Raw genomic sequence first — 144179 nt, 5'->3', positions numbered from 1 at the left:
ATGCACTGCCATACCACAGACTATGGGATGGTTACATTGTTTAACATTACAAAGAAGATTAATTAAAATATTTATCCAAGAGATTTCTTATCCTTAAAAAGTATTCTCTCCTTTGCAGATAAACCACCAACAGCTTTAATTTGTATCGATTACAAATTGGTTGAAAAAGATTTGAACCAATTATTTAGAGAAGTAGCTATTTTGACTTGAAAAACTATTGTTTCATAAGTAGTAGATCAAGCTGCAACAATCAACAGGTAAGCTAGCAACTCAAGATCAATCAAGTAGTGCACAATCTTTGGGCTACAATGGTGGGTCATCTTTAAAGGCCAACACTAAATATGCAAGAGCCATGTTAGTACTAAAAAGACCATTATTAAAGATGTAAGAGGTTGCTGCTCTCACATTTCTTAGTTTGGAAAAAGCACATCATTGCCAAAAGACATCATAAGCATGTTGTATTTTTTGTCTAAACAAAGAGTATTTGTAGTATGGCTACATGGAAACAAGAAAGCTCATCATGGACTCCCAGATTGACACATAACACTCATGTATTGGAGTTCTAAAATAGAATTTCAAGGGAATGTGCTAGATTGTGTCATTCGCATATTATAGGCCACACCACGTGCAAGATGCATTTGAAAAAGATTCCCCATATGTACATGGAATCTTACTGTATGCTCCTTGAAAAATGATGGTTGGTGGATTGGATGGGGCTTTATTATATTGTACATGATTTTTACATCATTTTCTCAATGTATTCTTGTACACTAAAACAGTCATGAAATTGCACCTACCTACTCTTTGTATTTAATGACATAGTTCTCATATGCGTTTATTTAGAAATATTTTTCATCTCACATAACCTATCACCAATATGAATATCCATATCAGTGTCTATAAGTGCTTTAGATTCATCTCCATGAATACCTCTATTAGCAATTAAATTGTATATGGCCAAGCATGAGCAAACTTCCTGTACACTAGAACAACATATGTAAATACAATGAAAAATGCACATTTTTATGCACACTCATGGACGTCTAGCTGGACAAAGATGACATGATGAATGAATAAAAAGAGCTCTCCCTCTCTCTTACCATTTAAAAAATCATGTTTTTTCTTCTATGCCATCTAGAAGACGGGTTAGAAGAAAAATATTATATAATAATAACTAAAGCACCATCATGTAGCTCTAACTTGATAGTGGGCAGCTGAAATACTTTTTCCTATGTGTTAGGGGCATCATCTAAGCATGGTTCGCACCTAGTTCTGATGTAGTAGGTCTCAGCTATTGATTTTCTTGATCTTGTGCAGCTCCACCTTGCTATTGAACGTTGTCAAGCAAACCCCAAACACGAGGCAAAATCCATGTGGAATTGGAGCTTGCAGGTAGTGGCAAAGACAATGCACTCGGAGGAAGTTGCATTATACAAAAAATATTATACGTGTTTGATGGCCGTATAATATGTTTGGCCCAAAAAAGGTCGTATAATTCGGTGACATGACTTTGAAATGGGCCTCCCGTATTATTTCTCTGATAGAAGAAAACTTAGATCAAAGTTTTTTTTATCGAAGAAAACTTTGATCGAGGGATTTCTAGTATATAAAGGGCTAGTGCGTGCTCTCCTAGCACCATTGACACAAACAATGTAATAATAAATTTTATATTTAAATTTTGTTGATTATAACTTGTAGTAGAATTTGTGTTTTGTTTAAAAATTTGAACTTTGCTCTTTTTGTGTTTGAGTTTTCTCACACTTAAAGAGAAGAAGATAAGGATTTCAAGCCATCTATCAATGTGTTGGAGTATATACTCACACTTGAAGATGGATATGTATCATAAATAGGCCTTCGTGCTAGAGTAAATGTGTTTACTCACACTGATAATAATCATTTGTTTTATGTTTATTTGAATGTTATTGCAAAAATGAAGCTAATACTTTTAATGTAAAAATTATAGGCTTACAGTTTTTGCTTGAGAGACTAGAAACTTTACTCGAGTATGCACTTGCACTGGATATAAATTAATTTAATGGTTTATAATTATCAAATTTAGAATTTAGGATTATACGACCGATTATATGTTTTATTTGGTATTATTTGAGAATTCAGTGTATAATATGTTTAATTTTCATTATAGTGCCATATAAATGCAACCTAGATGCCTAGCAATGTAATGTGTTACGGCTCTTCTTTGCTAGCATAAACAAAACTCGTTTGCATGGAGGCAAGGGTGTAGAGGGTGGTTGTTACTCTTGAAGGCTCCTTTTCTAAATATCGGACTCTAGGGGATGTGGCACACCCTAGAGTCCACCACATGTTTGTCTCAGCAACAAGTTATCAATAAAATTTCATACCTTAGAATTTTGCGAGGTAGCAAATGCTGAAACCAAAATGAGGTTGAACAAGCTAGGGTTTGAACCCAGGAACGCACACACATAAACACATGCTCAACCACAACGCCAAGCCTCCACGGTTCTCAGCCTCTGCTTGCTAATAGCTATATTTCTTAGTGTTTGAGCAGGGCTTTAAACTACTACACCCACGAGGGAGGAGGGGGGGGGGGGGGGGGGGGGGGGGGGGGGGGGGCTCTATGTATACGAATGCCCCAAATTACCGATAGCACCATGCACACACAAATTTTGATACCTAGATTGACACACAAGGTGCAGGGTTGGATGGTAAAAATAAATGGGTGGGCAGCAATCATAGCAGACAAGGGTGAGAGAGAGAGAGAGAGAGAGAGAGAGAGAGAGAGAGAGAGAGAGAGAGAGAGAGAGAGAGAGAGAGAGAGAGAGAGAGAGAGAGAGAGAGAGAGAGAGAGAGAGAGATTTGGATGCTAGCATGAGAACAAGAGGGAGAGGGAGAGAGAGAAACAATTAGATTGGTTGCATGCGCTCTTGTGGGTGAGTGTAGAGAGAGAGAGAGAGAGAGAGAGAGAGAGAGAGAGAGAGAGAGAGAGAGAGAGAGAGAGAGAGAGAGAGAGAGAGATTTGGATGCTAGCATGAGAACAAGAGGGAGAGGGAGAGAGAGAAACAATTAGATTGGTTGCATGCGCTCTTGTGGGTGAGTGTAGAGAGAGAGAGAGAGAGAGAGAGAGAGAGAGAGAGAGAGAGATTTGGACTGCGTGTCTGTGGGTGTGTGCATGTGTATGGTTATATTATGCCAAAGTGGCACCAAAAAGCAGTGTCAACGCAGTCGGCTTTGGTGGCTTCTAGAGAGAAAAAGGTAGAGAGACTGGTTCGGATAGCGCGTGTTGCATGAGGGTTTGATAATCTTGATGACATGTGGTGTTGGACTCCATGTGTGTGTGGTTGTGTTTTGGCGGCCCAAAATCTGCATGACTATTGTAAGTCCTTGGCACGGTCAGTGCTACTACAGCCACATGGTCACAACACCCACCTCGTTGATTCCAACTGATTGTGTCACGCTTGGCTATAAAGTCCCCATCATCCAACATGCTAACATGATAACGTATGCGCTCTTGTTTCCACCACCACCAATGAGGGCTACCATGGGCATGCTTATGGAGAGTGGCATTGGTTTTATGCTTTAGATCAAATTACGGTTTTGAAAATATGTAAATTTCACTACATTTGCTTGTGACTAGCCTTGCGTGTTACCATGAGTAGGAAACTCATTACTCACGCTGCATAAACTCTCATGCTACTCCGACTCTAGAGTGTGATTTGAGTGGTCCTAGCCTCTCTTTCTCTCGGATTAGTCAACAGTAAAATCTCTCCTCTATCCCTCTTCTTAGTCGCACATGGCAAGATACACTATTCCTTGAAACTTCCTCTTCTTCAGCTGATTTCTCAAGAGGATAAGATCGAGTCATCCACTATATGTTTCTAGGTAAACTAATTGGGGCCCCGTTTACAAGGGACGGATGAAAAAGTGAGTTTTTTTAAAAAATTCTCTGAGACTCTACCATTACTTTTATTCTACCTCATTTAAGTTGAAGAAGTATATTGCCAAATCTTCTCTTCTTCAACTCTCTATACACAAATCCCTACTATAAACTCATATACCCCTTCTATTATCTTTTTTTTGTTTTCAAAACTCACAATTGTGAGTGATTGTATTATAAAGTCACCAATAGGTATACAAATCATCCTCAAGCTTATGCCAAGGCTTTAGGGACAAATTGATACATCTGAGCTTGGTTACAAGTACCTAGCAACGTACTGATGTGAACATCCCAAACCTTTATACAACAGGGCTCGTTCGGATGGCGAGGGTTTCCCTAAGCCAATCATCCAAGTTATGCATTTTACTTACCACATATATTAACTCCTTGTTTTCTTGTACAATCTCTGAGTAGCTATCCACAAAGAGGTTGCAATAAAAACCACAACCGTTCTGGCCTTCCAAATATTATTGAAGAAATAGTATCTGACAATTTGAGTACAAATTAGGAGAGTAGAACTACAAAACTATTTTCCACCAATGCACAAATCTCTCTTGAAAAACCCTATCTTCCATGTCCTTTGTATCCATTTGCACATATTTCCTGCAAGGCCTCTAATAGCCAGGCATTCCATGAAAAGATGGCTGAGGTCTTCGTTGGCCAATTTGCACCCTGAACACCTCGAGATCATGTGCTTGAACCTTGACGCATGTTGGTAAGGCCCCCCAAAGTACCTTCCACAAAAACATCTTCATAAACTGAGGCCATTGTGGATTCTAAATGTTATGTGTGACCTCTACCCATTGACCCTCTGACCATTGCTTCTTCCACTGCTTATTTAAAGGGGTGAACCAATCAGTCTCATGGATTAACACTTTATAAATGCCCTTGATCTTCAACTTCGGGAGGGTCTCCAATAATTGGTTCAATTGGTGGCTCTCCTTTGTAGGGCTTAAGTAAGCTTACATGAAAGGCATTGTGTATAAGCCAATGGTTGGGCAACTTGAGTTGATAAGCCGTCTCATTGATAGGCTTCAAGATTTGGAAAGGACCATAGTATCTTTTTGCTAGTTTAGCATAATACTTTTGATGGCCCGTAGGATTTTTGCCCGTCGTTTGCCTTAATCGAGCCTTAGGAAACTTGAGTAAGACCCAATCATTTTCTTTGAACATTAAGGCTCTTCTGTGCTTATCAGCAGCAGCTTTTTGCCTTTGTTGAGAGATGGCTATAGCCTCCCTAATCTTTTGAAAAGATTCTTGTAGGTCACGGCTATACTCATCGGCGGCGAAGATCTTCCCATGTACTTTCAGTAGCAAGGGACTTTTAGGTCTTCCTTCTATGATCTCGAAAGGTGCTTTGCCCGTAGACAGTATTATTGTAGGCATACTCTACTAGCGGTAAATACTTTTCCCATTGTGAGCGTTGATCTACTTCGGTAACATAAGTCTTGAGTAGATCGAGTATCGTAAGATTGGCTATCTCACTTTGGCCATCCGTTTGTGGGTGATAGGCCGAAGAGAAATTCAATCTTGTTCCTAGATTTTCAAAGAGACCTTTCTAGAAATTACTGGTCATTCTAGGATCTCTATCTGACACGATGGATGTGGGTAATCCATAGTGTTTGAAAATCTGAGATATGAAGAGAGTTGCCATTTGATGTGCCTTAATAGTCTTTTTGACAGGAATAAAATGTGCTTGCTTGCTAAACCTGTCGACTATTGTCCATATTCCTGTATTCCCATGGATAGACTTGGGTAATCCAAAGATGAAATCCATGGATATACTCTCCCATGGTGAATTTGGAATAGGCAATGGCTGGAGTAATCCAGGTTGCTTCCCTCTATCATACTTGGTCTTTTGGCATACTACACATTTTGAAACATACTCTTGTATGTCCACTTTCATGGTAGGCCAATAGAAATACGTCTCTACTCCTCGGAGAGTAGGTTGAATACCTCTATGCCCTGCATATGGAGGAGCATGGGATTCATACATAACCTTCTCACGAAGGGAATGGGTAACACATAGCCTATTGCCGTGGAGAAGATAACCATCCTGCAAGGTGAATGGTTCCTCTTTCTTCCCCAAAGCAAGGGCTGACATTATGTCTCTAAAGTCAGGGTCAGTAGCATACTCATCTATCATAGAGGATAGATCATTGTGAGTAGCTATAGACACCGCATTAACTTTTGGTCGTCGTGAAAGTGCATCGGCAACTTGATTGTGCTTACCAGCTATGTGAGCAATATGGAAATTAAATTGCGAAAGAAAATTTGCCCACCTCATTTGTTTGTCGGAAAGCTTGGTTTGCGTCATGAAATACTTGAGACTTTGGTGGTCGGTTCGTAGGATAAATGGAGTCCCCAATAGGTAGTGCTTCCATGTGTCTAGGGCATGTAGAACAGCTAAAAGCTCTTTCTCATAAATGCCCAAGACTCGTTCATCACCATTGAGCCTTCGGCTCTCATATGCTATGGCATGCCCTTCTTGAAGCAAAACTGCTCCAAGGCAATCACCACAAGCATCACATTGGACCTCAAATGGCTTTGAGAGATCCGGAAGCACGAGGACTGGTTGGGAAGTAAGCTTCTCTTTGAGTTTTTGAAAAGCATTTTGCTCCTTAGCAGACCATACAAACTTAACGTTCTTCTTGGTTAAGTCGTGTAGTGGTCCTGCTACTTGAGAGAATTTTGCTATGAAGCGTCTATAGTATGCACACATACCAATAAAGCTTCTTAGCTCATGTAGATTCCTTGGGTTAGGCCATGATTTTATTACCTCTAACTTTGATGGATCCATACGAATACCATCGTGAGAGATAATATGGCCTAGATATTGAATCTCTTGAAGGAAGAATTCACTTTTCTTTTGGTTGAGAAAAAGTTTGTTCTCCCTCAAGGCTTGAAAAATCACTTGGAGATGTTGCTTATGTTCCTCCAAAGACTTGGAGTAGATGATGATATCATCGAAGAACACTCCAGTGAATTTTCGATATGGTCTAAAAATTTTCTCCATCAAACGATTGAACGTAGCTGGTGCATTAGTCAAGCCAAAAGGCATGACTAGATATTCATAAAGACCAAATGTTGTGCGAAACGCGGTCTTTAAGATATCCTCATCCACTATCCTTATTTGATGATAGCCACTCTTAAGGTCAATCCTACTGAAGTAGGTAGAGCCTTGTAGCTTATCAAACAGATCTTCTACCCGAGGTACGGGAAATCTGTTTTTGATAGTGATATGGTTTAGTGCTCGATAGTCCACACACATACGGTATGTACCATCTTTCTTTTGCACTAAAAGGACTGGAGAACAAAAGGGAGAGGAACTAGGCCTCACCATCCCTTTTGTCTACCAGCTCTTGTACTTGCCTCATGATCTCCTCTTGTTGAGCTTGTGAGACTCGATAAGGAGGTTTGTTAGGCGGTGAGCTTCCTGGAAGGAGCTCAATACGATGGTCATCATCCCCTCGTTTTGGAGGTAGGTCCATAGGGATATCATCGATGAACACATCTTGGAATCCTTTTAGAAAAGTAGACAAGTCTAACTCTTCTTGATTCCTATCATTTTCATTTGATGAAACATTATTAGCTTTTAGAGACTCTTTGACATAAATCATGTACGCAGAAACTGAGCTCTTCATTGATTTATCAAAAGAAAGAGGATTTACAAGTGGAATAGTGCGACCACGCTCACTAGCATCTATATACATGTTCTTTCCCCTGTAGGTGAAGTAAATTCTCCGTTCAGGGAACTTCATGTTGGCAGCCATGCGATCAAACCATGGTGCCCCTAGGATAACATCCTGATGTTGGAGGGGAGAGATGAAGAAGTCTTCTTTGTCGACATAGCTTTGGACATGAAGACTCAACTTCCCAATCAAGGGAGTAACGGAGGCTTGTTGTCCCTTGAAAGCTGCATCAGCTGTTACTATATCTCCCATCTCAAAAGCTTGAATGCCCAACTTGGTGGCCAACTCTATTGATATGAAGTTGAGAGTAGAGCCATGATCAAACAAGATGAAGGCATCATGCTCTCTTACCTTTCCCCAAGCATAGGAGAGTGATGATCCTTTGCAATGAGCATCCTCTTTTGGAGCTTCGATGGTGGAAGCCCTAGGAGTCTCATTGCGAGTATTCTTCTTGGGGCAAGAACGATAGCCATGTCCTTGCTCCCCACACTTGAAACACTTATGGTCCTTGCGAAAAGCTTCAAGCTCTTCAGGAGAGAGTTTGTTTTTACCTTTGTAAACTCCCTTCTCCTTGGACCGATTGTTGTTGTTGTTGTTGGAAGTGCCTTGGGAATTATTTTGAGCATTGGATTTCCCCTTTGCATCATTTTTATCTTTGTTTTCCATGGGCTTGACATTACGTCTAGCCCCTTGATGGAAATTGATGCGTGAAGCAACCATGGTGTGGTGGATTACTTCGGTAATAGTACCGGGCTGTTGAGAGTTGATATATTCGGCCATCTCTTCAGGTAATCCCGCACAGAATTGTTGTCTTTGCTCGGCAAAGTCTATCTTTTGAAAGACAGTAGCTTTGAGATGTAAATCCCAAAACTTATCTACATACTTGTTGATAGACTCATGAGAGAGGAGCTTCAAGCCGCGCCATTCGGTAAGAACTTTATCTTTAGTATCGCTTGGAAGAAATTGCTTCATGATGGAAACTCGTAGAGTTTTCCATGTCTTTGGGGCTTCTCCATTGCCACGAAGGCTAGCCCACCATTGGCGAGCTGATTTTTGGAAGTGCATAGCTACATGGCGTAGCTTGGAGGACTCTGTGAAGCCCTCGTCCCCAAAGGCTGCATCAAATTGCTGGATGAAGGCCAACACTTTGTCGGTAGCACCAAAGGTGCCATCGTAGGTGAGAAAAGAGATACTCTTTCCTCCTTCCTTGAACTTCTTTAGCTTTTGTGACCTTCGCCATGCAGGAAATGATTTGCGATGTCCTCCCCTCTTGTATTCTCTAGGAGAATAGCCATAACTTTCATCGGAAGAGAAGGAAGGTGAAGAAGAAGGAGAAGAGGGTGACCTCTTCCTAGCCCTTTTCTTCCTTTGTTTCCTCTCTTGCCTTTGAGAGTGATGAGGAGAAGGACTATGGGTTGCTCTTTTCCTCTTGGGAGGAGTAGGCGATCGTCTAGACCGCCTTCTTCGTGGAGCCACATCTTCAGAAGAACTTAGACTTTCATTGCTTTCTTTCTCTTTGGATTCCTAGTCGGGTCAGCTACGTCCTCGGATTGACAGTTTGTTGGTCTGTGTTCTCGCTATGCTCCATCGTCCGTCGCGGCGTACCCGCTAACATTGGCGCCGTTGCCGGGGATGAAGCGCCTAAACTAGCGTAGACCGCATCAGTCGTGTTTGATAGTATAGCGTTTCTCTAGAGTTTTCTAGAGTGTTGTCACCATTTGTGTAATGGAATTTGCCTATTCAATTTGAGAATAGCGGAATTTAATGAGAGTACTTTCAAGAAATGATTTTGTGAGCATAGCGGGTAGACATAATTGAAGATAGCAACATAATCATAGCAATTAGTTAACTTGGCATAGACAATACTTTTGCAAGAGAGAGAGTTTAGAGAACATGACAACAATTGAGGACCGGATTTATGTGGAGCCGGTCCCCCCTCCAATAGGCATTTGTATTATGATTTCTCCCATAAAGAGAGACTTGTTACAATACAGTCTTTGTGTTCCTTGTGACCTAGGTGATGCCATGAAGATGGAAGGCTTCATGCACCACAAACATAACATAAACTTGAAGAAAGCTTTAACTATCCCAAGCCTCAGTCCCAAGACCTCAAACACCTTCGAAGGTGGAGAGAGCTAGCAGGGAATGAGGGTAGGGAAGAGGAAGAAGAAACATTTCGTAGGAGAAAGAATTAGTTCCTCACTTATCATACTCTTGTTGCTAGCATACATAATAGCATAGTAATGAAGAAGAAGGAGATGGCAAGCTTAAGCATTGAAGCATGGCTCTTGGTTGGATTTGCACTCCATAGCCAAGAGTGTTGGTGTAGGCTCTCAACCTCTACTTGCTTGGAGAGGGAGCTCTTGCACTTTGCATAGCACACAATGAGAGTGATTGTGAGTGTGTGTGGGTGAGTATACCCCCTAGGCACCCCCCTAGCTTGCTTGGGTTGACCCCCCCTTGTAGCTCATGCCTGAAGCTCATTGGACCCCTCCAGGCCTAGCCAATCACAAGCAGGAGCCATTACAAGCAACATGGGTAGCCTTGGGACAAGTGTCCCCCTTTCCCCTTTGAGAGAGAGGACTTGATAAATGCTAAAACAATTAGATAATTCATGTAGTTTATCATTGGACCCCTTTGAAGCTTAGCCAATAGGCTTCAAGCAACACATGAAGGTAACATGGGTAGGGGCCTGACATGTGTCCTTGCTGCCTCTTCAAGTTGGGGCTTCCCTTGTGTGTGTGAGTGGGTGTTCTCTCTCTAGCTCCTAGGAAAAGGGCTCGCCCCCCCTCTTGTAGGAATGATTTTGACTTTAGGTGATCAAGCACCTTACTCATCAAGCATGAAAAAGCACTTGAACTAGGGGGTGTTCCCACAAGCATCTCAGGCAAGCTTCTCAAGGCACCTCAAGTACCTTAATCATGCAGCAAGTCAAGCACCTCAAGCATGGAGCCAGTCAAGCACCTCAAGCATCTTAATCAAGCACCTCAAGCATGACAAGCACCTCAAGCAGGACAAGCACCTCGAGCTTGGGCCGGGTTCCCACCTCAAGCTCAGCCCTAGCTTGCTTAAGGTCAAAAGGACTTTTACACACATTTATTGGAGGTCTTCAATGAAGCTAACCCTAAGGTCTTATGCTCCATTGGTTAGCCTTGCTCTTTGATAGACCATCTCCCTTTTGGGCCCCTTTACATTGGCCCCGTGTTGAGATAGATCTAAAAGCACATACCTATATCTTAACACTTGTTCCCGTTTATTCTCCCACATTAAGTGATCAATTTAATATGAGAAAATCATTTGGGTTAGTTAGATATTAGATTTTATGACATTACCTCTCTCTTGAAATCATAGTCGTCCTCGACTATGAGGTAGAAGAGATAAAGTCTTAGTCATTAGTCAATCGTACTTAGCGGGTAAAGGATTCCTTTTTACCCTACGACATCTTTCCAAGATGGATGACTAATCCATTTGGTGCTTGGGAGACATAGCTGCCACAAGCATGTCTGCTCTTTAGTCCATTTCATTCTCCCAAAGTAGAGTGACAAATTCTACTTGGTGTTTGAGAGACGTCGTCATCACAAACATGATTCTCAGCATGCATACTAGTTAAATTTGTGCACAATTAAAAAGAGGACTAGTCATATAAGACAAAAACATGAGTTATTTAAAAGAAATTTGTACATTTGCTTACTCTAATGTAGCATTGTAAGCATTGACAAGGTTCATACTATCCTTAAGTTGTACTCCTTGCATCCATTTAGCATCTTCAAAAGGATAATTTTTGAACTTAATAAGATACCGTCGGATAATCTTACCATGTCGTAGTACCTTGTCTTCATGCCGAAGGATAGCTTCGGGTTGTAGCACCTCTTCTTGGTCTTCAACTTCGGGAGGGTCTTCAATAATTGGTTCAATTGGTGGCTCTCCTTTGTAGGGCTTAAGTAAGCTTACATGAAAGGCATTGTGTATAAGCCAATGGTTGGGCAACTTGAGTTGATAAGCCGTCTCATTGATAGGCTTCAAGATTTGGAAAGGACCATAGTATCTTTTTGCTAGTTTAGCATAATACTTTTGATGGCCCGTAGGATTTTTGCCCGTCGTTTGCCTTAATCGAGCCTTAGGAAACTTGAGTAAGACCCAATCATTTTCTTTGAACATTAAGGCTCTTCTGTGCTTATCAGCAGCAGCTTTTTGCCTTTGTTGAGAGATGGCTATAGCCTCCCTAATCTTTTGAAAAGATTCTTGTAGGTCACGGCTATACTCATCGGCGGCGAAGATCTTCCCATGTACTTTCAGTAGCAAGGGACTTTTAGGTCTTCCTTCTATGATCTCGAAAGGTGCTTTGCCCGTAGACAGTATTATTGTAGGCATACTCTACTAGCGGTAAATACTTTTCCCATTGTGAGCGTTGATCTACTTCGGTAACATAAGTCTTGAGTAGATCGAGTATCATAAGATTGGCTATCTCACTTTGGCCATCCGTTTGTGGGTGATAGGCCGAAGAGAAATTCAATCTTGTTCCTAGATTTTCAAAGAGACCTTTCCAGAAATTACTGGTCATTCTAGGATCTCTATCTGACACGATGGATGTGGGTAATCCATAGTGTTTGAAAATCTGAGATATGAAGAGAGTTGCCATTTGATGTGCCTTAATAGTCTTTTTGACAGGAATAAAATGTGCTTGCTTGCTAAACCTGTCGACTATTGTCCATATTCCTGTATTCCCATGGATAGACTTGGGTAATCCAAAGATGAAATCCATGGATATACTCTCCCATGGTGAATTTGGAATAGGCAATGGCTGGAGTAATCTAGGTTGCTTCCCTCTATCATACTTGGTCTTTTGGCATACTACACATTTTGAAACATACTCTTGTATGTCCACTTTCATGGTAGGCCAATAGAAATACGTCTCTACTCCTCGGAGAGTAGGTTGAATACCTCTATGCCCTGCATATGGAGGAGCATGGGATTCATACATAACCTTCTCACGAAGGGAATGGGTAACACATAGCCTATTGCCGTGGAGAAGATAACCATCCTGCAAGGTGAATGGTTCCTCTTTCTTCCCCAAAGCAAGGGCTGACATTATGTCTCTAAAGTCAGGGTCAGTAGCATACTCATCTATCATAGAGGATAGATCATTGTGAGTAGCTATAGACACCGCATTAACTTTTGGTCGTCGTGAAACTACATCGGCAACTTGATTGTGCTTACCAGCTATGTGAGCAATATGGAAATTAAATTGCGAAAGAAAATTTGCCCACCTCATTTGTTTGTCGGAAAGCTTGGTTTGCGTCATGAAATACTTGAGACTTTGGTGGTCGGTTCGTAGGATAAATGGAGTCCCCAATAGGTAGTGCTTCCATGTGTCTAGGGCATGTAGAACAGCTAAAAGCTCTTTCTCATAAATGCCCAAGACTCGTTCATCACCATTGAGCCTTCGGCTCTCATATGCTATGGCATGCCCTTCTTGAAGCAAAACTGCTCCAAGGCAATCACCACAAGCATCACATTGGACCTCAAATGGCTTTGAGAGATCCGGAAGCACGAGGACTGGTTGGGAAGTAAGCTTCTCTTTGAGTTTTTGAAAAGCATTTTGCTCCTTAGCAGACCATACAAACTTAACGTTCTTCTTGGTTAAGTCGTGTAGTGGTCCTGCTACTTGAGAGAATTTTGCTATGAAGCGTCTATAGTATGCACACATACCAATAAAGCTTCTTAGCTCATGTAGATTCCTTGGGTTAGGCCATGATTTTATTACCTCTAACTTTGATGGATCCATACGAATACCATCGTGAGAGATAATATGGCCTAGATATTGAATCTCTTGAAGGAAGAATTCACTTTTCTTTTGGTTGAGAAAAAGTTTGTTCTCCCTCAAGGCTTGAAAAATCACTTGGAGATGTTGCTTATGTTCCTCCAAAGACTTGGAGTAGATGATGATATCATCGAAGAACACTCCAGTGAATTTTCGATATGGTCTAAAAATTTTCTCCATCAAACGATTGAACGTAGCTGGTGCATTAGTCAAGCCAAAAGGCATGACTAGATATTCATAAAGACCAAATGTTGTGCGAAACGCGGTCTTTAAGATATCCTCATCCACTATCCTTATTTGATGATAGCCACTCTTAAGGTCAATCCTACTGAAGTAGGTAGAGCCTTGTAGCTTATCAAACAGATCTTCTACCCGAGGTACGGGAAATCTGTTTTTGATAGTGATATGGTTTAGTGCTCGATAGTCCACACACATACGGTATGTACCATCTTTCTTTTGCACTAAAAGGACTGGAGAACAAAAGGGAGAGGAACTAGGCCTCACCATCCCTTTTGTCTACCAGCTCTTGTACTTGCCTCATGATCTCCTCTTGTTGAGCTTGTGAGACTCGATAAGGAGGTTTGTTAGGCGGTGAGCTTCCTGGAAGGAGCTCAATACGATGGTCATCATCCCCTCGTTTTGGAGGTAGGTCCATAGGGATATCATCGATGAACACATCTTGGAATCCTTTTAGAAAAGTAGACAAGTCTAACTCTTCTTGATTCCTATCATTTTCATTTGATGAAACATTATTAGCTTTTAGAGACTCTTTGACATAAATCATGTACGCAGAAACTGAGCTCTTCATTGATTTATCAAAAGAAAGAGGATTTACAAGTGGAATAGTGCGACCACGCTCACTAGCATCTATATACATGTTCTTTCCCCTGTAGGTGAAGTAAATTCTCCGTTCAGGGAACTTCATGTTGGCAGCCATGCGATCAAACCATGGTGCCCCTAGGATAACATCCTGATGTTGGAGGGGAGAGATGAAGAAGTCTTCTTTGTCGACATAGATTTGGACATGAAGCCTCAACTTCCCAATCAAGGGAGTAACGGAGGCTTGTTGTCCCTTGAAAGCTGCATCAGCTGTTACTATATCTCCCATCTCAAAAGCTTGAATGCCCAACTTGGTGGCCAACTCTATTGATATGAAGTTGAGAGTAGAGCCATGATCAAACAAGATGAAGGCATCATGCTCTCTTACCTTTCCCCAAGCATAGGAGAGTGATGATCCTTTGCAATGAGCATCCTCTTTTGGAGCTTCGATGGTGGAAGCCCTAGGAGTCTCATTGCGAGTATTCTTCTTGGGGCAAGAACGATAGCCATGTCCTTGCTCCCCACACTTGAAACACTTATGGTCCTTGCGAAAAGCTTCAAGCTCTTCAGGAGAGAGTTTGTTTTTACCTTTGTAAACTCCCTTCTCCTTGGACCGATTGTTGTTGTTGTTGTTGGAAGTGCCTTGGGAATTATTTTGAGCATTGGATTTCCCCTTTGCATCATTTTTATCTTTGTTTTCCATGGGCTTGACATTACGTCTAGCCCCTTGATGGAAATTGATGCGTGAAGCAACCATGGTGTGGTGGATTACTTCGGTAATAGTACCGGGCTGTTGAGAGTTGATATATTCGGCCATCTCTTCAGGTAATCCCGCACAGAATTGTTGTCTTTGCTCGGCAAAGTCTATCTTTTGAAAGACAGTAGCTTTGAGATGTAAATCCCAAAACTTATCTACATACTTGTTGATAGACTCATGAGAGAGGAGCTTCAAGCCGCGCCATTCGGTAAGAACTTTATCTTTAGTATCGCTTGGAAGAAATTGCTTCATGATGGAAACTCGTAGAGTTTTCCATGTCTTTGGGGCTTCTCCATTGCCACGAAGGCTAGCCCACCATTGACGAGCTGATTTTTGGAAGTGCATAGCTACATGGCGTAGCTTGGAGGACTCTGTGAAGCCCTCGTCCCCAAAGGCCGCATCAAATTGCTGGATGAAGGCCAACACTTTGTCGGTAGCACCAAAGGTGCCATCGTAGGTGAGAAAAGAGATACTCTTTCCTCCTTCCTTGAACTTCTTTAGCTTTTGTGACCTTCGCCATGCAGGAAATGATTTGCGATGTCCTCCCCTCTTGTATTCTCTAGGAGAATAGCCATAACTTTCATCGGAAGAGAAGGAAGGTGAAGAAGAAGGAGAAGAGGGTGACCTCTTCCTAGCCCTTTTCTTCCTTTGTTTCCTCTCTTGCCTTTGAGAGTGATGAGGAGAAGGACTATGGGTTGCTCTTTTCCTCTTGGGAGGAGTAGGCGATCGTCTAGACCGCCTTCTTCGTGGAGCCACATCTTCAGAAGAACTTAGACTTTCATTGCTTTCTTTCTCTTTGGATTCCTAGTCGGGTCAGCTACGTCCTCGGATTGACAGTTTGTTGGTCTGTGTTCTCGCTATGCTCCATCGTCCGTCGCGGCGTACCCGCTAACATTGGCGCCGTTGCCGGGGATGAAGCGCCTAAACTAGCGTAGACCGCATCAGTCGTGTTTGATAGTATAGCGTTTCTCTAGAGTTTTCTAGAGTGTTGTCACCATTTGTGTAATGGAATTTGCCTATTCAATTTGAGAATAGCGGAATTTAATGAGAGTACTTTCAAGAAATGATTTTGTGAGCATAGCGGGTAGACATAATTGAAGATAGCAACATAATCATAGCAATTAGTTAACTTGGCATAGACAATACTTTTGCAAGAGAGAGAGTTTAGAGAACATGACAACAATTGAGGACCGGATTTATGTGGAGCCGGTCCCCCCTCCAATAGGCATTTGTATTATGATTTCTCCCATAAAGAGAGACTTGTTACAATACAGTCTTTGTGTTCCTTGTGACCTAGGTGATGCCATGAAGATGGAAGGCTTCATGCACCACAAACATAACATAAACTTGAAGAAAGCTTTAACTATCCCAAGCCTCAGTCCCAAGACCTCAAACACCTTCGAAGGTGGAGAGAGCTAGCAGGGAATGAGGGTAGGGAAGAGGAAGAAGAAACATTTCGTAGGAGAAAGAATTAGTTCCTCACTTATCATACTCTTGTTGCTAGCATACATAATAGCATAGTAATGAAGAAGAAGGAGATGGCAAGCTTAAGCATTGAAGCATGGCTCTTGGTTGGATTTGCACTCCATAGCCAAGAGTGTTGGTGTAGGCTCTCAACCTCTACTTGCTTGGAGAGGGAGCTCTTGCACTTTGCATAGCACACAATGAGAGTGATTGTGAGTGTGTGTGGGTGAGTATACCCCCTAGGCACCCCCCTAGCTTGCTTGGGTTGACCCCCCCTTGTAGCTCATGCCTGAAGCTCATTGGACCCCTCCAGGCCTAGCCAATCACAAGCAGGAGCCATTACAAGCAACATGGGTAGCCTTGGGACAAGTGTCCCCCTTTCCCCTTTGAGAGAGAGGACTTGATAAATGCTAAAACAATTAGATAATTCATGTAGTTTATCATTGGACCCCTTTGAAGCTTAGCCAATAGGCTTCAAGCAACACATGAAGGTAACATGGGTAGGGGCCTGACATGTGTCCTTGCTGCCTCTTCAAGTTGGGGCTTCCCTTGTGTGTGTGAGTGGGTGTTCTCTCTCTAGCTCCTAGGAAAAGGGCTCGCCCCCCCTCTTGTAGGAATGATTTTGACTTTAGGTGATCAAGCACCTTACTCATCAAGCATGACAAAGCACTTGAACTAGGGGGTGTTCCCACAAGCATCTCAGGCAAGCTTCTCAAGGCACCTCAAGTACCTTAATCATGCAGCAAGTCAAGCACCTCAAGCATGGAGCCAGTCAAGCACCTCAAGCATCTTAATCAAGCACCTCAAGCATGAAAAACACCTCAAGCATGACAAGCACCTCAAGCAGGACAAGCACCTCGAGCTTGGGCCGGGTTCCCACCTCAAGCTCAGCCCTAGCTTGCTTAAGGTCAAAAGGACTTTTACACACATTTATTGGAGGTCTTCAATGAAGCTAACCCTAAGGTCTTATGCTCCATTGGTTAGCCTTGCTCTTTGATAGACCATCTCCCTTTTGGGCCCCTTTACATTGGCCCCGTGTTGAGATAGATCTAAAAGCACATACCTATATCTTAACACTTGTTCCCGTTTATTCTCCCACATTAAGTGATCAATTTAATATGAGAAAATCATTTGGGTTAGTTAGATATTAGATTTTATGACATTGCCTTCTTAGTGGGAAGTCAGAGAGCGGATCTCTTGACTAAGGGATAGCCAGGGAGCCTGCGTCTCGCCGAGGTGGTCCACCATGAGGTTGAGGTATGGTTATATTATTTTTGTGTGTGTTTAGATTAGGTTTTATGGTTTGTGTGTTTGGTTGTGACTTATGGTTGTGAAGAACTCAAAAGAAAAAAAAAAACGCAAAAGGTAAGCAGGAGGCTATTTCCTTGCCAGAAAGCAAAAAGCAACCATTCAACCATCCAAAGTACGACTTTAGGTAGTGTAGGACATCTGATGTTGATCTAGAGCAATTTTGACATGAAAATGTGCTTGAAAACACAAAAGGCGGAATTGTGCTGATTATGGTAAAAGTGCTCTAAAATGGTCGTTTGAAAGCCGATTTGAGTGCTTGTTTTTGCATTGGAGACCTTAAGGTAGGGGGAAAACACGGATTTGGTCCAATTCACAAAAAAAAAAACTCTAAAAAACCCAAAAAACAAAAATCTGAAACCAAATCTGCAATTTTCAAAAAAAAAATTGACCTCAAGACCTTGTTTTGCATATGCTCTAGAGCTTGTATGTGAAATTTCAAAGCATTTGCATCAGTGCTTGTGCTTCTAAGTGGGAATTTGCTTTTTTGAGTGTAAAGAAGTGAACTGTGAAATGCTTGAATCCAAAGGAAAAGAAGTCCAAATTGAATGAAACTTTGGGGATAGGCTTCTAAGGGCATTGGGAACCAAACTGTCCAAAAACAGAGAAAAAAATCACTTCCCAGTGGCTCTCTGCCCAGTCTATCGCGATAGACTGGTGAATTGGAGACAAACTCACAATCAGGCAAAATCCCTCATACCACAGGTAAAACACATCAATACAAGGTTGCTCCCAAAAATTGAGTGTACTTGGACACCTGCTTGACCACTAAACCTCAAGTCTGGTGTTTAGAGTCTAAGTTCAGAGACACACTGATAAAAAGACCTTGACCAATAGCCCAAACATTGCACAACTTTGTGTATTCACTATACAGAGGATAAGGAAACTAGTTGTGAAGAGAACTTTGTAAAAAGACCAAAACTAGGAAACTTTATGAGCCTATCGCGATAGGTTGGGGATATTTAGTTGTGGACCTTATTTTGCAAATCCCTCCTAGGGATAGCTTAAGCAGAGCCTACATAGCATACACACAGAATTTCAAGGTGTTTGGATCACTAGAAGTGAATCTAAAGCCCATATAGAGATTCAGGTTCTGACAAAAACACTAAAAATGGCCCAAAACACAAACCAAGTGTCCAAATTGCATGAAATTTGAGGGATAGACACAAGAGAGTAAGGGGAATCTAAAAGTGAAGTCACAATTTTGAGTTGACTTTTCTTGCACAATCTGCTGTGTCTATCGCGATAGACTCATGACATTTTGAGTGGGACAGTTTTTGGAAATTGTGACTAGATAGCTTGAATCCACTCCTCACCTAGACCGTAACCATCATTTCAAATTTGAAATTGGACATCAAGAAGACCACCAAACCTCAAGTCTGATGTTTAGAGTCAGACTTCATAGACAAATTGGGTAAAGGGACTTGACCAAATTTCCAAACCTTGTGAAACTTGGTATACATGATCTACAGAGGGTAGGGAACACATCTGTGAAGAGAAAATTTAAAAAAAGTGTCATTTTAGCATACTTGGTGAGTCTATCACGATAGACTAAGAACCCAGTGATAGAAACCAAATTTTTCAAAAACCTCTGTGGCATAGCTTGGAAAGGTGCTATCAAGGACACATAAAAATTTTGAAGTCATTTGGACATCAGAAAGTGGGTCTAAGACCATTTGAGAGGATTCGGCTTGTAGAAAACACCAGATCTGGTCTAACTGACAAAGTAAAGTCCAAACCACTTGAAAATTGGTAGGAGGACTAAGGACAGGTGTTGGAACACAGTGGTATAGTCAAAGTTCAAGTTTGACCTATAAAAGGGGTACTTGCTTAGTCTATCGTGATAGACTCAAAGCAGGGTCAAAGAAAATGAAATTTTCAAAACCCTCTGGAGCATAGCTTGTTTAGCCTCTCAGGAGGTTACACACAAAATTTGGTGGATTTTGGACAATTGGGAAGTCATCCTAAGTCTATTTCTAGTGATCAGATAGACTCAGAATTCTAGAGTTGGAGTTAGAGACCTAAGAAAAAGTCCAAAACAAGTGAAAATTGGTGAGCAAGGTGTACAGAGCATAGGGAACACAGTGGTAAAGAGAAATCTGGAAAATTTTCAAAATTGAAGAATCTGCTGAGTCTATTGCGATAGACTAGGGTTTTTTCACAAAAATTGAAATTTTTGAAAATTGACCATAGGGCCTTGTTCTACATGTTGTTGTGAGCCTATGGTTAAAATTTGAGTAAATTTGGAGTATTGTAAGTGCATCTAAGAAGATTACTTCATAAGATTAGAAAAGAGACTATTGTTTGATGCAAGTTACAAAGGAAAAGTATTCCAAATTGGTTGAAACTTGGTGAGTAGTATCTCAAGAGAAGGGGGAACTCAAATCTGTGAAAACAGTTGAAAAGTTGTATCCCAGTAACACTCTGGTGAGTCTATCGTGATAGAATCAAAAATTCACTGTAGAAAAATCAAAATTCAAATCTGACTTCATATTTGGGTTCAAAAGGTCCATTATACCCTGTACACAAAGTTTGAGTGCATTTGGACATCTGCAAGGGGTACTTGGTGAGTCTATCGTGATAGACAACTGAGGAAAAAATTTTGAGAAATTTTTTGAAACCAAGTATAACACTGGGTTTATCATTGCCTAAGGAGTTCACACACCAATTTTGGGCTCAAACTGACCACTTGGAAAAAACATCAGATAGAGCAACTTTCCAAATTACATCTCACTGTTTTGGTCATAACTTTCACATACGGACTCCGATTCCAAAACTTTTTTTATCAAAACGTAGCATGAGAGCAGCACTACAGATCTTAGAGTAAATTTTCAGTTTTGAAAATGCATCCGGAAGTCAGGGGTGTCTAAAACCGACAACTTGAGAGAATTGTGAGAAAACGCTCACGGTTTTAGACATAGTTTTGGATTTTCCCTGACCAAAACACTTGAACACACTGAGAGAGGTATTACTACAGCAAGCTAGAGCTGCTAAGCCTAGAAGTCATGTCTACATCAGACTCAGACTCAGCTTATACAAGCACATGGATTGCAAGGATAGATGAGCACCCGCCCAGAATAGATCTTCCAAACCTACAGTACATAAAGACCAATTTTGTGGAGAGAGTTTGGATGTATAACCATGAAAGTGAAGGACTATATAGGTATATTAATGGAGATCAATTCAACCTTTACAGTTGCTTAGAGCCTTACCCAGATGAGCTCACAGAATACAAGCTCTTATATGTCTATACATATGAGGTCGACCGACAATGGACATCTTTATTTGTTGACAAGTATGGACGAGAATATAGAGCTGTAGAAAGCACAAATCCGCGAACCAAATTAGAGATGAGTGGATATTTGGTCAATGAAGGACCTTAGATACATCCACCAAACACAAGAACATCTAAGAGAATTCCAAAGAGGGGACCACCACCTGGATTTCCTCCTAGAGAGATAACGAGAGATGAAACGATACCAGAGAGGAGTATGGTTCCATACTTTGCACCCCAAAGTATAAGACCATCTCAGCTAAAAAAATGGGTAAATAGCAAGTACAATGGCATAGGAGACCCATACGCCCATGTATCGACTTTCAAGCAAGTCCTACGAGCAGAACGAGTAGAGGAGTTCCACACGCAGTATGAGGGTTTTGGACTTACATTGGAGGACAATGCACAAGCATGGTTTGAACTATTGAACCGGAGAGATTTCACAACCATTGAGAAAATGTTGGATGAATTTGTTCAAGAATTCACCAAGAGAGGCATAAAACATAACACCCTTCCTAAGATTCAGGAATTTAAACAAGGCGAAACAGAAACATTGCGACATGCAATACTGCGTTTCAAGCAATATGTTGCTAGATGTCCTACCCAAGAGTTACCCACGCCAGAATGTCAGATCCTATGCTTCATCAGAGGGCTTAGGAATGAGAATCTCCAAAAGGACCTATACATGAAAAGATACCAAACCTTGGAAGAGGTGACCAAAGTGGCGGTTGACCTAGTTGACAATTTCGAATTCTATGAAGATGGTCAGAAGAAGATGAATGATGCGAGTGAGAAAAAGAAAACCGGTGATCTTGAGAATCAAAGAGGGAATCTAGGACAAAACCAAGTAAATGTTGAGGAGCAAATCATAGAGAATGTGATGCAACGCATCAACCACTCTGACAGAGTACCAGCCTATACAGTTCCTCAAAGACGAAGGTGCATGACACGTGGAGGGGACCATCCGACGCAACATTGTCCTGACTATAGACCTAAGACTCCACCAGGGTTTGAGCATGTTATGTCTCAACCGCCTAGATATCATCCTGTAGCGGAAAAAGTGTTCTTAAGTGAAAGACCCATAGCTGCTAGAAATGCATATGTGAGTCATGAGCTTCAAACAGAAAGATATGTGTTAAATTAGAGGCCACTTCAAGGTCAATATCAAGTATTGCCACAACAACCAATACGTCCATGTGACAGATGTGGTAGTAGTGATCACTTGATTAAGGATTGTCCACACCATGATATCATGATAAATGTATATTGTAATGAGTGTGAAATCACACATATGATTTTGGATTGTCCTAAGAATCCAAGAAAGAAAGGTAAAATGCAACCACATGTTACCTTTCCTTCTACCATCAAATTAGAGAAAGAATGAGCCGCAACAAAAGGAGAGACGACAACAACAACAGAGCAAGAAACCATTGCAAAAGAGCTGGTGCTTAAACAACAAGAAGATGAAAGGAAGCAAGTTGCTCCAGTAAACGTTGTCACAAGAGCACAAGCAAAAGTGCAAGAGCAGAAGCCTACAGATGGAGAGACTAGTAAGAGTTCCAAAAGTCGTAGAAACTCTAGACGAGCAAGAAGAACTTGAATGAAAGCGAGACTAGAAAGGGAAAAAGGAGAAGAAAAGGCTGTTACAGTTGAGTTGGAAACAACTCAAGAGCAACAGATACAACAAAGGGAAGCTGAAACCCTTAAACCAGCTGAAGCACCCAAGAGTGCTAGTTCAGGAGGATCTGTCCTAGTGGACAAAGTGAATGAGCCTTTAGACGCGATTTTATAGGCTTATGAGGCTAGATTGGCAAATAGGCAGACCTTAGAACAAAGATGGATGACTTATCCTTATCCTGAACTAGAGAAGCAGAGGCTAGAAATGTGTAAGCAACTCATTGAAACTGCTCAAGCATTGCTAGAACCACCTCCACCAGAAGTGAAGGATAGGATAGTCACCCCAGTGCACAAAGACGAGAGCTTTAAAGTAGACGAATTTCCTAGAGAAGAAGTGGATCATAGGGAAGAACCACTGCCAAGGTCGCAAGACTTGAGGGTAGTCCAAAATACAACAGATGAATCAATGAGGGATTTCCCACCCTATGTTTCTATAGTTGAGGAGCAGTGGCCAAAGGAGTTATGGAAGGTTGTCCGAGATGCCCAAAAAAGAGAAGAGGATGCTGGACCAGCACCATTTCCTGAAATCACATTAGATAGACCACAAATGAGTGTTGATGCGAGGTCATATTATGGTGACGTAGGATCAGTAGCCTCCGAAGACAGTAGACCTGCATCGTTAAGAACTTTGCCACAGTACATGGGAGATTTTGAGGCAAAGTCTGAGATTGTGAGAGTTCCATCACAAAGGCTAGGAGGGACAAAAGAATTGGACACAAAAATTTTGACTGACTTGCTATCCACGCCAGTGAAGTGCACAATTACACTGGCAGAACTTTTGAAAATCAGGCCAAGTATGTGGACGGATATAGGAAAATGATTGGAAAAAATTGGGATCAAAAGCCCGTTAAGGTTTCTGGAAAAAGAGCTAGATGAGATCGAGAAGCCTAGATCAAATGTAAGACCGGTACCTCTGAACAAAGTAGGAGTGTACTGTGAAGGAGAAGATGGTAATGCCACTTTGCCTGTCGAGTACAATGGGATTGAAACAAAAGCCATACTTGACAGCGGAGCAGGAATTGCCATAGCAACAAAACGAATATGGGAGAAATGGGGTAGGCCCGCCTTTAGAACAACCAGAATAAAATTAAAGTTAGTGGATGGGCATGTGGAAAGACCCATGGGATTGCTAGAAGCGATAGTGGTGTCTTCTTGTGGTATAGAGTATGCGCATACTTTTTCCATAGTTGACTTTGGCAAGAAAAATAACTATGAAATCATCCTTGGAAGACCATTCATGAGGCAACTCAAGATGGTACAAGATTGGGGTTATGATTATCTATACTTGAGACATGCTGAAACCACAACACGTGTAAATATGAGAAATCATAGTTACCAAGATGTAACTAGAACGCCCGTGGAAGATTTTGATTCTGCAACACAAAGTGGATCAATAGACCATCCGTGGATGGGCAAAAAGAAAGAAATCTGGATGTGCGGAGCATCGGAGTGTAGTGACTTTGGGAGAAATGAGATTTCTTTAGAGAGGGTCTTAGAAGATGATGCTTACATAAGAGAACCTTTCCCGGAAGAGGCGTTAGAACCGCTAGAGTGGACTCAGATATTGGCTACTTTGGATTTCTGTGTTAATGAGACCACACCAACAAAATTTTGCGATGAGAATGGGTATGACATAGTCCCCTACTACATGCTAACGGTTATGTGTGAGACAGATGAAGAATTTGAGTATGATGAACTCAAAGTCAAGACAAATGACTCTATGGGTGATCCTGCTTGTGATTCATATAATGAAGGGTCAGATAGGCAAGAAGTGAATACCTCCATGATGTCTACAATATCAATGGGTGGTATTGCTACACTTGCTACAACGGAGGGAGGTATGATCTATCCAAAGTGATAGATGCAAATCACCACCACATGATGCATCTCTCACCACTGGAACCTCAGACGATAAGGAGTCCAGGCCAAAGATTGCTCAAGTCAATCAAGAGAACACATGCAATCTAGTACCAAAGATGATCAACTTTTTGCTAAGTGCACAAGACGGAGTCAAGATGAATTTTATGGCAGAAATTGATACAAATTCCATGACTAATGTCATGTCATATGGCATGTGGTTACTTCTAGGTAAGCCAAAGCTTTATGATATTCAGATAAAGGTAAATCTCTCACCTGAAGTAGATGTTATAAGTATGGGGATTGCAGAAGCTACTCTCCAACTACACTCACAGAATGTCAAAGAAAAATTCTTGGTGGTAGATTCTCGACAAATGGGAACACACTTGATTTTGTCCAAGCCATGGGCACAAGTCTTTGAAGATGAGCGTGAATCTTCAACAATGGTCATCACGACAAGCAAGCCTACAACAGTTCAAAGATTCTTGGCTATTGAAAAAGGCAAAGCTAAAGTAAGCCCACAGTCTCTAGCCCAGCCAATGCAAGTGCAAGACAAAGCCTCTACATCAAAAGCCAAACCATCAACAAAACAATGAAAACCCAAGCAAAAAATCTATCAACCGAAGTTTCCATCGCCCAAAAGTCTCCAAAGGAAGTTAAAACAGGTCAACCAAGTGCTAGTATCCAAGGCACAGATTAAAGTTAATGATCCAATTTGGATACAATCACAGGAACAACCTCAACAAGCAAAGATAATAGGATGGATCACATCAAGCGAGTCAATTATTGCACAAGGCTACAAGAAAGGAAATTCAGATGTTTGGGTCAACAAGCCCAAGATAACAGCCTGGCGATATCCATCCCATGACAACCACTCAGTCAGGAATGAACAAAGCCGTCAACGTCAATCACATAACTCAACCAAGAGAAAGGACAGGTACAAAAACAAAAAGAGAAGGTCTTCCACTGGACAAACCATACGAAAAGTCTGGGTAATGAAATCAGAATTCTACCAGACTACCCAACAAAGTCAAGTGAAGATCACCTCCAAGCAAGTCCAAATATTCATTCCAGTCGAGTTACTCGAAGCACAAGGATTCTATGAGGGTAACTTTCAAATTTGGTTACCTAAGGTAGTAGCTTATCAAGGAATCACCCAGGAAAAGCAAGAAACATCAAGAAATCAAGAGCAGCCACCCGCTACACCCAAGAGTACTACAACCTATAGATGGATCCCTCGTCAATTACTACAAGAGCACGGATTTTACAAAAGTAACAGCCATATTTGGAAATTAAAGACAAGGTACCATCAAGTCAAAGAAGAAACAAGGCAAGTGGCAAAGGAGATCACACTAGGCCCAAGAACAATGTGGGTTCCAAAATCCACGATTGAGGCTCAACAACAAGAAAGATACACAACTTATTTACAGCCTCTTAACAACAAACAGAAAACAACGGTAAATGCGGAGGTCACAGTTTTGAAGAACACTATCTGGAAGAAGAAGACTTCATCAACCATTGCTTCAACATCAATACCTGTCTCATCAAGCGACCACAATTTGATACCAAGGAATGAAGAGCAGATATATGCCAATGTATTGGACAACATGGCATCTCAAACAGAAACTAACGAGAAAGGTCTAAACATCAAAAGCATATGGAATTGGATTTTAGGCCGCGATCAGGTAAGTCCAAGTTGCCATTAAACTTACATGGCATAAGAGTCTAGAGTCGGGCAGCTAAGCCACTAAATGAGCAAAGTGTCAGACCCAAGCTTCAAGTTAATATTTTTCTGTGGTCTATGACTCTAGCTAATCGGTATAAGCTCAAGCTGGAGAGTTGATCATACATAAATTCATGTCGCTCATGCTGGAAGAGGTGAGCATAAGAGTCAAAGTCCATATAATATATAAGGCAGAGAAGGCGGAGTAGTCAAAACAAAACACTCACGCACTTGACACAGTGAGGAAGAATGAAAAACCTCGACAACGAAAACCCTTCTTGTGAGTAGTGAAAGCTTTTGAAGCACTCATGCTATATGTTTTTCTTGCTACACTAACTCCATGAAGAACCCATCAATACTCTTCTCTCGCACCACATCTTGTTTAACATGCATAACTCTGTGCAAGCATATAGATGTCCCATCATTGGACATATGCATTAGGCACTCTTTTTTATTCCACCCATGCACTTACACAAACAAATGATGATGACCAAGCGGAAACAGTTTTTATGAGTCTTTGCTCAACAACAATGACTCTGACTTCAAGCTACTAACACTTATCCATGTATATCAAGCCCATACTAGTAGCCATATGGCCATATGTACTTTAACTCAGCATAACTCTATAACATCAGAACCTAAGTACATATAGCCTCACATTTAATTATGACTAAAGACATTTTTTCCCACTGGGTTTTTCCCTTTAGTCTTATCCAGGTATCCAAGACCTTCATTTTGTATATACGCTACACTTTACTTTTACTCTTTTATTTTTTATAACAAAAAAAACAAGCAGAACCACGATATCTCCACACTACTAATTGCAAATCTACTAACAAGTTAAAAGGGAGAGGCCAAAAAACAGCTTGACAAAGCTTCAAGTCAACTTACAGGTACAACTGCAAGATAACAACCACAGGAAAAGCAAACTAGAGCTACAATGACAACGAACTGCTGCACCAACAAGTCGATACAACCTCATGCAATTCAAGATACAACAACCAATCGGAGGGGGAGAGTTCCAGACTTCAGATACACTACAGATACAACTTCAAGGCAGCTTTAACATCACGCAAAGCAACCAACTGCAGAAGAAGCTGCCACAACAACTTCAACCAACACCAAGACATCAAGAACTCGTCAAGGCCAGCAAAGACATAGGGTCTTGTCGGGGACGACAAGAATTCGGAGGGGGAGAGTGTTGAAAGGATGCCCTTTCAACAACGTTTCCATAAAGATTCCATTATGATTCCTCAAAGATTCTATAAAGATTCCACATGAAGATGGTGATGAAGTAATGAAGATGAAGATGAAGATGGATGCTGCAACATGAAGATGCGAGTTCATGGACGTCATCAAATATCCCGTTATTATTATTTTGAGCCATTACGGCCACTTTTGTAATGTTTACGGGAACCTCATATTTTAAATCGGCACTTGTATTTTGGCTGCAGATGCTTGTATAATGAGTAAAGCCAACTCAGTTTCTTGTAATTAAGCTCTGTAGAAGCCTAGAGACAATTCAGGTCATTTGGCCGGACATTAGGTTTGAAGGCTTTGTATATAAGTTGAAACCTAAGGCTTTGTAAAAAACACATTACGTTATCTCAAATAATATACAGTCGTGGGTTCTGCAGCACACAGTAGTGAGCTTCATGCACACACACCGTCGCGCACACTAATCACATTGCAGATATGAGAGTAGGAGCGTGTTAGCATCGAAGAGCTCTCCGCGTCGACGCAAGCAATGCAAGCCGAGGACCACATCGCGAGCCCGCCTGCTACGAGCTATATTTGGTCGTAAGTACCTCAAACGACATCCGTTCTGAATGATCAAGTAGTCATTAGAATCAGGGCGACAAGCTCTTCGTATTGATGTCTTTGTAGATCAGTTCCGGACACTTTGGAAATTGCTGTTTTGGGTCTATCGCGACAGCGATTAGAGGTCTTACAGTTATGGTTTTCAGGGTTTAGGTGTTTGGCCATATAGGATATATCCTTGTGAGTCTTCCCTTCCGATTTCGAGTTATTCCGATACGATTTGAGACTGTTTCGAGCTTGTAGTGTTTCGTAGGATGCGTTATCCGTTTCTTTGCTTTATGGTAGTGTTGTGGTAGGATTAGTGACTGTAGAGTGTTGTTCGTATCTAGCTCAGGGTTGACAACCTAGAGATTGCCTCCATGCCCTAGTCGGGTCAGCTACGTCCTCGGATTGACAATTTGTTGGTCTGTGTTCTTGCTGTGCTCCATCGTCTGCCGCGGCGTACCCGCTAACAACAATGTATTCTCCTATTAGGTGCAATACAAGCGGCTGAAAAAGTAAAGAAGAGGATGACTCCGAAAGAGAAGCTGTAAGAATTTCCAACATACCAGTTGGAGCCAAGCTCTACGAAAATGGAAAAGACAACCTACCTATCCAAAGAACATCTTGAAGAAAACAACACTACAGTCTTCACCGGCAGGTTCAAGAGTGAAGATGGAAACCAGGTAGAGTTACAAATGCTACCCAAGGAAGTTTATGATGTAGCCGCAAAGCCAGACACTAAAGAAGCCAACAGAAGATTGGGACTTTGAGAATTCTACAACCAAGAGCCATGTGGAGTAGATTTTTAGCGGGCCTATGAACTATTATCCACTATCAAAGAGGATGGATCTGGTTAGATCACGGATCAGCAAGGCTAGAAAGTTGAAGTGGTTATCAACAAGGACATAGTGGCCGAGGCACTAAAGCTTCCAATGGAAGGTATGACAATGAGGGCCAGGGATAGGAGGACGGCTGGCACATTCACCAAGGATACAATCGTCACCACTTTCTCCGACCTCATTCTAAAGCAAGTGGAGGATCCCACCCGTATTTATCACCAACACTTCCCTTCCCTCTCAAAGAGACCACCAAGATACACAACTCCGAATCATGAAGTTGCAATTACTTTCACACAAGTGTTGAAGTCAACAACAAGGCAAGCAATAGATCACGTGCAGTACATGCTTACAACACTCACGAGCACAAAGAAGGAAGAAAAGATAAAATATTTGGGCACTCCAAAAGTTCTTACATGAATCGCATAGCATGCTGTTGGAATGGCCAATAACTTGCTGCCAGCCCTAGATCAGGATACATGGATAGTCTTAGCTTAACCCCTTTCCACGAACCACTAGTTCAAAGAATAAAAGGGTATATAAATCAGATGAGGAATCAACAGAAAGCTCGTTATGAATCCCACAACAGTGAAAACTCTGACAATGAAGAAAAGAGGGCAAGGAGAGAGGAAATGAAGAAGAAAGCAGTGGCAGCCCATCAGAAAGAACCTCAGTAGAAGAAAGCAAGGTTTGAGAGAGGGAAAAAGGGTCTTATAAAAGAAGCCACCAAGCTACAAGATAAAACCCAAAATCATGGAGTCCAAGGGAAATAAAGGGTCCAAGGACCAAGAACCCCACGAAGAAGGTCCCAAAAGATCCGAAGGATTTTCTTAGCGTATGTATGCAGAAGCCAAAGTCTTGAAGATACCAGAAGCTCTAGAAGCGCAAAGGAACGCAAAAGACATACCACGCTTCTACACTTGCACACTATGCAAGAACAAAAAACTTGCAATTTCTATATACAGTTAGTCCAAGCTGAATATCAAAAAATTGATGAGGAATTTGCAAAAAGTTTCTTTTGCAAAGTTGTATACCATGTCAAAACGGATGGGCATAGCAAGTAAAATATTCAGATCTATCTTCTACAAGGAGGAAAATGGAATCTGAAAACAATGCTCCTGTGCACACAGTTTTTAGGGTAGCACCTTCACTTACACACAATCTTCCACACTCCTTTTTGAGCTTCCACAAGAGCATATATCACTCTTAGTTGAGCTCACAATCTCCCATTGCATTCTTGCAAAGATTTCAAGTTTTCTTGATCTCTCCACCATCGAGAGGGAGCAAGCTATTGCCTCAATGCTCTCAAAGCAGTCGTGCTCCTTGCTATAGCCAAATCCATAGCTTTGATACCAATTGTGAGTGTGTGAATGCGGTACGTGTGTGGAGAGCAAGAAGGGGAGAGAGAGAACACAAGATGTGGGTGGAGCAACTCAATACTATGTGTATGAGAGAGCCCCTTATTCTTCTATCTAGTAAAGAATAAGGTGTGTACAAGTAGTGGGTGATCGAACGTCTTTGCGGTGTCCTACCAAGGTAAGAGTCACATTGCCTTTACCCTAGAAATTATGAATGATACTTTTGGTCAAAATGTTGGTTCAAAAAGTCATCATGAACACTAGACCTCTCCTCTAGTTATCTTCTAACTCCAAATGAGGGAAATAGGGGATTAGGTTTATATTCTAACAGACATAGAGTGGGAAAGATAGGTTTTGTCAAGCAATACTCGTTTTTTATTGGAGATGGAGCTCCATGGCATGTTTTATATAATAGGGATGTTCAAGGGGCATTACTACATTTTTATCAGGTTGGTCAAGTCTACGATTTGTACAAGAAGTTTTGAGTTTAGGGTTACAATACAAGATGATATCAACAGTAATAGAAATTCATATGGACAGAAACAAAGCTGTTTGTATCTAGATGCTCTTGAAATTGTTGGTCTAAATAAACAAATCAAAGGCTCTTTTAATTTTTGAAAGCAATAGCTATCACTTCAAGCTTAGAAGTGCGACACTTACAAACCCAACAAATAATTTCCATATTTAAACTTGAAAAAACCAATGAAATTGGTTGTCTTTCACAGGCTGAGGGAAGGGCCCAAAAGCTCATTTGTGAACAAATTTAGGAACCATAGTCACAACCCTCATCTTATATATAAGTGAATTGGAAGCACTATTTATATATTAATTAGAGTGGGGTAATCGAGAGAGGAGTGCAAAAGAGCGTTAGCTAGTGAGTGGGTATATTCTCTGTCACTACAATAAAATGGAGGCAATTGCTCCTCATTCATATTGTGGAGCGGCCACTAATTCAATTGCCATGGTGGTTAATGAAGTCATTGATCTCCATTGTCCCTTCGATTCTGTTTGTGTAGCCTCTCCCCTGGTATCTTCACGGTGGCTATGTCTTCACCAAAGTGCATGGTCGCAAATCCTTCTCTCTCATCCCACAATCATTAGCTTTCTCTCTCCTACTTCCAAGCTCGGTTGAGAAATATCATGTAGGAGAAACTAAGCAGGGTTTTTTTATATGAAGAGCTAATGTAAAGAGAGAAGTATTGAGTCTCTACCCACATGATGCAAACACCCGCTTTTCCCCAAGCAAAAATCTCTTATATCTAGAAGAGTATGTACCCTTGCCTTGTTCTTCTAGATATGGGAGAGCCTTTTGTGATTTTATTACCATCCTACAGGTTCCCATTTCTATCCCAATGTGAGGCACTCAAGGATACAACCTTTGTAGGAGAACTAACTAGTAAAATCGCTTTTCATGATTCAACTACCATGCTATAGGTTCCCATTTCTAGCTCATTATGAGGCACTCAAGGGTACAACCATTGTATAAGCATCGTGGTTTCTTGGAATTGTTCCTACAATGTAAAAATTTCACTTCTTGTTCTCCCTCTCTCTCTCTCTCTCTCTCTCTCTCTCTCTCTCTCTCTCTCTCTCTCTCTCTCTCTCTCTCTCTCTCTCTCTCTCTCTCTCTCTCTCTCTCAAACTCAAATTTGCATCGCCTTGACAAGTTTGTCAACTAGATGCATGATCACGCATTCCCATAAATACATTGGCACATATGTTGTGGATTGAGCAGTTGTCAAAATCTATGTGCATTGTTAAACGATGTCAAAAGTCACTTGAATTAATTTCAAAAGAGACGTTAAACAAAGGTGGAAGATGTTTTACTGGGTTCTTTTTAAAAAAAGGCAAATAATGGTTACCTTGGTTAGTGGAGAGATCAATAAGCAGAGAGGTTCTGTCTCATGGCCCAGCCTCTCAAACATTTTCACGTACTCCTCGCTCACCACATGTCTCTCAACGTCCCTGCTGGTAGGCCATTTGGAGCCCCGATCAACCTAATCATCCCCTTCTCCTTCCCAGCCTTGCACCCACCTACAATAGCCGCACCATTGTATGCTCAATGGTGATGAAGTTGACCATCCCATTGCAAGTACTCCTCGCTCGCTACACTACACTTGATGTCCACTAGCACGCAGCCATCTGGAATGCAGATTAGCCTAATCATCCTGTCCTCCTTTTCAGCCTAATCATGTGTCCGCTTGAAGTAGCCATCCTTGATGGTGATAAAGGTTACCGTCAATCCTTGTCCCGCTAACCACTTTGCTAGGTCAATCATGAGGTTTATGTGGCCCTGTGCATTTGGTAATGTTACTACAACCACATTTGGCATCCTTGGAAACTCCTCCGTCCATCTTGCTACTGGAGCCATTGCCATCAAGATCAAAGAGTAATGTGATGTGATGGCTATGGTGTTGGTGCAGTCAAAGTGTGTCGACCCTAGCAATGGGCACAAGTAGTGATGTATATGCTTATGGATTCACAGTGGAGGGCTAGATCATATGGGAAGAGTCTGGGTCGGCAAGTGGCAGAGGAGATGTATGCATTATGTGGTTTTATAGGCCAAAAATACTCTAGAGAGGGCCTGACACAATGGCAAGTGAAGGAGAGGGCCTGAAAGGGTAGCACGTGCAGGAGGTTCAAGGTGTTGGTTGTTGGCTTGAGTATGTAGAGCTTGAAGGGCTGGAGGAGCGGGTCCAGACGGCTTGTCAAACGGAGCTACAAGGCAAAAGATATGGCTGTTCAAAGTTGAAGTGCATTGCAGATCTCAGATGGAAAGGCCGGGTGATGCCAAGTGATCAAAGTGGATTTCAGCATATGGATGTGTAGTGCTTGATTTATGGAGCATGCAGGTCTTTTCAGATCCGCAATCTGAAAAGATATTAGCAGTTGAAGTTTCACTAGGGACCAATTTTGTGTCAATTTGGTCTCCTTGATTGGTGTGCCATCTGAGATTTTTGGAGCTTTGCCATGGATAGCATGCATTCTATGTGGTGTATGGAGCAGACAAAAAGTGATGGCGTCTCAAACAAAGTCCGGACCAAGAAGATGCAAACTATTGAAGTTGGTGACAATTGCCAGTAGGAGGGGGTCGGATGATTTTATTATCAATTTGGTGCCTCGATTAGCGAGCCCAGTGTAACCTGAAGGTAGGTAGAAGGAGTGGAGTTGTAGCCCCAGTAGTCAACTTTTGGCCATGCTTTATAGATCAAGAAATGGAGCTTCAAGCAATGCATGTCATGTAGTGAAAGTTGGAGGGGGGGGGGGGGGGGGATAAGAACAACAACACTTTTTTGAAAATTATTGGTGGTGGATTGGAAGGTTTGAGGAGTGATGCATGCAGTGCTGCCACATGGCAGGCATGAATGTCCCACATGCACTATCTGGCAACCACTGACCATGGTATAAGAAATGCATTGAGGGGCTATCCTTTTAGAAGGAGAGCTTTCGTGAGATCCTAGCGATGGCGGACTGCCTTCTGGCACAGCTTGCACCAGCGATCACGACGGTGTTGGTCTTGCAGAGCGACGACGCCAACGGTTTTTGGAGTTGGTGGTGATGATGCTAATAGGTGGGTGCCTGCGACGATTAGATGCTGACATGGCAGAACCCTTGGGCGGTGTTCACGCACCCTTGCCAGCCAAGTAGTTTTTTAAGAACACTGATGGAGCACCGACGACGCCGTCGGTGCCCAATGTAGAGGAGTACAAATTTGGTAGCTTGAAGCCCAAGCATCTGAGTTTAGGCAAGCAGCCTTCACGCGCCATAAAAAGAAAAAAAAACGTGATGTTGACGAGAATAGCAAAGTGGGCGGCTAAAAAAAGGCAAGCCTCACATGCCCTAGGGGCTCGATTTTTTGCATGTGGGGGAGTTTCCTTTTGGAGCCAAAGGAGAAGAAGACAGGGCTGCTGTTGGAGGAGATAAGGGAGCACTCTAGGAGGAGCTTGTTTTGGGAGAGGGTTGCTCTTGGAGAGGAGGAAGGAATCCTCGGGAAACGGTTTTTGGCAAGGTCAGAGAAGACGAAGCTTAGGAGGGAGTTTCCACAAGATCTTCGAGGAGTGTTTTGATCGAGTTCGGAGGAGCTTTGGAGAAAGAAGGTTGGCGCCAACGAGGCCGGTGTCGTCACCAGAATTTTTTGCCGTGGTTTCAATTAGGGGATCCGTACCGCGGTGAAGCCAAAGTTGCCCAAATTTTTATTCTCGAGGTTGTCATGCCAAGCCAGTTGTAGTCGAGGTTTCATGGATGTTTGTAGATGTTTTCTTGGCCGCGATTGCGTTTCTTCCTTTTCCCCCCTTCTTCTCTTTGCTCTGTTCCAACTGCATGGTGTTGGTGTTTGACATGTGTGTGCTTTCTCGGGCCTCTGTGTGTGTGAGAGAGAAAGAGAGAGCAGTGTGTGTGTTGCGGCATGGTCGTAAACGGGTAAAACTGGTGTGGATTGACGTCGATTATGTGACTTTCAAATGTGAACTCTAGTGGATTGGGGGTGCAATGATTATGTTGGGCTATAAAGAGGAATACTGTTTGGGTTCTAGGTGTGTTGCCCTTTCCCCCTATCCATCTTTTGGTGCCACCAGGAGGAGGGCGCTGATACTTCGATTTGAAAGTGAAAGCGGTGTTTGAAGTTGAAAATGATTGGTGAATGGTCGTAATATTTGGTGGTCGAGTTTGAAGCTAGCAGAGATAATGGATCCAAGATTTGGCCCCATATTTACAGGTGTTGAAGACCCTGAGGATTGGTTAGCTGATTTTGAATTTTGGATGTTATCCATGCATATGTTGACAGATGCGAAAAAGCTACAAACCGTGCCATTTTTGATGCGCAGACGAGCAAAGATTTGGTTTGAAAATTTGAAGTGTGATGATCAAAGTTCATGGCAGGAATTTTAGAGACATTTTTTGGAACGGTTTTGAGAAGTGATCACCCGGCAGAGACTGGTGCAAAGTTCAAAGCGGTACGCCAAGACGTAAGGATTTTTCCATTTTTCTTGAGAAATTTGAAACCTATTGGAAGCAGTTAGAGGTAGCCATCGGGGTGAAAGGCAATCAATTTTTTAAGTTGTCAAAGTTTCTTGAGTGCGTGCATTCGAGGATCACAGATAAGGTGGAATATGGTGCTGATACCTATGAAGACATGGTGTAGATGAAGAGCAAAAAGGTGAAGAAAGGTTGGAGTTGGGCTTGTTGAACCCTGTAGATTACGTGCTGGTTTCAAATATAGCAGAGAATTTTATGTTTCAACCAAAGGCAGTGCCGGTTGTGCAAAATGCAAAGCGTGTTGAGGTAAGGCCAACAATTAATTATGTTCCTTGGAGGTTTGGAGTTTATGATGTGCATGCGTCAGTGATGGATGAGCTCGTCCAAGAGGATAGGGCCTTTGTTGAAGTGAGCTAGTGTGCCAAAGAGGTAGAAGATGTTGGGTTTCCAGAGCATATTGAAGAGGTAGAGCATGTTCTCGTAGAAATCTTGCATGATAAGGTAACAGAGTGCAACTCAATTGCAGACGCCGATAGCTTGGAAGGAGATGAAAAAAGTGTGCAAAGCCTAGATTGAGGTCAAGTTTTTGTGGAGGAGCAAGCGGATGAAGATGATGATATCGAGTCAGTATATGATGCTAATGAAGATGAGGATACCGGCTTGATTTGTTGGGAGACAAGTGAGGAAGATAGAGCAGATGAGTCCACATCCTATGGCAGGGAAACAAAGTCTAATGAACCCTGAGGAACCTGAGCTAATAAAGGTAAAGCTACTTGATTATGTATTTAATGATATGGTGATAGCCAATGTGGAAGAAGAACATGTTGAAGTGCCAATGAAAATGAGAGAGGATATGTTGTCAAAGGGAGCATGAAGTGCTTTATTGATGGCCGTCTGGATGAAGGTTGCAGTGGAGAGTGCTATGGCGTTGCACGTGGTTTGAAGCTATGTGGAACAGGGTGAAACTGAGTCTATGGATAACCAGCCTGGTCTATAGAGTCAACAAGGAGATGATGATGAAGCAAAAATTGAGGGGGTTGGATATATTTCTAATGCTCATGATGTGATGGGTGTTGATCAAAGAGAAGAGCCGAGGGAGGTGCCTATGGATTGTACCAATGATGCTATGGATGCAGGTTTTCCGGACCAGCTATGCTTTGAGAGTGAAGCTGATTGGGGCTTTGATGATGTTGAGTATGCCATGGATGAAGGTGTACAAGTGCTTGTGGACAAGGCTTTGACCAGGATACATGGGATGCGAGGGTTAGGCCCTCAAGAGGTGGTGATTGCTTTGTGTGAACAGTGAGCCATGGTTATGCCAGTAGAGGAAGATGTGGAGGAGTGTTTGGGATCAATTGCAATATTTTTGGACGAAGTTTCTTACATGGAGGCCTCCAAATTTTTTGGATGGGAGGAAGGGTATGATATGTCAGATACAATTTTTTTGTGATGATGAGTTTGACACTGCTTGGTATGGAGTGGATGCTTGTTTTCCAATGGGTGCATGGAGTGCTGAAGGTAGGCCATGTGCGGTCTACAAGAATGATGGTCTATGCGCTGGGGAGCAGCACCATGGTATGCGGTTATATGACTCGAAGGCAGGGAGAAGGAGTGGAGTTGTAGCTTGGGTAGTCGACTTTTGGCCATGCTTTACAGATTTGGAAACAAAGCTTCAAGCAATGCATGGCATGTAGTTGGAGGGGGGGGGGGGGGGGGGGGGGGGGGGGGGGGAAGAACAACAACGTTTTTCTTTAAAATTGTTGGTGGTGGATTGGGAGGTTTGAGGAGGGATGCATGTAGTGCTACCACGTGGCAGGCACAAATGTCCCACTTGCACTGTTTGGTGGGTATTGACCACGGTATAAGTAATACATTGAGGGGCTCTCCTTTGGTAACAAGTACAAGGAGAGCTCTTGTGAGATTCTAGAGATGGCGGAACGCCTTCAAGTGCTGCTCGCAGTGGCGGTCATGGCAGTGTTGGCCTAGCAGGGTGACAATGTCAGTGGTTTTTGGACTTGGCGAAGGTAATGCAACAGGTGGGCACCCGGGATCAGATGCTAATGTGGCAGAACCCCTAGGTGGTGTTCACGCACCCTTGGTGGCCAAGCATTCTTGAGGAACACCATATGGAGCACTGACGGCATCGTCAGTGCCTGAGGTAGAGGAGTGTACACACGGTAACTTGAAGCCCAAGAATCTGGGTTTAGGCAGGCCGCCTTCACGTGCCATAAAAAGAAACAAAAATCTAGTGTCAGTGACGGAATAGCAAAGTGGGTGGCTAAAAAAAGGCAAGCCTCACACACCCTAGGGGCCTGATTTTTTGCATGTGGGGGAGTTTCCTTTTGAAGCCAAAGGAGAAGAAGATGGGGCTGTTGTTGGAGGAAATAAGGGAGCACTCTAGGAGGAGCTCCTAAGGGAGCTTTGACAGGATTTTAGAGGAGTGTTTTGCTCAAGCTCGGAGGAGCTTTGGAGGAAAAAGGTTGGCACCAACGAGGGTTCCATCAGTAGAATTTTTTTCCATGCTCTCAATGAGGGGAGCCGTACCACGGTGAAGCCGAAGGTGCCTTTGATTTTTGTGCTCAAGGTTGCCATGCCGAGCCAGTTGTAGTTGAGGTTTCAAGGATGTTTGTAAATGTTTTTTTGGCCGCAATTGAAGCAAACCATATCAGTTTTGGGTGCCGTTTTTATATTTTTCCCCTTCTTCTCTTTGCTCTGTTCCAACTGTATGGTGTCGTGTTTGACATGTGTGTGCCTCCCCATGCCTCTGTGTGTGTGAGAGAGAAAGAGAGAGCAGTTTGTGCTGCAGAACAGTCATAAATAGGAAAAATTGGTGTGGATTTCTATCAATTGTCTTAGTTTCAAATGTGAACTCTAGTGGATTGGGGTGCAGTGATTATCCTTGGCTATAGAGAGGCAGATTGTTTGGGTTCGAGGTGTGTTCCCCTTTCCCCTATCCAGCATGGAGAAGATGGAGTGGGAGCAAGCACATTGGATACTAACTTGTGCAGAGAGAGAAAGAGATAGGATGCTAAGATACGGTCTACATCTACAAAGCCGTTGCAAGATCATCCCCTCCTCCTCATCCCAATCCTCTTTCGCCTACCTCAGCCATGGAAACATGATTGATGGTGATGAAGGTGACCATCACCCTACACGTACTCCTTGCTCAACACACAATTCTTGATGTATGTTGGCAGGACATCTGAAACCCTGATTAGCCTGACTATCCCCTCCTTCTCAGCTTGCCGCCTGCAGTAGCGACACCACTGCATGCTCAATGGTCATGAAGGTGACCATGACCCTTGGCCCTCCAATTGCTAATTGGCTAACTCCATCATGGGGTTCATGTGGCCTTTCACACACTGTATATTGACGTTGTGCACTGAGAGAGAGAGAGAGAGAGAGAGAGAGAGAGAGAGAGAGAGAGAGAGAGAGAGAGAGAGAGAGAGAGAGAGAGAGAGAGAGAGAGATCATTATTTGATGAAACTTTCTCCTTAATCTCTCTGCATAGAGAAGGCATCGTGGCAGTTGCCATCACCATGGTAATGATATTATTGCTTGTATTTTTACCTTTAGCACCCAAAAATAGCACTTTCTAGGAAAGCGTCTCTCAATTACAATAGTTAGATATGTAAATTGTCTTTTGAAAGGTGGAGTCCAAATAACTTTCATACTTCATCACCAAATCACCCTTTTCTATCTGCTTCTTTGGCAAGTGTTGATTAAACTTCACCATCCTCTTTTCCCACTACTTCACATAAAAAGCCGATGCCACCTCTTGACCCATCTTCAAAGCTTCAAGACTCGTGATCTTATCCCACGAAACATCTTGGTGAGATTGGTCAACCCACCACATGCCTTTAAGAGCACCTAGTTGCACATGCATAGGCCGCCTCCTTGCCATAAACTAACTCGTAAGTAGTGAAGCTGGTAGCCACCATGTAAGAGGTCATGTACACCCATAAACATTTTTCCAGGTTAGCTTCCCATTCTTCCAACCTATTTGTATATATATTTGGTAAGCATCTTGATTATTTGTCCATTTTCACTTTCAACTAAACCATTGCATTGTGGATGATATGGAGATGAAAACCTATGTAGCGTGTTGAATACACAACTTTTCCACTAATGCTTGTACTAGCTTACTTTTAAACCCTTAACCCCAATCAGAGATAAGCACCCAATGTACATCAAAGTGGAAACATATGCAATCAGAAACAAACTGAGCAACTGTATAAGCATTTAGCTCCTTGACTGCTTTTGCTTCAACCCGCCTGGTAAGATAGTCAATAGCCAACACAATGTATTTCTTACCACTTTTCGACTTGGAAAATGGACCAATGGCATCCAAACCCCACTTTTCAAATGCATCCTAAGCTATGATGGCCCCTTACGGTTCTGCTACCAATCTTCTCTCACCCATTGTTTGGCATTGATGGCATGTTTTGCACCAGTAGTGCACATCTCGCACAATGAAAGGCCACCAAAAACGACCTTCTAAAATGCAAAACAATACTAGATCTTTTTCTTGATGTCCACTCTCCTCATGACATTGCTCCAACACCATGCTGATCTCCTCTTTGTAAAGAACTCTTCGCAACACTCTATCTTGGCCATATGTCATCAAATCCTCTCCGACTAGAGTGAACTTTGATGCCTTTTGAACAATCTGCCTCTTTTGCAGTTTTGATAGTCCCTCTGAACATTGTCCTCTGCTCAAGAAATCATTAACCTCTTTTAGAGTGTCCCTCTATGTAGTTGGTGCCACATAAAAACTCGACACTTGAGTTTGCACACGACTGCTAGCCAACCTATTAGCTTCTTGTTTTAGCTCCCTTCTAACATGTTTGAACTGTATTTCTTCAAAAAAAACTTCAACAAACTCTTTATGGAATAAACCAAATCTTTAAAAGAATCCCTTTCTACCTGCCACTGCCCCAAAAGTTGTTTTGAAACTAGGAGAGCATCACCTTTAACTACCAACCTAGAGATACCCATTGCTTGAGCCCCAAGTGAAGTGTCAAGTACTCCGCTTCATTATTCGTGTGAACACCCTCCAAATCATAGGCCTTTGAGAAAATTACCATACGTTGGGGATCCTAAATGATCACACCTCTGCCTGCTTTCTGCAGTACTCTCCTGTAATGAGCACCATTAGACCACATAGTAAAAGCTCCCTTTAAATCTGGCTCATTTGTAGCATCCTCTTTCGCCACCCATGGATAGATTGGTAGATCTGCTTCCTTGTTAACCAAGATGTCTGCCAAATGTGATAAACTCATGTGGTCAATCTTGAACTCAAACTCAAACTCCTTGAGCTCATGTACCCATTTCCTTATCCTCATCCCTGGCTTGAGATGAAGCACCACTTCATGCAACAAATTGTTAACACTGAGTAGATAAAACTTTCAAATAACTAAATGCACTTTAAACTTGCGGCAAGAAAATACTAAAGTCATCACCCACTGCTCAACCTCCGTATATGACCTCTCCCCTGGGCTAATCACCCTGCTATCAAAGTAGATTGGCTTGTAGCACTTACCCACCTTTTGCATCAATATTGCACCAATGGCAATCATACCCACAGTCATGGCCACATAAAAAGCATCCTCATTGTTAGGGGAACATACAATTGGCACTCGAGGGTGCACTATGTAATCATGTTATAATATAATGTGAGTTCGAAAGGAGGGGTTTTAAAATACAAAAATTTTAGGCAATTTAACAAAGACACATTAAAATAAGGGGGTGTTATATTCAATTTTGGAAAATTCTGTAAAATAAGGTGTTATTTTATTCATTCAAACATGTAAAAATAGGGGTTTCTTTAATACCCTATGAATGCATGTTATATAGGGGGGTATTGAAAGGTGAACCCCCCGAGAGCTGGCAATTGACATAAGATCTCCTTTACCCTCTCAAAAGCTACATGAGCATCTTTTGTCCATTGAAACCCATGAACCTGTTGGCTTAAATTCTGAAGGGGGTACACATACTGGGATAGCAGCCAAAAAAGCTTGGCCAAATACTTGAGTTTGTGCACAAAACAAATCAAACCTGTAGTGGTGGTAGCCTGGGTTCCATCAAAACCAAAGCTTTCACCTTTTTTGGATCAACTTCAATACCATTTTGTGAGACCATGTAACCCAAAAGATGGGCCCGTGGTTGAGCTAATTTGCATTTTTTCAGGTTCAACTATCCTTCTTCCTCGTCCAATTTTTGAAAACACGTCTTTAACTTGGACAAGTGCTCTACTATGGAGCTATAACAACCAATATCATCCATGAAAACTCTGATAACTTACCCAAGTATGGTCCAAACACCTTGTTCATCCAATCTTGAAATGTAGCAATGCATTCAACGATAAGCTAATCACCCCCATGGTGAAATGAATGTAGTCTTTAATTGATCCTCCAAAGCTATGCCAATCTGAAAATAACTTGAGAAGCCATCCATGATGGAGTAACACGTCTTTAACTTGGACAAGTGCTCTACTATGGAGCTATAACAACCAATATCATCCATGAAAACTCTGATAACTTACCCAAGTATGGTCCAAACACCTTGTTCATCCAATCTTGAAATGTAGCAATGCATTCAACGATAAGCTAATCACTCCCATGGTGAAATGAATGTAGTCTTTAATTGATCCTCCAAAGCTATGCCAATCTGAAAATAACTTGAGAAGCCATCCATGATGGAGTATCGCTCATGTCCTGCAACTTGGTTCAAAATTTCATCTTGGAATGGCAAAGGGTAATGGTTTTGGTTGGTAGCAGCATTTAACGGCTTATAATCTACACACACCCTCCACTTCCTGTTCTTCTTTGGTGTAATAACAACAAGGGAAACCCACTCAGTTTCTTTTACGGGATAGATAATACCTACCTCCAACAACTCGTTGATTTCCTGCCATAGAGCTTCCTCATGAATATCTCTCAACCTCCTCAACTTATGTGCCTTTGGCTTGCATCCAGCCTTGAGTAGAATTCGATGTTCCACCCATTTTTCTCCCTACAAATCTTTGTATTACATAGCAAACAACTTCAAATATAATGCACACAACTCCATATAGATTCCTTTCTCCTGCTTGGTTAGATCTTCACCCAACATATCCTCAACCTCTTTAATCTCTAGACCACAAATTGGAGCTTGCATAGTTTCACTGGACTTGGCTGAATCTACTGTGACTCCAGATAGATGTGTATCCAGTTTTAGCAGGCCTTCATCACTCTCTTCCTCTTATCAACACTGTAGATCCTTCATCATAAGTCGATCCCATCTCATACTTGTAGCTGGCACTAGAACATTCTCTATCACCTTCGGCCTCTAGATGAAAGTGGCTCTCCCTGGTCTTCAAAACGAGCACAATTTGCCGACCATTCTCTCGATCCGGCAAGGTAAAAACCCCTCTTTCCCAATCCTGTTTGGGCCCAATTGCCAACAACCATGGTCTCCCCAAGAATCGATTGGATAAGCATTCTCACCTTCTTTCATAACAAAGAAATCAATGAGGCATCAATACCCATAACTTTTACTTTCACATCCTGGGCCACTCCCAAACATCAAGCTTTGGCATGATTTTGCATCCTCATCTACACATTGGACCTTACCATGGACTTGATACCAATATCTTTCATAGCAGACTCTGTTATCACACACACTTGGGCACCATCATCAATATAGGCTTGCACTTGCTTCTTCCTTTCAACCAAAACCTCCACCACTAGAAGCACATCAATGAGACTCCCCACCCTTAAGGTTAGATTCTACACGACATGCATAGTACCTCTTGCACTGGGTAGCTTCGTGCTTACATTGGTTGACCATTGCCTCCTCCATTTGGGGTTGAGTGCAAGTTGCTGCCCAAAAGGACTATTAGCTTTGTGGCTTTGAACATCACTCACCAAATCATACTCTAGATGACCACGCCCTAATTGAAAGTTGGTCTGATTGATCTTTCTCCGCCGCCTTCTTTTGCTCAACTATGGCTTCTCTTTACTCTCATTCACTTTCTCTTTGCCTTTTGTAGCTCTAGTCTCATTCTATCTCGGTTTCCCTCTTGCCTTTGGCCCTTTTGCTGCCTGTCAACCCCAATAATGTTAACTCTTTGCACTTCATCATTACCAAGTGGAGTCAATGGGGCCTGATTTTCAATTGCATGTTGCTCCCTTTGACCATTAAATTGTGTGTCCTCGGACTCGACCAAATAGAGGGTACATGTGCCGCCTCGCTCCCTCGATGGATGGGGGCAATTTGGAGCATAATGGACCTCCTCTCTGCAATTATAACACCTACCAAGAAACTCTAGTCTTGCCTCTTCTAGCCCTTGGTTGTCCTTTTTCCATAGCACTTAAACGTAGTTCTTGCATTTTCTCACTCAATTCTTGAACAGTACGTACCCATTGTTGAGGAATTGCCGCCACCCCTTAATTTACCTAGTTCTCCGCTTGGACTTCTTCTCTCGAACTTGGAGCAAGATTAGGAGCCATCAACTCGTACCCTAATGCACCTTACTCGATTTTCTTCCTAATTTTCTTGCTCTTTGCCCGTGCAATACAAACCACCCCGTTGTAGTTCTCCAAGATCTTGAAATCCACCTTTTCCCAAACCTTTGGATGCAGGCATACCATGATTTTTCCCAATTTAAAATACTCACCACCGTTAGCCAATTGCATGGCTACTGCAAAGTCCCTCCATCATGCTTCAAAACGGTTGAGGAAAACTCCAAATTCCCTGCTTCAAATTCTTCAATCTCGCATCTAAATCAATGGGTGATACCTCTTTACAAAAGTCTTGCAAAAATCGAGTCTGCAAAACCGGCCACATGAACCTCATTTCGCCTTCCAAAGCATCGAACCATGTCTTTTCTCTCCCTCGCATCATTAGTGAAATCCTATGCATCTTGTTGTCCTCGAGGCATATGTAACAACAACATCTAAAGCTCAAAGTTGGCCATCCACTCTTTCTGGATCTTCTTCTTCGGTGAAAATCGGACCATAGTCTCTTGGTGCCATCACTCTCCCACCACTTCTTGATGAAAAACCACTTCTTGATCAAATCTAAAGAGCAATCAGATGCTCCCCAATGAGGGCACCAAAAGATGGAGCACAAGAATGGAAACACACCCATGTAAACACCATAGATGCCTCTCTATAGCCTAGGGCACACACTACACCCCACCCCTCTCAGATTGACCTTCAATACAACCCTATTTTCCAAATCCAAAATAGAGCACACCTTGCAAACAAGCATTGACATGACTTGAATAATTAAAACTTTCACCACACCGCTTCAATCTTGACCACACACAAAAAATCCACACAACTGATATATTTCCCTCTCCCCTTGCACCGCACCATACCCTATTCGAGACACCAAAATGCCACATCGGCACATGCACAACAAGTGTGCAACTGAGCATAGAAAAATACAAGAAAAAAGGGGGATGGGGGTGTCAACAACACTTGAAAAGAGCAGGTTTTTTATTATGAAAGCTTCAATTACAGGGTTTTCTTCCTCCTTCTTCACCGACTCATCAACACCAAACTCTCTTGAGCTTCTCTACCCCTTCACCCCTTGAGAACTCCCCCAAGAAACGAAAAAATGGTGGGTACTCCTAGGGCGTGTGCCACTGCCCCTTCTTTGTCGATTTTTTTCTATTTTTTTCTTGACCACTGCATGTCAATCCCCTGCTAATTATGGCACTCCACTTGATCTTCAAGTTATTGCATGTGTGTAACCCCTTATGTCCAAGGGAATAGTCACGGCCTCGTGACTATCCTGTGGAACTCCTCTTCAATAAAAAATTTTGGGAGCCTTTTTAGGCATGTAGGCACCCGCCCAATATGAATTTCCATGTCATCATCAGCATTGCACGAGCGCGCCACCCACGACCATCGACGGCCGCCTATAGACGCCCACATAGCATCACTGCGACAAACCGCCATTGCCCATGCTTCAAAAAAATTCTCTAGATCATGTGATACCAATGGGGGCGCTCCTTGTGGCTCTTATACAAGCTTGATTTCTCGTGGCCTCGCGTATGGGATAATGCACCTGGCCACATGGCAGTTCCCTGTGATCTTGACCCCAAGGCCCCCAAGACCACCAAAAACCCTTTTAAAAAATTTCAACAAATTTTTTTTTCCCACCATGCTTGCTCTGTATTCCATTCCCCGCACCGAGATCCAATCACCAAGCCGTTAAGTAGACCATTTACTAGAGCGTGGAGAATGGATTCACACCATCCAAATCAACGTCCATCTTAATGTGTCGTTGTTTTGTTTCAAACTCAGGCCATTTTGTATTGATATGTTTGAAAGCAAGGCAATCCAAGGGAATTCTCATAAGCCATCTGTACTTGCATTCTTTGCTCTTGAGTCCATAAGTCTTGCTAAATCTGGGGTTCAAAATATATGTTGTATACAAGGTGCCAATGGAAAATGTCGAAGCACCTTATGAGGGATATGTCCGCTCTGTTAACCCCAAATTAGATTGAGTATTTACTTTGCTCCAATGTTTGTAGTAATTGTGGTAAGAAATCAGGTCCTGAAGTGGAAGATGGACATAACTCTTCATGGGGATTTGAAAAGAGCCTTTGGCGGTTGTAGTTGGGGGTAGTCAATGAATGAAGAAGAAGAAGGATGTTTTTTGTGTGTAATGGTCTATTTTTGTGATTTCTCATCTTTTAGCAACTTGCATCTTCCCTGAACTCTGTTTTATTCCCTTAATCATGTAATGTTGGAGGTTTTTTCTTGTCTATGGGCAATGGGGCTCAGCACATGGCGATTCGTGGCTGGTTTTTGTCAAAAGTTGCAAATTAAGGAGTGGAAACCCTACTTCTATTCAGGGTGTTTTTGGTTTTCAGGCGTTTTCAAAAATCAGGCATTTTTCAACAATTAGGGTGTTGTCATATTGTTTTCAGGGTCTTTTTTGCAACTTGGTAGCATTTTTAAGCAATGAAGGGTATTTTCCTGACAATTTGCAAGAAATTCATGCAATTTTCAGGCAGATTCATACAGTTTCCTGACAGTTTACAGGAAATTCAAGCAGATTCAGGCAGTTTCCTAAAAATTTGCAAGAAATTTCAGTTTTATGCAGTGTCATACTGATTCTTGGATTATGGTGATACTATTTGTCTCTATTTCTTTAATGTCTACTTAATGGCAAAGAAGAAGAAGAAGAAGCAATGTCTTATTTGTCAAAAGCATGGCCATTATATCAAGAAATGTCCTTATATGTGTACGCTTTGTCAGAAGGAGGAGGTTTGTGTCAAGTATTGCATGTCAAAGTTGTGCAGGCAGTTGTATCATATTATGCAATGTTTTCAAGATGCATCATGTTATCAGGACATGTGTGATGCTCAAGAGGATCTAAATTGGTTTTTTGATGTTCTTGATGATGCACACAAGTGGCATAATAGTTGGGTGGGTAAGAAGAGGAAGTCATGCTCTACGGCTCGATGAATATCAAGGTTGCAAGAAGCATATGAATTTATTTTAGAGCAGTATGAAGATGAGTTTAATGATTATCTCAGTGATGATGATTCTCAATGGTGTTTTTGACAACCTGTTATTGTTTCCATTCCATAATGGAAAGAGAGCAGATTCTTCAATCCGGAGGTATGAGCCAATTCGCTTGCATTTTTGCCTTTGATTCAATACGATAAAGCAGGCATTAAAAAATCTACTCTCAGCTTCACTGCAAGCACACACTTACTTTGCAAAATTGGCAACGTAAAGTGTTGTGGCATGCGAGGGCTAGTAAAAGCATGCCTTTGAACTCATGATCTAAGTGCAACGAGGCATGCACCAAAACCATCTTTGTATTGCAGCTATATCATTACGATGAAGAGTGTTTTATTATTGGCAACTAGGCGTGCTCCAGTTGGGGGCCGCCACTATTCTGGCCATGTTACCTTACATGACACCGTGGCTGAGAGATACGCATCTAGATCAAACAAGCCCACTACAACATCAATCAAATGCATAGAAAACCCTGCAAGTACACAAATCATACCGCAAAACAAGTGAATGAATCAAATGTGAATACCTTGACAATGATGGCATCATGCAAGAAATAGTGAGACTAAGAGAGAACAACACGCGAGTGTGGGCATGCGCACCTTCTAGATCAAAGTGCTATGTATGCACACAAGCATAGAGGTGAACAGAGATATGAACATTGGTACAAAGAAACCCCAACCCCCGCCCCCCATGGGTCCCTCTATGCACATGCACATGCACATCCCATTTTCATTGATTGCAAGTACATGACCCCCTGGCTAAAAGATACACATTAGATCAAACATGCCCACTACAATAGCAATTGATAGCATACGAGACCCTGAAAATACACAAACCATAATGCAAAACAAGAGATATAATTAAATGTCAATACCTTGTCAATGATGGCATCATGCAAGAAATAGTGACACTTAGAGAGAATGCAAGAGCGTGGGCATGTGCACATTCTAGAGCAGAGTGCTATGTATGCATGCTAGCATAGAGGTGAAGAGAGATGTGAACACTGGGACAAAGACTTCTGTCCCCCCCAAACATGTGTCCCTCTCAATGCACATGCACATCCCATTTGCATTGATTGCAAGTACATGACAGCCTGGCTGAGAGATACACGCATCTAGATTGAACAAGCCCACTACAACAACACCCAATAGCATAGAGAACCTTGCAAATACACAAATCATAGCGCAAAACAAGAGATAGAATTAAATGTGATTACCTTGACAATGATGGCATCATGCAAGAAATAGTGAGACTGAGAGAGAACGCAAGATCGTTGGCATGCACACCTTCTACAGCAGAGTGTTATGTATGCACACGAGCAAAGAGGCAATGAGAGATCCGAACACTAGGGCAAAGACTCCCCCCCCCCCCCCCTTAACATGGGTCCCTCATTGAGCCCATATGAGTCTATTTATAAAAGTTGAAGTCTTACTGTGTGTGTGTGTGTGTGTGTGTGTGTGTGTGTGTGTGTGTGTGTGAGAGAGAGAGAGAGAGAGAGAGAGAGAGAGAGAGAGAGAGAGAGAGAGTTTATAAACAAACAAAATCACAAAGCCTTACGAGTGAGAATATGATATCATTCAAGAGATAATCCACCAATCCAGATTTTTTTTTCACCTATCAACCCTACAACAAATTTGTGTTAGTGTACCATAACTAAAAACCATTACTTTGCCTTTAAGAAAGCAATTTCCGCTATGTTATTAATCTACATGTCATAATTTGTCAAAAATAGAAGATAAATAACATATCATCGACATGATATTTCAACACAAAATCTTACAAACTTAAAGAATCTTTGCTTATGCCTTAAGTCACCCACACGCTGCAGATTCTAGTGTCCCCAAAGGATGTTCACTATATGGAAAAATACTATATCATGTGCATTCAAGGAGTATTATGAAAATCCCTTATCTGTGAATTTTCCAAGATTACAGCACACCCTTTTTTTCATTCAATCTATATTTATATTTTTTAAGTGCTTTAAATGATACCCCTCCATAAATAAATTACAAAAAGCAAAGAAGCAAGAGGACATGCCTATCTAATAGATCTCTTGAGAGGAATTGCACAGGTAAGTTAACACAAAATTTAGCTTTTTCCCATATGGTCCATTGCCAAAAGCAAAGAAGCAAGAGGACAGACGTATCTAATAGATCTATTGAGAGGAATTGCACTAACGGTCCATATTATACAAAGACTTAAACATAAAGTCCCACTCAATATTGTCAAAATCCACGTTAAAACCCTAAGTTATGTTGGAGAAGAAAGCTCCGACCCTCAGTGCTTCTTGCTAGACCTTCATGAAGGGATGAGCAAGTCTTGAAGGGTGATAAAAAACTCATTGGGAATTCCATCATGACTAAGGGATTTTTTCGTGACCTCCCCTTCTAAAATGGGCATATCTAGTTTCTTAGCTATCTGAGGATCAACAACTTGATTTTCACATGCTTGCCCATCCATTCAATAAAAAAAGAGGAATGAAAATCATTTTCTTTTTCAAACATTTGCTTATTAGGCTGGTCAATTTTGCCACCCAAAATTCTCTGGTCCAAGCAAGGCTGCACTGAGCGTCGAGGAGTTCCTCTAGTTTAAGGGAGGTTTTTAACCTGATCAACTCAGGGGAAGGGGAACCTAGATAGGCAGAGAAGACCTTCAAAACAAAGAATCTTCTCCCTATTCATCATCCTTTTGTTAGCCCTAAGCTCTTTAGCGTGGGTTTTAAAAAGGGACAAGGCTCTTTGATTGTTCTTAACAATAGAATCCCATGATCAGAGATGAGAATAGAAGAGTTAGTTTTGCAATTAATGTCCAATTGGTCCTGAAGCATATTAGCAAACATAAAACGCTTGTCAAGCCTGGCAGATCTAAAAAAAGAACCTGACTGCACCTTGTTCTGCCCATGTAAAACCCAAGTTTTCTAAGACATCTATCAAATTGAGATTTTATTGCAATAGAGACCATGCAATTTCTTTTGCACCACTGATGGCTCTTACGAGAGACTGGTACCTATCTTCAACTCTCTCAACCATGTTAAGTCTCTAGCAATAAGATTAGGGGAAGTACTTAAGAACACTCAGTGAAGGCCAAGTAGTTGTCATGTTAGAGAGTGAGTGAGGGGCAGAAATTGAAACTAATGTACAGTTAATATACAAGATATTTGACCTCTTTTAATTGCAAAGGTCAACTTACCTAAATTTTTGAAAATCTCCTTTTCACAAAAAGGAGTTGTGTAAGGTTCTGAAAATGATTTTCCCCTGGATATGGGCCTTCTTCATTTGGGTGAAAACTTTGGGAGAAAGGGTACTTAGGACAGGTAGGATAGTCATCTAAAGGCAAGTGTCTTTTTCCTTTAAAAAAGGACTGCAAAGAAAAGGCCATTGAAATTGGAGCAAAAAGGAAGTCGCACGCTCTCACGGGGTACTTGGCTCATGCAACTCAATTGCAAAAGGCAGTAAAGAAGATGGAAAAAAAAATTCACTTGTGCAAATTTAAAATTACTATTCTTTCATGGGGTTACACGAGTCAAACAAATGAGTGGTAAAATGAATATTCCAAGGATTCAAAGTATATCACAAGAAGTTTTGGATAAATTCTCACAATAATTCTCACATTGTGACTTACCTCAACATCATGAGCTTCTGCTCTAGAGGGCGGTGGTCCCCTGCCCCCAATCGTACCTAGCTAGGTATGCGGCAGTGTTAGAAAAAACCAGGGGTCCAGTGTATTTTAACCGGCTGAAATTGTAAAATCCCGGTTGAATTTGGAGCTTGCCTTTAAAAAAACCGGGAAATTTAGACAAGTTTTAGTGTAATTACCGGCAAAAGCTTCAGCTTTTGACCTAAAAACTGGGAAACTTTCAAGTTTTCCCTTATTTTCACCGGGTAGGAAAAATGTATTTTTCTAGCCCTGGTATGCGGTGCCTCTCAAGCAGAAGCTCATAGTGTTATGCATTATATGAAAAAGACTATGTTTTCCTGCATGAGAAAATTTCTAAATCTTCTTGTGATATATATATATATATATATATATATATATATATAGAGAGAGAGAGAGAGAGAGAGAGAGAGATGTGGATGTGCGAGGAGTCCCAGTGTTCGGGAAAAATGTGTTTCATCTTAATATTGTGTTGTTTTCAATTTCAAAAAATGCCGGTTGTTGAAGGCAAGGGGAAGAGGAGAAATTCCGACCCAAAATAGAGAAAGTTAGTGGAAAACCCCAAAAAATAAATCCAATTTTCTAAAATTTCCTCTTGAAAAATTCAAGAAAGGTATGTTTTGGTAAAATGAATTTTCCCGACAACACTGGCGAGGACACCAAGAAAATACTGTGTGTGTGTGTGTGTGTGTGTGTGTGAGAGAGAGAGAGAGAGAGAGGTTTCACCAAAACAAAAGGCGTGTGGGTGCGCGCGCGTGCGTGCGAGAGAGAGACGGAGAGAGAGAGAGAGAGAGACTAGAGAGCGGGACCATCATTGTGCATGGGCGTGGAGGTTGGCTGGCTTCCACCAAGAGAGGCTAAGCGCTCTCCTCAGGATAAGCGTCCATTGCTATTCACTGAGCTGTACTGCAACTCAACAAACAAGCGCCCCCCATCCCCTCTCTCTCTCTCTCTCTCTCTCTCTCTCTATTTCGCCAGCTACTTGACGTGAAAGACCCGTGCTCTCTCTCTCTCTCTCTCTCTCTCTCTCTGTGTGTGTGTGTGTGTGTATAAAAGGCAGGGTCCTTCCTCTGTTGAATGTAGTGAGGAGCTAAAATGGCGTCCATCTGCCCTCTTGTCATCTGCGTCCTCGCATTCTCAGCCCTGGCTTTTGCACCCCTTCGCTGCAAGGTTCAGCGCTAATTATATTCTTTTTTGCACTGCTGCATTGCATTTTCCAGAGCTTCAAGCTTTTTTCCCTCTCTCTTTTTTCTTGAGGCAATTTTCTTTGTAGGATTGGAGCTGTCAGGCCCAAGCTTCCGGACTCTTCGACACACAAAGCACGGTTAGTTGTTTAATACAAAATATTTAAATATCTTGTAGCTTAGTGAGCCCAACTTTTATTTTTGGAAACTGCAGGTTAATTTCTCTCGCAACTTACCTCCTCTTTTGGCACCACCCCCAATTTTGGCGGCACCTCCAACTCCATCCCCAATTGTTCCACCACCCCCTCCTATCAGTAAGTCACTACATTTACAAACAAGTGGTTTTTTCTCTTTTTTGGCATGTCAAAACATGCCTTAGAGTAGGAGCAACAAAAGGGCACAAATTAATTGTGTGCATTTGTTTTGTTAGAGATTTGATCCCTTCATTAAAGCACACAATTGACTTCCATTCTATGTTGTTTTAAATTGTCTACGTGAGGCTTCACCTTGTTTTCTTTTTTTCTCCTTTTTACTTTGGGTTGTGTCCCCCCACCCCTTCCAATGGTATTATGAAGCACAAGGCTCACCATTCAGAAAACAATCTTTTTCACTATTTTTCATACAATGCATAACATCATGAGCTTCTGCTCGAGAGGCACCGCATACCTAGCTAGGTATGCCGTGCCTCCCTCACAGAAGCTCATGATGTTACGGTAAGTCACAATGTGGGAATTGTTGTGAGAATTTGTCAAAAAACTTCTTGTGATTAGGAAAGACATGCTCAATGCAAAAGGCTCACATTCTATTCAACAAAACATTGGAATTGGTCACCTTATCTTTAGGGCTACCCTAAAGTCACATACCACTCTAACTACCTTGATTACATGACTATTTATGAGTCCTATATGCCAACCTAAATCATATGACCACTCTACTATCACCCGTGGTAGACTTCTTCTCAACAAAAAAGGAAGGTCACATTCCACATTGAATTATTTACTACTTTCAAGTAATGAGGTAACATATTACATACAAGCTCTCAACCACCTTAAGGGGTAAGTGCACAAACACCACATAGAGAATTTATTATGAGTACATTGGTACAATCTTCTTTTCATTTGTTATGTACATTCACATTGATACCAATGAAATTATGAATGTGTGCTGTGATAGCTAATTGAATTTTAAGACACGGAAAAGCATGAAGGGAGATTCAATCAAAGAAAGAAAAGTTCTTACTGTTTGGAAACAAAACATTAGAGCGCAAACTTTTGGTTAACCCTTGTTCAAGAAGCTAATAAGGAAAAAAATGCCTACTAAGCCCTTTTTAAGAATAATGTCTACACAATAAGGATTTAATTACATACCATTCAAAAAACAATGTGATTGAAAGCTTATATCATAACCAATGTTTGGGAAAGGTTTCATGGTAAAAATTGCGCCCCTAGTTCATCCGACCCACGTTGGCATGGCACATGGTCACACCCTAGTTTACCCGCCCCTAGTTCATTGGAGGTCCAATGGCTGAGATTAAAGAGCCCCCCCCCCCCAACAACCCAAATTTCGGCCCTAGATCCCCTCTGAGCCATGTGGTCGTGCCATAGAGTGAGGTGGGCTCTATACGGTTGCCAAAATGAATTTTCCCAAACGTTCCCAAACAAACATCAAGAGTAACACATTTTGTACTACATGATGACAACTAATGTTGATAGAGTAAATGAGAAGAAGGGGTTTTATATCCATATTTGTAGTAGGTCATAAAAGCTACAAAGTTGTGCATTTTCAACACAAAAGCTCTTCTGTGGATGAATCTACAAAAATCTTGACTACTATATTCAAAGCTTTATTGTTGTTGATGATGTTTCTAACAAATATTTGGTTTTGCAGATTGCACATCTGCATGTGCATTTAGGTGCCACTTAAATAGTCGACCCAAAATTTGTATAAGGGCATGTCAAACATGTTGTTATAGATGCAAATGTGTACCACCAGGAACTGCAGGCAACCATGGTATCTGTGGAACATGCTACGCCAATCAGCTTACTCATAATGGAAAGCAGAAATGTCCTTAAGTACTTATATATTATATAGCTTTCACCGTGCGGACAACACCTTCAACCTTTTAAAGCAATCATGCTTTCTTTCCAAGACTTTCAAGAATATCAAGTTAATAATATTTTCATTATAGGAAACCCAATTTGCAACAAAAAAACAAAAATTTGAGAAAGTAAGTCTTGACTACTCATAAAGGATTTCTTGTGCATCTTTGGATGGTTTCGCTTATGATCCGTAGCACATCTCTATCTTTGCAACCTATTGTGTCGAACGTAAACACTTTCTAGTTCCTTTCGAAGAAGGAATCCCGAGCTACAAAAGATCTTGATTTCTCATCAAGGAATAATAACTTATGCGCCTTTGGATGGTTCCACTCATGATGTGTAGCACATTATTATCTTTACTGTATTCTCCAACCTACCGTGTCGGATATAAATACTTTCTGGTCCCTTTCCAAGAAGAAATTATGAGCTATAAGAGTTGGTGTTTGCATGATTTCTTAGTGTCTATAATTGCAATGTTTACAAAAGAAAGCCATTCATTAAACACTTTCTGTACATCAACTATCACATACCACAAAGTTTTGGTTATTGGTATGCCAAGATAAATTGTACCAAAAGGAGCTGTGTGATCTTATAGACATTTATCTATGTCTATTTGCCCCGACTTTAAATCTTACCTTTGCTTTTGTTTGCAATTGCTCAAAACTAGCATATCAAATGCAATGGTTGCTTCTTAGTTTATTGAGAACAATTTATCAATGTTTTTAAATACACTGCGAAGGTTTTAAACCATAGCAAACTTTGTGAGATAACCGCCAAATAGAGCGAAAAGACATTTACACCATGTAGATAGCAAGTTGTCTATTTTTATACTGGACAACTTCAAAGCACAAGAAAGTGATCTGCTACTCCACACATCATGCAAATGACAAGAAAGAAGAGACCTTGATTGATTACAAGTGTCAAATGAATGACAAAGGAACCTAGATTATAATTAATGAAATGCACAGAGCATTCCCCTTTTTTATGATACAAGATAGTATAAGTCAACCTTGCACACACACTCCATTGCACAAGATCCAAAGCTAGGCCAATCTGATCGACATTAACCATCGACAATCTGATGGGAACAAGAAGCACCATGAAGGGAGCGCCTTTCTTGGGTGGCCTACCCAAGAAATTTCAATCAACTCTCTCAAATTATAGAAATCCAAACACAATGCAGGTGTGGATTTTCCTTCTCAAAACCAAGTGGATGAGAGACAAGCTGACAAGCAAATGGTTGTAACTCAACAAAAGTAGGAATCTCATAATGCAGAACTTTTGCAGGATGGAATTCCTTTTAAAACTGCTTCCGCTAAGAATAGGTTGTAATAGAACTGTTGCAAATATTGACAAAACATCAGTCAGCATTTGTGCCTTTCTCACTACGTTCATCAGTGAGCACTTTTAATCTTCCACACAGTGTATGACATAACCACTTGTGTTTGACGTGCCATGAGCGTGGGTCACATTCTATTCGAGATTTCCAATACCACCGTCAGACTTGCGAGCTTGCACATTAATTCTCAATCACAATGATAAGAAAACCAATGTTTCAAAACTGTTCCTTTTACCCAAACCATGGATTTGAATAGAAAATAATGCTGGTAAGTTGTGAATGCCTACGAACCTAAAGGATGAGAAGACAATAACTGTCTGAGCCCTGACAAAAGCTCTGCTGGCATTCAGATCCTTGATTCCATTTCTATATGAGCCACCTTATTTCTGTGCCTCGCAAGTAGTTCTTTCGGCCTACATAACATAAGGCCTTGGTGAAGCATGGAACTCTTGGGAGCAATTGTGAACAGTTGAATACAGCCTGTCGATTAGTGCCACATGACAAGTCAATGATGACCAACCTATTTCCTTCCTCTTTCTTGATCATATTCTTATGTTTATGTGGTCCACTATGAGATAGTTGACATTTGTTTTCCTAAATCTAGAAACGGGACATTGAGTAGTGGGTCACACTCTTTCTCATCCTCCTATGTAGGACGTTGTGACTTTTCACCTTGTTTTTCGGAGGTACAATTGAAATTTGAAAGATGCCCTCGAGTATCGAACCAGGGTCTTTACCCACCCATACATCTACCTTACCACTAGGTTACCTCCCCATTGGCATGCCTCTCCACTGTTGTGCGCCTCCATAGAACAAAAATGATGTGTCCTACAACTCTTCAAGAGACCTCATGAAAAAACAAACCAGGCGTGAGCATTTCGCTAAGGAAATGCTCGTTGGAGAAAAAACATTAAAGAGATGATTTCTCAACATTGAATTCTTAGAGATTCGTAAAGCATGTAACAATGTTCAATGCATGTCAACAGCACTCTCACCAGAATTACAGTTTAAGCCGTCTTGTCAAAAATATCAAAACAATTTATAACTCTGATTGTGTGGCTTCCTCATCACTCCCTCTTTTGCCATTGACTGCAACTAGCTCTGTGTCGAAAATGAGAGTCGCACCACCTGCATTCAATTCAATCTAACCTTTAATTATGTAGGTAAGTCATACTTGACGCAGTTCACACCAAATGCACTGGACCACAAGTACTATACAATCAATTTCAAGACTTCAAATCAAAATTTATATGCAATAGTTATGCATGAAGGAGCCGAGTATAGCAAAATGTATTTTCTGCTCTTGAAACTAGTTGGCATACAAGATCCTTCTTGCGACCTCTTGTTAAGATAATACTTTTGCACACAACTATGTCTTGGACCTTTCCGCAATTGTATACACCCCAAAATCCTTAGGCAACAGGAGTTCATAAAGCCTATCAAACTCAAGCAAACTGGGATATTTTTGGGTGATGACCTCACTCTAGCATAGGTAGCACACATGCAAGAGTTGATGCCAGAGATCAAGGCGGCAAGGGAGAAAGGGAAAATTGCTTTTTACAAGGGAGGGAGAGTAGTGGTGTTGGAAAAACACACCACATGACGGTGCGAGACCTATCGGACCAACCTTAAATTGGCAGCATGGAATTGTAACAGATCAATGAAGCTAGATGTAGGCGCGTTTGAGGATAGCTTTAAGGGAAGAGACATTATTTTTTACTTGGAAACGCATCAGATTCCTGGTGGCACATTACTTAAAGTGTCGGGATACCATTGGGAGACTACCTGTAGGCACGAAGTGAGATCAACGCATAGAGGACGGGGGTCAGGAGGTGTGGCAGTCCTATTCAGAGAGGAGCTGCAAACCCTCATTCGTATTGTTCAAAGGGATGAGCAGGCCAGATATATGTGGGTCAGAGTGAAAGCAGAGACAAGGAGGCCACTCTACATTGCAATATGCTATTTTGGCCCCATCACATCTCATTATACATCACCCAATGGGGGGTCACCCTACATGATAATGGATGAGAACATATGGGAGTTTTCTAGGGATGGAGATGTCATTCTTTTGGAGACTTCAATGCCAGGACGGGCCAATCTCACACAGCTTCCTACGATACCTCAGAGGAAATGTTGAGAGAATTGGATGTCAGTGATATGGGATTGGCCAGGTGTTCGCAGGACGAAGAGCACACTGGATATCTGACAGATTTGGGGACTGCACATGGATTGGCCATCTTGAATGGCCTCCAAAGATATCCCGCACTGAGTGGGTTCACTTGTTTTCCTCATAGACATGGGGCCAGCACAGTGAATTATGTTTTGGCTCAGCCCAGTTTTATACCCTCTATTCAAGACTTCACAGTCGGGCCCAGGCTTATTGGGGTAGCAGTAGATTATGCTCTCCTCACGTTTACCGTCTCATTCCAGTTCAGCACAACTTGACTAACACAGACACCTACACATACCCAATATACTTTTACTTCAGAGACTGATTCTGTCTACATAGATGGTATTTACAGACGCTTATGCACAGAAGATCCGGGGAGACCTTCAGGGGAGCTCACTTATATATTGACAGAGAGACTACAGGATGCAGCAACAGAAGCATTCCACACACTAAGCCTAGGCAGCGACAACGTTTTGGGAGCACACCCCAAAATAGCTGGTATGATGCGGAGTGCAGAGAGACCAGAGCCCGACCTTATTGGGAGACACTTCTAGGAGTCATTACTCACGGATTTCTTCTCGGTGTTTGGTACGACGGAAGAAGAGGGCGTTTGTAGCTCGGCTAGAGCGGGATTTATATTGGTTGTTTTTGAGCCAGGATTTAGGCGAGGCATGACGACTCTTCCATGAGCACTCCCCCCCACTTGGTCATCACTTTTACGTAGGTATGGGGTCAGTATGCGTCATATCTCTACACAGTCTCGGGGCAGCCACCTCTTTCAGATCTGCCAAAGCCATGCCCACACACGTGCTTTCTTTACCACCGAGATGGTAAAGAAAGCCATTGATAGGATGAAGACTAGGAGAGCATATGATCACGATGGCCTAGTAGCAGAGCATTTTATACATGCTACAGATTTGCTTGCAGAGTTGCTAGCGGTGATGTTCAACCGTGCCATGTGCAAGGGCCTACCTGATACTTGGAGTTCGTCCACAATCGTACCTATCTTCAAGTCAGGGGACCCTATGGAGCCTGGGAACTACTGCACTATCATGATTGGACACACATTGGCACGTTTGTATGCATCCATCCTTGAGCAGCAGTTGAGTAGATGGGCAGAGAGAGAGAGGGTGTACGGGTAGCAGGACAGGTGGGTTTCAGAAGAGGTTTCTCTACTCTTGATCATATTCTGACACTCAAAACCATTTATTGAGGAGGGGAGATCACGTGGGAGACGGCTCTATTGTTGCTTTGTGGACTTCAGCAAAGCCTTGGATACACTGCCCGAGCTAGATTGATGTGCAGACTGCAAGAGATGGGGGTACCCAAAGAGTTGATCTGGGGGATTATGGCTCTATACAAGTCAGTAGTGGGGCATGTGTCACAAGACGAGCACCACGTGCCAATAGAAAAGAACAAACTGAACAGACTTTTAGCACTTCAATAACAACTAAACTGAGAGAGAGAGAGAGAGAGAGAGAGAGAGACGACACGCGACACAGAGTGGCGAAGTTCCACCCAGAGAGTATTGGCTCCAAACCTTGGCGCCCCTTTCGGTATTTCTTTATATTGCATCAACTCAGTACAAGCCGGTACTCCGGACTCTGCACCTTCTCCAAGAAGCATGCCAGAGAATGAGCCCATGGCCTCATATTTAAAGGCCCTAGGCCCCAAAAATAATTTTACATGAAAAGCCTTCAAACTTAAAAGCATCTGGTCCAAAAGCGATGCCCAAAAGCCAACGTAAATCACGGAAATCCGTACAACTACCACGTAGAAATCAATGCAAAACACGGAAAAGTACAATCTGCCACGTCATCATGTCAACGCAAAATCCGGGTTTTCCGTACAGTTGCCACGTCATCAAACCACCGCAGATTGCGGAGATTCGTACAGTTGCTCCGTTCTTCAGTGGGTCGACACGTCAGCAGTTTGTGACATCCCCCCTTCGTGAAAGAGAGTAATCGTCCCCAATTACAGCATATCTACAAAACAACTCAAGTTAGCTCAAAAATTTCCAAGGGACAATCAGCTTGCTCTTTTTTTTTCTTAAGGAGTTGGCTTCTCCTTTCTACTCTTTAAATCAAGAGTTGGCTTCTCCTTTTGTCCAGATCAGAACTCTTGATATTCCGGCGTAGTAAAATTAGCCATCACACCCAAACCGCACTGATCTTCCACGGATGTCTTGATGCACTAAAATTACATACCCACGCAATCTCATCCAGTTAGGAATATTCACTAGTTGGCACATCACAATGCAACACAAATGCTCACATATGCATGTTACAGACACAACAAATAGCGCCACTGAGCACTCCCCTGAGACAAACGGTCTGTGGTATGAAGCTACTCAACCACTATTTGTCACTCCCCCCGCAAATAACCTAAAAAGGTCCGGGCCATGAGCTCAAAGAACTGTACAACCAAACGCTCCCCAGACCGCAGCCTGCGTCGCTTGGAGGTTCAAGAGTACAACCAAACGCTCCCCAGACATTCCGTCTATGTCGTTCGGAGCTTTTCTAGCGTACAACGAAACGCTCCGCAAACATCCCGTCTATGTCGTTCCGAGGTTCAAACAATACCAAAACAGCATTTCTCACTACTCCACCTGAATGTAAAATCAACAATCATTGAAACCGGTATTAAAACCAAAGTAAAACAATTCAAATCAGCACCAAGACAACATATACCATCCATTTCAAACAAATTTCAAACAAGATCACCAAACAAATTCTTAAACAGATTTCAAACTTGAAAAGCAATCTCGATATCAGCCGAGCTCGAAAAGTTGACTGACTTTCCATCCTGAAACTTACCCAAAAAAAATTACGGTTAGGTTCCTTCCATAAGGTCGTAGCTGACCGCACCATGGTCCATAAGCTCTTGGACAAACAATGTTCCTGTGGCGATGATGGTAGTCCCAAGACATAGCAGTCACATGGGACCTCCGAAGTTATCAACAAGAGACACTTGCTGAGAGATGTCTAGAAATTTCAAGTTATAATCTGCTAGGGTTTCCATGGCAAGCATTTCAAAATACTAGACTCAACCAGAAGTTGCATTCCAAAGGAAGATGTCAGAAACCATATAACTTCGGGCAAAATTTTCTTGAAAGCTTGCCAAGTCCTTGGAGTGTGCGGCTTGGTAGCTATAGACTTCAACATCTGCACGGCATTGCTTTTGAGAAAAACAGTGACTCGAAACAAATCTTGGATCCTTCTCTTGCGAGTGATCTTTTTGGCTTATGCCCTGTAAGACATGAGCAGTGAAGACGGGAGCGCGCCCGATGCGCGATGAAGTAAGGGTGGGAGTGGCTAATAAGTCCGGGGTCAGGACCCGAAGACACTTCACATAAAATTCCAATAGCTTGCTCTGTCTGCTCTTTTGTAGGACCAGTATGCTTTCAGGAAAGCACACGCTTGATGCTTTGATACCAGTATCACAAGAAAGCACCACGAGCCAATAGAAAAGAGTAGAATGAACAGACTTTTAGCACTTCAATAACAACTGAACTTAGAGAGAGAGAGAGAGAGAGATGACACGCGACACGGAGTGGGGGAATTCCACCCTAGAGAATATTGGCCCCAAACCTTAGCGCCCCTTTCGATATTTCTTTATATTGCATCAACTCAGTACAAGCCAATACTCCAAACTCTGCACCCTCTCTAGGAAGCATGCCAAAGAATGAGGCCATGGCCTCATATTTAAAGGCCCTAGGCCCCAAAAGCAGTTTTACATAAAAAGCCTTCAAACCCAAAAGCATCTGGTCCAAAAGCGATGCCCAAAAGCTGCCAACGTAAATCACGAAGATCCGTACAATTGCCACGTCAACAGTCATCGCAAAACGCGAAAATCCGTACAGTCTGCCACATCATCATGTCAACGCAAAATTCTGGTTTTCAGTACAGTTGCCACATCATCAGATCAATGCAGATTGCGAAGATCCGTACAGTTGCTCCGTTCTTCAATGGGTCGACATGTCAGCAATTTGTGACAGCATGTACGCACTCCAGAGGGAATTTTTGATTTGGTTCAATCCACCATTGGGGTGAAACAGGGTTGCCCGCCATCTCCTACACTATTTGGCATGTATGTGGATGAGGCTCCTGAATACATTGAGAGGGATGGTGATAGAGGAGCATAGTTGGCAGGGACATGGATCCCACTATTGTTATATGCTGATGATATTGTGTTGATTTCCGACTCCTCGGAGGGGATGCAACGTAATTTAGATGCTTTGTCCACATTTGCCCACCATAGTGGATTGTCTGTTAACCTTGAGAAAACCAAGGTCATGGTGTTTAACACCACACCACAATGGGTCAGGAGGTCAGCACCCACTTTTACATATGGCCAAGAGACGGTGGAGTATACATATGCATACACCTATTTTGGGGTAGTCTTCAATGGACCGACGTTTTCATTGAGAAGAGCAGTAGCTTCAGTTTCAAGAACCTTGAACAAAGCTGTGGCTTTTTGACATTCAAGTGGCTTCAGGCTTCAGCTATGCTCTATGGGGTTCAGATTTGGGGGCCCTCAGTGGACCACCAGGGCAGATCTTGTAGCACTGATGGATGGAGATGTATGGAGAGGCCTCTAGTCTCTATGATCTCGCCACATGAGATTGTTCGAGCTGAGCTAGCTGCCCCCCCCCCTCGTAGTTGAGGCCCTTACTAGATCAGTTTTCTTCATGCATACAAATATGCCCGGCTAGCCCTTGAGTGATCTCGACAGCTAGTGCTACAAGGGGACACAGCATGTTGGTATGGGCAGATGACATCATGGTTTTAGTCACATGGCTTCAGCATGGATAGACTACCTCCATTCCAGTACTCCTTGGATGCACCTTCCCTTTCTCTCACACGGACAGAGATCACTAGACTTATACGTCAGATTCAACTAGATACCATAAGCACATGGATACAGCCGGTACAAGAGCTAGACACGAAGATGGCTTTCTATAGAGAGCATCTCCTCCAACTAACAGAAGATGGATATGTGATTAGACCGGCCTATATGGACACTCATTTATCCTATAGGATACGATGTGCTATTGGTCAGATGCGCACATCATCCCATCAGCTAGAGATTGAGACTGAGACTGGCAGATTTAGGAGAGTACCAGCAGAAGCCAAGATATGCCAGTTGTGTCATATAGAGCCAAAGACAGAGTTAAATCACATTCGTCATTGTTCGGTATACTATGAGATACGAGGCCGCCACTGGCTATTCAAAGAGGACTTTGGACCGTTGGCTAGAGTCAAGAGATATCAAGATCAGAGATGCCTCATTGTTTTTGCTAGAGCTGCACAGACACAGGGAGAGTCCCTTTGAGAAGACCAAGCAATGGGAGACATTCACAGAGAGATATCACTGACTTCTTTAGAGCAAGGACTCAGCAGCCAGATGAGCATGCTTCACAGCAGACTTCAGAGCCCACTTCTACGAGAGGTATATTAGTAGACAGAGCCATTGAGCTCGGGAGAGTTAGACGCCCACTCTACGGGGGCGACCACGACATCGACGGAGGCTCCATCAGAGAATCGGGACTATTCTAGCACGACAGGGGAGACAACAGTACGACTACTTACAGAGGCGGACATTGACAAAGCTCTTCAACGACCAATGCAATACTTTCTCGGACAACACCCAATGCCGGGCATCCTCGAGCATGGATGATGATGATGATTTCAGTTTGACGATCTTAGTCTTTAAGTTTAGTCTTTCACTCTACTTCATTTTATTTTATTTTATTTTTGTAACCAGACATTCGATTAGATCCACAAAGATTGTATTAGTTTGGTGTCATAGGTCATTTGGCCTTTTGAAGACGTTTAATATAACATTATCTCTCTCTCTCTCTCTCTCTCTCTCTCTCTCTCTCTCTCTCTCTCTCTCTCTCTCTCTCTCTCTCTCTCTCTCTCAACAGCTCAGCTCAGCAGAAGCAGCAGCTCTCCTCTTCAAAGCCAGTCAAGTGAAGTCACTCGAAGCATCCAACACCATCGCCCCCTCCCACATTCTTGCCCGTTCAGAAACGTGGAGACTCGCTCAACCTTCTTCTAGATTTTTAAATACAGCAAGCAGTCAGATTTTCTGCACAGAAGCAGACTTTCAAATACTGCAGATTTTCAAAAAATAACAAATTTCAGAAACAACAAAATTCAGAAATTGCAGGATTTTAGAAAATTGCAGAAATTGAATACACCATGTACGCTTAATGTGGGAACATGTATACATAATGTGAAAGCCCGGGTCCGTATAGGTCTCCTTTCCGCTGCAAATTTCGTCTTGTTTGTTTAGCAACGACCAACCATGAGGAAGTAGAATGACAAGCCCGACCCCTTACAAGATGCAGTCCAAAAGTGCAAAGAAGAAACGGTCGAGACCATTAACAAGATCAACCGCCACCTATTAGGTACAATAAAACTACTCTAAGTTCGCGTTTTGGCCCAAGAAAGCAAGATCATTGCAATGGGAGATCGTGTGACGGCCCAAGACGAAGAGATTGCGTCACTCAGAAAGGAGCTCGCGGAGGCACGATCACGAAACACGCTTGAAGAGGGAGAATTGCAACCCTCAGTAATAGAAGAACTCGACACAATCAAAGAGCAAGTGCGAGCCATCAAAGAGGGGGAAGAGCAGCATAAAGAAATGATGACCTCTTGGGTGGACGTTATCACAAAGACTCAACAGAAATCAGATGAGGTTGAGAAATGGATTGAGGTTGCCAAGAAAGAGAAAAGTAGGGAAACAACACACACACCCACTATTATCAACTTGACACTAGAAGAGGAGCAAAGAAGAGTGTACGCTCTCTACATGTGAGAATTTGCGGCCTAAAAGACAAAGGTAATGTAGACGAAGAGGTAAAAGAACTCATGGCTTTGATAGGAGTTCATGAGCCGATGCACTCAAGAGCTTGGAGACTGGGCAAAAGAAAAAGTGGGAGCAAGGGGGAAATGTCACGAGGACGTAGCAACTGCTAACCTTCGTTGTTGGTTTCTTTCCAATGTATTTTGTTTAATTTTTGAGACCCTCTTTTTGAAGTTGCAAATGGTCGGACATTGTATGGCCAATGTGAACGGTAGTTTCACCCACAGACGGAAAGTTGGTCGGCACTGGAACTCGTAAAGTAAAAGGATGTCTAGGCTCAGTTCAAGATCATGTAGGTCCCCCCGTCGCACTTAGCAAGTTGGTGGATACTAGGAAGTGAACTCAATAAAGGCATAAAGTCAAGGTGGGATCACCAACAGAAAGTATCCGACAGTTGGGCCACATTGCACTTTTGGATACGGTCCCAATGAGGATAGATGGTCAGATGACCAATGGGAGCCCAACGAAAGCATCTCCTAAAAATTAGGGAACTGCTATTTTGGGCCATAAAATGTGTTCGTATCATTACCTTCGGAATGACAAGGGAAACATTTTATTACTCTGCTACAAGGTCAACTGATGCACCAGTTGAGAGATTTTTAAGCAGGAAGCCCAACGCGGGAAAATTGCATGTATGAGTGCCAACTGGCACTTTTTGGTCAATTTACCGAGTTTGGGAAAACAGAACTCGTAATTGACTTTTTGGAGCAGTTTTGGAGGCTGATAACTGTGATTTTCAGCCATTTCTCTCCATGTTTTAGCTTCCCATGACTTTATCTGGGACCAAGGAGCTCATTTTCAGCATTGAAAGGCATCAGATGCGTGTTTACAAGGCTGTTTTGTTGCGTTTTCAACGATACGCAGGTTTTGGCAGCCATGGAAATCTTCCCCTTTTGCATCTATTTGTTCACAGATGCATTACAGGTCAAGGGCAGAAGAGGGGGCACTCGATTTATGCTGGGGGGGATACTTCATTGAGAAACTGGTCACAGGTTAAGAGCTATGGAGTGCTTTCTTTCCCTCTTATGTACAGTACGATGCCAAGAGTGATGCCCTGCACGCTACGCACTGCTCTCTCTCTCCCCTATGAGCAGTATGTTATGCCCTACTAGTGGGCTTTTCATTTGAACAATGTACAGTTATGTGGATTCATGCTTTTGTGCTGAGGCAAGAGCCTCCTTGCGCAGGAACAGGGGTAGCTAGCTGCTACTCTAAAGCAAGCATCGGTGAGGGTCATAACCTCACCGTACAGGTGAAAATTCAGCACTGTGTATGCGCAGAAAATTGAATATTTTTCAGCCATATGGACGCTAGAACCCTTGGGAATCGTGCCCCACTGGCACAGGACAGCTTGGGGACTGTTTGGGACTGAAAACAGGGCAAAAACCAGTAAATACAATGTTAGGATTTGGGATCGTGCTAGCTATGGTGGATGAAAGAGAAACATGGTGCAAGTGTGTGAGTGTGTGTAAGCAAGGTTATCACTCAAGTGAATTAGGTTCCAAGATAGATTAGCTTGGACTCATAAACACAATCTTGAGTATTGACTTAGATTCGCACAAGCTCACCATAGACAAGCATGTGGTGCAACATGAGTTGTTGTTTATTGATTCAAGAAATGAGCTTTAAGTAGCTCTATAGCCTTGCTCCACAGTATGTGGGATAAATCCAGTCTCCTCTCCTTGACTCTCACCTTAGGACAAAGCTCACACTTTACAATCCTCCCCTTGAGGTTTGGACTAAGACAAGATACTGAAGATGCATGATCCACACAGGCTAACAAAATCCACACAGGATGGTGATATCCACACAGGAAAATAAAGTCCACAAAGGATAGTGATATCCACACAGGATGGTAAAATCCACACAAGAAAGATCCACAAAGGATGGTGATGTCCACACAGAATGATAAGCTGGTATCCACACAGGAAAAAGTCCTCCCCTACAAGTAGAGAGTCCGCATCTTCAAAATGGGTCTTCCCAAACACTACCTTCGTCTTCGTCCTTTTTGTCTTCTACTATGTGAGCTGATCCTCTGTCAGGTCTCTTGCCTTCGTTGCTTCTGTTGTTGCTTCTAACTGCTTCATGGTCTGACTTCGTATCCTCCCCTCGAACGAGTACTTCTGTCCCACTTTTTGTGGTACAATCGGGCTTTATTCCATGCGTCATAATGACATGCAACAATATGCTAAAATATCCTATGAAAAGGTTTATGCAAAAATTAATGCTCTCTTCCATCTTGGTTAGACTCCGAGAGCCCAAGCATGCGGTGTTTCTCATACACTTTGTCACAAAATCTTCAATTTGGAGACTCTCCAATGCCAATGTCTATCCCATCACAAAAGCACATAATGTCATCCATGTAGACAAATACAATTACATACATTGCAAGAAATTTGTTGTGCTTGGCTGCAAGATTTTAATTTGTACTTTCGATTTTTTCCCTTCAAATGTGAAGCTCCTCTTCACTATCGGTGAAGCCCCTCTTCACAATGAAGTAATGCTCCTTTGGATGCTTGGTAATGCCGCGGTCGGTGAGAATGGCCCCTTTGGATGCTCGATAAAATTTTGAAGTCTCACCCTCCCTTAAATTGGTTGGAAATGCCTTTTGAAGTGCGATGAGATCCGCCTTTGAATGCCTTTTGGAAGGCCTTGAAAACCTTGCTGCAGCTTTGTTGGACTGCCCCCTTGAGGGAGTTGGAGGTTATGGAGACACCTTCTTGATTATGCTTGTGGGAGCAAGGGCTTAAAAAGCTTGGAAGCCTTTGGGCTTCTTTTGGGATTTCTACTCCGTGGGAGCAAGCCCTTAAAGGGGTCTTTGGAGGTTGGAGGCAACGGGCCACTTAGTGGGAAAGGGGGCTTAAGAAGCTAGTGGCCTTTGAGGGTTTGGCATATGAGGCAGCCGCGGGAATCCAAGGTTCGGGCAGGCCTCGGTGGGCGTGGGAAGGGGGGGCCCAACAAGGCAAAGTAAGCCGGGCAATTGCTGCGGGATGGCCCGCTTTACAGGGAGCCGAAAAGAAGAAAAAGGCGCGTTGCCGTGGGCATGTGACTCTTCCCCAACGGACCAGCCAAGCTCAAAAGCCGTTTTGCGATGCTAAATGGCGTCCACGAGCACGAGGAAGATGCTTGGTAGAAACGGTCCCTAGCAGACCCGACCTTCTCCGAAAAGTTGGAGTTGAATCAAATTTCGGGTCCGCCCACTCTCCCCCCACAATATGCAAGGAATTGATCCCGAAACCTCAAGCCAATAATAGGCTATCTAAATTGGGCCAACAAGCCCACGAGCCTTGCTTGTGGGAGAGCTCCGAAAAGCAGGTTCTTAAGCCGGGCTTGGCAGGTTTACACACACACACACACCTATCTTTAGAAAGAGATTTGGACATAGAGATGAAGGGGCTCCCGAGTTCGGATTTGAGTGTTTAGGGACTCTATGGAGAGCTTGCGAGGAGAGCTTCGAGACGACGAGGGTGATGAAGCTTAATGGTGAAGCTAAAGAAATTAATTGCAAGTGCAAATTAGGGGGAAATGACACTTAATATACACAATTGAAGAGGTTTAACCTAAAGATCGCTTAATTGACCACCAAGATTAACTAGTGAGAGTAGTGGTTCATAGGGATCAAACCCATGAGCTTGCTCACAACTAATTAGTCTAGTGATTACTAAGTGATGATTATTAGAGGTGGAAGGAGAGAGGTGATGATAGATTAAGAACTCAAAAGAGATGATTAAGAAGTGCTAATCGGAGCTAATGGAGATGCTAATGACTAACACACACTAATGCATAATGAAAATCCTAGCTAGCACACCATGGCCCTGATACCAAATGTTAGGATTTGGGATCGTGCTAGCTATGGTGGATGAAAGAGAAACATGGTGCAAGTGTGTGAGTGTGTGTAAGCAAGGTTATCACTCAAGTGAATTAGGTTCCAAGATAGATTAGCTTGGACTCATAAACACAATCTTGAGTATTGACTTAGCTTAGCACAAGCTCACCATAGACAAGCATGTAGTGCAAAATGAGTTGTTGTTTATTGATTCAAGAAATGAGCTTTAAGTAGCTCTACAGCCTTGCTCCACAGTATGTGGGATAAATCCACTCTCCTCTCCTTGACTCTCATCTTAGGACAAAGCTCACACTTTACATACAGCGTGCTGAATTTACTGCTTTTTGGGCAGGAATCAGAGGGTATTCACAATAGAAGTGAGTTCTAGCAAGGGAATTGGTTTCGCGCAAGTTTTGGGGTTGTTATGTTGCCGAAATTTGGCCAAATCATATGGTATCTAGTTGGATACAGGTGAAGGATTCCCAGGACTCTTCTTTGTAATTTACCCTCCTAAAGAATAAAGAAATACCAAAAGGGGCGCCAATTTTGGGGCCTACAGGTTGTCGGCGTCTGCTCGGGGCATTCTAGCTTCCGAGCCGTGTGTGTATTCAAGTGTTAATTGTCACGAGGACGTGGCAGTTATTAACCATGTCACAGAGATGTGGCAACTGCTAACCTTGGTTGTTGGTTTCTTTCCAATGGGGTTTATTTTATTTATTTTGAGACCCTCTTTTTGAAGTAGCAAACGGTCGGACATTGTATGGCCAATGTGAACGGTAGATTCACCCGCAGACGGGAAGTGGTCGGCACTGGAATTCGTATGGTAAGAGGATGTCTAGGCTCAGAGCAAGATCATATAGGTCCCCCCGTCGCACTTAGCAAGTTGGTGGATACTAGGAAGTGAACTCAATTAAGGCGTAAAGTCAAGGTGGGACTACCAACAAAAGGTATCCGACAGTTGGGCCACATTGCATTTTTGGATGCGGTCCCAATGAGGATAGATGGTCAGAAGACCAGTGGGAGCCCAACGGAAGCATCTCCTAAAATTTAGGGAACTGCTATTTTGGGCCACGAAATGTGTTCGCGTCATTACCTTCGGTATGACTAGGGGAACACTTTACAACTCTGCCGCGAAGTCAACTGACGCACCAGTTGAGATATTTTTAGCAGGGAAAGCCCAAACTCGGAAACTGGGCGACGTGTCAGCTTGTGAGCGATTCTGCCACTCTGGGAGGCAAAAACGAGCTGCACATCATCAAAGGGGGCGCCATTTTCAGCCACAGGCGGATTGCAACAGGTACAGAAGCTATGGAATGCTTACCTTGCCCTCTATGTACAGTATGGTGACGGGAGTGATGCCCCGCACGCTACATACTGCTCTCTTTCTCCCCTACGTGCAGTTATGTGATGCCCCACAAGAGGGCTACTCATTTGACTGATGTACAGTTGTGTGGGTTCATGCTTTTGTGCTGAGGCAAGAGCCTCCTTGAGCAGGAACAGGGGTAGCTAACTGCTGCTCCAAAGCAGGCACTGGTGAGGGTCATAACCTCACCGTACAGGTGCAAAATCAGCGCTGTGTATGCGTTGTAATTTGACTGTTTTTCAGCCATACGGACGCCAGGATCATTGGGAATCGTGCCCCACTGGCAAAGGACAGTTAGGGGACTGTTTGGGGCTGAAAACAGGGCAAAAACCAGTAAATACAGCGTGCTGAATTTACTGTTTTTGGACAGGAATCAGAGGGTATACGACAGTGCAAGCGAGTTCCAGCAGGGGAATTGGTTTCGCGCAAGTTTTGGGGCTGTTATGCTGCCGAAATTTGGCCAAATCAAATGGTATCTAGGTGGATACACGTGAAGGATTCCCAGGACCTTACCTTGTAATTTACCCTCCTAAAGAATAAAGAAATACCGAAAGGGGCGCCAATTTTGGGGCCTTCAGGTTGTCGGCGTCTGCTCGGAGCATTCTAGCTTCCGAGCCGTGTGTGTATTCAAGTGTTAACTCCCGTCGCAGGTTCTCTTTGCAAAGTGCTCTGTGTGTGTGTTTAAAGTAAAGAATTTCGGGTGAAAGCCAACGCCTACCGCCCTACGGGCCGGTTTCATGGTTCCATTGCCGGGATATCAATCACTTTTTCCTCAAAGAGTGAGCCTGGATTGTTCAGGGTAAAGACACACAGTGCAAGAACACGGGAATTACACTATGGCCGACAAGGGGAAGGGAATTATGGAAGAGGGTTCCTCTCCAAAGGACAGGCAGGAGATTCCTATGGTTTTTGAGATTGGCGAGAGCTCACGGCCACGTCAGTCTGTACCTCCTGTCAACGTGAATGTCCCTCCAGTAGTACAGGGCTTTATGACAGGGCAACTTGAGGATGATGCGTTTAAGACTCAGTTAGTTGCCGCGGTGAATGTCTTTTCGCATCTGGTGCAGAATCCGAGGTTTATGGAATTCTTGCAAGCGCCACCAGTGCAACAGCAAAATAGGCAACCTACGCCGCGTACGGAGCTTGTTGAAGCTCAAGCCCAGGTACTTCATGAGGCGCACGAGGAAAGGGAACACTCGCATGTTGCGGAGTCGGGGGCTCCAAAGCAGATTCCTCTCGTGCTTGAACAGGTGGCTAGAACGCCTATTCCACAGGTTATGCCAGTTCAGCCCGCCACCTTTCAGAGCCAGCATGCTGTCTTGAATGGACAGGGAGCTGGATACCAGGCTATGCACTCAGTTTTTCCACCACCCACGGTACATCCTGGGTATTTCGGGGGTGGATCAGTGTTCCAAAGTATGGCTGGTTATGCGTCTGGAAGTCAGCCGTACATGCCAGGAACAGTGTTCGGGGGTATGCAAGGCATCATGCCAAACCCCATGTATGGTACTATCGGCATGCAGCAAGGTTTCCACGGCAACCAGGGCCAGTTTGGGGTGCCACAGGGTCATTTTGGCATGGCTGGTTTTTCTGGACAGCAGCCAGATATCGCACCTCTGACGCAAAATGTGAATGGCCAACACGTGCCGATCATGCCTAGTACAGTGCCCATGTTGCAGACCATTCCGTATGACAATTTGGGGGCACTAGAGAAGCCGAAGGCTTACAAAGAGGGTGGTGCAGCAGTAAAGTTCAGTACCTTCAGTGGTTTCGAGGACAAGACAAAGGCACTCACTTTCCTCCAACAGTTTGATACAGCTTATGCGGGAGGGAATTTTACAGAGGCCTCGAAGGTCAGAAAAGCTGCCACTTTCTTAAAGGACAATGCGCTTACATGGTGGACGACATTGTTAATGCAAGGACAGGCACCCGCCACTTGGGTTTACTTCAAGCAAATGTTTGCATCTGCTTGGCTATCAAATGAATTTGAAGCCGATGTCTTGACAGATTGGCACCAGCTTACGGCAACTTCGTGCAAGAGCTTGCTGGAGTACAATAGGAGGTTTTGTAAGCATTACTCTCAGTGACCTACAGATTTGTGCCATTGACAGAGCAGATAGAGAAGTATTGTTGTGGGCTGCCTAAAGGGCTTCGCGATTACTGTACAAAGAATAGAGTGGCTACCCTTACTCAGCTTATGGAAGTTGCGAACACTGGTCTTGCCCTGTTAAAAGGAGAGGACAGTGGATTTCCGAGCAGTGATAAAGGAGGGCAGCAAAAGAAAAATTCAGCGAAGAAGCCCTTTGTGAAAACGGCTCCTGATGCGTCACAGGGGTCTGAACAGGCCACCAAAGATAAGGATTCAGCTGGGACTTCTGGAGCGCAGGCAAAGAAACAGAAAAGGAAGCCTTTTGTGCGCAAGTCGCTCGAGGAAAAGAAGGTCCTAATGGCTGAGAACAAATGCTTTATATGCGAGCAGCCTGGTCATATTTCTATAAATTGTCCACAAAGGAAAAGGCCAGCTGACTCAAAGGATAAAGAAGACCAGAAAGGCAAGAAGCCAAAACCCACGGCAGGTTTAGTGCCAGACATGGTGGGTGACAGGCCCAGCACAGATGCCAGTGAGTTATGCAGGGCATGGGGTAAAGTTAGGGATCAGACGGCACTCATCTTCTTTGATCCAGGTGCCAAAGCCAACTTTATCTCACCAGAGTTAGCTATGAAGCTCGGCATCAAAGCTGAAGAGATGGGGTACACAGCAGAGGCAGGGTTGGCATGTCCTGGCCACTCAGAGTGTGTTACTCCCATCATTGGAAAACTGCGTCTGCATATTCAGTCGTATGTGGACACTGAAGAGTTTTACATCATGCCGCTGGAAGGTTGTGACGCCTTGTTGGGGATCCCGTGGATGTTCCGAGTGCATGGAGTCTTGGATGCCTACAACAAAAAGATCACTGTACAGCATAGGGACAAAACTCACATCTTGGATGTAAAGCTTAAAGGAGAGTCAGTCCCTATTGTATCTGCTTCTGCTATCACTTCTGTAATAAAGAATCATCTTTCTGTGTACTTGATTTTTGCACGTGATGTCTCAGATAAGGATCAGTCAAATTTATCTGTGTTAGATAAAGAAAGGTCAGCATTTTTGCAAAAGTTTAGTGACTGTTTTTCTGATTCATTACCGTCGCAATTGCCGCCAGAGAGACCTGAGGACCATCGGATAGATTTGGTGCCAGGGTGTAGCCCACCAAATAGACCTCCCTACAGCGTTAGTGCGGCGCAACAGAAAGAGATTATGGGCCAGGTTGAGGAGTTATTAGAGAAGGGGCTGATTCAGCCTAGTTCTTCACCCTTTTGCTCCCCAGTGCTCCTAGTGCAGAAGAAGGATGGCTCATGGCGCATGTGTATTGATTACCGTGCGTTGAATAAGAATACCATCAAGAATAGGTTTCCTATTCCTCGCATTGATGATATTCTCGATCGTTTAGAGGGTGCTGCAATTTTCAGCAGGATAGACCTGAAGAGTGGGTACCATCAGATTCGTATAAGCCCAGAGGATGTGCACAAGACTGCGTTTAGAACGACATTTGGTCTTTATGAGTTTCTAGTGATGCCGTTTGGGCTAACGAATGCTCCTGCCACGTTCAACAGAATGATGGACCGGATTTTCCGCTCGCATCAACAGTTTGTTGGAACATTCTTCGATGACATGATTGTGTATTCGAAGAATGAAGAGGAGCATAGGCGTCACTTGACCATTGTGTTCGAAGAGCTGCGCAGTCACAGGTTACTACATAGTCTCAAAGGATGGTGTTAGAATGGATCCCGCAAAGGTCGAAGCTATCAAGACATGGCCAGACTTGAAGACTGTGCACGATGTCAGAAGCTTCTTGGGATTGTGTTCCTACTATAGAAGGTTTATCAGAAATTTTGCAGAGATAGCATCGCCTCTTCACGCATTGCAAAAGAAAGAGGTCACTTTCAGATGGACCCAAAAAGAGATTTCAGCTTTTAGTCTCTTAAAGGAAAAGTTGACTTCAGATCCAGTTATTGTTTTGCCAGATCTCAGGAAGTCATTTGTGGTCCAATGTGACGCGTGTGGCAGTAGCATCGGAGCAGTGCTAATGCAAGATGGACGGGTAGTAGCATATGAAAGCCGAATTTTGCAAGGGCCAGAGAGGACTATGCAAGTCTATGAGAAAGAACTCTTGGCCGTGATTCATGCGCTTTCTAGCTGGAAGCACTACCTCTTAGGTGCTGATTTTGTTGTCCAAACAGATCATCAGACCTTGCGATACTTCTTGACACAGTCAAAGTTATCCGAAAAGCATATGCGATGGGCAAACATTCTTTCCATGTTCCACTTCCAGATTATGCATGTGGAAGGCAAGAAGAATGTTGTGGCTGATGCGTTATCAAGAAAGCCACAAATTTCAGCTGTGTCAATTCCTTATCATCATGAGTTAGATGACATGAAGGAACAGTATACTGCTGATGAAGATTTTGCAAGGATCTTTGAACAGTTACAAGAGGGGCAACATCACGAGCACTACCTCCTCAGAGACGGTTTTATGATGATGCATGGCAGACTTTGTGTCACTAGGCCACTGCGACATAAGGTCATGGAAGAGAGTCATGTCCCACCGTAAGCAGGGCATCGTGGCATTGATGCGACAGTTAAGGCGGTAGAGACATTCTTCTATTGGCCTACCTTGAGGAGAGATGTGGATGCCTTTGTGCGAGCATGCATAGTTTGCCAAAAGGTCAAGTTTGACAGGCAAAAGGCACCAGGGTTGTTACAACCACTGCCGATTCCGGATAAGCCATGGGAAAGCATTGCTATGGACTTTATCTTTGATCTTCCAAGGACGCCAACAGGGAATGATGGTATATGGACCATTATCTGCAGGTTCAGCAAGCAGGCCCATTTTATCCCTGTCAGGAAGAAGATAAAATCTGATCAGATGGCACGCTTGTTCATGTACAATGTGTTTAAGTACCATGGTATGCCACAATTGATTATCAGTGATCGTGATCCTCGCATGACCAGTTTGTTCTGGAGAGGATTGTTTGAGAACATCGGTACTACGCTCAAGTTCTCGTCTTCGTTTCATCCACAAACTGATGGACAGTCAGAAGAGGCCAATTCTACTGTCTTAGATCTGCTGAAATGCTATGTGTCAGATAATAAGGGCAAATGGGAACAGTATTTTCCTATGCTTGAGTATGCGTACAATAATACGGTGCATTCGTCTACTGGCAAAGCACCTTTTGAAATTGTTGAAGGCGGCAAAAAGGTTCCTCCCATTTTGCATACAAAGGACAAGATCTTTGAGGCAGATCGATATGTTGAGAACATGGATGAGATGTATAAGAAGATTAAAGTTGCCTTGGAGAAGACTCAGGCAAAACAAAAAAAGGCTACTGATCGTCACCGTCGTGAATTGCTACTATCACCTGGTGATTGGGTTCTTTTAAGGTTCGAAAAGGCAAGGTTAAAGAAGATGAAGGGTAAGGAACGGCTGTTTCCTAAGCTCAGCATGCGTTACTATGGGCCTTTTCAAGTGCTTGACAAGATCAGCGATGTGGCTTACAGGCTGAAATTGCTTGATGCGTGGAAGATTCATAATGCGTTTCACGTGAGTCTTCTAAGACCCTTCGTGGGTGATGTGCCAGAAGATATGCCAGTTGAGGATCAGCCAGAAGTTGAGGAACTTGATGAGATCCTGGTACCTGAGCAAGTTTTGGCACATAAGGACAGAAAAGTTAAAGGACAAGTTGCAAGACGCTATTTGGTGAAGTTCAAGAACTATCCGCCTATGGATGCAAAGTGGATGGAAGAGCATGAACTGTCAGAGTCACCAAATGTATTGCAGCTTTACCTTGAAGCCTTTGGGTTACAGCCTACTTATGCCCCAACCCAACGTGTGCAAAGGAGGGGTAATGATAGAGCTAGTACATCGAATGTACATATGAATTCAGTGCCATAGATGGAAATGGCAAAAGTATGAAGGCCTCATTAAGTCATTTGTATCTATGTATGTTACGACCTTTCTTGCGGATACATGCGATGATAAAAGAGTGTTGATAGCACAAGATCATCAGTGGCGTGTATTTATGGTATGCAATCGAGGACGTTTGCGATTTCAAGAGGGGGGTATGTCACGAGGACGTGGCAGTTATTAACCATGTCACAGAGATGTGGCAACTGCTAACCTTGGTTGTTGGTTTCTTTCCAATGGGGTTTATTTTATTTATTTTGAGACCCTCTTTTTGAAGTAGCAAACGGTCGGACATTGTATGGCCAATGTGAACGGTAGATTCACCCGCAGACGGGAAGTGGTCGGCACTGGAATTCGTATGGTAAGAGGATGTCTAGGCTCAGAGCAAGATCATATAGGTCCCCCCGTCGCACTTAGCAAGTTGGTGGATACTAGGAAGTGAACTCAATTAAGGCGTAAAGTCAAGGTGGGACTACCAACAAAAAGTATCCGACAGTTGGGCCACATTGCATTTTTGGATGCGGTCCCAATGAGGATAGATGGTCAGAAGACCAGTGGGAGCCCAACGGAAGCATCTCCTAAAATTTAGGGAACTGCTATTTTGGGCCACGAAATGTGTTCGCGTCATTACCTTCGGTATGACTAGGGGAACACTTTACAACTCTGCCGCGAAGTCAACTGACGCACCAGTTGAGATATTTTTAGCAGGGAAAGCCCAAACTCGGAAACTGGGCGACGTGTCAGCTTGTGAGCGATTCTGCCACTCTGGGAGGCAAAAACGAGCTGCACATCATCAAAGGGGGCGCCATTTTCAGCCACAGGCGGATTGCAACAGGTACAGAAGCTATGGAATGCTTACCTTGCCCTCTATGTACAGTATGGTGACGGGAGTGATGCCCCGCACGCTACATACTGCTCTCTTTCTCCCCTACGTGCAGTTATGTGATGCCCCACAAGAGGGCTACTCATTTGATTGATGTACAGTTGTGTGGGTTCATGCTTTTGTGCTGAGGCAAGAGCCTCCTTGAGCAGGAACAGGGGTAGCTAACTGCTGCTCCAAAGCAGGCACTGGTGAGGGTCATAACCTCACCGTACAGGTGCAAAATCAGCGCTGTGTATGCGCTGTAATTTGACTGTTTTTCAGCCATACGGACGCCAGGATCATTGGGAATCGTGCCCCACTGGCAAAGGACAGTTAGGGGACTGTTTGGGGCTGAAAACAGGGCAAAAACCAGTAAATACAGCGTGCTGAATTTACTGTTTTTGGACAGGAATCAGAGGGTATACGACAGTGCAAGCGAGTTCCAGCAGGGGAATTGGTTTCGCGCAAGTTTTGGGGCTATTATGCTGCCGAAATTTGGCCAAATCAAATGGTATCTAGGTGGATACACGTGAAGGATTCCCAGGACCTTACCTTGTAATTTACCCTCCTAAAGAATAAAGAAATACCGAAAGGGGCGCCAATTTTGGGGCCTACAGGTTGTCGGCGTCTGCTCGGAGCATTCTAGCTTCCGAGCCGTGTGTGTATTCAAGTGTTAACTCCCGTCGCAGGTTCTCTTTGCAAAGTGCTCTGTGTGTGTGTTTAAAGTAAAGAATTTCGGGTGAAAGCCAACGCCTACCGCCCTACGGGCCGGTTTCATAATCCCCGTCGCAGGCTCTCTTTGCAAAGTGCTCTGTGTGTGTGTCTCAAGTAAAGAATTTCGGGTGAAAGCCAACGACTACCGCCCCACGGGCCGGTTTCATGGTTCCATTGCCGGGATTTGAATCATTTTTTCCTCAAAGAGTGAGCCTCGGTTGCTTTGGGTAAAGGCACAGAGTACAGGAACGCTGGATTATACTGTGGCCAACAAATGTAAGGGCATTATGGAAGAGGGTTCCTCTTCACTAGACAAACGGGAATTTCCACATGTTCCCCCTACCAAAAAGTGATCAAATTAGGGCTGATTTTTTGCTGCGTTTTTAGAGTTTGCAAGTATGAACCAAGATGAGATAGGGAGAGGTCTCACGGTAGTAGATTGGCCACTAGATCTCATGCGGGAGTAATGTGGGTTTGCCAGGTGACACGCTGCTTGCTGATTCTCTGAGGCGATTGCTTGGATTCTTTGACGCATAGTTAAATCATCTTGAAATTTGAGCTTACTTGGTCATGGGTGGTATGTCACAATGTTGTGGAATTATGCTTGTTTGCGGAGGCAAGAGCCTTTTGCACAGGTAAAAAGTTAAGGGACACGTTGCAAGATGCTACGTGGTGAAGTTCAAGAACTATCCACCTATGGATGGAAAGTGGATGGAAGAGCAGAAACTGTGAGAGTCACCAAATGTATTGCAGCTTTAGCTTGAGGCCTTTGGGTTATAGCCTACTTATGCCCCAACCCAACATGTGTAAAGGAGGGGTAATGATAGGGCTAGCACATCAAATGTACATATGAATTCAGTGTAATAGATGGAAATGACAAAAGTATGAAGGTCTCATTAAGTCATTTGTATCTATGTGTTATAACCCTTTCTTGCCGATACATGCGAAGATAAAAGAGTGCTAACAACACAAGATCATCAGTGGCATGTATTTATGGTATGAAATCGAGGACATTTGCGATTTCCAGAGGGGGGTATGTCACGAGGACGTGGCAACTGCTAACCTTCGTTGTTGGTTTCTTTCCAATAAATTTTGTTTAATTTTTGAGACCCTCTTTTTGAAGTTGCAAATGGTCGGACATTGTATGGCCAATGTGAATGGTAGTTTCACCTGCAGACGGAAAGTTGGTCCGCATTGGAACTTGTAAAGTAAAAGGATGTCTAGGCTCAGTTCAAGATCATGTAGGTCCCCCCGTCGCACTTAGCAAGTTGGTGGATACTAGGAAGTGAACTCAATAAAGGCATAAAGTCAAGGTGGGATCACCAACAGAAAGTATCCGACAGTTGGGCCACATTGCACTTTTGGATGCGGTCCCAATGAGGATAGATGGTCAGATGACCAATGGGAGCCCAGCGAAAGCATCTCGTAAAAATTAGGGAACTGCTATTTTGGGCCATGAAATGTGTTCGCGTCATTACCTTCAGAATGACAAGGGGAACATTTTATTACTCTGCTACAAAGTCAACTGATGCACCAGTTGAGAGATTTTTAAGCAGGAAGCCCAATGTGGGGAAATTGCATGTATGAGTGCCAACTGGCACTTCTTGGTCAATTTACCAAGTTTGGGAAAACAGAACTCGTAATTGACTCTTTGGAGCAGTTCTGGAGGCTGATAACTGTGATTTACATCCATTTCTCTCCATTTTTGAGCTTCCCATGACTTTATCTAGGACCAAGGAGCTCATTTTCAGCATTGGAAGGCATCATATGCGTGTTTACAGGGCTGTTTTGCTGCGTTTTCAGCGATACGCAGGTTTTGGCAGCCATGGAAATCTTCCCCTTTTGCATCTATTTGTTCACAGATGCATTACAGGTCAAGGGCAAAAGAGGGGGCACTCGATTTATGCTTGGGGGGATACTTCATTGAGAAACTGGTCACAGGTTAAGAGCTATGGAGTGCTTTCTTTCCCTCTCATGTGCTAGGAGTGATGCCCTGCACGCTACACACTGCTCTCTCTCTCCTCTACGTGCAGTTATGTGATGCCCCACAAGAGGGCTCTTCATTTGATTGATGTACAGCTGTGTGGATTCATGCTTTTGTGCTGAGGCAAGAGCCTCCTTGAGAAGGAACACGGGTAGCTAGCTGCTACTCTAAAGCAGGCACCGGTGAGGGTCATAACCTCACCATACAGGTGCAAATTCAGCGCTGTGTATGCCCAAAAAATTGATTGTTTTTCAGCCATACGGACGTCAGAACCCTCGGGAATCGTGCCCCACTGGCAAAGGACAGTTAGGGGACTGTTTGGGGCTGAAAACAGGGCAAAAACCAGTAAATACAGAGTGCTGAATTTACTGTTTTTGGGCAGGAATTAGAGGGTATTCGCAATAGAAGTGATTTCTAGCAGGGGAATTGGTTTCGCGCAAGTGTTGGGGTTGTTATGCTGCCAAAATTTGGCCAAATCAGATGGTATCTAGCTAGATACAGGTGAAGGATTCTCATGACTCTTCTTTGTAATTTACCCTCCTAAAGAATAAAGAAATACCGAAAGGGGCGCCAATTTTGGGGCCTACAGGTTGTCGGCGTCTGCTCGGGGCATTCTAGCTTCCGAGCCGTGTGTGTATTCAAGTGTTAATCCCCGTCGCAGGTTCTCTTTGCAAAGTGCTCTGCGTGTGTGTCTAAAGTAAGGAATTTCAGGTGAAAGCCAACGACAACCGCCCCACGGGCCGGTTTCAGGAAACCTCGAAAGAAAGGGCACTTATCCTTCGTTTTCCCTCCATGGAAGCGAAGGAGGCCTTTTTGAAGAAGAGACCAACTCTTAAGAAGACGGGCATCTTTCTTGGGGATGACCTTACCCTCTCACAGGTCGCCCATATGCAAGAGGTAATGCCAGAGATTAGAGCGGCAAGGGAAAAAGGTAAGATTGCTTTTTACTGAGATGGAAGAGTGGTGATATTGGAACCACGCTCCACATGATGGTGTGAGACCTATGGGGCCACACTCAAAGTTGCTACCTGGAATTGTAAGGGATCTATGCGTCTTGATGTGGGTGCTTTTGAGGAGAGTTTTAGTGGGAGAGACATCATCTTCTACTCTGAGACACATGAGGCCCCTGGGCAGTCTATGCCTCACATTAGTGGATACAGATGGGAGACAGCCTGTAGACAAGAAACACGATCAGAGCACAGAGGGCAGGGTTGTAGACAAGAGACACTATCAGAGCACAGAGGGCGGGGCTCAGGAGGAGTGGCAGTGTTATCCAGGGAGGAGTTGCAGCCATTGATACATATAGCTCACAGGGATGAGCAAGCTAGGTACATGTGGGTGAGATTGAGAGCAAAGACTGGCAAATATCTTTACATTGCTATTTGCTACTTTCCCCCGAGTACGTCAGTATATGCACCACCCAGAGGACAGTCCCCCTTCTCTATTTTGGATGATGACATATGGGAATTCTCTAGAGATGGTGACATTATCATTCTAGGGGACTTCAATGCTAGGATTGCCCATCATCAGACAGTATTTTATGATACTTCACAGGAGATGCTGAGAGAGTTGGATGTTGCAGAGACGGGCCTATCTAGACTATCACAGGATGGGGAACATATTGAGTATGGACAACACTTGATAGACATGGGGACTGCACATGGATTGGCCATCTTGAATGGCCTACAAAGATCTCCCGATGCGGGAGGTTTCACATGATTTCCACACAGACACGGAGCCAGCACAGTGGATTATGTCATGGCACAACCAAGACTTATCTCTAGTATCCAAGATCTCATAGCTGGGCACAGACCTGTAGGGGTGGTAGTGGATCATACTATTGTGTCGTGACCATCTCTTTCCAGTTCAGTGTAGCACACAGTCCACGTGTAGCAGCCCCTACTCGCTACACCTTCACACGGGAGACCGGATTCTGTATACATAGACGGGATCTACAGACGCCTATGCACTGAGGAGCCAAGGCGAACTTTGGAGGAGCTTACTACTATACTGATACAGACATTATATGATGCAGCAGTAGAGGCATACCCACACACCTAGCCTAAGCATAACGCCGTTCTGGGAGCATGCCTTAGAAAGCTGGTATGATGAGGAATGCCGCCAGACTAGAGCTAGACTTCAGAGGGAAGTGCTTTTGGGGGACATCACTCAAAGACAGTCACAGATTGACTTCCGACGCCTAGTGCAGCGGAAGAAGAGGGCATTTTTGGCTTGACTAGAGCAAGGTTTCTACCAGCTGTTCTTGAGTCAGGACTCGCGAGGCATGACAGCTCTTTCATGAGTTGTCTTCCCCCCCCCCCGCCATTACCTCTACAGAGACTTGGGGTCAATACGCATCATCTTTACATCTACTCTTGACCATATCTAGACACTCAGGGCCATCATCGAGCAGGGCAGATCCCGTGGGAGACGGATCTATTGTATCTTTGTGGAGTTCCACAAAGCATTTGACACAGTATTGATGCACAGATTACAGGAGGTGAGAGTACCCACAGAGCTCATTTGGGGGATCATGGCATTGTACAGATCAGGAATAGGGCATGTACGCACCTCAAAGAGTCTATCTACACCGGTTCACTCCACTATTAGGGTGAAGCAGGGTTGTCCGCTTTCTCCTACTCTATTTGGTATGTTTGTGGATGAGGTTTCTGACTACATTGAGAGAGATGGGGATAGAGGTGCACCGCTGGCAGGGACATGGATTCCACTGTTGTTATATGTTGATGATATTGTGTTGATCTCAGACTCTCCGAAGGGGATGCAACGTCACTTGGATGCTTTACATAGGTTTGCCCATGAAAGTGGTCTGTCTGTCAACCTTGGTAAAACCAAGGTCATGGTATTTAATACCACCCCACAGTGGATCAGGAGGTCAGCGCCCGCATTCACATACGGTCAGGAGACAGTGGAGTATACAGAGTGGTTTTTAGTGGACCAGCATTTTCACTAAGGAGAGCAGCAGAGACTAGATTGACCAGAGCCCATTCGGCATTGGGTAGATTGGAGAGGATGTGTTCACAGGTTCAATTTTAGGAGCCTCGAACGAAGCTCTGGCTCTTTGACACTTTGGTGGCTCCTACATTGCTCTATGGAGCTGAGATCTGGGAGCCTTCATTGGATCATCACGGGAGGACAGGTCGCATTGATGGGTGGGGGGACATGGAGAAGCCCTTGGTCTCTATGATCTCGCGGCTCATTAGAGCCAAGGCTTCAGTACCACGTGCCATTATCCGAGCAGAGCTAGCTGCCCCCCCATTAGTGGTTGAGGCGCTCACCAGATCTGTCTCCTTTATACACCGCATGTGGGAACTTCCCAGAGACAAATACGCCCGCCTTGCACTTGAGTCCTCTCGACAGTTAGCCATGCAGGGAGATACAGCATGTTGGTATGGGGAGATGACATCATGGTTCCAGACGCATGGGTTCAGTATAGATAGATTGCCCCCCTTCCACTACTCACTAGATGCACCCTCCCTGATGCTTACACAGTCCAAGATCACCAGGCCCATTCGCCAGGACCTGACTCAGCTAGACACCAGGAGGACATGGGTACAACCAACACAAGCGCTGGGCACGAAGATGGCTTTCTACAGAGAGCATCTTCTCCAGCTTACGGCGGACGGTTTTGTGACGAGGCCCAAATACATGGGCACCCACTTGTCTCATGGGATACGGTGTGCTATTGGCCAGATACGCGCATCTTCACACCAGTTGCGGATCGAGACTGGGAGATACAGTGGAGTACAAGCAGAGGCCAGGACATGCCCCCTATGTGACAGAGAGCCTGAGATACGAGGCCGCTTCCATTGCTTGTTCAGAGAGGGCTTTGGACCACTCTCCACAGTCATGAGGTACAAGGATTAGAGATGCCTGGGTTTGTTTCTGCTCGAGCTGCGTAGACATAGAGAGAGCCTGATGAGAGGAGAGGCCAAACAGTCTCAGAGACACATCACAGACTTCTTTAGAGCAGACAATGGACACCCAGAGGAGATACTACCACAGCAGATCTTATCGCCTCACACCAGAGGCACATTGATCGACCGAGCGACTGAGTTGGGGAGATCCAAATGCCCATGACTACGGAGGAGTACACAGCATCGACATGCACGACGCCCGGTCAGGCTGCTGACCATGGAGGAGATTGATGAGATCTGCCAGTGACCAATGCTCGATCTCTTGTGACTTGTGATTTAGCTATCCTGGCTAGCTGCTTAGTTGACACCTACCAGCTTAGGATTTCATAGTATTTCATTTTGTCATTTCATTTTGTTACTCTGACTTTGTATCAGATCCACCACATTGTAACGCTCTGGTCTCATAGGTCAATTTGGCCTTTTGAAGACGTTAATATAACATTTCATTTCATCCCCTCTCTCTCTCTCTCTCTCTCTCTCTCTCTCTCTCTCTCTCTCTCTCTCTCTCTCTCTCTCTCTCTCTCTCTCTCTCTCGCACACACACACAAAAAAGAAGCAAGCCCTCCTCTCCCTAATTTAAGCTATGCAGTTCAGCCCTGACCTCTGACAGCCTTACTTAGCTGCTGTAACTCGCTGCTTTAGCAGCAAATCAGCCCCTGAAGCTTTCATTCTATCTTCCCTATTGATATTAAAGCAACACAGAGTTGTGTGCACCAAACCAGAGGTTTTCACTCTGATTTGCGGATTGGACTACTTGTAGAATCATTGATGCACAGCTATTTTTTATCCTCGTCAAGGTCGTGGAAAGGGGGGCCCCTCCATCCTGGCCATACATTAACTGCAGTTTACTGTGCAAAATTCAGTGGGCCCGTTGGATGGCCACGTAATGGGGATAATAAGGAGTAGTCAACCTCCTATGCGCATGATTCTTTTCATATGGATAACCCACAAGCTCCCTGGTGCCTCTTTTGATATTTCTTTTATATTGCTTCCAACTACTGGGGGACTCGGTCTCTACTTCCGTATATGCGTAAATGTCAGAGTGAGCTCCCAAGGCGCGTATATAAATACCCTTGACCTAAAAGCATTAGGCATGAAAAGCTTGGCCTCCCAAAGCATCATGTGCAAAAGCATGTGCCATTTGGGCTATTTCCATAATTCGCGGTATATTCATACAGTGGCACCAGGAGCCTGCACATCAATCCTTGCCTGACAGATCAGCATTCAGAACAGCTCATGCTGCTGCCAACTCAGCACTCAGAATCCCACAAAGCCGTGAAGTCTGCTGGAGCCAACTAGTCAGCATGGAGAATGGTAAACCCTGGAGTCTTGGCCCCCCTGCCCACAACACTAGACAGCCGGGAATGATCCACCAGTGACCATTCCCAGAATCTATGCTCCCAAGCTGGCTCTCGGCGCAGCCTTGGTTGCATAGATTCAGAGGAATGGTCACTAGCAGAAAATTCCCTATCCCCTAATCTCTCTTGATTGATACAAGTTTTTCGCATAAGTAGTGATCGATTAGTTTGTGTACGCTGATTTTTCAGCTTTTAAGTGGTACTTTATTCCTCTCTTCTGCACAGGGATGAAGAAAAATGCTTGTTAGCAACCTCACCTCTTTCTGCTTCAACTCACTAGACGGACAGAATACCAAGTTTTTATTTGCAGAAACAGAACTGGCTCTGTTGCTGTTCCATTCATATTTTCCTCCTTTTCTCTAATTTCTTAATAAAAGGTCAAAAATAAGAAATAAATGGCTACAAATGTCAGATCATAAATCCGAGCATATTTGAGGCACCCACGAGGAAAACTCTTCATCTTACAAGCATTGGCCAAGCCACATGGTTGGGAAGGGCCAGGTTGCACTAGGTATCACTTACGTACACCTTAAATAAGCACAACAGCTGCAATGTGCACACTATTGCTCAGATAAAACAACCCCCTTGCTATAATGCTCAGATAAAACAACCCCCTTGAACGAGGAAAAGGAGGCTAAACCAAAGCCTCCTGACTAAACCAAAGCCGTCTGCCCCTCACTCATTGCACTTGAAAGAAGAATGGGCTGCATTTTGCAGAACTTGGAAGCTGAAAAGCTGTCAGCCACCATGACTGACCCATAGTGAGTGCGTGTTTTGCAAAACGTTGTAGGTTTTTTACTTGTAAGTACATGAGTCTGAGAAACGGCAGCCTAGACACTTGTAAATATCGTTTTGCTTTCCTTTCATCAAACATCACCACATTCTATTTTTAGCGATTGAGAACTGAGCAAATTGATGCTCAATAGCATCAGAGGCCTGTTGTGTAGACTAAGAGAAGTGACTTGCCTGGAATTTTAGGAGGAGAACCTTGTGCGCCATACCCAAGTTTAGAAGGAATCTTCAATTTCCTCTTTTCACCCACACACATTCCAAGCAGACCTTGATCCCAACCTACAAATACAATTGCAAGAAAGAAATAATAATGAGTTCTATACATACTGATTACATCAGATCAAGTCCAAAAATCCATACCTTTAATCACATGACCAGCTCCAAGTTCAAACTCAATTGGATCACCCCTTGTATAGCTTGAGTCAAATTCTGTTCCATCAACTAAGGTTCCCTGCATATGGCATACAAATTCAATGCTAGCAACGAAAAGCATTCATGCAATCTCTCTCTCTCTCTCTCTCTCTCTCTCTCTCTCTCTCTCTCTCTCTCTCTCTCTCGTGCAGCCGTTTTTTGACCTGGTAGACAACAGTTCACTCTTTCGGTCATAACTTCTTCATCCGAACTCCGATTTGGGTGATCTATAGCCTTAATCAAAGAGCACGACGCCCTCTACGCATTAATGTAAAAACAGAAATTTTAAGAGTTATGGAAGGCTTTTCTGCAGCAGCATTTTTGAAGTGAGAAAGTTCGGGGAAGTTGACTCTCATCTCTTGTTTTACATACAATGTCTTCCAGCACTAACAAGGGTTCTTCTTCAACAAGGTCCACAACCATTGTAGAAAATGATCCAACGTCTCCTTAGTGTGGAGATAGCAACACAACCACTCAACCAATGACATTGGAAGCCATGATCATGGCATACTTGGTATCGTTGCAAGAGACCGTAAACAAACAAGTTGAAGACTTACGGGTACTTGCTGGAACACACTTGAACACCCAAATCGGGAAATTTGACACGACACACGAGAGAATCACTTACAAACACTTCACAAATATAATCACAATTCACTTGAGTCGACACGGCCCAGCATAGTTCCGTGCCCAAAGGTATTGGCCCCAAAATCTGGCGCTCCTTTCGGTATTTATTTTTATATTAATGCTTGAGCAAAGTTACAGAGTTCGAGGGTCCTCTCTGCTCGGTCGCTCGTCATCCAACTCAATCCAGGAGGCCCTCTCCATACATATTTAAAGGCCCCAAGGGCTCTCAAAAGTAGTACAAGAAAAGCTTAAACTCAAAAGCATCTTTCCCAAAAGCTGGCGCTGCCCTAAGGCTATGGCGCAAATCATGGAATTCCGTACAGTCGCCATGTCATCAGCCAACGCAAAACGCGGAGCGTCCGTACAATTGCCACGTCAGCATCTTCTACTCTCTCTCTCTCTCTCTCTCTCTCTCTCTCTCTCTCTCTCTCTCTCTCTCTCTCTCTCTCTCTCTCTTTTTATTACTCTAGTGTCCCCACGGTCCCATCGAACGGGACCCCTATAAGTTGGAACAACTTATAACTTTAAATTCTTGTCAAATTCTGGGCGGACATGCCACGTCAGTATTTTGTGACATATACCCCCCTCCCCCCCCCCGAAAGAATTGTAATCGCCCTCAATTACGCCTGCAAAAATAGACATAAGCCATAAACCAATTCAATAGACACTGAGGGTCTAAGTACCAACGCACTACACAACACAAATCCAGTACTTGCACAAAATCGATAGTCACTGAACATCATCAAATCACATTTAAATCAGAATCCATCGAGATCTAGGACCATGATTCCTAGCAACGTGTTTAGCAATCGCATCTATATCCACACCGGACTTCACTCATGACAGATTAACTAATTCTTATTGCAATCATCTCCATAGAATCTCAAGACCGAAATGTTGCAGTCATTTCGTCTTTCAAACCTTCACTCAAACAAAATCACATGAGAGAGTACACATAAATCAGATTCATTTTCGGGAATTCCCATTTCAAAGTTCTTCATTCATAAAGTCATAAAGCAGAATACTTTCAGCAAATCAATATCCTTGAATTCTTATTGCAATCATGTCCATAGAATCTCAAGACCGAAATGTTGCAGTCATTTCGTCTTTCAAACCTTCACTCAAACAAAATCACATGAGAGAGTAAACATAAATCAGATTCATTTTCGGGAATTCCCATTTCAAAGTTCTTCATTCATAAAGTCATAAATCAGAATATTTTTAGCACATCAGTATCCCTGAAATCCAATGGAAAATCAGTGACTTTATTCCATCTGGGTAATCTCTGACAAAGGAGCAAAGAAACTCCCCTCTCGTGCAGTCCCGTCTACACCACATTCAATCCTGTTGATCTGCGAGATCTCTCGGAATAGACGTAGCTAGACCGAAAGCCTCAAGGTAAAGTTCCAGTATTTAAGGAGTATCTGTTAGGTCCTCCTCCTCCATCCACTTCGCATTCAATGTCGGATACTTCTTGAATTTCACTACGAACTGCCGCATCACTTTACCTTTCACTTTTCTTCACTTGTGAGCTGGTATCTGTTCTGGAACGAGTATCTCCTCGCTCTCTTTTACTTCAGGTTGCTCATTAGGCTCCCTGTCGACTAACACGTCACCCTTAAAAAGTTTCAAGAGACTCACATGAAAAGCGGAAGATTTTGTATCAATTGTGAAAGATAACAAGCATAAACTGTGAGAGTGCGTGTGTGCGGAAGCGTAAGAGAGGAGAGGAGAGAGAGAAACACAAAACACTGATATGAGGAATAGGGGGCGATCAACCCCCCATGACTACCAGAGCAGAAGACCCGTACAATGATCAAATGATAATAACTGAGATATAGGTGCCCAAGGAGAGATAGGGCAATGCCAGAAAAAGCCCCCACGACCAAGCATGAAAAAAGATATATGAGGGTGTCCAGACCAAGTGGACGGCCAGCCCAGAAGTGGGCGGCCGAGCAATACAGTGGGTGGCCATCTCGGAGACATACTAGCCGTACATGTATGCCCTAGACCTAAGTGAAGCAACAGAGTAGTGTAAATCTAGCATAAATGAAAATTATAATACCAAAAAGAGCACCCATTTTTGTAGCCAGTTGCTATATTCCTCACCATGATTCCCCCTTTTATGCTTGCATGAATAGAGATTAACCATTTTTTAACTTAGAGGAGGATATTGCTTAATTTTAAGGCAAAGGTGATGTTATTGTCTTTAGAGATATGAATGCTCACACAAAAGCATTGCAACATGATACTCAACCATTTGATATGCCATACATTTTAAGGGTGTTGGAGAAAGTTAACATGCAAGATCGTATTTCAATGGATGAAAAAGAGCACGGATCACTATGGAAAGTTACTTTTACACATGTGTAATAGCATAGGTATGCTCATTGCCAATGGTGTATCTTTGTAAAGTGGAACGAATGGATATACATATAGACAACATAATGGGGATAGTGTGATTGACTATACGCTACTCTCTGAATCCATCATGTATTGCATAAAAAGTTTTACGATTAGCCAATGGACCCCGAAATCTGACCATCGGACCTTGTATTGAGCTTGTATGTGGAGAAGCAACTAAGCATGATAATCTCAGCGAAGGGAAGAGAAGTTATTACTATGTATGGATTTCAAACGGGCACCAATATACATTGAAATGGTTGATATGGATAACAAAGCTTCAACATGATGCACCATTGGAAACTCATTGGGAAGCTTTCAAGGAAGTTATTTGTTCTTGCGCCAAAGAATACTTTGCCATAAAGCATGTCCATGGAATCAACAAAGATAGATCACGCAAATGATAAAGAATGTCATGATACTCGAAGGTCCTTGATAAAGCTTGCTGCAACTGTGGACAAAGACAACTATCAAAGTTATTTGCATACATACAAGGCATTGATTCAAAAGAAGAGAAGAAGATGAGAAGTAAAGCATCAATTTTTTCCAGTCCAAGAAAAGACATGTGCATGTGGAAGATTTTGGAGAAACTTGAGGGACAAGCGGGTTGAGAGTTTTGGTAACTTAAGTCTTATGTACACACATTGTAGGCAACTATATGAGCAACCAAATGCTAGAAAAATATTATTTATTGGTTCACTTTTATATATGCCCTCTTTCTTTACTATTGAGGATGTGTACAGTGGGCTTGAAAAGTTGGCCACTCGCAAAGCGAGAGATCTTCAATATCAAGCCGGAAATGATTAAATGGACAGGAGATTTTACACATGAGTGGATGTGTGATATGTTCAACCTTGCATTTCAACGTGGTATGCCTTGTGATTGGAGTACTAATTGGGTCAAGCCTTTGTATAAAGGTGGGGATGTAAAGAATGTAAATAACTACCGAACTATAATGATTGGGTCTCTTATGGCAAAGTTGTTTGGGTGCATAATGGAGGTAAAATTGAGTGATTGGGCTAAAAAGAATGGCCAGCGTGTAAAAGGAACACCGGTTTTCGTCTACGCCATAGCACCATTGATCATCTTGTTACTCTTCGTGTTCTCATGGAGGAAAGTCGGTTGAAAGAAAAGCAATTGTATTGTTGCTTTGTGGACTTTAAGAAAGCCTTTGCTCTGATTCCACATAACAATTTGTGGAGAAGGATAGAAGAACTCCAAGTGCCAAGTGAGTTTGTGCTTGCGGTTTCTCTAATCTATGAGAAGGTGGTGTGTCAATTACGCATGGGAAGAGGAATTTCAAAAAAAATTGCAAGCACTATTGGGGTTAAACAAGGATGTCCATTGTTATCAACTCTCTTTGGTCTATCCATTGATCAATTGAAACAAATGGTACTTGACTTTATACAAGAAGGCATTGAAGAGGTCACTATATGCAATGCGATAATCATGCTTTTGTTGTATGCACATGATGTAGTGCTTCTAGCACACACTTTGGAGGATGCACAGAAGCTTATGGTTGTCCTTGAGAAAGTTTGCTTGCATAGTAGGCTGATTGTGAATGAATCCAAAACAAAGGTTATGCTTGTGAAAACCAACCATAAGGAGAAGCTATGCATTGTGTACAACAATGACACTTGAAGTTGTTGAGAGCTTTAAGTACCTTGGCCTTGAGGTTCCACTGTTCCGGCCAATAACAAGTGGCATGAATGTGTTATGTATCGTTTGGAAGGCGGAAAGAGAGCATATTATGCATTTGAGAACATGTGTAATGCGAGAAACATCACTGTTGGATTCTCAAGAAGTACCTTTTTGACACATTGGTGACACCAGTTCTTCTTTATGGAGTTGAAGTGTGGGGTGGGAGCATCTCAAAGTCTACTTGGAAAGAGTTTGAGAATGTCCAAAAGCATTTTCTTACAAACTTTCTCCGGAACACCATATATGCTCGTACTTCTTGAGTCACGATCTCTTCCAATTGAGGTTATGGGCATGGAAAGGGTTGTCGAGTACATGATAAAGATGCGTCAAAACCCCTACAATTGCATGGGAAGCAAGTAAAAAAGTTCAAAAGACGAATAAAAGCAAGATCTTGAACACGGGTTGGATGCAAGATATAAAGAAGTGGTTTGGAAGATGGGATGCATTACACTTGCTACATGATGCCTCAATAGACTACCGAGTGAATGAAGCTTTTCTACAACGCCAATGTATTACGGCTTGGGAGATATCCGATGGGTCACGCTTCATACATTACTCAAGCCATATTGCCCCCAACTATAAAACCATATACCAACATAAGTTCGAAAAAGTCTGAACTCACGAATTATAAGAGGGAAGGAACAAAGTACTCATAAAACTATGAAAGCAAGGGACACAAGAAAAAAAAACTATATCACTTTATTTGCTACGAAACAAAACTAGATAAAACAAAACATTATTAACTTAGAAATGTTTTTAGAAAAGGCATGCGCAAAATAAGTTGACACAGCTTACTTGGCTCAGGGGGTGCTCAGATGGCACTACTGTCCACCTGTGTGGCTCTTCCCTTCTCCCATCTCTTGATTTAGCCTCATTGTATATATGTTGCTTTTTCATTGGGAGAGTCTCCCCATCATGCTTGTTGTAGCCCTCTCTTGTAGAGGTGGATGTAGCCCTATGGGCAGTTTTCATTAACTAATAGAAGGATCTTTTTCTCGGTAAAAAAAAATAAAATAAGTTGACACAGCTTACTTGGCTAACTTAAAACAAGTACTCAACTTTAAATAAAAAAGGATAAGGCATCTTAAAAACTTAATCCTAGAAATCAAATTTCACACAACGACTTCTAAAAGAACAAATTCTTAATTCCTAACGCAAGCTAAATACGAAATCGAAAAATGAATACTACTACAAACCTACGAAGAAGGGGCTGCAAATAACCAAAGAAGTACAAAGGTCCAAACTTGACAACATGTGTCCTCAACTTCGCTACTTGTCTGAACAGGAAGAATAAGATTATGACCTTTATCATGCATAGCTTGGACAACAGCTATGACATCCTTACTCACGTCGTTAATGCCCAGAAGTAGGTGCACGTTTGTATAGAGGTCATTCATGCTTTAAGCGTACTCTACAAAACCAACGAGCTGAGTTTCTATCACCCTCCGAAGGTGATGGGCATACTCAGCCATGATAAAGGCTAGCATTTGTCAAGCTAGAGTAAAAATACTAGAAGCGCTAGAGATCAAAACAATAGTGTGTTACTAAGTCAAACAATAAGTGGGTTTTTAAGCTCTCCACTTTTATTGAAATTACTACTCATAATCTTGAACATTCCAAAAGAAGAAACATTAAAAATAAACTTACTACGATGCAAAATGAACGAATGTTTTTCATGATTCTTTTGAATGAGTATCCTTTCTCAACGAGTAAGGAAATAAGATGGCACGATTGAAGTTTAAAACAAAAGCTGATTTACTAGAACAAAGACGAGAAAATCTAAATAATTGAGAGCAAATGACACCGTACTTAGCTAAAAGAGAAATATTCGAAGAAATGTGAGGCATATGGATGATATTTAGATTATCATATTTTAGTTCGATGCGCTTATCATAGATATCTACTTCTAATCCCAAGGGAGTCTGAAAAATCTTAAGGTCTAAAAAGGCACAACAATCTACAATTAAGTTCACAGAACTCCTTAGGATAAATTCCTCCACCTACAAAACTCGAATTCAAATACATAAAATCTTGAAAATAAGGAACGTCGGGAACAAAAAGATAATCTACAAAGCTTCTTACATTGCATAACTTGTGCAAAAATATTAAGCAAGCGTTAGCAAGGACGAGACGCTCCATAAAATCAAACTCATAGGTAAAAAGATAGAAATTAGCAAGAAAAACAGCACAATTGGTGCCCATAGGGTTACCAATTGTTTGCTTGAAAAGAGAGTCACCGACGGTTATATATAAAATATCCAAAAGAAAATCTAAACAAGATATGATGTCAATGTCATCTACAATCCTAGTAAATCTCTTTCTTCCTTCGTCTACATCTTGTCACGTGCACATCTAACCCTATGTGTACGTGGACAAGCTACTTCATGACAAGGGTTCAGTTCACTTCAGTTAGCCTAAATTAGGAAGTGTTCTGGCACTTTTGTGAGTCTGTTCGCAGACCGTGCATGTCCAGACACTTAGAGTAGATACATATCCTCTAGTTGCACACAGCATGACCATCAGATTACCATCCGAACCCATCAAGAGCATTTTTACAGTGCATACGCCTATTTTCCCTATTTTAGCCAATTTTCACTTATTAGAACCTCAAGACTCCAGAACCTCAAGACTCAAGACCCTCAAGAAACTCAAGAAACTCAAGACTCAAGAACCAAGACTCACAAAAACCCAAGTTCCTCGTGAACTTATGAACCCAAGACTTCAGTGTATGGTCATTACCCGAAGCGGAATGGATACTTCGCATGGAGGTGATGAGCATGGCAGTGGCGAAGAAGAATTTTCCCCACCAGGAGGTTTTTTTTCCCCTCCCCCTTCCCCATCTACGCCAAGGATTGCACCAACTCCTATGGAAGCTTTGGTCAAGTCGATGATGGACATGATGGCACAACAAGAAGCGAATCGCGTTGCCGAGAAGCGTGAACGGCAAAAAAGACAAGAATCCTTGGATCGCGAAGTGCGCTTGGCGGCCGAGGAACGAAAAGAAAGAAAAGCAGAACGACAGGCAGCCATGGAGCAAGCGCGCTTGGCGGCCGAAGAAAGACAGGTAGAGCGTGAGGCACAGAGAGAACTACGCATGCAAGAGTTGGTTCGACAAGTTCTCACCTCGAAACCCGAGCCGGCCAATGATGATGGTAGTTCATCAAGTGGTGCAAGCCGAGATTCGGACTCCAACAACCCAATCACAGAGAAGGTCACGTTCAATAAATATGATGGTAAGATGGATGCTAGAGTTATTCATTCTTGGTTGCATTAATTTAATGCTTATTTTGCGACAACTAAGAAGACAGGGAATAACAAGGTTTTGACGGCAGCTATGTACCTTGCCGGTGATGCCATCAATTGGTACCATGCATGGCAAGAGGCACAATTGGCAATGCACCTAGAGGAAGCCGACGAAGACGCACCCCTTTCCTTCGATTGGGCCAACTTCCAAGACAAGCTCAAGGCGCGGTTTATGCCTCCTCAGTACCTAGCACGATTGAAAGAAGATTGGCGCAATCTCAAGCAGAATGGTATGCCGGTCATGTCTTTTTCTAACTGTGTTTTGCACCTCGGCACCCAATTACGCAAATCGAATGATGAGCGCAAAGAGGCTTTCCTTTTTGGGTTGGACGAATATATCAAGTTTGATGTAGAAGTCTTCGACCCAGCGGATCTCAACAAGGCGGTAGCTATTGCTCTCTCCCAAGAGATGAAGCACAACAAGGGCAAGCCTAAGGAGAACAAGTCGTCTCAAAGTACCTCCCAGGCTTCTCAGAACCCTCAGAATAGTAAGAGCGGTAAGAATGGTAAGAACAGTAACTCTTCTAACCAATCTTCCAATAGTCTCTCAGAAAAGAACTCTCCAAATGAACCTAAGGATAAAGCTAACACAATTGAATCTAAGCTCACTCCAGATGAAAAGGCAGAACAAGAAATTTTAGGAGGATACATCATGTCAGAAGAACAAAGCATTTATTCTAAGGAAGGTCGTTGTTTTCATTGTCACATCAAGAGTCACATAAAAAGTAACCTTGAATCTAATGAAACTAAAGAACCCACAGAACCCACTTCCTCTGTCAATGCAAAAAATGAGAACACGAGTGTGACCCATGTTTCTCATGATCCTCCCATTGATGAGTCTCTCATTAAGTGTTATGGTCATGTGAAGGGTCAACGCTTTGTCATATTGTTTGACCCAAGCAGTATGCATGATTTGATAAGTGACTCTCTTGTCGCAAGAGCCCGCTTGGAGGTTAGCAAGACATCTCCTCTCGAGGTGTCAGACTTCTCTCCCGGTAGAGTGCCTTGATGTTTTGTTCATTGTTCAACAAGTGTTCTGCCGCAGAAAATTTGTAGTCTCTCCTCTTTCAGGATGTGATATGCTTTTAGGCATTTGATGGTTTCGTGAGCATAACCCTCTCATTGATTGGGCAGAAAATACGTTCACTTTCAATGCCAGAAGTGACTCCCCCCTTATCATTCGTAGAGAGCAAGTTGTTCATTCTTCATCTCTCATTTCTAATGTGCAGGCGAAGATTGCAAAGAATCCGGAAAAGGAGACTCTTTCAGTCTCTTCTTTTCCAAAGCATGACACACATGATTTGCATGATAATGATAAGCATGATGATTTGCATGATCAAGTTGTGATTACTCACAAGCATGATGATTTGCAAGAAAAAGATGTGATTGTTCACAAGGATGACGGTTTAGTTGATGCTTTTTCTAGCGAAGCTAACCTCGTTACAGATTCGATCAATCACGAAGAATCGATCTTGGCTTTCGAGTCCAGGTCCACAGACCCCCACAGGAAGATTCAATCAATCACGAAGAACCGATTTTGACTCTCGAGTCGAGGTCCAAAGAACCCCACAGGAAGTATACTGTGTTCGAATGATTAGTCAGCACGCATTGTTCGAGTGTTTCATTCATGATGCTTTCCTGTATTTTAGTCACCGTCCTTATGTGATCTCTTTTCACAGGCATGACATATTGTACGATGAGCACGATTCACTCATGAATGAGCACGGATGTATGCGGATTACTCATGGAAAGATGAAATGTTTGCATTCAAAGAATTCACATTCCATGTCTCTTCCTTGGCATGATACAGTATCCGAAAGAGCACAAGAAGGATTGAGCATCAAGCATCGGCATTTCCATTGTGATTTGCCACAGTTGATTGATTTAGATCAAAAAGTCAAGATTCGACCCCATTGTTTGCGTGTGTTTGATGAACGGTTTGGCACTCCGTCTCTATGTTCATCTCCATTGCATGGACAATTTTTTCGAAGGAATAGAATTTTTCCAGTCACTTTACATGGAATGGGTATGTTCATGTTTTTCGTTGGAATTGATTTCAAGAATTTCATCCTCTGAGATTCTTGAAGAAGGTAGACGCATGACTATCGACGAAGTTGAAGCAACGAAGGAGCCACACAAGACTGTCGCTTTCGACGCGGCCCAAAGAAGCAAGCGTTGCAGACCTTTATGAAGTTCAAGTATCGCATGACCCACGCATCAGAGTGGGCCGCCGAAAAGTCCTTCCCAGGATTCCATACGCAATTCGGTACTAGTACCTCACTTTGAAAAGGAGGGACGAGCTACTTCATGACAAGGGTTCAATTCAGTTCAGTCAACCTAAATTAGGAAGTGTTTTGGTACTTTTGTGAGTCTGTTCGCAGACCGTGCATATCCAGACACTTAGAGTAGATGCATATCCTCTGGTTGCACACAGCATGACCATCAGATTACCATCAAAACGCATCAGGAGCATTTTTATAGTGCATAGACCTATTTTCCCTATTTTAGCCGATTTTCACTTATTATTTTTAAGTGACTTTTGTTGGGAAACTGGGTAGGGCAAAATGAGCAAGCATTTTATATAAGGGAACCTAGCACTAGCACTTTCTGGCAGAAGAGGGAGTAAGAACCAAGGTTCAACAGGCACCTTCTCAGCTAGACTCCCCCCCCATCAGCAAACCTAACGTTTTTCCCCTACAACAGCCCTGGCGTTTTTGCACGGCAGATCAATCTCGACAGTAGCAAAACAGCACAGCACCTACCGTTTTGGCATCAAATAGCAGAATCAGCCTAGCGTTTTTGCATCAGCATGAGCCCCTAGCATTTTGCAGATTCGTCCCGACAAGACCACAAGAGGCTTCAACGTTTTCAGTTTTCAGCAGTCAGACGCCGCAGTAGAAGTCCCGAACCCCGCAGATCTCACCTTCCCGCAGCACATTCTCGCGGCAGAGTCAGATCCAGTGTAGTTTACAAATTCAGCCTGGAAAACGCAGATTTCAGCATCTGCATTTTCAGCGCGTCGTCGTTGCATCGTCGTCATCGCCGCCGTCACCAACATAGAGTCAAAATTCAGCAGATAAAGATTTGTAGATTTCAGCCATTAGCGTTTTCAGATTTCAACCAATCTCGTCATCTACATTCTTACTTTTTAACCATAAGAAATCAAAGTTCAAAGCTTACATTTCTACTAGCAATGCTTTCTACCTATCCTTCTCAAGCTTGTACGCAAAAACTTTTCAAATAAGAGACTTGACTCTGAATTTAAGGTCCTCCAAATTTAGCTTCGTATATAGTGTTGTAAAATCAAAAGTTTGGAGACATAAAGGAGCAGATTTCTCCTTAAGGCTTCTTGAAAAGTTCAAAAACTTCATAACAGGAATCACATCTACTGAATCATTTAAAATCCAACTTGAACCGGTAGGTACGTCTGCTTCCTTTAGCAAATTTTTCACAATTCATTTACGCTAGGTAAAATACTAAAATGGCTTTGAAACAATAACGAAGCGATTTGGAAACCTCGGTCAAAGAGGTGTTACAAGAAGCAGCTATAAATCTAAGTTTTATCGGGTTCTTGTGGAACTTCCAAACAGTATATAAAAAAGGTAATTTAGGCTGGCACTTGAAACTCTCAGACTTACAAAAATCTTGATGTTTCAAGATAACCTCTTGCATTGAAAGATCACAACCATTGTAAGTCTGAGAGTTTACTTCACCTAACAAGCATTCTAAATAGAACTTTTTGCACGTAACAACAAAGTTATTAGAGCACTTATCTACGTAACAGATTACAAAATCACGATGAAATTTCCTAAGAGCATCACGATCAAAAGAAGATAAGCTATTCCTTCCTAAAGAAACGTTCCTAAAGCAAGATGCTTATTTCAAAGAAGCTTTCTTGAGGACTACAAACTTCCAATGAATAAAAACACCTTGAACTCCTAAAGACTCCTAAGACTTTACTACGAAACGAGAAATTCATTTCTCTATGGCTTTGAGAAGGCAAGAGTCATTCGAGGAAGGGAGCCTATATTTAGTACCTCTTGAGAAAAGGTCTTTTAAGAAATCCGAAAGAAGAATAGAACAATCGGCAGTAATTACATGACCCAAAGCTCCATTTATGTTTGAAGAAAAGGCAATTACAAGGGCAATCAATACTTGAAATAGCTAGCCTTTCTTGCTTTTTAAAATTACGTCCGATGTCACTATAGTTGAAAGCTTTTTGTCCTAAAGTTTTCACATAGTTTTCCCAACTACAAAACCATGTTCTTTGCTGAAAGAGAAAACCGTACTCACCCTTACATGCTTGAGCTTATCCCCTTGTCAGTGATACGCACTATCGCAGCCATTCGGCTTAGCTCCTACTCCCTACGATGCGAGACGGGGCGTTGAGGAAATGGAGAAGAGTCAAATCGAGTGTGCACATTATGCTCACTTCAAGTTCGAGAGTCTGAGTACCACACACTACTAGAGTACTCATCTTTTGGTCACATCTGAACTTGCTTTCCTCACATTTTCAACCATGACTTAGTGTCACGTGACACATCCAACCCTATGTGTACGTGGACAAGCTACAGCACGACAAGGGTTCAATCAGTCCAAACAATCTAGATTAGCCAGTGTTCTGGCACTTTTGTGAGTCTGTTCGCAGACCGTGCATGCCCAGGCACTTATTGTAGATGCATATCCTCTGGTTGCACATAGCATGATCATAAGCATTCCCATCAGAATCCTTCAGGGGAATTTTCCAGTGCATTTAGCCTATTTTCCCTATTTTTGACATTTTTCACTTATTATTTTTAAGTGACTTTTGTTGGAAAGTTAGGTAGGGCAAATTGAGTAAGTTTGTATATAAGCAAACCTAGACTAGCACTAAATGGCAGAAGAGGCAGCAGGAGCCCAAGCTCAACAGCAACTTCTCAAGCAAGAACCCCCACAGCATTGGTGTTTTTCCATCAAGCCTCATCGCCATCCAATCCCATCCCTAGAGTTTTGCATCAGGAGGTCATCGTCCTCATAGTCATCAGCCTCGCGTTTTTCATCATGAGGATTATCGCCCACACACTCCCAGCACCTAGCGTTTCCAGATTTCACCCCTAGCGTTTTTGGAGATTCTAGCGTTTGCAGATTTTCAGCCTTTCCAGCATTCCTAGGCGATTTTCAGCCCTAAAAGACCAGCACATTCAGCCAAAAGAACATCAGTTTTCAGCCCTAAGACCTGCAGAATTTCAGCGACAAAGATCAGTAGAATCAGCCCCAAAACCAGCGTTATGGATTTGCAGCAAATTTCAGTCCATAGCGTTTTTGGACAGCAGATAAAAGATTGCAGATTTCAGCCCTTAGGTCGGTTTCGCCATCCCCATCGTCATCGCCGATATAGCCTAGACTTGCATCAGTCACATGCATTCAGTTTGTGCAATCATAAGTAGATCACTCTCGCCGACGAGAGTGGGGCCTTCGGAGGAGGGTTTTACGTCTCTGGTGTCGTATCTCTCTTCTCTCTCTAGCTCTCAGTCTCATACACTTGCACGCACAGTGTCCATTCAATTTGTTTGTGACCATAGCACTCTCTCATTAAGAACGGAAGGCTCTCCCTTCCATAAGAACAAAAGGAACCTTGAGCACAATTCGGAGCACTCATCTTGAGCAAAGTTCAAACATTCATTCTGTTGCACCTTACATTGGTATCAAAGCTTTGACAGTGTTCTGTATCACTCAAGGAAAGAACCACAAGAACCACATAATTTTTTTTCCTTGTTGAGGTCGCACGAACCCAAGTTCACTTGGATGTGTCGATTCCTAATCGTGTTTTTGAAGAGTGAGAGGAAACCCAAGAACGAAGGGCTTGTCCGGCCTCCCCTTGTGCCTTTTTTCACTCATTGAGAGCGGACCGTGCACTTAGCGGCCGGCCAATCGACGTCAGGTGGGAAAAAGCAACCTTGGTGTGAGCGCAAGGCCGCCAAGGGGTGCGCCCGCGGAAAAGAGTAGAACTCGGGTGAACAGAAGATCCTTCTCAAACACAGATTGCAAGCGAAAGAAAACCTCAAGAACCTCAAGACCCTCAAGAACCCAAGACCCTCAAGAACCCAAGTTACTCGTGAACTTAAGAACCAAAGATCATAGTGCATGGTCATCACCCAAAGCGGAATGGATACTTCGCATACAAGTGATGAGCATGAGAGAGGCGACGAAGAGTTCTCCCCACCAAGAGATTTTTCCGACCCTCCCCCTTCTCCATCTACACCACGAGTTGTACCAACTTCCATGGAGGCGATGGTCAAGTCGATGTTGGACATGATGGCCCAACAACAAGAAGCGAATCGCGTGCGCGAAGAAGGAAACGAAAGAATTGCCATACAACAAGAAGCAAATCGCATTGCCTTGAAACGCGAGCACGGTGAACGAGAAGAAAGAAAAGCACAAAGACAAGAGGAAGCTGAAGTAAGACGAGCGGCCTTGGAGGCTGATCGGGAGGCTCAAAGAGAAGCAAGACGAGCGGCCTTGGAGGCCGAGCGTGAGGCTCAACGAGACCTCCGCACTCAAGAATTGGTTCGACAAGTACTTGTCTCAAAGTCCGAACCAGCCAAAGATCGTAAAAGTTCCTCAAGTGGCGCAAGCCACGAGGCAGATTCTAACAATCCAGGCACAGAGAAGTTGACCTTCAGTAAGTATGATGGTAAAATGGATGCTACGGTTATTCATTCTTGGTTGCATCAATTTAATGCTTATTTTGAGACAACTAAGAAGACACGGAATAGCAAGGCTTTGACGGCAACTATGTACCTTGCCAATGATGCCATCAATTGGTACCACGCATGGCAAGAGGCACAATTAGCTGCGCAGTTACAGGAAGCCAATGAATTCACGCCCCTTTCCTTCAATTGGGCTAATTTCCAAGACAAGCTCAAGGCGCGGTTTATGCCACCTCAGTACCTCGCACGATTGAAGGACGATTGGCACGCTCTCAAGCGAAATGGTATGCCGGTTATGTCTTTTGCTAATCATGTTTTGCAGCTAGGTACCCAATTACGCAAGTCAAATGATGAACGCATAGGGGCATTCCTTTATGGATTGGACGAGTATATCAAGTACGATGTCGAGGTGCTCGATCCAATCGATCTCAACAAGGTGGTAGCGATTGCTCTCACACAGGAGATGAAGCACAACAAGGGAAAGCCTAAGGAGAACAAGACTTCCACAAGTACCTCGCAGACTTCTCAGAACGGTAAGAATGGTAAGAACGGTAACTCTTCTAACCAATCTTCCAATAGTCTCTCAGAAAAGAATTCTTCCAATGAACCTAAGGGTGAGGCTAACACAATTGCTAAACCTAAGCTTACTCCATATGAAAAGGTAGCACAAGGAATTGTAGGACGATACATCACGTTGGTAGAGCAAAGCACTTATTCTAAGGAAGGTCGTTGTTTTCATTGTCACATTAAGGGTCACATAAAAAGAACATGTCCTAAGCTTGAATCGAATGAATCTAAGGAATCCACAGAACCCACTTCCTCTGTCAATGCAATTACTGATAACACGAGTGTGCCCCAAGTTTCTCTTGACCCTGCATTGATGATTCTCTCATAAAATGTTATGGTCATATGTCGGGGCAACGTTTTGTCATATTGTTTGACCCAGGTAGTATGCGAGATGTGATCAGTTCCTCTCTTGTTGAGAGAGCCCGCCTAGAAGTTAAGTCAGAAATCTCCTCTCGAGGTCTCTGGCTATTTTCCCGGTATGGACTCTCTCATCACGCAAGAGTGTCTTGGTGTGTTGTTTTCAATTCAACAAGCTACTTTCCGTAGAAGATGTTTTGTCTCTCCTCTCTCAAGATGTGATATGATTTTGGGCATTCGATGGTTTCGTGAGCTTAACCCTCTCATTGATTGGGAGGCTAACACTTTCACTCTCAATGCCAAAAGTGACTCTCCCATTGTCATTCATGGAGAGGAAGTTGTTCATTCTCCCTCTCTCATTGCTAATGTGCAAGACAAGATTGAACGGATTCAGGAGAAGGAGACTCTCTCAGTCTCTTCTTCTCCAAAGCATGACACACACGATTTGCATGATTATGAGAAGCATGATGATGATTTGATTGACAATGATGAGCATGATGATTTGGATGACAATGACAAGCATGATGATTTGCATGATCAAGATGTGATTTCTCACAAGCATGATGAGTTGCATGAAGAAGATGTGATTGTTCACAAGAAGGATGATGTATTAGTTGATGCTTTTTCTAGCGAAGCTAACCTCGTTGCAGATTCAATCAATCACAAAGGATCGATCTTGGCTCTCGAGCCTAGGTCCAAAGAACCCCCCCCCCCCAAGAAGTATTATGTGTTCGAATGATTAGTCAGCACGCATTGTACGAGTGTTTCATTCGTGATCGGTTCTTGTATTTTCGTCATCGTCTTTATGTGATCCCTTTTACTAGGCATGACATATTGTACGTTGAGCACGTTTCACTCATGAATGAGCACGAATGTATGCGGATTGTTCATGAAAAGCTGAAAAGTGTGCATTCAAGGAAGCCACATTCCATGTCTCTTCCTTGGCACGACACAGTTGTAGAAAGAGCACATGAAAGTATGAGCACCAAGCATGGGCATCTCCGTTGTGAATTGCCACAGTTGATTGCTTTAGATCAGAAGAGAAAGATTCAATCTCATTGTTTGCGTGTATGTGGTGAACGGTTTGGCACTCCGTCTATTGGTTCATCTACATTGCATGCACAGTCTAGTAGGACGACAAGATTTTTTCCACTCACTTTACATGGAATGGGTATGTTCATGTTTTTGTGTTGGAAGTGGTTTCAGGAATTTTCAGCCGTGGAGATTCTTGAAGAAGAAAGAAGCAGGACTCTAGACGAAGTTGAAGCATTGAAGGAGCCACAGAAGACTTTGCGTCGCTTTCAGCGCGGCCCAAAGAAGCAAGCATTGCAGACCTTTATGAAGTTCAAGTACCGCACGACCCACACATCAGAGTGGGCCAGCGAAGAGTCCCTTCCAAGATTCCGGATGCTATTGGCGATCTCCCTCGACACCATACAGTTCGGTATCAATACCTCACTTTGAAAAGGAGGGGATGTCACGTGACACATCCAACCCTATGTATCCATGGACAAGCTACAGCACGACAAGGGTTCAATCACTCCAGTCAGTCTAGATTAGCGAGTGTTCTGGTACTTTTGTGAGTCTGTTCGCAAACCGTGCATGCCCAGGCACTTATTGTAGATGCATATCCTCAGGCTGCACACAACGTGATCATAAGCATTCCCATCAGAATCCATCAGAATCCTTCAGGGGAATTTTCCAGTGCATTTAGTCTATTTTTCCTATTTTTGACATTTTTCACTTATTATTTTTAAGTGACTTTTGTTGGAAAGTAGGTAGGGCAAATTGAGTAAGTTTGTATATAAGAAAACCTAGACTAGCACTAAATGGCAGAAGAGGCAGTAGGAGCCCAAGCTCAATAGGCAACTTCTCAAGCAAGAACCCCCACAGCATTGGCGTTTTTCCATCAAGCCTCATCGCTATCCAATCCCATCCCTAGCGTTTTGCATCAGGAGGTCATCGTCCTCATCAGCATCAGCCTGGCGGTTTTCATCATGAGGATTATCGCCCACACATTCCCAGCACCTAGCGTTTCCAGATTGCACCCCTAGCGTTTTTGGAGATTCTAGCGTTTGCAGATTTTCAGCCATTACAGCTTTCAGCCTAGGCAATTTTCAGCCCTAAAAGACCAGCAGATTTAGCCAAAAGAACATCAGTTTTCAGTCCTAAGACCTGCAAAATTTCAACGACAAAGATCAGCAGAATTAGCCCCAAAACCAGCGTTTTGGATTTGCAGTAGATTTCAGCCCATAGCGTTTTTGGACAGCAGATAAAAGATTGCAGATTTCAACCCTTAGGTCGGTTTCGCCATCCCCGTCGTCATCGCCGACATAGCCTAGACTTGCATCAGTCACATGTATTCAGTTTGTACCAGTTTGTGCAATCATAAGTAGACCACTCTCGCCGATGAGAGTGTGGGGCCTTCGAAGGAGGGTTTTACGTCTCTAGTGTCGTATCTCTCTTCTCTCTCTATCTCTCAGTCTCATACACTTGCACGCACAGTGTCCATTCACTTTGTTTGTGATCATAGCACTCTCTCATTAAGAACAGAAGGCTCTCCCTTCCATAAGAACAAAAGGAACCTTGAGCACAATTCGGAGCACTCATCTTGAGCAAAGTTCAAACATTCATTCCGCTACACCTTACACTTAGACCTACACACTTTCCTCTCCCAGCCACAGTGTAGGCTCTTCATTGCGACTCTCATCACCACAATTTTGGAGTATCAAGAATCATTAATTAGCCACACACATACTACATCACATGTAACTTTGGTCCCATATGTCATATTTGACCTCCGAGCACAATAATAAAATCTATCTATAAAACCTCTCTCTCTCTCTCTCTCTCTCTCTCTCTCTCTCTCTCTCTCTCTCTCTCTCTCTCTCTCAAGAAAGAGGTTGATTCTATTACTTGAAAACCTCCCAGAACACCCAAATGGTGTCTATTCTTAGAGCAAGTACATCATTGTTTACATAGCAGGCCCGTAGGCATCAAATGGAAAACTGTAAAACGAAATACAACTATGCTCATGGCCAAACAGAAAAGATTGAAGTCCAGGCTCTCCTAAAGTGTCACGTGCACATCTAATCCTTGTGCATGTGGACAAGCTGCTTCACCTAGGATTCAGGTCAGCTTAGGAAGTGTTTTTGCACCTTTGTGAGCTTGTGAGCAAGCCGTGCATGTCCAGGCACTTAGAGTAGTTGCATATCCTTTGGTTGCACACAGCATGACATTCAGTACCCATCATGAGCATTTTACAATGCACAGAAACCATTTTCCCAATTTATCCATTTTTCACTTATTATTTAATGCGTGACTTTTGTGGAAAACTGGGTAGGGCAAATTTGCTAAGTCACTATATAAGAAGCCTAGCGCTAGCACTTTCTGGCAGAAGAGGCGGAAGAAGTTCCAGCAACTTGCAGTGCACCTTCTCAGCAAGACTGGCAGGAGACTTAGCATTTTCAGCCACAAGACAAACCTGGCGTTTTTGGACTTCCCACATCAGCCAGTGTTTCCAGATCCCAGCACTTGACGCTATAAGCGTGCAAATGACAAGGAAAACGAGTGCCTCTATAGCCTTGCACGAGTCACACCGTCGGAAGAAATTGCACCGCCGAAACCACCTGTGATAAGCACCTGTAAAGATTTATGAAGAACCCTTCTAGCATGAAGCACACTTGGAATTAGGAGAAACCAAGGAGATCACGACGTAGCTCGTCTCGAGTAGATGTCCGTAGAGTATCCATAGACTAAAAACAGAGGAAAAATCATTAATTAGCCACACACATACTACATCACACGTAACTTTGGTCCCATAGGTCATATTTGACCTCCGAGCACGATAATAAAATCTATCTATAAAACACCTCTCTCTCTCTCTCTCTCTCTCTCTCTCTCTCTCTCTCTCTCTCTCTCTCTCTCTCTCTCTCTCTCTCTCTCTCAAGAAAGAGGCTGATTCTATTACTTGAAAACCTCTCAGAACACCCAAATGGTGTCTATTCTTAGAGCAAGTACATCATTGTTTACATAGCAGGCCCGTAGGCATCAAATGGAAAACTGTAAAACGAAATACAACTATGCGCATGGCCAAACAGAAAAGACTGAAGTCCAGGCTCTCCTAAAGTGTCACGTGCACATCTAATCCTATGTACATGTGGACAAGCTGCTTCACCTAGGATTCAGGTTAGCTTAGGAAGTGTTTTGGCACCTTTGTGAGCCTGTGAGCAAGCCGTGCATGTCCAGGCACTTAGAGTAGTTTCATATCCTTTGGTTGCACACAGCATGACATTCAGTACCCATCATGAGCATTTTACAATGCACAGAAACCATTTTCCCAATTTATCCATTTTTCACTTGTTATTTAATGCGTGACTTTTGTTGGAAAACTGGGTAGGGCAAATTTGCTAAGTCACTATATAAGAAACCTAGCGCTAGCACTTTCTGGCAGAAGAGGCAGAAGAAGTTCTAGCAACTTGCAGTGCACCTTCTCAACAAGACTGGCAGGAGACTTAGCGTTTTCAACCACAAGACAAACCTGGCATTTTTGGACTTTCCAGATCAGCCAGTGTTTCCAGATCCTAGCACTTGACGCTATAAGCGTGCAAATGACAAGGAAAACGAGTGCCTCTATAGCCTTGCACGAGTCACACCGTCGGAAGAAATTGCACCGCCGAAACCACCTGTGATAAGCACCTGTAAAGATTTATGAAGAACCCTTCTAGCATGAAGCACACTTGGAATTAGGAGAAACCAAGGAGATCATGACGTAGCTCGTCTCGAGTAGATGTCCGTAGAGTATCCATAGACTAAAAACAGAGGAAAAATGAGAGAGATATGGCCATCTGAAGTTGCTCAAAAATGAGCTCTCTGGAAAGTGTGCAGGTGTTACAGCTATTAAAATGGGGCTCCTCTTATCCTCTTTAATCAAATCTTTCTTCTCTCTCTCCTCAGCTGACATGGCCTTTTGGGGTTTTCATTTCATTGGTTCATTTTGAGCCTTTTTTGGTAAAGCTTGGAGCCAAGTCGATGCCTTTGTGCTCAAGGGAAGGGGTAGGCACTTGTCCAGAGAACCAAACAGAGGAGGAAGCGCTTGGGTAGGCAGTGTGAACAGCTGGAAAAAGGCGCCCCGTCTCCTTTGAGTCTACAAGCTCTCTCCTCCAAGCTCCTCACCAAATGATTCAAACAAAGGGAGCTCCTCACTTGCCCTATATACCCACCCCCCATCCTCTCCTCACCCCTTCCCATGTGGGATAATTTCCATGCCACATGGCAACTTCCTCCACAATCCTCCTTACTCCCTCATGCCCAAGTTAATTTCCAGCTACTCCTCCAAGTGAGAGAACTTCCCAGTCAACTTTCCAAAAGCATAACTTGCTGCTCCGGTCACCAAATGACACACCGTAAATTACGCTTTGGAGCCCATCACCTCAGCTACTTCTAGAAATTTCAAATCTCAGCATTTCTAATTCTAAGTGTCACAATCGGGAGAGCATAACAATATAAAATATACTCGGATAAATAGAATTTATCACTTAATACTGAAGCCAAAGGATATAGAGAGAAATAGATAGAGAGAGAGATAGAGAGTGAGAAGATCGACATAGTATTGGGGACCAGAAGATGGGCTGGTCCCCCCCCCCCTAAAGAGTATTCTTTATTAGGGAGAATCTTTTTACAAGCACAAGAACCGGAGAAAACCCCTCCGTTCTAAATCTCTAACTTGATGGTCGTTCCTTCCCATAAGGGAAAATCCGAGAGACAAGCTCTCAATCCTTTTTCCGTCTGTACTCAGAGTTGAGACTCCGCAAACAATTTCCGAATGCCGTTTTCGGAATTCCCAAGCGTAGGCCGAAGCCTTCTCGCTTCTCCTTCGCGATGAAGTACCTGCAAACACACGACAACAATGCGTATGGCGAATCCACAATAGGTACATGTCGCTCTTGCGCGAGAAAAGCGACTTCCGTGCTTCGTACTCTCGCGATCTCTCGCGTCTTTTGGCGGCAGAGTCTTCTCTTGCTGGCGCTGGCAACCTCTCTTCAGTGAGGGCATGTGGTGCTTTTATAGCTCCTTCACCACGGCACGAATAGCTGCTCGCGGAGAGATCGCGGCCTTTTTTTTTTTTCTGTTCTACCCGAAATAGGGAGAGAGAATTCACTGGCTGGTTTTGTTGCTTTATTTTCTAAGTGGCTGCCCACTTATTAAGTGGACGGAACGCATATTTTTCAAATTGGTCTGAACCTGCCCAAAAACTCAATAAAACCTTATAAGTTAAAATCGATGCTTTCACAGCACTTCCCAGGCGTCCATGGATGCAACCACATGCACGAATGCAATGCAAACATAGATTCCTCGCGGAAAAGCGTCTGCTCTTCCCGAAAAACTCGTTAAAATATTCCGCTTTTTAAAAAAAAGCTTCTCAGAACCCATCTTTATTCTTGTGCTTGCGTCTTTACGCATATTCCTCTTTCCAGTTCGGATTTCCTCTCGACTATGGATATCCTCTTTCCGATGCACCTGTCACCCACCTTGTGACGCATCAGGAATACCCATCACCTAGTCCTTTCCTACCGAACTTACGGTACAATCCCCTTCACGATGCTCTATGTCACCCATCCTATGACGCATCAGAGATGTCCGTTCCCGGATGGTTGGATACTTCTTCCCGATGCTCCTTGTCACCCATCTGATGTGACGCATCAGAAGTACACGTTCTTGGTGGCCTTACAGATATTCCCGTTCACAATGCTCCCGTCATTACTCTGATGGACGCACTAGGAATATTCTGTACTCGGATATCTCCAGTGAGAAAAACCCTCTCACTTAAAATTCCAATATTCATTTAGAATTATTTTTCCTTGGTGTTCCAAGCGAGAAAACCCTCACTTATAAATCCAATAATTCATTTAGAATTATTTTTCTGTCAGATAAAGCCAATTTAGCAACATCCCTCTCACTTATAAACAGTTGTCCTCAACTGTAGAGGTCCAACTGAACTGCCGGGGAGAAACCGGAAAATTTCAAATCTTGCTCAATGGTGAGTTGAGCCAGTCCTTTCTCAAAAGAGAACTTAGAAATTAAATTAAACAAAAATTCAATAATTCAATACTTACCTTACCAGTTCATGTCCTTCCTCTAGTACCTCGAGGATATCCTTCACCAATCATCAAACTTACGAGCCGTGAAAGAACTCGTCATTCGCGTCTTTCCAACAGATCGAACGTTTCCTCATTCGAGAGTCTGTTAACTCAATTCCACCTTCTCAATCCGAAAAGAATAATCCTCCTAGAAATCAATCTAGGTATTTGTCTTTGCGCATAATGCTACGTTGTTAGTCCTTAGGATATTAAACCTCTTGTGTCCTCCCACATAGGAAATGCCCAAATCATAGAGTATTAAACCTCTTGTGTCCTCCCACATAGGAAATGCCCAAATCATAGAGTATTAATCTCGATGTCTTCCTTCACAAACAAAGTCTGGGATTACCTTAAAGAAGGTTCTTGTTTCAGGCCGTCGCTCAACGTAAGCGGACGGTTCCAATCCGAAGATTCCTTGTACACAGCGGCACTTTCTTCTAATCTTTTCCTCCTACGAGTTATTACCACCAGCAGTGTTTTCTCGACGCCCATTAGCGTCTCTTCCTTACAAAATCATCAAAAATGATTCACCTTGCAAGCATCAATGACGACTTGCAAAATCTCAGGCAGATAGGATTCTAGCCATAGCATTTTCTGAACGTACGTTCAAACCCGGTTCACAATAGAGCGAACCCTCTTTGATTCTCAGGGATGTTCTCCCATATGTAATTCTTACCATTTTGAAACGGTTGGCGAACTATATTCTTACGAACATAATAGTTCGAATTTATTCCAGCAGCGTGTAAATGCTACTTGACCTGCTCGTGGAGAAACATATACCGCAACCAAAAGTTGCTACTGTAATGGTAAAAGCACATAGCGTACTCAATGATCAACGACCATCAGAAAACCTCTTCTCCGTAGAGAAACTCAAATTCCTTCTACCAAACACATCTCAAATAGAGATTCTTGTGTCGGAATATTCTTGCGCGCAAAAAGGCGCTCAAGAGAGTATAACAAACTCTCGTCCAGTTCCTTGGCATAGGTCTGCATCTTCGTGTGTTATCCATGTACTCAAAAGTGTACATAATTCTTAAGCTGTGTTAAAGTTTCGGTGAACCTGGGAAATTACCTTCCCTTCGTAAGATCCTTAGAGCGAAGACGCTCAACTTGATGATCACTTGGCTCGATCTTAGAGCAAAACCCGCTCATCAAATAATCTAGGATTTTAATCCTTGGATTGCTCAAGCACAGGCCGTAGTCGTCGCTTGTTCCTTCCCTCCTAAAGAGAGTGTTCATTCACTTGTGCAAAAAGCACTACCATATCTTCCCTTACCGTGTAGGGGGTGTGGGCTTAAAGAGTACTCAAGCTTTATGAAAGCTTTTCTTTGCTTGAAATCTCAGAATGGTTCCTTTATAATTTCCTACCCGCAGTAGCAGGTAATCTGTTCGAGAATTACCGGATACCAGATCAATAGTTGACCTTCCGGCTAGTTAAGCAAACCAATTCATCTCAGAAACAATGTTTCAGTTTGATCCTGCTCTCATAAACACTCGAGAGTGGTAGTCCCGGTTAGACATAACCGTATCTTGTGCAAAAGAGCAAACAAGCACAATGCACTTTATGATTTCCTCAAAGATGTAACTTTGATCAGACCTGCCCTCTCACTTGAAGTTTGAGGGTCTTCTATTCAAAAAACTCAGGAGTTAGATTGAATTCCCTTACTCCAAACTTTCTCCGGATAGCAACGTATCCTTCGAGGAGAGGTAACAAAAATTCATTGTTTCTGTGTTCAATGGTTCCCATCCCACTGTGGGGATTAAATTCTATGTACACTGAGGTGTACACTTTCAGCTTGTATTGCTGTCTCCACCATCTACTGCAAAGTATTTTGCAGATGGGTTTACAAAATTTGGGCAAAAGTCTCATTAAATTTGTTCATCTTTCCTTCCTTAGAGAGGATCAAGAATGGAGCTACCTTGGCAAGAGTGAACAAGTGCTTGCTTTGACTAGCTCGTGTTCCTATTGGGCAAACCGATCCCAATCTTCTTAGATGCCTTCCTCAAGTGTAGAGGAAAAAAATTTTGTTCGAAAATTCAGCCTTGAATTGAATCCAAGTCTTGTTGTAAGTTCCTTACAGAGCTTTGGTATACCACCAAGTACTTGCAATCCCCTTGAGGTGTTTGGTCACATGCCTCACCTTCGATGCTTTTTTTTCAGAAATTGCCGTTTACAAAGGCAACTTCAAACTTGTCGAATCAAAGCGGTAGCTTTCGGGGCATCTTCCCTTCCGTCAAAAGTATCAAACTTGACTGGAAGTGTTCTTAGGTCTAGAGACCTTCTTCATATCCTTCCCAAAATGGCGGGATTTCATGGCTATAGTTCTGGATTGACGTTCATGGATATTTTCTGGATTCTGAAGGATCTCAAGCATTCCGCTCCTTGCATTCTCTAGGTTCTTGAGCATCATGCTCTTGTCGCCTTCTCAGAGAATCCCGAGTCTTGTGTCGACTTCTTGCAGAGAGAAAAAAAAAATTCCAACTCTACGAGCTTTTCCTTGCAGGACTTAGGGTTCCGCCTGCTTACTTCTCTCTTGGCTTGTCATGGCTTCTTCCCGTATCTTCCCAGAGTCGTCCTCCTTTACAGAGAAAGAGAGGAGACAATGCTTTGATACCACTGTCACAAACGGGAGCGCATAACAATATAAAATATACTCGGATAAATAGAATTTCTCACTTAATACTGAAGCCAAAGGATATAGAGAGAAATAGAGAGAGAGAGAGAGAGAGAGAGAGATAAAGAGTGAGAAGATCGACACAGTACTGGGGACCAAAAGATGGGCTAGTCCCCCTCCTTAAAGAGTATTCTTTATTAGGGAGAATCTTTTCACAAGCACAAGAACCGGAGAAAACCCCTCCGTTCTAAATCTCTGACTCGATGGTCGTTCCTTCCCGTAAGGGAAAATCCGAGAGACAAGCTCTCAATCCTTTTTCCGTCTGTACTCGGAGTTGAGACTCCGCAAACAATTTCCGAATTTCGTTTTCGGAATTCCCAAGCGTAGGCCGAAGCCTTCTCGCTTCTCCTTCGCGATGAAGTACCTGCAAACACACACGCAAACACATGACAACAATTCGTATGGCTAATCCAAAATAGGTACATGTCGCTCTTGCGCGAGAAAAGCGACTTCCGTGCTTCGTAGTCTCGCGATCTCTCGCGTCTTCTGACGGTAGAGTCTTCTCTTGCTGGCGCTGGCAACCTCTCTTCAATGAGGGCATGTGATGCTTTTATAGCTCCTTCACCACGGCACGAATAGCTGCTCGAGGAGAGATCGCGGCAGTTTTTTTTTCTTTTTTTTTTTCTGTCCTACCCGAAATAGGGAGAGAGAATTCGCTGGCTGGTTTTGTTGCTTTACTTTCTAAGTGGCTGCCCACTTATTAAGTGGACGGCTGGTATATTTTTAAAATTGGTCTGAACCTGCCCAAAAACTCAATAAAACCTTATAAGTTAAAATCAATGCTTTCACAACACTTCCCAGGCATCCCTGGATGCAACCACATGCACGAATGCAATGCAAACATAGATTCCTCGCGGAAAAGCGTCTGCTCTTCCCGAAAAACTCGTTAAAATATTCCGCTTTTTAAAAAAGGCTTCTCAGAACCTATCTTTATTCTTGTGCTTGCGTCTTTACGCGTATTTCTCTTTCCAGTTCGGATTTCCTCTTGACTATGGATATTGTCACAAAACGGGAGCGTACACGAGCACTTAAAAATCTGAAAAATATAATACTTTGCAAACATGAGAGAAGGGAGAAGATCGACACAGTATTGGGGACCAGAAGATGGGCTGGTCCCCCCCCCCCCCGTTAAGAGTATTCTTTATTCAGGGAGAATTCTTATACAAGCATGAGAACCCGAGGAAACCCCTCCGTTCTGTAATCTTAGACCCGAAGGTCGTGCTTTCCCGTAAAGGGCTTGGGCGCAAGGCCGTTCCTTCCCGTAAGGGACTTAGGCGCGAAGCCGTACTTTCCCGTAAGGGACTTAGGCATAAAGCCGTACTTCCCGTGAAGGGCTTTCCCGTAAGACGGGAGGTTCCTGCAAAACAAACCACACAAAGCAATAATTCTCAATGCGTATCAACACCTTATACCTGTCGCTCCTTGCTCGGAAAAGCGACCTCCGTACTCAATCGTCACACGAACACTTGCCGTTTCCGTCGCCAACCTCTGCTCCAGAATCCCAGCGCTAGCACTTTCTGCTGCTCCCGGCCTCCCCAAAAACTGAACGCTTGCTGCCCTTTTATAGGCCCTGGCACCCGGCGGGAATAGCAGACGAAAAAGCAGAGCCCTGGCGCCCTAGAGAGAGGAGAGAGAAGAATCGCTGATTCTGGCGCTTTCTAGAGAGAGGAGAGAGAGAGAGAGAGAGATCGCAGATTTCAGCCCATGCGTAGGTTTTTAGCGCTGGATTTTTAGAGCCTTGCTTTATTTTATTAATAAAAAGGCTGGTCACTTAAAAGTGACCGGCCACTTAATAAAATAAAGTGTGAACCTGTTCAAACTTTAAAAAATCACTCAGTTAGTGAAAACCATGCTACACGAACACATTCCAGGCGTCCCCGGGTGCAGGACACGGCACAGATGCAATGCAGACACAGACTCCTCGCGGGAAAACATCTACCCTCCCGCGAATGTTCCTGCTTTTCGTAAAAAGCTTCATTGAACCCATCTTTATTCTTGTGCTTGCGTTCTTAGGCGTATTTTCTTACTAAGTTCGGATTTCCTCCTTAGCCTACGGGATGCCCCCTTACTAATGCACCTGTCACCCATCATGTGACGCATCAAGGGCACTCATAACCCGGCCCTTTCCACCGAACTTACGGAAACTCCTTCGCGATGTTTACCGTCACCCATCAAATGACACATCAGAGTTGTCCGTTCTTGATGGCAGTTCCTGTAGCTACAATCTTTTAACAGTTCTTAGTGCACACAATAAAATATCCTAAAAATGAGATTAATCATTAAAAATAAGAAAATAGTCCAATTAGCAACATCCCTCTGGCCTCTAAACAGTTGACCTCAACTGTAGTGCTTGGACATATACCTCCAGTATCTCGGGATAAGCTGCTAATTCCTCCTGCGTCATCCACTGAGCATCTAGATGCGAATAGTTCTTAAACTTAACCAAATACTTCCGTGTTATCTTTCCGGATTTGAGAGGCCGCTCCTGATGACTTACTATGTGCTCCGGTTGGAGTATTTCTTCTGTTTCCTCAACCTCAGGAGGTTCCTCAGCACTAGGCTGGCTTGGAGGCAGTCCCACATACGGCCGGAGTAAACTGACATGGAAAGCATTATGGATCCTCCAATTAGGCGGTAGCTCTAATCGAAAAGTGACATCATTCACTCGCTCCGTGATCTTAAACGGCCCATAATAACGCGTAGAAAGTTTTACCACTTTTCCCTTATGAGACGCTTGTTTCTTAAGTTTTGCCTGCTCAAACTTGAGTAAGACTAACTGTCCGTCTGTTAAGTCTAGATTCCTCCTATGCTTGTCTGCAGCTTTCTTATGCTTTTCCTGAGAGCGTAGAATAGCTCTCCTAACTTGCCCGTAGGCTGTGTCCAAATCCCGAACAAATTCATCTGCTGCAAAGATCTTATCCTTAGTTAAAAGGATCGGTGGAAGCAAAGGCTTGCCATAGAGAATCTCAAAAGGTGCTTTCCCCGTCGATGAGTGTATGGTATTGTTATACGCATACTTGACAAGAGGCAAATATTTCTCCCAGTCAGATTGCCGGTCTGACACATAAGCTTTTAACATATCCAATATTGTCGAATTGGCTATCTCACTTTGCCCGTCCGTTTGAGGATGGTAGGCAGATGAAAAATTCAGCTTCGTACCAAGATTATCCATCAAGGCACGCCAAAAATTTCCTGTCATGCGAGGATCTCAATCACTCACAATAGACTTAGGCATTCCATGATACTTAAAGATCTGTGCCAGGAAGACCCTAGCCATATGTTCTGCTTTGATCGTTTTCTTGACTGGTATAAAGTGTGCTTGCTTGCTAAACCTGTCCACAATGGTCCAGATCGCGTCATTCCCAGTCTGAGTTCTAGGGAGGTCCATGATGAAGTCCATGGCAATACTTTCCCAAGGTTCATTAGGCACAGGCAATGGTTGTAATAACCCAGGCGTCTTATGCCGATCATACTTCACTTTTTGGCAAACCAAGCATTCCCTGACATACTTATCAATGTCAGCTTTCAGGCTAGGCCAAAAGAAATATCTTTCCATTGCTAAGGTCGTAGGGAGAATACCCCGATAACCCGCATAAGGCGAAGCGTGTGCTTCATCCATGATCTTCTTTCTTAATGGTTCCGCCACACATATGGCCTGATGGTGGTAGAGATAACCGTCCCGGATGGAATAGGGAAACTCATTCTCTCCACGATGTAGCTTTCCCCAAATGGTGGAGAAGTCTGGGTCATTCGGATACAAATCCGGTAGTGCTTCTAATTCTTGGTGATACACCGAAGTGATAGCGTTCACCCTTGGCCGTCTAGACAATGCGTCTGCGACCACATTCTTACTCTCAGCCGTGTGAAGGATCTGAAAGTGAAACATAGACAAAAAGTTGGCCCATCTCATCTGCTTCTAAGATAGTTTCCTTTGCGTAAGAAAATACCGCAAACTCTCGTGATCAGTTTTGATCACAAAATCCGCTCCTAGAAGATAGTGCTTCCAGTTGGATAAGGCGTGAATCACAGCCGTGAGTTTCTTTTCGTAGATTGATGCATGCAACTCTGCATCCTTAAGCCGTCTGCTTTCGTAGGCCACTGCATGGCCTTCTTGGTTTAACACTGCTCCGATGCAATCGCCTGAAGCATCGCAATGAACCTCAAATGGTTTCCTTAAGTCAGGCACTATCAAAATAGGTCCATGGCTTAGCAAGTACTTGAGCCGATCAAAAGCTCCTTGTTGTCTCGATCCCCATTTGAAAGGAATCTTCTTCTTTGTCAAATCATGAAGTGGTCTTGCTACATGAGCAAATCCTCGGATAAACCTTCGATAATACGAACATAATCCCAGGAAGCTACGTACATCATGTACCGTAGTGGGAATAGGCCAATCTTCTACCACTCGGATCTTGGCAGGATCCATACTCACTTGATTGTGAGAGACTATATGGCCGAGATAGTGTATCTCTGAGAGAAAGAACTCGCTCTTCTTTGCATTCACATGCAACTCATGCTTTCGCAATTCTTGAAACACTAAGTCCAAGTGCTTCCGATGTTCCCCTTCTGACTTAGAGAAGATGAGTATGTCGTCAAAGAATACTCCCGTAAAAGCTCGATACTGGCTGAAAATGCGGTCCATCATGCGATTGAACGTCGCAGGAGCATTGGTCAAGCCGAAAGGCATTACCAAAAATTCATATAGTCCAAAGGTTGTGCGGAAAGCAGTCTTATGGACATCCTCAGGGGCGATCCGTATCTGATGATACCCACTCTTTAAGTCTATGCGACTAAAGACACTTGCACCCTGCAACTTATCAAGTATATCATCAATCCGAGGGATCGGAAAGCGATTCTTGACCGTGATCTTGTTTAAAGACCTATAGTCTATGCAGATTTGAAACGTGCCATCTTTCTTCTGCACCAGTAAAACTGGAGAGCAGTAGGGTGAAGCACTGGGCCGTACTAACCCTTTCTCTAGAAGCTCATCAACTTGCTTCAAAATTTCCTCTTGTTGAGCAAGACTCACCCGATAAGGGGGTTGATTGGGAGGCGAGCTACCCGGTATGAGATCTATGCGGTGATCTTCCGGGCGTACCGGAGGGAGTTCATCAGGAAGTGTTTCCGTGAAACAATCTTTGTACTTTTCAATAAATTGAAGACGCTTCATTTCCAGACTAGAGAGAGAGTCCCTACTAGTTTTATCCTTCTCTCGTGCAAAAATCAAGTAAGCAGAAACACACTTCTTCATTTCTTTCTTAATGGAGATATGGCTTACCATTGGGAACTGCCAATCTCCTACATCAGCATGAATCTTTATTTTCTTACCCCCATGTTCAAAAGTGAGGGTCTTTTCCACATAATCGGGAATAGGTGTTATGTGGAAGTGCCATGGCATACCCAAGATGATATCACATCCCTCAATGGGTGCCATCAAAAATGATTCGCGGTCCTTGTACTCGCCAATCCGAAGATTGAGCTGTCCTTGCACGGGAGTTGCATTGGTTGTCAACCCCTCGAATGCCGATCCGGATGTAACCGGTGTGCCAAGCTGAGCCGGTGTGAGGCACAAACGTTCCGCAATATCCAGGGAGATGAAGTTATCTGTGGATCCTGGATCATAAAGAATCAGTACTCGTTGGTTGTTCAAAGACCCCTAGCCCTTCAGAAGTTGACGCTTCCCTTTCTCCGTTTCCGTGTTTCCTTGAACATCAGGAATTGAGTTCGAGCTTGGCGGTGCGGGCTCCTTCCTTGCTTTCTCTTGCCTTGAAGAGGCTTGTTCTTGCCGTTGCTGCTTTAGCGGGCAATCCAGTTTCATATGCCCTTTCTCGCCACAGTAGAAGCATCTTCCTTCCTCTCTGAAAGTTTGAAGTTGAGTAGGAGAAAGATACTTAGTTCGCTTGCCATTGCCCTCTGGCTTCTTAGAGTGATCATCGTCCCTAGATGGAGGACGTTTTCTTCCTTGGCCTCCTTGGTCATCATAGACCCCTCTTTGTCTTGCACGATAAGTGCTATGCTCCATTTTTCTGGGCGTCCCAGTTGAGTGCAAATCCTCAGCAATGATTGCTGACTCCATCATCCTCTGAAGAGTATCATGCGGATACACCTTCATACTCTTTCGAAGCTGTGGTTGGAGACCCGCTTCGAACTTTCGTTTCTTTTCCTCGTCGGCAATCTTCATGAAGGGAGTGACCTTCAGAAGAACCGACCAATACTTGTCCACATAAGTCGTTACTCTTTCATGTTCCTTCTGGGCAAGCCAGTCCCATTCCTTCCGTATGTCCTGCTCGAAGTCAGGTGGAAGAAATTGTTCATAAAATTCAGATTTGAAGCTCTCCCAAGTTCTGGCCTGAGAACCTTCCAGAATCTTGGCTAACCACCAATTACTTGCCGTTTCCTTGAGGTGCATCCCCACATGGCGTAATTTGGATCTTTCTGTGAAGTGCCCATTGGTAAAGGCGACTTCAAACTGCCTGATGAAGGACAGTGCTTTGGAGATGTCTCTCCGTCCGTTGTAGGTTTCGAACTTGATGTCCTTGTCGCCCGATTTGAAGACTCTCATACAATGTTGAGATTTGCGACCATGCTTCTTGAATCGAGGCTTATCTTTAGGTTAATGTAGGGTAGTAGTAGTAGCAGCTTCCTTCTTCTGTCGAGATGATCGAGAAGTAGAAGTATAATCAGGAGAGTAGGATGGAGATGAGATAGAGATGTCCTTGCTCTCGTCTAGCAAAGAGAGCGCTTTTTCCTGGCCTTTCCTTGGAGTAGGCCGTTCATTCCAATCCGAAGATCCTTTGTGCACCTCGGCACGTTCTTCTTCTCTTTCCTCCTGTGGTCTCACGCCAACAGTGTTGTCTTGATGCCTGGCTGCATCGGTTCCAATCGTTTTCTTCATTCCGCCCAAGAGCTTTTGGACATCTGGCAACAGTAAGATTTGTTGCAAATCCGTAAGCTGAGCTTGCACTTGTTGAAGCTCCTCTTCAACGCTTCTCCCTTGGCCCGGCATGGTTCTTCCCGGAATCGTCCTTCTTTGCAAAGAAAGAGAGGAGTCCAAGCTCTGATACCACTGTCACAAAACGGGAGCGTACACGAGCACTTAAAAATCTGAAAAATATAATACTTTGCAAACATGAGAGAAGGGAGAAGATCGACACAGTATTGGGGACCAGAAGATGGGCTGGTCCCCCCCCCCCGTTAAGAGTATTCTTTATTCAGGGAGAATTCTTATACAAGCACAAGAACCCGAGGAAACCCCTCTGTTTTGTAATCTTAGACCCGAAGGTCGTGCTTTCCCATAAAGGGCTTGGACGCAAGGCCGTTCCTTCCCGTAAGGGACTTCGGCGCGAAGCCGTACTTTCCCGTAAGGGACTTAGGCATAAAGCCGTACTTCCCGTGAAGGGCTTTCCCGTAAGACGGGAGGTTCCTGCAAAACAAACCACACAAAGCAATAATTCTCAATGCGTATCAACACCTTATACCTGTCGCTCCTTGCTCGGAAAAGCAACCTCCGTTCTCAGTTGTCACACGAACACTTGCCGTTTCCGTCGCCAACCTCTGCTCCAGAATCCCAGCGCTAGCACTTTCTGCTACTCCCGACCTCCCCAAAAACTGAACGCTTGCTACCCTTTTATAGGCCCTGGCACCCGGCGGGAATAGCAGCCGAAAAAGCAGAGCCCTAGCGCCCTAGAGAGAGGAGAGAGAAGAATCGCTGATTCTGGCGCTTTCTAGAGAGAGGAGAGAGAGAGAGAGAGAGAGATCGCAGATTTCAGCCCATGCGTAGGTTTTTAGCGCTGGATTTTTAAAGCCTTGCTTTATTTTATTAATAAAAAGGCTGGTCACTTCAAAGTGACGGCCACTTAATAAAATAAAGTGTGAACCTGTTCAAACTTTAAAAACTCACTCAGTTAGTGAAAACCATGCTACACGAACACATTCCAGGCGTCCCCGGGTGCAGGACACGGCACAGATGCAATGCAGACACAGACTCCTCGCGGGAAAACATCTGCCCTCCCGCGAATGGTCCTGCTTTTCGTAAAAAGCTTCATTGAACCCATCTTTATTCTTGTGCTTGCGTTCTTACGTGTATTTTCTTACTCAGTTCGGATTTCCTCCTTAGCCTACGGGATGCCCCCTTACTGATGCACCCGTCACCCATCATGTGACGCATCAGGGGCACTCGTAACCCGGCCCTTTCCACCGAACTTACGGAAACTCCTTCGCGATGTTTACCGTCACCCATCAAATGACACATCAGAGTTGTCCGTTCTTGATGGCAGTTCTTGTAGCTACAATCTTTTAACAGTTCTTAGTGCACACAATAAAATATCCTAAAAAAGAGATTAATCATTAAAAATAAGAAAATAGTCCAATTAGCAACAGATATCCCCTTTCCGATGCACCCGTCACCCACCTTGTGACGCATCAGGAATACCCATCACCTAGTCCTTTCCTACCGAACTTACGGTACAATCCCCTTCACGATGCTCTATGTCACCCATCCTATGACGCATCAGAGATGTCCGTTCCCGGATGGTCGAATACTTCTTCTTGATGCTCCCTGTCACCCATCCGATGTGACGCATCAGAAGTACCAGTTCTTGGTGGCCTTACAGATATTCCCGTTCACAATGCTCCCGTCATTACTCTGAATGACGCACTAGGAATATTCTGTACTCGGATGTCTCCAGTGAGAAAAACCCTCTGACTTAAAATTCCAATAATTCATTTAGAATTATTTTTCCTTGGTGTTCCAAGCGAGAAAACCCTCTCACTTATAAATCCAATAATTCATTTAGAATTATTTTTCTGTCAGATAAAGCCAATTTAGCAACACTAAGCATCAAGTTGGCCCAGTTGTCTTTGTCGCATGCATCTGCAATTACTTTCTAAGTCGAAAATACCCACTTCGCACGCACATAACTTATGATGTACAAGTTTGATTCACGAGCTATAAAGCACGGCTGAAAATATTTATTGGAAACCATGTCCTGGGGACTCGAACAACCCAAAACCCTAGTACACAAGCTCGGCAAAACCAAACCTTTGTACATGAAATTTTACACGGTCACTCCCAAGACTTGCAGGACTATGTACACATATATACATGAGGCTAGTTAGCAAGCTTTTTGGCACAATCTACTGGCTTTATGCTCATCCAAAAAATGCCTAACATAACTTGCTAGCCCCCCCTTAGCTTGCTTGATCATTCATGACAAGCAGAGGTTTCTAGGGTGAACAATTGCTACAGCTCATTCCCAGAAACCTCATTTACATCCTCGGATGTCTTCACACTGTCTTTCTCCATTGATAACATCATCTGTCACAATTGTCATCAAACGTGCCAGATATTTCTTCAATCTGTAACCATTAACACGGTATTTATGATGTGCACCACCCAAATCTGCCAACTAATATGTCCCATTGTCAAACTTGTTCACAACAGTAAAAGGACCTTCCCATTTGATTTGAATTTTTTTCTGGAAAGTACTGTCCAGCTTACTATTGTATCGCAACACAAGATCACCCTTTTCAATTCCCTTATCCTTCACACATTCATTAGCCTTTATCTGAGCTTTCTTTGATACTTCCTCATAGTAGCTTAAAGCCAAAACTCTATCCAATTGCAAACATTGTAAATCCAATAACCTTTTCTGCCAAGTATCTTTTTGCTCTTCATCTCCCAATGACCACAATTTGAGTGCAAGAATTTCCACTTCAATTGGCAACTATGCTTCTTTGCCATAGACCGAGTGGTAAGGAGAAAACCCTGTGCTCGTTTTGATAACAGTTCTATACACCCATAATGCACAAGGCAACTTTGAATTCCAAGTTTTCCCATGTGTCTGGGTCATCTTTATCAAGATTTTCACCAACTCTCCATTAAACCTCTCATTGAGACCATTCCATTGTGAATAATAAGGAAAATTGTGCCTATGTTGAGTATTGAGCTTTTCGCATAGGAAATCAAACAGCTCTCCTCTAAATCCCGGTCCTCTATCAGAAAGTAGTTCTAGTGGCACACCAAATTTGCAACATATATGCTCATATACAAACATTTCCATTTCCTTACTTGTAATTTGTTTAACAGCTTTGGCTTCTGTCCAACGCGACAAATAATCCATTGCTGTCAGAATGTAAGCATTTCTTTTGCTAGTCATAGGCAAGGGTCCAATAGCATCAAGACTCCATTTTTCAATACATCAAAAGCTAGAATTGTCTTTCATAATTCAGGCTTCAAAATTATTTTCCCCATTTTCTAACAAGATAAACATTGCACCAATGGTTAACATCCCGCTAGATACTTGGCCACACATAGCCTTCTTGCAGAATCTTATGTAATGTAATGCTCATGGCAAAATGGCCTCAACAAGATCCCTCATGATTTTCTTCCAAAATCTTGTAGATTTCCTCTTTCCAAGGCACACGACGTAATACTAAATCACTTCCTTTCATGTAAAGCACATCCTCAAGCATTTTGTACTTTCTAGCTTTTCTTATAAAAGAATATACCTTCATAAGTTCAGAATAGTCTGAACTCACGAATGATTAGAGGGAATAAAGCACTCATAAAACTATAAAAGCACGGGACCAAGAAAAGAAAAGAAAAAGAAAAACAAACAAACAAAACAAACTAAATCACTTTGTTTGCTACGAAACAAAACTAGATACAACAAAACATTATTAACTTAAATATGTTTTTAGAAAAGGTATGTGTAAAATAAGTTGACGCAACTTACTTGGCTTAAAACAGGTACTCAACTTTAAGCAAAAAAGGATAAGACATCTTAAAAACTTAATCCTAAAAATCAAACTTCACACAACAACTTCTAACGGAACACATTCTTAAGTCCTCAGGTAAGCTAAATACGAAATAGAAAAATGAATACTACTACAAACCTACGAAGAGTAAAGAACCAAACTTGACAATATGTGATCTCAACTTCACTGCTTGTCCAAACAGGAAGAATAAGATTACTTTTTGGAGGATGGTGGATCTTCACGTAAAACACCTGTCAACAGAAAATCCGCCTCCTTTGATAACACTTCCCTTCCATGATATAAAGGGACATTAGCCTTCAGCACAAACACACTAGTGATCATTTCTTGGGCAACATCATGAGCTTCTTCATTTTGAGATCTCTCAATATACTGCAAACTCCATGCTTCAAACGTTTTGAGTAACGATTTCACCTTGAAGCATAAATTTTCCAATTAAGGATTCTTATTCTTTCATACTCCCAATACTTGCTTCACAACCAACAAGGCATCTCCTTTGATTTGTATGCGTCTAATTCCAGTCGTAAACAGATGTACAAGCCACCTTCAAGAGCCATGTACTCTGCTTCATTGTTACTTTTTGCATCGAGTTTGAGCCCTTATTTCCTTGCAAGTTTTCCTTATGCATCATAAATAACAATTCCTCCCGAAGCAACATCATGACTTCTTCGATAAGAGCCATCAAAATATAACAGTGAAGCATTGGATATGGCAAGAGTTTCGACCTTCTTCCTTTGCACCACCTCTTCCTTAACCAAAATAGGAATCTCCGAATAAGTTAGTAAATCTGTCAGGGTAGCCCGAGTACTCTCTTCTACCAAAAAGGTTAACTGAAACTCCTGAAGTTCAATAACCCATTTCATTACTGTTTTTGATATACTCGAATTATTAAGCAACTAAGGAAGCAATGAATAACTGGTGAGAAAAGCGAACAACTTTTGCAACAAGTAATGTTTGAATCGTCTGCAAGCATAAACCATGCTGGTCATCACCAATTCAATTTCAGAGTAATCTCTTTCATGAGGAGTCTTCACTCTGCTAGTATAATGAACATGCTTCATATACTCAGATTCCTTCCCCCTTTGCAACAACATGGCCCCAATAGCATCATCTCCCACTGATGGGTTAACATAAAACTCCTTTTCCCAAACACGAGCTTGCATAATGGGTAGTGTACTCAAAACTTCGTTGACTTTGTCAAAAACATCTTCACAGTGACGTGTCCACTCCAATGGATCATTCTTAACCGCTTGTTGCAATGGATACAATAATTGTGATGCCAAAGGTATGAATCAAAACAGATATTTAACCTTCTGTATGAAAGTGACCAAATGTCTTATATTCTTTGGAGATGACAACAATAACAAAGCTTCCACTTTCTCTAGATCTGCTTCTATCCCATTTCCTGAAATCACATGTCCAAGAAGCTTCACCCTTGGCTGCGCCAAATGACACTTCTTAAGGTTCAACTGACCCCCACATTCATCATACCTTGCAAAAGTCATTTCAAGCTTCTGAACGTGCTCTTTCCTTGAGCTGTATACACAGAAATCATCTATGAATTCTTTGACAAACTTCCCAAGAAACGAGGTAAGGACCCAATCCACTTTTCTTTCAAAAGCTCCAGGCCTATTTGTTAACCCAAAAGGAAGGCAACAAAAGCAAAAACAACCCCATGGAGTGATAAAAGTAGTTTTTTTCCGGTCTTCAGGAGCAAGGATAACCTGAAAATATCATGAATAACCATCACAGACACTGTATCTTTCAAAGTAAGCCACTGCATCTAAAAGTTGATCAATGAAAAGTAAAGGATAAGGATCTTTCTTGGTCACTGTATTTAATGGCTTATAATCAACGCAAACTCTCCAATGACCACTACAAGGCTCACCCATTCAGCATTATCAACTGGCAAAATAAACCCCGCATCCAAAAGTTTATCCACTTCTTCCTTTAAAGCATTCATTTGCTCCTTACCCATCCTTCTTAATTTCTATCTTATTGACTTTGCCCCTTCAACTAATTCGATCTTCACAAGATCTCCAACAAAACCCCTTATTTCTTGATATGAAGTGATGAAAAGATTTGGAAACGTGTCCAACATCGTTAAGTATACCTTCATAAGTTCAAAATAGTCTGAACTCACGAATTATAAGAGGGAATAAAGCACTCATAAAACTATAAAAGCAAGGGACACAAGAAAAGAAAAGAAAAACAAAAACAAACAAACTAACTAACTAAATCACTTTGATTGCTTCGAAACAAAACTAGATAAAACAAAACATTATTAACTTAAAAATGTTTTCAAAAAAGGTATGTGTAAAATAAGTTGACGCAACTTACTTGGCTTAAAACAAGTACTCAACTTTAAGCCAAAAAAAAAAAAAAAAGGATAAGACATCTTAAAAACTTAATCCTCGAAATCAAACTTCACACAACAACCTATAACGGAACACATTCTTAAGTCCTCCGGTAAGCTAAATATGAAATCGAAAAATGAATACTACTACAAACCTACGAAGAGCAAAGAACCAAACTTGACAATATGTGATCTCAACTTCACTGCTTGTCCAACATTGTTAAGTACTCCCTTCTTTCTCTGTGTGTCAAATCAGTACTGAACATATTTTGAATCAACTCCTTCTTCACTGGCAATTCTTGTTTAGGTTGCATCAACTCTTCAAGTTGCTCTAAACAACTCGAGCATTTATATTCCCTGACACTTGCAATACTTCACCAATTTCTCTCTTCTCCTCGTCCAACAACAAGAATGACACTTCACCCTCATCACTAGAATTGGAAGCAGTGCTACTTTCCGAATCTCCAAAATTGTCTTCACTGGTAACTTCGGATTCATCATTTTCACTCACATCTTCTAGCATCAAATGCTTGGTAATTGTATCAAACACCCTCTTTTCACCCTTCTTGCCATACACACAAATTGTGCCCTTGTCCCAATCTTGCACAGCACCAATAGCTCTCAACCAAGGTCGTCCCAAAATGAGAGGAAAAGCTCCCAGGCCAGCTGGCATAACATGAAAGTTTACTATAATCTTCACGTTAAAGACTTCAACTTCCAAATTCTTAATCAGCCCCAAACGCTTCACTTTGGCATGATTTGCTAGTCGAAACCTAAACCCATAGCTTCCACATGTAATGAGACCCAGTCTCTCGACACATGACTGTGTGATCACACAAACTTGAGCACCTCCATCAATGTAAGCCTCTCCCATGCCCACACCTTTGTGCCAAGCGTTCACCACAGGACAAATGTCGGGTAACTCTCCCATAGTCAACACTCTGACTTGTCCATGCTTCGGCTCTTTCTCTAGATTCACTAATAACTTCCACTGCCTCTTAAGTTTGGGCACCATATTCATCAACTGTCCAAAAGTACAATCTACTTTCCTCCCAATCAAGTCTTCCTTTAAATTGTAAGTTGTTTGTCTTTCTCCCAAAGGTAAATCTGCTACTTCAAACCGTCTACGAGGTCTTCTCTTCCTCTTAACTTTCGCATCTTCACCCTCTTTCTCTTTCCCTTTCTTCTTACTGGGACCTAGAGCAGCATAGCCTTCCCTCTCTCTTTTGCCTACGGGCATTATATCTGCTTCTTTCTTTTCAACCCGCACAATACTCACATGACCACCAGAGGTTGAGGCCTGATTTTCCTGTTCAGTACCTTGATCTCCCCGTATATCCAATGCATAATCATTAGCCCTGTTAGGAATCTGTTGAGGAAGTGGAAAGATATCACCTCCCATCCTTGTTGGCTTTGGATAATAAGTGCTGATATGACCGAGTTCACCACAATTATAACAGGTAGGGATGAACCCCCTTTGCGGCTCAAAGACACCTTGTCCACAACCCACATTAGCATTAGGCTAAGCTTCGCACGGCTGGACCATTCCTCTACCACGACGACGACCACAACCACCTCCAAGAACACTGAGCCACAATTCTTGCATCATGGTCATTATGTCTTGCATATTTCACTGTAATTGTTCAGTGTTCGCAACCCTTTGAGCAGGTTGGGCTCCAGCCTCTGCCTGATTTCCCTCATTTTGACCACCATTACCTTGCACATGGACCGCTTTCCAATACTCATTGAGTCTTTGAGCCTTCCATTCTTTCTCCCTGGCGATAGTGACTACTTCCTTGAAGGTAGCAAGCCTTTTCAACTCAGCTTTGACCTTCAGACTTCCCTTTAAGTTTGCCACAAAACGGACCTTCTTTAACATGGCTGGAGGGATTTCATTTCCCAAAGCTCGGGCCCATTTATCCCATAAACGGGTGAACTGCATGACAAAATCATCAACACTTTGATTAACCTTCTGGGTGTACCCCAAAATTTCATACCAAACTTCATCAAGTACATCGATGCTCCTGTATTGTGCCAGAAAAGCCTACTTCACACGATTGTAGTCCAAAACCACACCTGGAGTTTGTGTCTGCACCAGCTCTTCATAATGTTGTAACCAAACTTTTGCCTCGTATGTAACTGTGTTGCAGCAACCGCAACAATATAGCTTGATCTAGTATATTTCGCAATAAGCAATTGACTTCCAATTTCTCAATAAAAGTCCGTGCATTCTCATTAGGCAATCCATGAAACAGTGGAAACTCGTCCACCATGTTTGATTGCCACAAAAACACTTACATGTGACATCGAAAGTTCAAGGCATGTCGATGGATCGCTCCAGTACAGAATTCACCTCACACTGGGTAACCCGGCGCCCCAGTGCTTGGCTTCATAAAACCTCACGACCCTCCAAAGACTGCAATCCAATTACACGACCGCCTCAAGTGTTGTCCACAATTTGCACATACATAGGCGGTTGTCCATAAGGACCCACATCCCCTTTACATTCTATGCTTGCAGAATAGACATATTTCACAAAAATTGGAGCATGGGAGCACTTGCTCCTCAGTGAGGGCACCAAAATGATGTTAGCGTGCAAACGACAAGGAAAACGAGTGCCTCTATAGCCTTGCACAAGTCACACCGTCTGAAGGAAGAACTATTGCACCACCGAAACCACCTATGATAAGCACCTGTAAAGATTTATGAAGAACCCTTCTAGCATGAAGCACACTTGGAATTAAGAAGAAACCAAGGACATCATGACATAGCTCGTCTCGAGTAGATATCGGTAGAGTATCCATAGACTAAAAACAGAGGAAAAATGAGAGAGATATGGCCATCCGAAGTTGGAAGGTACTCTCTCTTGCTCAAAAATGAGCTCTATGGAAAGTATGCAGGTGTTGCAGCTATTAAAATGGGGCTCCTCTTATCCTCTTTACTCAAATCTTTCTTCTCTCTCTCCTCAGCCGACATGGCCTTTGAGGTTTTCATTTCATTGGTTCATTTTGAGCCTTTTTTGGTAAAGCCTAGATAGAGCCAAGTCGGTGCCTTTGTGCTCAAGGGAAGGGGTGGGCACTTGTCCAAAAGACCAAAAAGGGGAGGAAGTGCTTGGGCAGGCAGTGTGAAAAGCTGGAAAAAGGCACCTCCATCTCCTTTTGAGTCCACGAGCTCTCTCCCCCAAGCTCCTTCCACCACAAAGGCAGCTCCTAACTTGCCCTATATACCCCCCATCCTCTCCTTACCCCTTCCCATGTGGGATGAATCCCATGCCACATGGCAACTTCCTCCACAATCCTCCCAACTCCTCATGCCCAAGTTAATTTCCAGCTCCTCCTCCAAGTGAGAGAACTTCCCAGACAACTTTCCTGAAGCATAACTTGCTGCTCCGGTCACCAAATGACACCATAAAGTACGGCTGGAGCCCATCACCTCGGCTACTTCTAGAAATTTCAAATCTAAGCATTTCTAATTCAAATCATCAAGTTGGCCTAGTTGCCTTTGTCGCATGCATCTGCAATCACTTTCTAAGTCGAGACCGCGCACTTTGGACGCACATAACTCATGATGTACAAGTCCAATTCACAAGCTATAAAGCACGGCTGAAAATATTTATTGGAAACCATGGCTTGGTGTTAGGTGCAGCGGAATGATTGTTTGCGCTTTGCTCAAGATGAGTGCTCCGAACTGTGCTCAAGGCTCCTTTTAGTTATTATGGAAGGGAGAGCCTTCCGTTCTTAGTGGAAAGTGCTATGATCACAAACAAAGTGAATGGACACTGTGCGTGCAAGTGTATGAGACTGAGAGATAGAGAGAGAAGAGAGATACGACACCAGAGACGTTGTAAAACCCTCCTCCGAAGGCCCCACTCTCGTCGACGAGAGTGATCTACTTTTGATTGCACAAAGTGGTACAATGCATATGCAATGAACTGATGCAACTTGGACTATGCCGATGAGGACGACGGTGATGACGTCGACGACTTGATGGCTGAAACCTGTGGTCTTCTAACTGCTGATTTTCGGGGCTGTTTCGGTGGCTGAAATGACTGTTTTGGCTGCGTTTTATGGGCTGAATATGGGGGTTCTTCTGCATCCAATTGGGGCTGATTCTACTACTGTCCCATAGGCTGAAAACGCTGCCTCTCTGCTGTCGCTAAGGCTGAAATTGAAAACGCTGGTCTGGCATGTGTCCTTAGCAAAAACGCTAGGTTTGATGGAGTCCAAAAACGCTGATGGGCTGAAATGTAAAACGCTAGCACTTGGAGGTGCTGGTGATGGGAGGAATCTGCAAACGCTAGCGTGCTGGTGGTGATGAAGATCCAGGCAATGCGGAAAACGCCAGATCTTGGAGGGTCACTGCTGGAACCAAAAACGCTAGCCAATGGAGAAGGTAGCGCCAAGGTTGAGGGGGGTTCTGCGGTTCTGCTGAGAAGTTGCCTGTTGAGCGGGGAGCTCCTGCTGCCTCTTCTGGCAGAAAGTGCTAACTTGGGTTTGCTTGTATATTAACTTAGCAAAATTGCCCTACCTACTTTTGTTGGAAAGTCACTTAAAAATAATAAGTGAAAATACCAAAAATAGGGAAAATAGGCTAAATACACTCGAAAATTCCCCTGACTGAATCTGATGGATCTTGAAGGGAATACTCATGATCATGCTGTGTGCAACTAGAGGATATGCATCTATGCTAAGTAACTGGGGATGCACGGTCTATGAATAGACTCACAAAAGTGTCAGATCACTTCTAATCTAGACTTGACTCGACTGACTGAACCCTGATCATGCTGTAGCTTTTGTCCACAGACACATAGGGTTGGATGTGTCACATGACATCCCCTCCTTTTTAAAGTGAGGTACTGGTACCGAACTGTATGGCGTCGAGGAAGATCACCAATAGCATCCGGAATCCTGGAAGGGACTCTTCGTCGGACCACTCTGATGTCTGTTCATCAAACACATGCAAACAATGAGATCGAATCTTTTCTGTTTGATCAAAATCGATGAATTGTGGCAAATCAGTGTCATGCCAAGGAAGAAACATGGAATGTGACTTCCTGACATACATACTTTTCAGCTTTTCACGAAAAATCCGCATACATTCGTGCTCATCCATGAGAGAAACGTGCTCAACATACAATATGTCATGCCTAGGAAAAAGGATCACATAACGATGTTGACTAAAATACAGGAAAGGATCACGAATGAAACACTCTCGAACAATGCGTGCGTATCAATCATGCGAACACATAATACTTCATGTAAGGGTTCTTTGGACCAAGGCTCGAGAGCCAAGATCGGTTCTTCCTGAATGATCGAATCGTCCTATGGGGATTCTTTGGGATCTATCGAATCTTCTTGTGGGGGTTCTTTGGACCTCGACTCGAAAGTCAAGATCGATCCTTCCTGATTGATCGAATCTACAACGAGGTTAGCTTCGCTAGAAAAAGCATCCACTAACACATCATCCTGGTGAACAATCACATCTTCTTCATACAACTCATCATGCTTGTGAGAAATCACATCGTGATCATGCAAATCATCATGCTTGTCATTGTCATCCAAATCATCATGCTTATCAATATCATTCAAACCAGCATGCTTATCATCATCATTTAAATCATCATGCTTCACACAATCCTGTAAATCCTGTGTATCATGCTTTGGAGAAGAAGAGACTGAGAGAGTCTCCTTCTCCTGAATCCTTTCAATCTTGTCCTGCATATTAGCAATGAGAGCTGGAGAATGAGCAATGTCCTCTTCATGAATGACAGCAGGAGAATCACTTTTGGCATTGAGAGTTAAAGTGTTAGCCTCAAAATCAATGAGAGCGTTAGTATCACGAAACCATCAAATGCCCAAAATCATATCACATCCTAAGAGAGGAGAAACAACAAATCTTCTAGTGAAGGCAGTCTGTTTAATTGCAAATAACAGATCAAGGCACTCCTTCGTGATGAGAGCGTCCATACCGGGACGAAAGCCAGAGACCTCGATAGGAGATCTCGGACTAACTTCGAGGCAGGCTCTCTCAACAAGAGAGGAACTGATCACATCATGCATACTACCTGGGTCAAACAATATGACAAAACGGTGCCCCGACGTATGACCATAACATTTAATGAGAGAATCATCAATGGGAGGGTCCTGAGAAACTTGGGGCACACTCGTGTTATCATTCATTGCATTGACAGAGGAAGTGGGTGCTGTGGGTTCTTTAGATTCAATCAATTCAAGCTTAGGACATGTTCTTTTTATGTGACCCTTATTGTGACAATGAAAACAACGACCTTCTTTAGAATACGTGCTTTGTTCTTCCGACGTGATGTATCCTCCTACAATTCCTTGTGCTACCTTTTCATCTGGAGTAAGCTTAGGTTTAGCAATTGTGTTAGCCTTACCCTTAGATTCATTGGAAGAATTCTTTGATGAGAGAGTGTTGGAAGATTGGTTAGAAGAGTTATCATTCTTACCGTTCTTACCATTCTGCGGGTTCTGAGAAGTCTGCGAGGTACTTGTGGAAGTCTTGTTCTCCTTAGGCTTTCCCTTGTTGTGCTTCATTTCCTGTGCGAGAGCAATCGCTATCGCCTTGTTGAGATCGATTGGATCAAGTACCTCGACATCGTACTTGATATACTTGTCCAATCCAAAGAGAGAAGCCTCTTTGCGCTCATCATCCGATTTTGGTAATTGAGTACCTAGCTGTAAAACACGATTAGAAAAAGACATAACCGACATACCAATTTGCTTAAGAGAGCGCCAATCGTCCTTCAATCGTGCGAGGTACTAAGGTGGCATAAACCGCGCCTTGAGCTTGTCTTGGAATTCAGCCCAATCGAAGGAAAGGGACGTGAATCCGTCGGTTGCCTCTAGGTGCACGGCTAGCTGTGCCTCTTGCCATGCGTGGTACCAATTGATGGCATCACCGGCAAGGTACATAGCTACCGTAAACTTTGCTATTTCCTGTCTTCTTAGTTGTCGCAAAATAAGCATTAAATTGATGCAACCAAGAATGAATAACCGTAGCATCCATCTTACCGTCATACTTACTGAAAGTCAACTTCTCTGTGACTGGATGGTTGGAATCCGCGTCGTGGCTTGCGCCACTTGATAAACTCCCACGATCTTTGGGTGGTTCGGTCTTCGAGGCTAGCACTTGGGAAATAAATTCTTGAGTGCGTAGCTCCCTTTGAGCTTCACGCTCGGCCTCCCTTTCTGCTTTTCGTTCATTTCGTTCATCGCGCTCACGCTCGAAAGCAACGCGATTGGTTTCTTGTTGTGCCAACGCAACGCGATTCGCTTCTAAAGTGACGCGAGTCGCTTCTTGTTGTGCCAGCATCATGTCCATCATTGACTTGACCATCATCTCCATAGGAGTTAGAACAACTCGTGGTGTAGATGGCGAAGGGGGAGGGTTGGAAAAATCTCCTGGTGGGGAGAAATCTTCGTCACCTCTCTCATGCTCATCACCTGTATGCGAAGTATCCATTCCGCTTCGGGTGACGACCATGCACTACGATCTTTGGTTCTTAAGTTCACGAGGTACTTGGGTTCTTGAGGGTCTTGGTTCTTGGGTTCTTGAGGATCTTGAAGTTCTTGAGGTTTTCTTTCGCTTGCAAATCGCGTTGGAGAAGAATCTTCTCTTCACTCGAGTTCTACTCTTTTCTACGGGCGCACCCCTTGGCGGCCTTGTGCTCACACCAAGCTTGCTTTCCCCCCCCTCACGTCGATTGGCCGGCCGCTAAGTGCACGGTCCGCTCTCAATGAGTGAAAAGAGACACAAGGGGAGGTTGGATAAGCCCTTCTTTCTTGGGATTCCTGTCACTCTTCAACAAAACACGATTAGGAATCGACACGCCCAAGCGAGCTTGGGTTCATGCGACCTCAACAAGCAAAAAAAAAATCTTGTGGTTCTTGTGATTCTTTCCTTGAGTGATACAGAACACTGCCAAAGCTCTGATACTAATGTTAGGTGCAACGGAATGATTGTTTGCGCTTTGCTCAAGATGAGTGCTCCGAACTGTGCTCAAGGTTCCTTTTAGTTCTTATGGAAGGGAGAGCCTTCCGTTCTTAGTGGAAAGTGTTATGATCACAAACAAAGTGAATGGACATTGTGCGTGCAAGTGTATGAGACTAAGAGATAGAGAGAGAAGAGAGATACGACACCAGAGACGTTGTAAAACCCTCCTCCGAAGGCCCCACTCTCGTACTGCGTAGTGCAATAGATTGATGCAACTTGGACTATGCCGATGACGATGACGGTGATGACGACGACGACTTGATGGCTGAAACATGTGGTCTTCGAACTGACGGGGCTGTTTCGGTGGCTGAAAATGACTGTTTTGGCTGCGTTTTATGGGCTGAATATGGGGGTTCTTCTGCATCCAATTGGGGCTGATTCTACTGCTGTCCCATAGGCTGAAAACGCTGCCTCTCTGCTGTCGCTAAGGCTGAAATTGAAAACGCTGGTCTGGCATGTGTCCTTAGCAAAAACGCTAGGTTTGATGGAGTCCAAAAATGCTGATGGGCTGAAATGTAAAACGCTAGCAATTGGAAGTGCTGGTGATGGGAGGAATCTGCAAACGGCGAACGCTAGGGTGTTGGTGGTGATGACGATCCAGGCAATGCTGAAAACGCCAGATCTTGGAGGGTCACTGCTGGAACCAAAAACGCTAGCCAATAGAGAAGGTAGCGCCAAGGTTGGGGGGGGTTCTGCGGTTCTGCTGAGAAGTTGCCTGTTGAGCGGGGAGCTCCTGCTGCCTCTTCTGGCAGAAAGTGCTAACTTGGGTTTGCTTATATATTAACTTAGCAAAATTGCCCTACCTACTTTTGTTGGAAAGTCACTTAAAAATAATAAGTGAAAATACCAAAAATAGGGAAAATAGGGTGCTGGTGGTGATGACAATCCAGGCAATGCGGAAAACGCCAGATCTTGGAGGGTCACTGCTGGAACCAAAAACGCTAGCCAATGGAGAAGGTAGCGCCAAGTTTGGGGGGGGGGGTTCTGCGGTTCTACTGAGAAGTTGCCTGTTGAGCAGGGAGCTCTTGCTGCCTCTTCTGGCAGAAAGTGCTAACTTGGGTTTGCTTATATATTAACTTAGCAAAATTGCCCTACCTACTTTTGTTGGAAAGTCACTTAAAAATAATAAGTGAAAATACCAAAAATAGGGAAAATAGGCTAAATACACTCGAAAATTCCCCTGACTCAATCTGATGGATCTTGAAGGGAATACTCATGATCATGCTATGTGCAACCAGAGGATATGCATCTATGCTAAGTAACTGGGGATGCACGGTCTATGAATAGACTCACAAAAGTGTCAGATCACTTCTAATCTAGACTTGACTGGACTGACTGAACCCTGATCATGTTGTAGCTTTTGTCCACAGACACATAGGGTTGGATGTGTCACGTGACATCCCCTCCTTTTTAAAGTGAGGTACTGGTACCGAACTGTATGGCGTCGAGGAAGATCGCCAATAGCATCCGGAATCCTGGAAGGGACTCTTCGTCGGACCACTCTGATGTCTGTTCATCAAACACATGCAAACAATGAGATCGAATCTTTTCTGTTTGATCAAAATCGATGAATTGTGGCAAATCAGTGTCATGCCAAGGAAGAAACATGGAATGTGACTTTTCTTGACATACATACTTTTCAGCTTTTCACGAAAAATCCGCATACATTTGTGCTCATCCATGAGAGAAACGTGCTCAACATACAATATGTCATGCCTAGGAAAAAGGATCACATAACGATGTTGACTAAAATACAGGAAAGGATCACGAATGAAACACTCTCGAACAATGCGTGCGTATCAATCATGCGAACACATAATACTTCCTGTAAGGGTTCTTTGGACCAAGGCTCGAGAGCCAAGATCGGTTCTTCCTGAATGATCGAATCGTCCTATGGGGATTCTTTGGGATCTATCGAATCTTCTTGTGGGGGTTCTTTGGACCTCGACTCGAAAGTCAAGATCGATCCTTCCTGATTGATCGAATCTACAACGAGGTTAGCTTCGCTAGAGAACATCCACTAACACATCATCCTGGTGAACAATCACATCTTCTTCATACAACTCATCGTGCTTGTGAGAAATCACATCGTGATCATGCAAATCATCATGCTTGTCATTGTCATCCAAATCATCATGCTTATCAATATCATTCAAACCAGCATGCTTATCATCATCATTCAAATCATCATGCTTCACACAATCCTGTAAATCCCGTGTATCATGCTTTGGAGAAGAAGAGACTGAGAGAGTCTCCTTCTCCTGAATCCTTTCAATCTTGTCCTGCATATTAGCAATGAGAGCTGGAGAATGAGCAATGTCCTCTTCATGAATGACAGTAGGAGAATCACTTTTGGCATTGAGAGTTAAAGTGTTAGCCTCAAAATCAATGAGAGCGTTAGTATCACGAAACCATCGAATGCCCAAAATCATCTCACATCCTAAGAGAGGAGAAACAACAAATTTTCTAGTGAAGGCAGTCTGTTTAATTGCAAATAACACATCAAGGCACTCCTCCGTGATGAGAGCGTCCATACCGGGACGAAAGCCAGCGACCTCGATAGGAGATCTCGGACTAACTTCGAGGCAGGCTCTCTCAACAAGAGAGGAACTGATCACATCATGCATACTACCTGGGTCAAACAATATGACAAAACGGTGCCCCGACGTACAACCATAACATTTAATGAGAGAATCATCAATGGGATGAAATGTAAAACGCTAGCAATTGGAGGTGCTGGCGATGGGAGGAATCTGCAAACGCTAGGGTGCTGGTGGTGATGACGATCTAGGCAATGCTGAAAACGCCAGATCTTGGAGGGTCACTGGCTGGAACCAAAAACGCTAGCCAATGGAGAAGGTAGCGCCAAGGGTGGGGGGGGTTCTGCGGTTCTGCTGAGAAGTTGCCTGTTGAGCGGGGAGCTCCTGCTGCCTCTTCTGGCAGAAAGTGCTAACTTGGGTTTGCTTATATATTAACTTAGCAAAATTGCCCTACCTACTTTTGTTGGAAAGTCACTTAAAAATAATAAGTGAAAATACCAAAAATAAGGAAAATAGGCTAAATGCACTGGAAAATTCCCCTGACTAAATCTGATGGATCTTGAAGGGAATACTCATGATCATGCTATGTGCAACCAGAGGATATGCATCTATGCTAAGTGACTAGGCATGCACGGTCTACGAATAGACTCACAAAAGTGCCAGATCACTTCTAATCTAGACTTGATTGGACTGACTGAACCCTGATCATGCTGTAGCTTGTCCACGGACACATAGGGTTGGATGTGTCACGTGACACTTGGGCCTTGGGAACTCGAACAACCCAAAACACTAGTACACAAGCCCGGAAAAACCAAACCTTTGTACATGAATTTTTACATGGTCACTCCCAAGACTTGCAGGACTATGTACACATATATACATGAGGCTAGTTAGCAAGCTTTTTGGCACAACCTACTAACTTTATGCTCATCCAAAAAATGCCTAACATCGCCAACAGATTGCAGATTGCCTAGCGTTTTTGCACCTTGCAGATTGCCTAGCGTTTTGCAGTTTCTGGCTCAAATCAGCCCCGGTGCATCAGCGTTTTCAGTTTTCAACACTTACGCACAACAGACTCAGTCCTTAGCCTCGCATATCTCACCTACCCGCAGCAGATCCTCGCCATGCCGTCAGATCAGCCAGTGTTTTCAGATTCAGCCCGCTCGTTGTCTGCAGATTTCAACATCTGTGTCTTCAGCGCATCGTCGTCGCGTCATCGCCATCACTGTCCTCGCCGACACAGTGTCAAAATTCAGCAAAAGTCATTGTTTTGCAGATTTCAGCCCTAGTGTTTTCAGATTTCAGCCCGTCATTGTCGTCGTCGTCGACATTGTCGGCAAGTCCATTGCATCTAGACCATTGTACCAAATTTGTGTAATCAATAGCATAGACCTCTCTCGCCATAGAGAGGGGGGCCCTTAAAGGAGAGTTTGAGAACCATCTGGTGTTGTATTCTTCTCTCTCTCTCTCTCTCTCTCTCTCTCTCTCTCTCTCTCTCTCTCTCTCTCTCTCTCTCTCTCTCTCAATCTCAATCTCAATCTCAATCTCAATCTCAATCTCAATCTCAGCACCTTCATTCACAGTGTCATTCACTTTGTTTGTGATTATTGCACTCTCGCTAAAGGAACGGAAGGCTCTCCCTTCCGTAAGTAAAAGGAACCCTTGAGCACAGTTCGGAGCACTCATCTTGAGCAAAGTGCAACATTCACTTCCGCTGCACCTTACATTGGTATCAAAGCTTTGGCACTGTTCTGTATCACTCAAGGAAAGAACCACAAGAAATTTTTTGCTTCTTGTGATCGCACGTAGCCCAAGTTCACTTGAGCGTGTCGATTTCTAATAGTGTTTTTGAAGAGTGACAAGTAACCCAAGAAAGAAGGGCTTGTCCAACCTCCCCTAGTTCCTCTTTTCACTCATTGAGAGCAGACCGTGCACTTAGCCGCAGGCCAATCGACGTGAGGTGGAAAAAAGCAACTTTGGTGTGAGCGCAAGGCCACCAACGGGTGCGCCCGCGGGAAGAGTCGAGCCCGGGTAAGATAAAAGCCTTCTCCAACACAGATTGCAAGCTAAAGAAAGAACTCAAGAACATCAAGCACCCAAGTTCCTCGCGAACCTAAGTACCCAAGATCTCAGTGTATGGTTATCACCCGAAGCGGAATGGATACTTTGCGTGAAGGTGATGAGCATGGAGGTGGTGAAGAAGAATTTTCCCCACCAGGAGGATTTTCCGACCCTCCCCCTTCCCCATCTACGCCACGGGTCAAGTCGATGCTGGACATGATACAGTCAGCATCAGTAGTACAAAAGAGTCCAAGATAGGAGTTCGGCAAAGTGTGCCTCACCTTTAACAGGGGGGGATGTTCCGCTAAAGTCTAGCATGTGTCTTAGCTTAGGACTAGCCAGGCACATTTGTGAGCCTCTAGCAGGATGTGCATGTCCAGGCCGGTCATAGTTGCATACCCTCTCTTGCACAGTACAGTCATTTCAGCATGAGCATTTTCTACCGCATGAAACACCTCTTATAGGTCATTTATTTATAAGTGACTTTTGGAATTCTTTTTAGAAATTGTGGGTTTGTTGGAAAGCTTGCCCAACCCAGCATATAATTCCTGTAAATGAAGACCTAGCGCTTGCAGAATCAGGCAGAGAAGCAGAGCCCACCCAGCCGCAGAACGAGTCTCTCAAGTACCCTAACGTTTTCAGTCTTCAGCACCAGCGTTTTTGCACCAACATTCAGCCCATCCCGTCGCAGCAGATCCTCGCAGCAAAATGGCCATACAATGGTCTAGGGCAACTAGAAGCCCTAAAGTAATGACGTGGCACCTATAATGGCCCCTACAATGGCCTAGGGCCACTAGAAGCCTTAAAAATAAAGCAAAACCTAAATCTGACGAAGATAAAAAGTAGGTGGCAGCTTCCACCAATCACGTCGCAATTTAAGGGATGCAACATGGTATATCCTTACGGCCCAAATTGGAGGTCTTTCCGCGTGCAACTTTTTGAAAATTGTTTCTGGCTTGAGTAGCTTTTGGGGACGCCCCATTTTTCGACCCCCTTGTGAACCTTTATAAGCAGAGCGAGGGCCTCTCTCCAAGCAAATTAGCTTGGGAGCACTGCAGAAAGGGGCCCTCAAACATTCAACCTTGTGAAGCATCAATAAGAAAGAAATACTGAAAGGGGTGTCAATCTTTGGGGCTAGTGCATCTGGAAGCACAACTCCGCCACTCCAATTGTTTTAAAGTACATTTCAACAATTTTCCCGTTGGCACATAGTTTAGGACGATCACATTGTTAACAAAGAAATCATTGAAACAAACTTTAAGGCAATTAAAAATAGTTGAAAACCCCTAACACTTCACATGCCAATGGGAGAATTATTGAAAGACTTTAATAAAACTAGAAAATAACTAAGAACACTTTATACTTAAATGATGAGTCAACACAAAAAAAGGTCGAGTTCCCCTTCGAAGAGTCGGCACCCTAAACTAGGTGACTTGGCGGTATTTCTTTATTATAATGATGTGTTGTTGCAATTACAATTGTTTTATGCGAGTCCCCTCACACAATCTGAGAACTAACAACATTCCCAACCTCTTTGTATAGGCACAAAGCACCAAAGTACTAAAAGCATATGATATATACGATAGTGTGCAAAAGCACCTGCAACGTCTGCTATTTACCAAAAAAAAACAGCCCAAAAGTATGCGTAGGGATTTTCCATGTCAACAGCCCCTTCATAATTGCCACATCATTAGTATAGATGGCCAAGATTTGCACCGCACAAAAAGCCACGATTTTCGAGCCTATGTAGATGCCTTGATAGGGTAACTACAACTTTGGATAAGTGCCGCGGGCATCTACCGCGTAACCATTCTGTGGCAATTGAAAAGATCAAGCCTTTGAAGAAGTCTACCCCACTCGTTTCATGAATCCTATAATCCTATCTCATTTCTCTGGATAAACAGGAACTATCTATCATGTTTTCTTATCATATAACGCAATGCCTTCTAATGAATCATACTTTTAGCATCCACCTTGATTCTTTCTCAAGGTCGTTGACCTCCACGTTGAATTTTGAATGAATGGTCCAACACAAATAAAAAAGCCTCTAGGAGTGAAACCCTCTTGCATAAATGGTTTGTGCGTGCGTTTTGATGAATGTTAGTACACTAAAATGGACATCTAGCATGACATGCATGTAGTTTTAGGTTATAGGAATCCAAGAAGGCATTCCCCGTGTCATTCGGATTCCCGGCTGGGCAAATTTGCGACAGTTGTACCCGAAAATTAGCCCAGGTCAAAAACTTATAAAATACACCATTTTTATAATTTATTTGTTGGGTTTGGTGAACAATTTACCCTACCTAAGCCTAAAGGAGTTTATAACCCATAATTCAGCACCCATTGACCTCCATCAGAATTCCTAGCGCTAGCTTGAGAGCAGATCAGCCTTGGCGTTTTGCTCCCATGTCAGCAGCCAGCGTTTTCAGCAACCATCATCAACCATAGCGTTTTTGCATAAAAACGCCAAATCAGCCCACGTGCTAGCTCTAGCAGCAGATCAATCCTAGCATTTTCGATTTTTAACCCTTCCCTCGCCGGAAGGGCGTGGATCTGCACTCAGTAGTCCTTCCCGTTGCGGTCCGGTACTTCAGCAGCCCATCAAGCCTCCCCTTGGCCATTCTCTCGCCGGCATTGAGTGCTCCATCGTTGTCCATTATCAAGATTTGCATTTTCATCCCTTCATTTCTCTCACATCGGGAGAGCAATTCAGCCCCAAATCTACCCATTGGTGGCCATCCGCAACCCACATCAAGAAATTCCTCAAAGAACAAAACAATGTGCTAAAATGAAAAAAGACAAGCTCACACCCAAAGAGCAACAGGCCCAAGAGAAGAGGAGGAAAAAGTACAAAAACGACCCTCCCCAATGGGCCAGACAGACAGCTCCTCCACCAACGCCAACAACGCAAAAGCAACGGCCATGGAAGCCAGGCACGGTTTCTTTACGTGAGATCCGAAAATATCAGAAGAGCACCGAGCCAATAATACCAAAAGCAACCTTTTCTCAGGTGGTGAGAGAAATGGATCAATATTCAGATTCGGTTACACGTATACAACGTGCAGCTCTATGGGCCTTACAGGATGCCACCGAGGACATTTTGGTGCAGCTGTTCCAAGATGGCGTTTCATGTATGGTGCATGCTAAGCGAGCTACACTAAAAAAATGCAGATCTAGCTCTAGCGATCAATCTGAGAAATGAAGGGTGCCTCCATAAGAATTAGTTTACCCCATGTAACCTCTGTTTATAAGATTTGTAGACTTTTCATATAATATGAGTGAGTCAAATTTCTACCATTCGGTGCAACTGTAATAAGTAATTGTGTACTTTGTGTTCTTGAAGTATTTGATCAAAACTGGTCCCTGCACCTTTTTTTGGCTCGTGCGGCGCAAGATGCATCAAATCAGTCCCAGAGGTGCTCGTCTCGAGGAGTTACCGCAGCGACAGTCACCATTCGAGTTAATAGAGCCTGCACTTGAGGTATTGCATATGTGTGCATTCTATTTACGCAATCTAAAGCAAATACCACATCAGCAACGGTGTAGGGGACCTTTGAGAGGGCTGGTTGGGACCCCATCGGGTGTCATTCGCTCTCTCTCTCAAGCTAAAAGGAATCACTAAAGTAAGGAAAAGAAGTAAAGGATTGTGGAAGTGTAAAATCTAGATCTTCACCATTTCAATTCCACTGCACCTGACAAATCATTTGTGTACTAAGTGTTTTTTTGTTCTTGATCTGGTTCACAATCCCATTATACACCTCCACCGTTCCCATTTTCCCATTCCATGTTTCTATGGTTTGATAATCAGTTTACTAAGATTGTTTACCCATTCTCATGAAAGCAAGAAATAGAAAAATGAAAATCTTTCTTGATTAAACATGTCAAAGAACTCCTTGCAAATTTATATCAAAATTCAAGATTTGACACGCATCGAAGGCATGTAGGCTAAAAGCTTAGCCTCCAACATAGATCTTATGTAACAATGAGTTACTCTAGAAAAAGCTAGACCTTCATAATAATAGAAGCCTAGCCACTTGAGTCCTCTTTACAATGATCCCCACGTGCCTGAACCTCGATCTATAGATGTTATCGCTATATTTTCAAACACAAATACGTACATGTGGATACAATGTATGTACAGAGAGAAAGAGAGCCAGACAGAATTCAAAAGATTTTGAGCATAACTCACCCTGTAATGAACTTTGATTGTGTCTCCCTTGTGAGCTTGAATCTCACATGTTTTAGGCTTGAACTGAAAGATCAAAAAACCAACAAGACCTTAGTTTGCGCTACCAGATTTGACCACAAAAGACTACGTGTTCATACAAGCATGGAATCATACAGAATACCTTCACTCCAATCTGCAGCTCTTTGACTTCACTGTCCTTCTTAGCACTTACTGAGAATTCACAAATCAAAAATGGGCACTTACTCTCTCTCTCTCTCTCTCTCTCTCTCTCTCTCTCTCTCACAAATCAAAAATGGGCACTTACTCTCTCTCTCTCTCTCTCTCTCTCTCTCTCTCTCTCTCTCTCTCTCTCTCTCTCTCTCTCTCTCTCTCGTGTGCCAACCTGAAAATGCCATGCAGCTCGAGTACAGCACGAGCAGAGCAAGCAAGGGGAGGGGACTCGCCATGTTTCGATCGTCCAGACGAAGCAAGGCCAAAGTTTAACTCTTAGGCTGATTTAAGGCTCGGTTCAGACGGCCCTGCGGAAGAAGAATCCTGGCTGTCGTCGGCAATTTTATCAAAAGGTAGAAATTGTCGGGTCCACCGTTTCTCTGGGTCTGTTTCGATCGTCCAGACGAAGCAAGGCCAAAGTTTAACTCTTAGGCTGATTTAAGGCTCGGTTCAGACGGCCCTGCGGAAGACGAATCCTGGCTGTCGTCGGCAATTTTATCAAAAGGTAGAAATTGTCGGGTCCACCGTTTCAGTGGGTCCAGCCACGAGGGATCTAGGGTCCAAATTTGGATGCGCTGAGTGGCTTTGATCTCAACCGTCCAATTGCGCGGTGAACTAGGGGGTGAACTCAAGGCAAAAATGATGCCCCGAGTTCACCTTGAGTTCTCGGTTTCCACACGAATGCCCTACCATCACGCTAGTGTGTGTCGCTACCCATATTGTCATGGCACATGATCACACCCTAGTTTACCCGCCCCTAGTTCACCCCTAGTTCACTCCATGATCCGACGACTGATATTAAAGCCGCCTCGCCCCTCCAAATTTGGGCCCTAGATCCCCTCTGAGCCATATGGCCATGCCACATAGTGACAAGGCCACTCCCCCCCCCCCCCCCCTTCCCCGCCTGCCCCCAAAAAAATTCCTCGACACTATTTCAGAGCATATAAAATGAAGTCCAAGTGATGGAATTGATAGTATTGAAGTGAAGCACAATTCTCGCAAAGCGTGGACAACGTCCTTTTTTTTAATTTACTTTTAGGCTAGTGGGACAAGAAATGCATGCGGGCATTTGGTTAGAGCGGCAAGCAGCCAAGCGTGAGGTCATGAATTCAAAGTGAGGTTGTAGGTCACCTCATTGAAAATTTTTTTAGCCGCTCAGTAGCCTCAAAATATGTAGGGTCCAACTAGACATCCTATTACTATGGGGTCATTAAAACCCCGTGGTATATAGTGTCATGTCCCCCCCCTTCCCAGCAGAAGAAAAGGCTTTGCTACGTAGAAAATGCTTCATTGGACACGAGTATGATGTGCAGAGCTTGAACTTAGGATATCACAAAGTTGAGCCATCAGTTAGTCACATACGTTATCTCGTTTGGCATTATTTTGCAAACCATGTAGATAAAATGAGCGCTATCGCTAGCTTGTGTGAACATGGCATGAAAAAAGGTTTTTTAGAAAAAAAAATCTTCTGAATGCCACCTGAACCCATCCTAATTTAGGAACTTGAAGAAGAATTTAGAAGGTTCTAGAAACATCCTAAACAATCTAGAAGGTTCTGGAACATTCTAGATATATATACAATCCAAAATGACCTAGAAGGTTCTAGAACTAAAAGACTCTAGAAGGATCTAGTTATAGAAGGTTCTAGAAGCGTGGAGAAGAAACTAGAAGGTTCAAGAAGAATCCTGAAGAAACTGGAAGGTTCTAGAAGAACTCGAAGACTCTAGAAGAACTAAAAGGTTCTAAAAGAAAGAACCTTGAGAGTTCTTAACCTCTGGAGACTCTAGTATAAATAGAGGCCTTAGGCTACAAGTCCCCTAGATTGCCAGCAAGAATTGTGAAGATCCTACGAGGAAAGTCCTCTTCCTCGATTTTGTCTTGTGAATTCGAGTTTTGTTCTAGTAATCAAGTCTTCCCAACTTGTTATTATCGCATCTCAAGCTAGAAGAGAGTGAGAGGAAGAGCTCAAATTAACAAGAGCTTGAGCCTTGATTATAACTTAATCTTGATTGGAAGACTTAATGCTTGACTAGCAAACTTGGATTACAAGGCTTGACTTACACTTGAGAGGTACCATCAAGGTAGCACCCAATCTGCATGTGTATGAGCAGCTTCACTTGTTGGAGAAAGCCTCTAAACTTTGATCTTGCCCCATCAAACTTTTCAAGTAGTCTAACCTAGGGCTCCTTTCTATTTTGTAGTAGATGGGTTGAAGGTATGGTTTAATTATGACCATGGTTAGCTTTGCATAGCTCTTGGATTTGGCGTTGAGGTTCTTGCACCACCAAATTTAAGGAGTTCATTGCTCCGCTTGTAATCACTCATGTAGCTCTTAAGGAGTGCATTGCTCCGCTTGTAATCGCTCATGTAGCTCTTAAATTTGTTGCTGCAATTTTTGCAAGGTGGATGCTACACCTTCCAATATAGACTCCATATCTAGGTAAGATTAAGGAGTGGAGTCTCCCCAAACTATTATGAGCACACATCTTGAGCTATAAGAGAATGAGAGGAGGCATTCACAATTAACAAAAACGGTTATAAACTTAATCTTGATTAAAAGACTTAATGTTTAATTAACAACTTGTGTTACAAAATTTAGATTACAAGGCTTGACGTACAAAACAAGGTTTCATTACAAGACATGGTTGGATAACAATACAAGAACTAGAAGAGGACTTACCTCGCAGAAGCCTTACGACTGGTGTTGGCAAAGCTGAGGAGCTTGTAGCCCAAGACCTCTATTTATACTAGAGTGTAGGGAGGCTAAGAACTCTCTAGGGTCTTCCTTTTAGAACCTTCTAGTTCTTCTTGAGTCTTTTAGTTCTTTTAAAACTTTCAAGTTTCTTCAAGATGCTTCTTGGATCTTCTAAATTCTTCTTCAAGCTGTTAGAACCTTCTAGAACAAGATCCTTCTAGATGCTTCTAGGAACCTTATAGGTCCTTTTGAATTTTAGATGTCTCTTGAATGTTCCAAAACCTTATAGACTGTTCTGGATGTTTGTAGAACCTTCTAGATTCTTCTTTAAGTTTCTTCTGAGAGCCCGCATCTATGACATGTCGTAGGGTAAAGGAGTCAAGTTAATGATTCTCAAAACGTAGGCGCCATTAAAGGGAAATTCAAACTTGGGTGATTCAATCTTCCACTTGAAGTAATGATTTTAGGTGAAATTGACATGAGCCAAAAGATTTGTCAACTCTTTATATAC

The 144179-nt window shown here is 43.2% G+C and overlaps 2 protein-coding genes across 2 annotated transcripts; one reads left to right on the top strand and one right to left on the bottom strand.

Annotated features, from left to right (window-relative positions):
- The first annotated feature begins 51474 nt into the window (after nucleotides 1-51474).
- LOC147445970 (uncharacterized) lies at nucleotides 51475-54189 on the top strand. Its single transcript, XM_086525295.1, has 4 exons — nucleotides 51475-51625; nucleotides 51729-51779; nucleotides 51854-51953; nucleotides 53527-54189. Exons 1-4 carry the CDS (start codon nucleotides 51551-51553, stop codon nucleotides 53709-53711), a joined length of 411 nt encoding a protein of 136 aa, XP_086381421.1. The 5' UTR covers nucleotides 51475-51550; the 3' UTR covers nucleotides 53712-54189.
- Nucleotides 54190-54670: 481 nt separating this feature from the next.
- LOC147445969 (peptidyl-prolyl cis-trans isomerase FKBP15-1-like) lies at nucleotides 54671-141354 on the bottom strand. Its single transcript, XM_086525296.1, has 8 exons — nucleotides 141146-141354; nucleotides 140924-140973; nucleotides 140764-140826; nucleotides 85317-85407; nucleotides 85131-85235; nucleotides 56149-56205; nucleotides 56073-56093; nucleotides 54671-55075 (listed from the first exon to the last, which is right to left on the bottom strand). Exons 1-8 carry the CDS (start codon nucleotides 141207-141209, stop codon nucleotides 54897-54899), a joined length of 630 nt encoding a protein of 209 aa, XP_086381422.1. The 5' UTR covers nucleotides 141210-141354; the 3' UTR covers nucleotides 54671-54896.
- Nucleotides 141355-144179: the final 2825 nt, after the last annotated feature.

Source organism: Adiantum capillus-veneris, chromosome 12 (genome assembly GCF_014529385.1).
Source record: "Adiantum capillus-veneris isolate H3 chromosome 12, ASM1452938v2, whole genome shotgun sequence".
NCBI lineage: Eukaryota > Viridiplantae > Streptophyta > Polypodiopsida > Polypodiales > Pteridaceae > Adiantum > Adiantum capillus-veneris.
Note: the sequence above shows the minus strand (reverse complement) of the source record. Positions and strands in the feature narration are given on the sequence as shown.

What these genes read in the sequence shown, in the direction of transcription:
- LOC147445969 (XM_086525296.1), bottom strand. Translation starts at nt 141,209, where the DNA reads ATGGCGAGTCCCCTCCCCTTGCTTGCTCTGCTCGTGCTGTACTCGAGC. An exon ending in AGCTGGTCATGTGATTAAAG is followed by an intron (nt 85,236 to 85,316) that starts GTATGGATTTTT and finishes TTGTATTTGTAG; the next exon opens with GTTGGGATCAAGGTCTGCTT. An exon ending in TTCTCCTCCTAAAATTCCAG is followed by an intron (nt 56,206 to 85,130) that starts GCAAGTCACTTC and finishes AATTGAATGCAG; the next exon opens with GTGGTGCGACTCTCATTTTC.
- LOC147445970 (XM_086525295.1), top strand. Translation starts at nt 51,551, where the DNA reads ATGGCGTCCATCTGCCCTCTTGTCATCTGCGTCCTCGCATTCTCAGCC. An exon ending in TCTTCGACACACAAAGCACG is followed by an intron (nt 51,780 to 51,853) that starts GTTAGTTGTTTA and finishes TGGAAACTGCAG; the next exon opens with GTTAATTTCTCTCGCAACTT. An exon ending in TCCACCACCCCCTCCTATCA is followed by an intron (nt 51,954 to 53,526) that starts GTAAGTCACTAC and finishes TTGGTTTTGCAG; the next exon opens with ATTGCACATCTGCATGTGCA.